This window comes from Sphaerodactylus townsendi, linkage group LG17 (genome assembly GCF_021028975.2).
Source record: "Sphaerodactylus townsendi isolate TG3544 linkage group LG17, MPM_Stown_v2.3, whole genome shotgun sequence".
NCBI lineage: Eukaryota > Metazoa > Chordata > Lepidosauria > Squamata > Sphaerodactylidae > Sphaerodactylus > Sphaerodactylus townsendi.
The window spans coordinates 24,608,353-24,750,942 of NC_059441.1; the positions used below are offsets into that span (position 1 = coordinate 24,608,353).

General features: G+C 50.7%; 1 protein-coding gene across 3 annotated transcripts; it reads left to right on the forward strand.

Annotated features, from left to right (window-relative positions):
* The first annotated feature begins 488 nt into the window (after nt 1-488).
* Nucleotides 489-78,679, forward strand: LOC125424725 (protein FAM169B-like). Of its 3 annotated transcripts, none has more exons than XM_048482155.1 (9): nt 489-645; nt 19,297-19,430; nt 25,925-26,024; nt 33,058-33,143; nt 35,683-35,857; nt 41,166-41,348; nt 44,601-44,729; nt 48,600-48,676; nt 78,178-78,679. In XM_048482155.1, exons 1-9 carry the CDS (start codon nt 600-602, stop codon nt 78,307-78,309), a joined length of 1,062 nt encoding a protein of 353 aa, XP_048338112.1. In that variant the 5' UTR covers nt 489-599; the 3' UTR covers nt 78,310-78,679. The 3 variants fall into 3 exon arrangements, with proteins under 3 accessions (XP_048338112.1, XP_048338111.1, XP_048338113.1); XM_048482154.1 differs by lacking the exon at nt 78,178-78,679 and adding an exon at nt 50,093-51,104; XM_048482156.1 differs by lacking the exons at nt 48,600-48,676; nt 78,178-78,679 and adding an exon at nt 47,185-47,282.
* Nucleotides 78,680-142,590: the final 63,911 nt, after the last annotated feature.

Below are 142,590 nucleotides of genomic sequence, written 5' to 3' on the forward strand. Positions count from 1 at the left end.
AATGCACCCTTGCATGAGTGCTGCATTGCACTATTGTCTTGCACTGCTATGGCCATGACCCCAAGGCGTAGGAGGTTAAGAGCAGGTGCACTCTAATCTGGACGAACCGGGTTTGATTCCCAGCTCTGCCACTTGAGTTGTGGAGGCTTATCTGGGCGATTCAGATGAGCCCGTGCACTGCAACACACGCCAGCTGGGTGACCTTGGGCTAGTCCCAGTTCTTCGGCGCTCTCTCAGCCCCACCTACCTCACAGGGCATTTGTTGTGGATGGGGGGAGGGAAAGGAGATTGTCAGCCCCTTTGAGTCTCCTAGAGGAGAGAAGGGGGGTATAAATCCAAACTCCTCTTCTTCTTCTTGGATATAATAAAGTTAACTGAGCTATTTAACAGGGGGGGTGGGGGGAGGGGCAGCCCACGTTCCCAGCTGGCGGCGCGAGGGAGGAGGCCTCGTTCACACATGACAGAGAACGGGCGCGGCCCGACCCGTGTCCGGCGCCGGGGCCTTGCGTGAGGAGGCGGCGGCCGTGAGGGCAGGGCAAGGCCGGGCGGACGAGAGGCGGTCCCGGGGGCGGGGCGGGCCTCCTGCGGAGGAAGGGACGATGGCGGAGGCCCTCAAACCCGCCGGAAGCGCCGCCTCAGCCGCGGGTAAGAGGAGAGGGCAAGCCCGGACCGCTCGCAGCAGCCCCTTTCCCTGCTCTTCCTTCTTCCCTCCCAAACCGCCTTGTCTTTTGGGGGCCGATTTAAAAGGGATGAAAGAGCATCAGGCAGAGATGCGGGTGTCTGTGTGTGCAGCAGAGCCCCTGAACATGCACAGAGTGACATTCCTTGCATTTTGTCTCTCCTTGCAGTGGTGGCCTCTGCTTTTCAATGCAGGGCTTTAAATCGAGCATAGACACGTTGGCATGCACATACCTCCACCCACGAGGAATACTGGCCTCCAGGAGGGACCTGGGGATCCCCCGCAATTATTGTGCATCTCCAGACTGCACAGAATTGGAGGGGGAGCTCTATGGCATTGCAGCCCTCTGAGGTCCCTGCCCTGCCTCCACCCCCCAAATCTCCAGGCATTTCCTAACCCAGGGATGCAACCCTGCATACAGCAGTTTCTGTACCCACTAGGAATGCCAGCCTTCAGGTGGGATCTGTGGATCACAGTTCATTGCCAGACTACAGGGATCAGTTCCCCTGGAGAAAATGGATGCTTTGGTGGGGGAGGTTGGGAGCATCATGCCCCACTGAAAGCCTTATCCTCCCCAGGTTCCTTCCCGAAATCTCCAGGAGTTTCTCAACCTGGATCCAGAGGTGGGATCCAGCAGGTTCTCACCAGTTCCCAAGAGTGGGTTACTAATTATTTGTGTGTGCCGAGAGGGGGTTACTAATTGGGTCTGCTTTTCCATTAAAAATTCCATTAGGTCCAAAAATCATAAAGACCTATTGTTTCCTATGTGTGCCAATGGGGCTGGGTTAGCGAAGGTAGAAAATGGGATAATTCTCCCTGTTGGGCTGTTTTAAAAACATGTTTTAGAAATATGGTAAAGTTCCTTGTTCCTTGTTTAAGGAAAGTATCCTTCTTTTGATTTCTAGAAACAAAATTTCTAGAAACAAAATTAAGTATTTGAAAGTATTAAGTATTTGACAGGCAGTCAATTAGAGGAGAAGTAGTTGTTTCTGTTGGCAGTAGACGATAGGACTTGCTATAATGAGTTTAAATTATGGACAGAAAGATACCAGCTGGAAATTATGAACTTTTTTTTAACAGTAAGAGTTTTTTACAGTAACAGAGAAATTATTAATGCCCTGCCCCTGGAATGCCCGCCCCTGCCCTGCCCAGCCCCATTGGCGCTACGCCACTGTTTGAATCCCACCACCATGGGAACCTGTTACTAAAATTTTTGGATCCCACCACTGCCTGGATCTGACTACTATAATTCCTCATTCGGATGGGGACCCACAACCCTACACCCTACTTATTTCCTGCAAAGTTTGGTTTCAACCCAGGAAGTCCACTGCAGAGCAAGCACATTTTTAAACCATGCGCATGAATGCGCATCTTGTACCGTACTTGCAAACAACACAAATGTAATGGACTAGATCCATTCAAATGTCATTTTTCTGCCCCCCCTCTTTTTTTTACAGCTCTCTCGCTACAATCATAAGTGTAGGCCAAAAAAGTGTTTTTGATGTTGCTAGTGAAAACGCCAATGGTGTGTTAGTGGTACAATTTCTGGGTTTCTTGTACATTCCTTGGGTTGAATTTGTCCAAATGACTTCCAGATTTTTTTTTGGGTCGCACAAAACGCCCTGCAAATATGTAGCCTTCTGCTCAGTTACGTGTTTAAAAATGTTGCATTTTTAACTTCTTACAAAACTGCAATCTGGTGGCCACTCCTGCCATGCAACAGATGGCCAATAGTTCTGATTCAGTATAGAACTCTGCTTGCAAAACTCCAATAAACATTTTCACGGAGTAAAAAACATTTTTTTTACTGTTGTTGGGCGAGCTGCATTGAAATTAAAAACATTTTTTATATCGTTGCGATTCCTGTGGGGTTGTACGATGTTTTCAGTAAACGTTGGTTTTGCAGTGATTCTTGAATAGATGCAGGTTTGATAGCAATTAAAGGTCTTTGTCCTTTAAGTAAAGCCCATTAGTGAGTGACAGATGCTGTTTAGAACATTATGCTTTTTAATAAAGTTCTGCTTACAGATTGAATGTTCTGTTTTCCAAGCCAGATTGTCAATTACGAGGCTTCAAGGTATGGTATTACGTTCATGAGTAGCTAAAGTCACTTTTTCCCTCTGAAATCAAACCATTAATTTTTCTCCCTTTTTCTCATTCTGGTTGTAAATTCTTGTCGCCCCAAACCACGCCAATTGCACCTAGTTATGGTCTGCTGATATGTTCAAATAAACTCAAAAATACACACGTTGCACTCTGGCTGTGTCTAATCTTATATATTAATCTTATATATAACTGAACAACTCAACACTTCTATTTGTATTTACATTTCCGTATTTCTCTGACAAGGTTCTTAAAAATTTGGGCTAATGTTGACATTGCACTCTTAAAGATAGTTGGTGACTGCTAATATGTTCAGCCACGATATTAAAAATCTGTTTCAGTCACTACAGATAATTGGCTATGAAATCAGCATATTGTCAGCATTGGTTGTTGTGGGTTTTCTGGGCTGCGTGACCGTGGTCTGGTAGTTTTTGCTTCTAACGTTTTGGCCTCATCTATGCTTGGCATCTTCAGAGGCACATCATGTGCCCACAATAGGCACAATATGCCTTCAACAATACATTGTCAGCATTCTTTGGGAGGATAAAATGTAAACTGTGAGTAGCTGCATGAATTAAGGTAACCTTTTTGTGAGCTAAGCTCTTCAGGCTCAGTAAAGACAAGTAAAAGGTATGAAACATAATCCCCACTTAGGCCCCTTCCGCACACGCAAAATAATGCGTTTTCAAACCACTTTCACAACTGTTTGCAAGTGGATTTTGCCATTCTGCACAGCTTCAAAGAGCACTGAAAGCAGTTTGAAAGTGCATTATTCTGCATGTGCGGAATGAGCCAAAGTGGAGTGCTACTGGTGGGTGGGGGTGGGTGGTGAGGGAGAGATTTTACACAGTATATGTATGAGATATTTCAGTGGAGTTGAACTCCCCCTAATGAAGCAGGTCTGTAGCTTGAGGTTACTGCTGATGGCTTCTCCTGGTGGTTGGAAGATCTTGCTGTTGTGATGCCTGCCCTAGTATGATCTAGGTTAGATTACTGCAGTACCCTCTACATCAGTGGTGGCGAACCTATGGCACGGGTGCCAGGGGTGGCACTCAGAGCCCTCTCTGTGGGCACGCGCAAACAGAGTCCTCCCACACACATCTAGGCTGGCCTGGGCATTATTAGCATTATTAGCCTTTAACCTAAGACCTAGTTGTGGGAAAGCAGTGTAGGTAACCCTGTTAAGCACTGTTAAACCCCACTGATTTTCATGCGAAGAACTAAAGCACGATCCTTTACCTGGGAGTAAGCTTGGTTGCTGGCAATGGGGCTTGCTTCTGAGTAAACCCTCCTAGGGTCGTGGAGTCACCCGCTGGAAGCGAAGTTGCAACGGTTGCTCCAAAAGCAAAGCCACCGATCTAACCACCTCAAGCTTTTACTCCCGCCGAAAAAGTAACGCATGACTTGGAGCCAACCATTTTTTCGAAACTAAAACCTCAGTATTCAGGTTAAATGGCCGTGTTGGCACTTTGCGATAAATAAGTGGATTTTGGGTTGCAATTTGGGCACTCGGTCTCGAAAAGGTTCGCCATCACTGCTCTACATGGAGCTGCTCTTGAATTCTGCCTAGAAGCTACAGTTGGCACAGAAAGCAGCAACCAGCACATTTACCCATCCATGCTGGTTTCTAATTTGCTTCTGCACTCAGCGGATTCGTTTGCCTTTCTCTCTTGCTGTCTTCTGCCAGAAGGTGAAGTCCTTTTTGTTTGTTTGACATCCCCCCGGTAACACTTATTGGCCCTCCAGCTTGATTGTGGTGTTATGTGTGTTTGTGTATTGATATCATTTATTGAACTGTTGGTTTTATACTTGTTTTAAATGTTGTTTTAAGTCGAAATGCTTTAATATTTGCTGAGTTGAGGACATTATTTGGATGGTTATACTGTGCATTCAAAATAATTAAAAGATGTGAAAATGAGATGTATGGAATTTCTGATAGATTATCAACATCCCCCCCCCCCTTTCCTTATGAATGAAACTGAGAATCAGAGATTTCACAGTCTATCTTGATTAAAATTTGGTAGGCCAAGCAGAGCTTGATCAAATTGCTTTGCATATTAGATTTGGCTACTAGATCTGGCTTCTGGCTACTACTGAATCTGATGGGTTACTAGTGCCCGGCTGCCAGGGTAAGTCATCCCCCACACTCTTTATGGGAAATATATTGTTATTTTTAGCTCCTGCATATTTTGTAACTCTTGTTTTTAAAAAATGTAAGTATTTATAACATCATTTATACCACACCTTTCTCCCTGGAGGGAACCCAAACATCATTCTCTGGTCCTCCATTTTATTCTCACAACGACCCTGTGAGGTAGGTTAGGTTGATGTTTATGTTACAGGATATAAAACATTGCAATTAGACAGTGTGAGCCAACCAATGAATGATGCCATAGGATTAGGATGAAATAATTCAGAAACATTGTGAATTTCAAACTAAACTAAGACTTTGCAAACTATCAACAATGCAGCAATGTGTAACACAGTGTGGTAAAAGTAATTGTTATTGACAACAGTTATTCCAGTGGAACACTATCCTATCTCAGTTTTTTTTGTGTGTGTTTCCCTGATAGTTGAAGGGAGATATACAAATGCAATAAATAAAGCGAGCATTTGTTCTGACCTGGATGGCCCAGTCTAGCTGGATCTTGGTAGCTAAGCAGAATTGGCCTTGGTTAGTGCTTTGGATGGGAGGCCACCAAGAAAGTCTACAGAAGAAGAAGAAGAAGAGTTTGGATTTATACCCCACCTTTCTCTCCTGTAAGGAGACTCAAGGTTGCTTACAAGCTCCTTTCCCTCCCCCCCTCCACCCGCAACAAACACTCTGTTGGGTAGGTGGGGCTGAGAGAGCTCCGAAGAACTGTGACTAGCCCAAGGTCACCCAGCTGGCATGTGTTGGAGTGCAAAAACTAATCTGGTTCCCCAGATAAGCCTCCACAGTTCAAGTGGCAGAGCGGGGAATCAAACCTGGTTCTCCAGATTAGAGGCAGGCAATGACAAACCACCTCTGATCACCTTCTTGCCTTGAAAACCCACCATAGGTCAGTTGCAACTTGACTGCACTTTTTGCCACCAAGTGAAAATTTAACCCATGAAACCGACAGCGCTTTTTCCCAGGGCTCCTAGGTCCCTTCCGCACATGCAGAATAATGCACTTTCAACCCACTTTCGCAATTGTTTGCAAGTGGAGTTTGCTATTCCGCACAGCTGCAAAGTGCATTGAAAGTGGATTGAAAGTGCATTATTCTGCATGTGCGGAAGGGGCCCTACTGTCTCCTGTGGAAGCCTGGTGGAGTCTACTTCCTTTTCTTGTCTCAAAAAGCAGAATGTGTGGGATATGACCTTTCTCTGACATAACTCTTCTCCTGCAGGGAAGGCTGTGTTTTTGTCTTAATTCCAGTGTTCCAAGACATCCAATCTGTAATCATTTTACAAACATTAGCCAATCCAGATACAGTTCTGTTCTTCCCTCGAGTGGAATTACTTCATTCATACCCTAAGTTGGGTTGTGTGGTTTTTCTGTTTTGTTAATGTAGAACACAGTTTGCATGGGATGGGGGAAGTGGTTATAATCAACTGGAAGTCATCCGGTAATTTGCAACGCTGATGGAATTCCAGGTTAACTTGTAAATCCCGAGAGACCTTTGTCTTTGGCAGTGCTTATTAGGTACCATTGTTCTTGGCTATGGTGATTCATGATTTGCATGGAACTAGATATTTTGAAGCAGCAAAATATAAATCAGTTGATAACTAAACGATGAGTCAGGAAAAGATCTCATCTCTTCCGTTAGAGGAGTCACTTGAATAATGCTTAGTAACGTGAGAAGCTGCTTGTCACTTGAAGCAGTAGGATTATATCCTTGATATGATTACTTTACCCAACAGGATGGTATGCCTTGGATCCCACAGACTATGCTTATGTAGTGGCGGAGAGTGTCCTGGCAGCCCATATCTGTGCAGGGAGTGAATTCACTCTTCGGCCTGCTGAATTTGTCCCCAGGGACCTTCCAGAAGAAGAAGAAGAAGAAGAAGAAGAAGAGTTTGGATTTATATCCCCCCCCTTTCTCTCCTGTAAGGAGACTCAAAAGGGCTTACAATCTTCCTTCCCCCCCCGCCCCCCCCCCCCCGCAACAAACACCCTGTGAGGAGGGTGAGGCTGAGAGAGCTCCAAAGAGCTGTGACATAACTAGTCCAAGGTCACCCAGCTGGTGTGTGTTGGAGTGCACAAGCTAATCTAGTTCACTAGATAAGCTTCCACAGCTCAAGTGGTAGAGCGGGGAATCAAACCCAGTTCTCCAGGCTAGAGTGCACCTGCTCTTAACCACCACACCACCCTGGCTCTCAGTGATAATGATAATTACCAGAGGGTAGCCATATTGGCCAGAATTGAGTCCAGTAATACTCTAACCTGGATGGCTCAGGTCTCTAAGTTTCTACTGTATTCAAATCCAAAAACTTTGGACAGTCAAGAATCATGTATTTCCTGATTCTGTTCAATTCAGTTAAAATTATTACAACCAATAAACCCATGTGCATGAAACAAACCACATACAAATCCCCAAATAAGACAGGCTTCCAATCTGAAATAGTTATTGCTGCGTAAAGTTACTTAACAGTTTTCATTTTAAAATACAGGTTTGGGAGTACTCTTATTTTTAAATCTGTTCGCCCAAAATTTTGCCACCTCCAGTGTGACGTGAGGATTTTTATCTCCCAACAAATATTGAGTACAAAAACAATCCACATCTATCTCTCAGTTTTAACAGAAGTGGGGAAATCCTTTGTTGCCACTCACACTGGCATAAGAGGATATGCCGCATAGTTTCAATATCCTGAGCACTGCAAGAACATGAAGAAAGAATAAGGAATCCCAGTTAACTTATCATTAAGCTTTTCGGAGGGAAATACATTTAACATCGCCTTTGCGAATAACCTTCTATAACACGGTACCATCAGTGTACTCACATAATTAGCATATACTTTGTTCAGAATATTACTTTGTTGCAAACTAACCTAACCATCTGAACAAGGTGAGGATGGTTAACTGAAGCTCATTCACAAATTCAGGATGGACCCCCCTTCCCACATCCCCAAATGTGCAGTTACAGCAGTCTCCTCTGCCTCCCACTGGTTACTGAGCTACGCCTGGCCACGCTTCTTTGGTGAGCTTCATGACCTTGCATAAGTGTTGCTGAAATGGTTGCTGTGCAGAAGTATTTTAGCTTGGGTAGCTACTAGCTCTACAGCTGAAATTTCACCAAATTTTAATCAAGTAAACTTGCGCCATAATCTGGTTTGTATGGAGGGGATTGGGATCAAGGGCGGCTAGCTGTCCTAAATGATCTACTGGCATTTTGATGGCCTTTTTGGATTTCACTTGTGGGATTTCACTTAAAAGCAAGGCAGCATGTGTTTTCCGTTGCACTGTGGAGAAGAAATTCTTTTGGCTACGGAACATTATTTCCTGCTCGCTTCATCCCATACTGAATCAGTAATGAGTTGATGTGGCCCTGTGGATACGGATGGCCATAATTTTAGTCCAAGACAGTAAATAACCACTCTGGAGTTGACCAGAACTGTGGCTTTGTAGTGGGATCTGTGTGATGCTGTGGTTAAGCTGGCATGTCAACATTTGGCATTTCCATCCATTTTGGATCCTAAGCCAAATAAATTTTGTTTGGTAGCCAACTTTTTGAACTCCAAGGGATGCCGTATCCATTTCGCAAAAGACATTGCAATTTGATAGTCTGTGTCTTGTTAAATTGTTCCTCTTGATTTCCAGTAACATTAATATTAGGGAAGTACAATACGTGGTAGTATTGTTTTTGAATATGCAGGAGGGTGTCCCTGAAAGAGAAAGCTTGCTCCCACACAACTAACAGTTGAGTTCCTGACATTGCCTAGGCAATGCTGGGCGATTTGGAGGGTGGTGCTTAGGGAAGAGTTGGGGAGGATGTGATGCCCTTTCTGGGTGATGCAGTATGACTTTCCCCTAATCTCTGTGGTAAAAACCATAGAGACTAATGGAAATTCCTAGAGTATCATTATGAAAGCAATTGTTGCTTATGTGCCTCAGTTTCTTGAGGTCAGGAGATTTGGGCTGGGGGTGAAGAATTCCCCATAAAGGACTTTGTATGTGATTTCCAATCACTTGAGCTGAACTCAGCAACTGATGGGTACATAATGGAGAGACTGCAGAATGGGAGTAAAATGCACACTCTGCTAAACTCCCCAATAACAACAGCTGGCAGCTTAAAGAAACATGCATAGATTTGTGCCAGTGCAGTCAAAACAATTGTGTAGGGAGCTGTTGTGTATATTTATTATTATGCTTGCCACTTCAGAATAAAGAACTCGTAACGACTAGTTTTTTGGTTATGGATTATGAATGCTGACTGTTAATCAATGTCAGTTAACAGCTGCGTTAAATTGTATATTTTCAGCTAGGCAAGTACCGACTCTTCGTTATCCTTTTGCTCTGAATGTTGAAGTTATGTGATTTTGCGCATGGAATTATGAACTTTCAGCATCTTTAAGGAGCACTTGCAAAAAGATTTTCTCATGGGTCGTCGTGGAAAATGACATTGTTACGGTGACCCCTGCAGGGTTTTCAAGGCAAGAGACAATCAGCGGTGATTTGTCCCGTGCACTCAATAAAATTCAGTCGCGAAGTGGATTGGAAGTGCATTATTCATTGTGCGGAAGCAGCGATAGTTTGGTTCTTTAACGATAAAAGGCTGCTTTGAGTATCTTAGTGCAAAAAAAAGTAGCTGGAAAGGGAACATTTTTGGACGTAAACGGGGAACTCTAATGTTGGTGTGTTTGGGTCCCCCCCCCCCCGCCCAAATGGTAATTAAATTAAAATTCCTATAGAGTATCATAAATTACATACATGACTTTTCCTTTTGATTTAACCAGAGTGTTTTCCTCTGCAATATGGATAAGGCTAATTGCCTACCACTTGTTGACATCTAGCTTGACACCAGAATCCACTTGCGTGATATCATGACCTTGTTTACCAGTTTGGGTTATTTAAGATGGCAGCTCCTTTCAGCTCTGCAGAAATGCAGCGGCTGGAATGTCTGGAATCTCTCAAATGCGGGAGGGCCTCTTGTTCTAAATTTACTTTCTGGATGGTTCAAAGTACTTTTTCTGTGGACGGAGAGAACGACCCTCATTTTAGTTTTTTTTTAACCACCCCCATTTCCCCCTCCCCTGCTTTTTTGATAACCTCATATAATTTTGCCCCTTCAAAATAAATTCAGACTGGTTTATGGTTGCTTTTTTGGCATAGTATCCCTTTTCCCCCTTAGCTATGGAGGATTTACAGTGTAGACATAATCCAGCAATTTAAACAGGCTGAAAAGTTCTCGTTGGAATTCTGGAATCTCCTTCTACAGAGTTGCTGAAATGAGGCCCATCAAAGCCCAGGGATTTGCAGAAAGCAGTGTTTAATTAGAAAGGAAAATTGGCAACTTTAACAAAGCCCCCCCCCCCCCCCAAACCCTGCTGTATTTCTCATTGTATTAATCCAAAGAAAGAGGTGTGTTCCTATGAATCAAACAGGTTTTATGACAATCCAATATATAAATGTTCCATTTTTGCGCTAAAAAATTAGTTTAGAATTGAGGATAGTGGGCGGTAATATCTCTGTGTTAAATTTGGAAAACGTGTGCGAGGGAGAATGAAACTGACCCGAAATGCTCGTATTTTAAGGACGTTTTCGTGCGGCAAAATGCTGGACTCATCAGAACATGAATGAAATTCTGACGCATGGGATGTTAACTAGGGCAGGGATGTATTTAGTTTAAGATCTTGTTCGTGACAGTGGAATATGTCTTTCCTCTGCAACCCCTGTGCCCTCTAAAAACCTTATCCTGAGGTTAGAGGGAACTTCAGCAGTGTTATGGGATGTGACAGTCTGCTAAGGGAAGGCAGAAATAGCAGCTTCTTTTCCACGTAAAAAGCAGCACTTGGGTCCTACCCACTTTTAGTATTTTGTATTGGTCATGATCCCTTTCTTTCATGTGATCTAATGCAAAGAATACTTGTTAAGTAATTAGAAAGATCCTGCTGAATGTTAGGTTTGAGTTGTCCACATTTTTATAGTGCTCTACAATTCAAGTGTTAGCAGGGGAAAAGGTTTGTGCCCTTTTCGACCGTGGCTGGAATTCTACACATCTTGCTGTTTAGGGAAGCACACCCCTCTTAACTTCAATCTGGGAATAAGGTCTTTAAAAATAAATTGCTATCAATATTGCAGGGCATTCCTCTGTTAAAAATAGCAGATCTTTCCTCTATTCAAAAATTAGCACATTTAATAATAATGATGTCTCATTTAGTTCCTAGTGTATGTAGACTTATCCCCTTTACCTTATATGGTAGGGATTTGACAGACATTTGGGAGGACCCATTGAAAGGGCTGTTTGTTTGCATCCATATGAAACAAAATCTAGAACTGAGGACAGCTGTCTCTTACAACTTATGGCAGAAATCAACTAGGCAGCGTATCAGTTGTTCGATCTCGTTTTTCCTCTTGGTGTCTCAAACCCACGTGCAATCAAAACTAACAGCGTTTGCTTCATATCACGAGTTACTGGACAATGTTACAGCTACAGAAACGTGCTAACAAGCTTTGGGCCTTGCAAAATTTGGTCAAAAAATTTAGGAAGTCACTCTGAAGCTCAGCCGTTGCAGAATACAGCCACTGAGCTTCTGGCTTGGAATGTGTTGGTTTGACTGTGTTGCAACTCTTTGGAAACACTTTCCTTGGTTTCTGGACTCATTTCCACATGTGGATTCACACCTTTGAAGCTGTTCCCAACCTGAAATCTATCTACTAGGACAATCTCTCCTCTGTGAGCCTGATTATTCATTTATTTGGAAAAAAAATTTATGCTACCGTTCCAGGGAACACTCTTAGGCCCCTTCCTCACATGCAGAATAATGCACTTTCAATCCACTTTCACAACTGTTTGCAAGTGAATTTTGCTATTCTGCAAAGTAAAATCCAGCTGCAAAGTGCATTGAAAGTGGATTGGAAGTGCATTATTCTGCATGTGCAGAAAGGGCCAAAGCCGAACCGTTGGGTCTTTGTTGGAGAGAAACCCTTTGTATCTTCAGGATCGCATTCCCCCATATTGCCCACGAAGGAACCTCTGCTCCTCCGGTGGCAACTTCCTGGTAGTCCCTGGCCCCAAGGACATTCTGCTGACCTTGACTAGACCCACATTTTTTCAGCCATGGCTCCTGCCTGGTGGAACTCGTTACCAGCAGACACTAGGGCCCTGTAGGATCTTAACCAATTCTGCAGGGCCTGTAAAACCGGAATGTTCCGCCGGACTTTTGCCTGAAGCTGCCATGGAACTGCTACATGATGCTGACCCCTGGAATATTCCGTCTCCTTCCTTCCCTTGCCCTGACAGTACAGCTTACGTAATGGGGTGGGATTGTTAATTACACTGCGGGCTATTGGAGAGTCTTTTGATTTCAATTGAAGATGAAGAGGAGTCTGGATTTATACCCCACCTTTCCCTCCTGTAAGGAGACTCAAGGTGGCCTACAAACTCATTTCCCTTCCTCTCCTCACAACAGCCACCTTGTCAGGCAGATGGGGCTGAGAGAGCTCTGATGAACTGCGACTACCCCAAGGTCACCCAGCAGGAATGTAGGCGTGCGGAAACACATCTGATTCACCAGATAAGCCTCCGCCATTCAGATGGAGGAGTGGGGAATCAAATCCGGTTCCCCAGATTAGAATCCACCTGCTCTTAACCACTACACCAAGCTGGCTCTTGTGAATGCTTTAATGTTTGTAACATCATAATTTTTAATGTTTAAATTATTTATTTGTTTAATTGGAATTTATTTTATGGAATGTAATCGACATATGTATGTTAGCCACCCTGAGCCCTGCTTCAGCTGGGGAGGGCAGGATATTAAATCAGGATATTACCCACTTCGTTTACGATGGGGTCAGATTTGGTAGGATTTTCTGAGGGGTTCTCAGGTGGTTCTCCTTCATGCATGTGATCCCCGCACGGGGGTTCGGTAAACCGGACAATGCGCTGCTTCCATAGTATCGTGGGTTCATGAGATAACAACCAAGGCATTCCCAAAACTATGGGGTGAGGTTCTGGCTTACTGGCTTCAAAATGAAAATCCAAGTCGCTGCCCCAATGTTCTGCACATCGTGAGAAGCACCGTTGGGTTCTAAACGAAGCGGGCCCTTCCAGTCCCTAAAGGACTGCCATATCCATTTGGGTGAAGCGGTAATGGGCTTGATCAATGCTATGCGCTTCTTCCAGACCAAGTTGCTCTGCCACCTGAGGTCTCATCAAGCTAAAATGAGAGCAACCAGAGTCAATCTCAGGGCGTGAGCCAAAATACGCGTATTTTGGCGGGTTGGCAAGAGAAGTCATTAAAGTGATGGGGCATCCACCGGGGCCCACTCACACCGCGATTCGGCGCAGGGTCTCCATCCGTCGGGGCCGACGACAGGCCTGTACTACCCCCCATCTGATCAATCAACAAAATCATCATCTTCCCTCGGCTCTTCAAGCTTGCTTTTGCAGTGCCCTGCTGTGTTTTCGGTCCGACTCTGCGCGGAGCCTTTTGCAGTTTGGGTGCGAGGAGCTGGAGTAGGAGCTTTTTGTTTCTTTGGGCAGTTGGCAGCCAGGTGACCCGGACCTCCAATAAAGACATACAGACCCAACCGCTTAATGGCGACGGGCGTTCTGATGTAGTCTCAGTGCAGGAGTCGTACAGCCAGACTTTTTGGCAAGCGCAGGAGTCGGTTGTTTCGCTGGTGGTTTTGAGGGTTGTTTTCTCCGGATCTGGCACCGGGTGAGACGGGTGGAAATCAACGCTCCGGACTGTAATCCATTCTATGCTATCGCTTGAGGCTCACAATATAACACCGCCTTCTCTCGAATATCATCGCTTACGGCTCCAAAGAAATACTCGCATTTCATACGCTGCCCGCCAATCAGGGAGTTTACTGGCTGCTGCCTCGAATTCGCTGGCAAATTCAGCAAAGGGTCGGTTACCCTGTTTGATGGTTTTGACAGTATGAATCGCTTTTATTTTCCGGTGATCTGGATCCTGGAAGTTTAAGACGAGACCCTGCAGCAGCTCTGAAGCTACCGAGTGGGTTTGAATCTGCCCCAATTTCATATAGCTCTACTTTAACCATTGGGCTGTTTCACTCCATCTAGGACCGATCCGATATCACTTTAACTTTTTCGGCCTCGGATCTATACATGTCATCAAATCTTCCAGCATATGAGCATCAAGTTGCAAAATGAAGTAAGGCAGTTTCGACGCCGGGTTCCGCTAAACGGGCCGGAATAGGCTGGGCTGAAGGTAACCTCTGGCTGAGCCTGCGCCGCTCTCGGTGCAAAAGGGCAGAGGAGCTTGAATTCATCGGCAAGTAACGGGTTGCTGAGGAGCTTGCATCGGGCCCTGCGCGGGCAGTGCGTGGCGGGCAACTGTTGAATTCCTCCTTGGTGGTGGTTGAGCCGACCGAATACTTACATCCCTAGCCGCGGGAACTACTCTGGCACTGGTGCGGCTGGGGTTGGGCAAGTGCTGCCCTATCCGCATCACGCCAGTAGCGTTGGAGGGCTCAGTTCTCTGCCTCAAGGAGTTCTTGCCTCACAATGACGCCGCTCTGGCATGGTAACCCTCTCCTCAGCTCTAGGGCATCTCGCTCCCTTTGGAGGCTGCCCCGCTCCCCGGGCCCGTTGTGCCGCTGCCGTTGTTTCAGCTTCTGTTTGTAATGCCTCTCTGCCACATTCTAATACGCTTGGATGTTGAAGGTCGATCCGGGATTGTTCCATAACCTTATCATGGACTGTGAGATCTTTGTAAGTACTGCCGATTTGAAGCTGCTTCTCGCTTCTTTGTCCATCTCCTCGCCTGGAACAACCGGGCGCTGTTGGTCGTGACTCTTCCTGGAAGGCTTCCCGCTCCTTCTCCAGCACCTCGCGCTCCACCTCCTCAATCACGTTGGGTTCTCTGCAGACCTTCCATCTGGGCTTCCCATTGTTGCGCCCTACTTCTGGGCAGTGGTTGGCACCGGTCGCTGGTCGGTAAGGCAGTAGCCTCCGAGGAGTTCCTCATCCTCTTCAGTTAGTTCCTGGATTCGCTGTCATCTGGGAAAGTTAGTTGACTCGGGAGCCGCGGAGGCATCGGGCCTGTCGAAACACTCCTCCGGCCGACGGTAGAGCAGACTCTCTACGTGAGTCTCGAGGTGCCAGGGGCCGTACTCTTTCGGACGCTGTGCTACGGTATTTCTTTGCCAGTGTTCGGTCGGGCGGCGGTTCCTTCCAGATAGCTGCTCCAGGAACTTCTCCAAGGACTCTTGGGTATCTCCCATGAATGGGTGGACAGTCCCATCTCCTCAGGAAGCTTCATGATCGGCTTGTAATCTGGCATATGTTGGCGCCAGTGGGTATGATATGCTGCTCACGAGGGACTCGATCCGCCGACACCCTCCGGCTTCTGGATCGTACCAATACTCCTGGCGGACCTCTAGGCGCTCGGCGGACACCGTGCATCTAGCCATCCTGGGCAGCCTCAGTCACCTGCTCTTCGAGGTGTAAGAAGGCCATAATACGGCTAAGCCGAGGCTTGGAGAGGGTGACCAGGGAGATAGACTCCTGCGAGGGGTTCCTCATGTTCAGTGGGAGACCATGAGAGAGGGATTCCAAACCCTCCTCGAATTCACGAAATTTCAAATCCCTCCTCTGCAATGTTGAATCGACATCAGGGGTTCACAACGTGGGAGTAAAGTTGTTTGAGATTCAGCATAATGTAGAGCAGAATCCGCAGAAAGGACTAGTGAATAGGAGTAACCATTGAAGGATCTTTTATTCTTAAGCTTCCATGGGATACACACAATAACGAGAGATGCTGGAATCTGGACTTTTTCCTCAAAACAAACAGACTGCTTTTACATGAGTCTGGAATCCCCCCCTCCTTCAAACCCCAGTGACAGGTTCCCATGAAAAGACTCCAAAACTAGCTTCACTACACATAGATAAGTGAGTAAGCAAGGTTAGCTTGCCTCTATCGAAGCAATACTACAGCCCCAGCTCTTTTAGGAATGCTGCCAAGGTCACAAGAGCTGGGAAAGGAAAAAGCAACATCTTTACAATCAATCAATCAATCAATCAATCAATCAATCAATAAATCAATCAATCAAATAAACAAACAAACAAATAAACAAGTAAGTAAGTAAAAACATTTTTAAAATAACTTAAATAGGCTAGAGGAGAATTAGTGGGATTTTCATGGGAAGAACTAAAGCGCGATCCTTTACCTGGGAGTAAGCTTGGTTGCTGGCAATAGGGCTTGCTTCTGAGTAAACCCTCCCAGGGTCATGATTACCCATTGGAAGAGTTGCATGGTTGCTTCAAAGCAAAGCCACCGACTACCATCAAGCTTACTCCTGAGTAACGCACGCCTCGGAGGGCGGTATAGAAATATAATAAATAAATAAACAAACAAACAAACTGTTTTTCCTAAACTAGAACCTCAGTCTTCGGGTTAAATGGCCGTGTTGGCACTTTGCGATAAATAAGTGGGTTTGGGGTTGCAGTGTGGGCCCTCGGTCTCGAAAAGGTCCGCCGTCACTGGCCTAGAAGCTATATCTAAGGAAGACTTGGTCTAAAGTTTCTGGTCCTCCAGCCTTATGTGGACAACCACTAGGAGTTTCAATATGGGGAAACACACTTTGCATCCAAAGTTTAATTCAGGGTAAGTGAATTACAGATTCTAGACATATTCAAGCAAGCAAACAAAAGAACTGCTTCACTTAAAAGCCCCAAATAGCTTGAAGTCCATTTCCCCCTCACAGTGTGCCACAACTCAGGTCTACATCATGTGATATTGTCTTCCAGGTATTCATTTTGGGTTGTACACAACCACTATAAGGTGGTACAGTATAATTTTGCCTGTAGGCTACTGAGTTCGAGAACAGGCAGCGGGATAGAATGCCTTCCCCTTCTGGTAAATAAAAACAAGAGGATGACAGGAAGGATTATAGAAGAAGAAGAGTTGGATTTATATCCCCCCTTCTCTCCTGTAAGGAGACTCAAAGGGGCTTAACAAACTCCTTTCCCTCCCCCCCCCTCCCCCCCGCCCCCCACACAGCAAACACCCTGTGAGATAGGTGGGGCTGAGAGAGCTCCAAAGAACTGTGACTAGCCCAAGGTCACCTTGCTGACATATGTTGGAGTGCAGAAGCTAATCTGGTTCACCAGATAAGCCTCCACAGCTCAAGCGGCAGAGCAGGGAATCAAACCCGGTTCCTCCAGATTAGACTACACCTGCTCTTAACCACTACGCCCCTGCTCCTCCTTAAACATCATGCAGTGTTTAATACATTAGTCAAATATCATTTACATTTTTAGTTACAGACGCGGTATTTAGAAAATGCCCAGAATTAAAAGAAGTCAGATTATGGTTCTTCAGATCTGGCAAAACATTATAATTAACTGGTTCTGGTGGGTTTTCCGGGCTGTGTGGCCGTGGTCTGGTGGATCTTGTTCCTAACATTTCACCTGCATCGGTGGCTGGCATCTTCAGAGGTGTATCACCGAGAGATACACTCTATGATACACCTCTGAAGATGCCAGCCACAGATGCAGCCGAAACGCTAGGAACAAGATCCACCAGACCACGGCCACACAGCCCGGAAATCCCACCAGAACCAGTTGAATCCGGCCGTGAAAGCCTTCGACAATACATTATAATTAAGATCCAGAGAACACTGATATCTATTTCCAGGGCAACTCTCCAGTTTAAATTAGCTAGCAAGGATACACATGAAACCACCTTACAAGGAATCAGATCATTAGCCTATCAAGGTCCTGATTGTTTGCTCTGATGGACAGCCGCTCTCTTTTTCATTTCATCTGTTCCCTGATCCTTTTAACTGAAGATGCTGAGGACTGAGCCTGGGACGTTCCACATTCTCTAGCACTGAGCCATAGCTCCCCTGAAATTCTGTCTTCTACTGAGTCAGACCATTGATCTATCAAGGCCACGGTTATCTGCTCTGACGGCCATCAGCTCTCTTTTTCATTTCATCTACTCCCTGATCCTTTTAAGAGATCCTGGGGCTTGAACCTGGGAACTTCTGCATGCCAAGCAGATTCATGCCACCAACGTTCCCTGTAAGTGGTCCTGTGTGCAGAACAGAACCACCCGGGAGAGCAGTCTTGTATCTGCGTGGCACCCGTACGGTGGCTGCATGGCCACGCATGTATGTAGCCTACAGGAATCGTTGTCGATCAACCCCTCACCCCATCTTACAAGTACAAACAAACACTTTATATTGTCCATCTTGGTTACAAAGTCAGAGACTTCCAGAACTAAAAAAGATACTTGTATAATAACTGAAGGGTATTTGAAAGAACAGTAAGGAGGTTTGTTTTGCTACTTTAAGAACAGCACATTCTTAGTTATTTGCTTATGTGGAAATTGAGAATCAGTTTGAAAACTAGGAAGGCACCGTTGCCTAACTTTGATTTTAAAGTTTCTCTCATCTTTGGTTCTACCATTGGAGCAAAAATTGTTTCATTGACTCAATTGTCATTTTGTGCGCTTATTTATTAGTGCAGTTTCTATAACACCCTTCCCCTTCTGGGCTTAGGGCGCTTTCCAGCCTTCCTAGCACAATAAGAAAAGTCAATACAAACATAAATACAGATTAAAATTAAGGAAAATGAAAACATTTAAAATGTAAAATGAGCAGTTAGCTCTGAGTTGATGCGAACTGAATGCCCCTTTTTTCTCATAACATGAATATATCAGATGATGGGAATTGAGAAGAACTAACAGGAAGGGGTAAGAGATGGGAAGGAGCAAGGGAAAGAAGAGAAGAAGAAGAAGAAGAAGAAGAAGAAGAGTAGTAGTAGTAGTAGTAGTAGTAGTAGTAGTTTGGATTTATATCCCCCTCTCTCTCCTGTAAGGAAACTCAAGGTGGCTTACAAGCTCCTTTTCCTTCCTCTTCCCATGACAGATACCTTGTGAGGTGGGTGGGGCTGAGGGAGTTCTGAAGAACTGTGACTAGCCCAAGGTCACCCAGCAGGAATGTAAGAGTGCGGAAACACATCTGGTTCCCCAGATAAGCCTCTTCCACTCAGGTGGAGAAGTGGAGAACCAAACCCTGTTCTCTAGATTAGAATCCACCTGCTCTTAACCACTATACTACGCTGGCTCTCCTTCGTGGTGAGAAGGGAAAGGATGAAAGTAATAGAAGGAAAATGGACAAGAGGAAGGGGGAGAAGGGTAGATATCAGATGTACTGGATGATAAGACCAGCAAAAGAGATACTGCTTTTTGTTTGCAGCATGTCCAAGTTGAGCACTGAAGTGAACATTTGAATTGGTTTGCTCCTATTTTCCCTCTGGACTGTGGTGGTGCCTTGTAGCTGAATTTGGTGCCTGGCTATGTTGTTCAGTGACGCTAACTTGAGTAGTGTTTGACGTTCTCCTTTCTTCTAGGTCGTCTTTATCCAGTGGATATTAAAGAAGAAAAGCCCGAAGTTTTGGAGGCAGCAGCTCAGGAATATTATGCTAAACTCTTGGAACAACATACAACAGCTGCAGAGTTTTTCTCTATCCCAGGAAGAGTTAAAGTAAGTAAATGTATTCTTTAAAGATATCGGCAAAACACAAACAGCGTTGACAGTGGCGTGGCCGTGGCCGTGGAGTTTGGGGGTATGGCAGAATGTTCTGGGTGCATTCTGGGGTGGGGGCGGATAGCTCCATGGCAGGGGCGCAGGGGGTGCGCGTGCCCCAGGTGGTGTTCCCCCTTGCTCCGCCCCTGAGCGTTGACTACGTTCTCTTGTTAATGTTGGCTGGTGTCAGGGAGATAGTATCTATGTGATTGAGGTGCATTCCTAATTAAATGTAACTGCTTTAACCAAACAAATCAATGCTGCTGACAGATATATGTAACCAACCTGCTATATGTAACCACTGCCATCTGGGGCATTCTTTCCTTGATCTTTACTTTATGGCTTCACATGCTTTGTAGATACCTAGGCTTCTCCTGACATCCTGATTCCATAAGAAAAAGAGTTACATCCGGTACCCCCTGGGACAGGAAGCCAAGTGGTTCTCTTCTGCTATCTGCCACCGACCTTGGGGCGCCTCAGCTCCCGGGGCTGTTTTTCACAACTTCTTGGGAAAGCAGGAGGGGGGACTTGCAACGGGGATAAAGGGAATGGCAAAGGCTGGGCTTGTCAAAACTGGCCTTTTCAAGCTTTGGTACTTTGATGCCTAATCAATAGTCCAGAGTCCCGTTTATTGGCCTAAGGTTTCGAGACCTAACAGCTGGGTAACAGTGATGGCAGAAAGTGCTGTCCAGTCACAGCTGGCTTATGGTGACCCTGTTGAGTTTTCAAGGCCAGGGGTAAGCTGAGGTGGTTTGGCATTGCCTGCCTCTGGGTGGAATTCCTTGTTGGTCTCTGTTCCTGGCTTGGGCCCAGAGGCAGAGCAAGGGGAAACTGTGCCCGGGGGATGCATGTGCCCTGCACCCCAGCTGCAGCGCATCCCTGCCACGCCCACCACACCTCTTCGATGATCTGGCCACGCCTCCGCTGCTGCTTCACCCAGGGCGCCGTGCCCTTCCCCCGCTCTGTGGGCGTGTCACCACTGTTTCGGCTTCTGCTGGTATCCTCAAGAGCCAGGACTTACCCTGCAGGGTCTGAAGCACAGGAGCAGGCAAGGTGTAGAGGCTGGCTCCGGCAGGCGTGTTGTGGCCATCAGGGCCGTCTTCCCAAGGCTGGCAACATAAGAACAGGCCAGCTGGATCAGCCCAGAGTCCATCTAGTCCAGCACTCTGCTACTCGCAGTGGCCCACCAGGTGCCTTTGGGAGCTCACATGCAGGATGTTAAAGCAATGGCCTTCTGCGGCTGTTGCTCCCGATCACCTGGTCTGTTAAGGCATTTGCAATCTCAGATCAAAGAGGATCAAGATTGGGAGCCATAAATTGACTTCTCCTCCATAAATCTGTCCAAGCCCCTTTTAAAGCTATCCAGGTTAGTGGCCATCACCACCTCCTGTGGCAGCATATTCCAAACACCAATCACACATTGCGTGAAGAAGTGTTTCCTTTTATTTATAAGCTGGGAGGTAATTCTGTCTCTGCTTCGTTTTGCTTCTGAATTTATTAGTGTTAAGCAGGTTGCTAAAACATGAAGAACTGGACCAGGTCTGAATGGCTGTAAAAATCAATTAAGGGGTATAAAGTTTCTCAACAGAAAGTGTGATAGATCTACTGTTATGTTTTAACTCGTTCCAGCCGGTCAATATCCTTCTTGAATTGCAGTGTCCCAGAACTGTACACAGTATTCCAGGTGAGGTCCACGTGCTCCATGCCCTCCACTTGTCGTCTAGTCTGGACCAGGCTGCGACGAGAGGGGGGTGGGAAGCAAGTGGAGGAGGGGGGGCAGGAGGAAGAAGAAGAGTTGGATTTATATCCCTCCTTTCTCTCCTTTAAGAAGACTCAGAGGGGCTTACAATCTCCTTTCCCTTCCCTCCTCTCAACAAACACCCTGTGAGGTAGGTGGGGCTGAGAGAACTCAGAAGAACTGTGACTAGCCCAAGGTCACCCAGCTGGCGTGTGTTGGAGTGCACAAACTAATCTGAATTCCCCAGATAAGCCTCCACAGCTCAAGCGGCAGAGCGGTTCCTCCAGATTAGAGTACACCTGCTCTTAACCACTACGCCACTGTTGTTCCTGGTGGATGAAGTTACAATTTTATTTAAATCTTTATGGGGAAGAGGGTATGGTTTTGGGCTAGCTTGGGCCAACCAGCTCAGGGCATTTTGAAATGGTGGGGGCGATTTCAAATGTGGTTGTTGATATGACTCAAATTTAAAGCACCCGCTGTTCAGTGAGGAAGACATCCAAAACAACAGCAGATGCCTGCAGTCCTGTGGGCGTGAGGAAAACAGTAGATTTAGAAGTTGTTCATGTGTGATCTGAAACAGCTTAAGTTCGGCTGATTTCCTTTCAGTTCTAGAGGGCTTTTTTTCAAATTGGTTCTGACAATTGCATTTTCTAATGTGCGTCATGTCGTCATGGAAAGTTTGCACAAAAAAGGGGTTGATGCAAACTCGACCAAAATGGCTGACGTGGGTTTTCCGGGCTGTGTGGCCGTGGCCTGGTAGTTCTTGCTCCTAATGTTTTGCTTGCATTGGTGGCTGGCATCTTCAGAGGCATGTCAGGCTAAGATGTGTTTCTCTCTGTGGCAAGATGGGGAGTGATTATGTGGCGGGAAATATGTTTTGTCCACCCCAGAGGTGGGGGGCAGTGAAGTTCCTTTCCATGCATCTGAGTGGCGGATGTTTGCAGATTCCCCAGACACATGCAAAGGCACCTTCTCCCCCCCCCCCCCCCAGGCCACTTTTGAACTGTTTAAAACATATATCCCACCACACTCAGCGTGGTGTAGTGGTTAAGAGCAGGTGGATTCTAATATGGACAACCGGGTTTGATTCCCCAAGCTTCCACCTGAGTGGCAGAGACTTATCTGGTGAACCAGATGTGTTTCTGCACTTCTGCATTCCTGTTGGGTGACCTTGGGCTAGTCACAGTTCTATATGCCATTAAAGGTTTATTATTATTATTATTATACTAGTCACAGTTCTTTGGAACTCTCCCAGTCCCACCTACCTCACAAGGTGTCTGTTGTGGGGAGAGGAAGGGAAAGGAGCTTGTAAGCCCCTTTGAGTCTCCTTACAGGAGAGAAAGGTGGGGTATAAATCCAAACCCTTCTCTCTTGTCTTCTTCTCAGTCACTCCCTACTGTGCCACAAAGTGAAACACGTCTTACCACGACTGTATGTTTTAACGGGGCTTTTAGCCGCATTATGTAAGCCTCCCTGGGACTTTGGTGTAGGGCAGGGTATAAGAGGAATAAATAAAATTACATACCTCTGAAGACCACAGCCATCGATGCAAGCAAAATGCTAGGCACAAAAACTACACAGTCACTATCCCGATTGTGCCACGGAAGAAGAAGAGGAGTTTGGATTTATATCCACCTTTTCTCTCCTGCAAAGAGACTCAAAGGGGCTTAGAAACCCCTTTCCTTTCCTCCACAACAAACACCCTGGGAGGTGGGTGGGGCTGAGAGAGCTCTGACGAGCTGTGACTAGCTCAAGTCCACCCTGCTGGCATGTGTTGGAGTGCACAAGCTAATCTAGTTCACCAGATAAGCCTCGACAGATCGCGGGGCAAGAGGTACTGTGTTGGGATAAAATTTATTGCTGTGACACTCTTCAGGTCTCACTGTGTGCCCCAGCGCCAGTGGGCAATTGGCCCTAGATGCTGGTGGAACATTAGGAGCAAAAACTACCAGACATTGGCCACACAACCCAGGAAACCCACAACAGCCAGTTGATCCCAGCCGCGAACGCCTTCGACAAGACATGCTTACAGGATCCGTCTGCCATGCAGGCTGTTCCCAGCTGGAGGAAGACGGCCTGTTCAAATGTTTCTCCCATCCCTCACTTGATTTTTGGCATCCTCGGCTGCATTACTGCTTCAACAGCATTATCTTACTTGCACAAGACAGGCCAGGAAGCCTCCATATGCGTATTTACGCTTTTGGAGCTGAAGCAGCACCATGGCTAACTTGAAATAATTGCTTCATGCCGTTTTGGAATGTGGTTTTGTAGTAGTTTCCAGAGCGGGGAGTGGGGATGGGGAAGCTAGTTTATTACACAGAGTCCAGGCGCATGAATGGACGTCTGGCTTAAAACACTCTTTTAATGACCTCTAGCGTCGCAGCCGGGGAATTGCGTTCGAGGCGAAGCGCAGGCGTCTGTGGAGGATGCAAAGAGGGTGAAATGCTGTCCTTATCTCAACCTGCCGTGCCTAGATGTAGAGCGAACATCCCATCTGGTGCTCAGTTAGGGAGAGGGGGATTGAAGAGCTTAGCACGCTAAGCGGTGCTCCAGCCTTACTATAGCGAGACACAATAGTCGGGTGACTTAAGGATGAGGACTTGCCTTTGATTTAAGAGCATCTTGATTCCGATGCTTTACAGCCAGAGCTCCAGTATTCTTTTAACTTTTGTCTGCATTGCTTTTGGAGTGGGAGGGGGTGGATATTTAATCTACAGCTGCTCTGTGTGTGTGTTTAAAGTTCCTTCAAGAGAGCCAGTATGGTGTAGTGGTTAAGAGCAGGTAGATTCTAATCTGGAGAACTGGGTTTGATTCCCCACTCCTCCACCTGAGTGGCAGAGGCTTACTTACTTACTTACTTACTTACTTACTTACTTACTTACTTACTTACTTACTTACTTACTTACTTACTTACTTACTTACTTACTTATTTATATATAATTGGTTTTATATACCGCCCCTCCCCCGAAGGGCTCTGGGCGGTGAACAACACAATAAAACAATAGTTACAATAAAAACCCCATTAAAACAACAATCAATAATATTATATTGGCATCCAATCATAAAAACAGGAACAGTTATCTAGTGAACCAGATGCATTTCTGCACTCCTAGATTCCTGCTGGGTGCCCTTGGGCTAGTCACAGTTCTTTGGAGCTCTCTCAGCCCCATCTACCTCACAAGGTGTCTGTTGTGGGGAGAGGAAGAGAAAGGAGCTTGTAGGCCACCTTGAGTCTCCTTACAGGAGAGAAAGGGGGAATATAAATCGAAACTCCCCCTCTTCTTCTAGATCTTCTTCAAGTCATAACTGACTTTTAGTAACCCTGTCGAGTTTTCAAGGCAAGAAACATTGGGAGGTAGCTTGCCATTGCCTGTCTCCGTGTGGGCCGAGAGAGTTCCAAGAGAACTGTGACTGGCCCAGCAAGCTTCATGTGGAGGAGCAGGGAAAACAAACCCAGTTCACCATATGAGAGACCCATTGGTCATTTGGAGGAGTGGGGAATCGAACCTGGTTCTCCAGGTTAGAGCCCATTGCTCTTAACCACTACACCACCTTTGGTTCTCTTCTGCTTTAGAGTGATAAAATTAATGCAGTAAGGATCATTTTCATTTGATGGGGTGGGGGAGGTCCTTTTATCACTTACAGAGGACATTCGTATTTTGGCTACTTGCAAAACGATGTTCTGTTAATTTAATTCTGTGGTGTTTGGAACCAACATATGGTCGGCAGTTAAATGTAAATTAAGCCCAACGGTACTTTAATCTAATTGGTTTTAGGTAGTTATTATATGTTTTATCTACGTCTATTATTTTTAACCAAAGAGTCTAATTTGTAAGACTTGTGTATTGTATTTTGGTCTAAGACTGCAATAAATCTAAATCTGAAATCTGAAAAAGATTGAAAAAGCTAATAAATCTGAAGTGCAAAGAAACGTATGCCAGAATGCTATTGCACGCTATTCAGTCTCCTTTTGCGTTAGCCCCAAACACAAGGCGCTGAAAGGATGGTGTGGGAGAAGGGGTGGGCGTGGCTTATTGTCATCATTGACTTGGCTTGTATCCCTTGTTTAACTTCTGGGCCTGTGCAGCTGCTAGATGGGGCTCAAGTGACCCCCTGACGTGTGGGCACTATCTCAGGATCTTGGTCTTCTCCCAGCACATTTGGTCAGGTATAACATACTCTTTTACTTTTATACCAACATATTTTCATCTAGATCAGAAGTGTCCAACTCTGGCGCTTCAGATGTTCATGGACTACAATTCCCATCAGCCCTGAAGCTCCAACACCTTTTCATCTAGATCAGGAGTGTCCAACTGTGGCGCTTCAGATGTTCATGGACTACAATTCCCATCAGCCCTGAAGCTCCAACACCTTTTCATCTAGTTCAGGAGTGTCCAACTCTGGCGCTTCAGATGTTCATGGACTACAATTCCCATCAGCCCCTGCCAATTGGCCACGCCAGCACGGGCTGGTGGGAATTGTAGTCCATGAACATCCAAAGCACCAGAGTTCGACACCTCTGATCTAGATTCCACTATTTTTCCACACTAGAGCTGAAAAGGTTGCCTTCACCTGATCTGGCGAATGATCCCAAGCTCAGAGGATTGAGGCATGATGGGTTTTGGATGTAATTTCTCCTGTTCCCCTTAACATTAGCACACTTTGCGTGGGTGCTGGATGCAACAAATGTTGCATTTGTTGATTTTGACAGGTTAAACTTGAAGCCTCCTTGGTGTGTTTCCTTCCTCTGTATGGACAAGACAGCAAACGAAGGCTCCTGGTTTTAAATGACCCTCAACAGAAAACCACAGGTTAGTAGTATATTTCTCATTCACTCTAAGCGTTGCTCAGAGAAATCAATTAATCTTTATTACGGCCATAGAGCAGCACAAAGCAGCACAAAGTAGAGAAGATACTTACAATTTAAAGGTTAAAATATATTAAAGCTGTAAATATATATCTATAAGCATCTACTGGCAGAAGAAATTGGGAATACAAAAAGGCAGGGATAACGTTCCCCGTAAGTCGCGTGGCTACGCCGACACCGTATTGGTGCTGTGCAGATTGGGCGGCTGCAGGCAGGGGGAGCTGTTGTAGCGCTTGCGCAGGCGGCTCTGTGCCGCTCCATGGTAGGATACTTCCACACAGTACCCTATCATAGTTAGAGGGACTATTGGATAAGAGCATAAGTATTGAATATTGAAAAGAAACAAAGCTTAAGGGAACAATAAAATTAGAACTTAGAGAATATCCTAGAAGTGTGCAGTTCGTAGCTGAAGATAATGACATTTGTTCCTGAGAATGCCCCCGTATCACATGATTTACAATAATTTAAAATATACAGAGATTTAAAATAGATAAAAGACATCATACAATACAATGATACAAACTTTGAGTTTGTAGTTTAAAGCTCGACCCAAGCCTCGCTGAGGCCAGGATCAAACTGAGCAGTTGGGACTGACGGACTCCAGCTTTATACTGTTGGCTCCACCCCCCCAAGCATCATCTGACCAGGCTGATGGGAATTGTAGTCCATGAACATCTGAAGCGCCAGAGTTGGACAGCCCTGCACTAGAGTGTTGGTTTAGAACCAGAGAGACCCAGGTTTGGATTCCTGCTCTTCCCTGGAATCTCCTTGCATGTTCTCATCACAGTCTGTCAGCCTCACCTACCTCAAATGACTGTGGATGTGATGATAAAACAAAGGAGGAGGAGAATAAGCTGTGTTGGGTGCTGATTAGGAAGGAAAGCAGAATATAAATGAGAAAACTGCATAACATAAGCAGAGTTTGGATTCAGGTGAGCACGGCAACAAAATGGCCACCCCAAACTGATTGCCCCAGCGTGACTTTGGTAACACAGTGCAGATTCTCATACTGTGTTAACAGCTGCTGTCAGAGTGATGTTCAATAAAATCTACACATCCAGTCAAATCTCTAATAGTCAATCAGAAGCTCTAGCAGCTAGCTGACCCTGCACACTTTCAAAAACACTTGGCAGGCACCAGCTATAACAGTGATAGCGAACCTTTTCGAGACCGAGTGCCCAAATTGCAACCCAAAACCCACTTATTTATCGCAAAGTGCCAACACGGCAATTTAACCTGAATACTGAGGTTTTAGTTTAGAAAAAAAGGTTGGCTTGGAGGCATGCGTTACTCGGGAGTAAGCTTGGTGGTAGTCAGTGGCTTTGCTTTGAAGCAACCGTGCAACTCTTCCAACAGGTGAATCACGACCCTAGGAGGGTTTACTCAGAAGCAAGCCCCATTGCCAGCAACTGAGCTTACTCCCTGGTAAAGGATTGTGCTTTAGTTCTTCGCATGAAAATCAGTGGGGTTTAACAGCGCTTAACAGGATTACCTACCCTGCTTCCCCAAAACTAGGTCTTAGGTTTAATGTTAATAATCGAGCCCAGTGGCCCAGGCCAACCTAGATGTGTGTGAGAGGGGTGGGGACAACTTTGTTTGCACGTGCCCACAGAGAGGGCTCTGAGTGCCACCTCTGGCACCCGTGCCAAAGGTTCGCCACCACTGAGCTATAACCTTATAGTGCTGGTTTTGACCTCCATAGAGAGAAAAAAAGGGGAGGGGGATAGAAGAACTGTTACGATGAATACATAAAGAAACCCCGCCTGTTTCTTTCCTAAAATATTATATTCTTTGGTCCATAACTGTAGAAAAGAAAACAGCTATCTGGGGAGGAGATGCTTCATAAACTATAGGAAGCGGCAATAGTTCAGTAGTATGCCTTGTATGCTGAAAATCCCAGGTTCAATCCTTACCTTTTCCAGTCAGCTGTTTTTTGGAAAGACCTCTCCCTTTCTGAGACCTTGGAGGGTCGTTGCCGATCAGTATTGGGCTCCGGGAACCTCAGTATAACACAGATTTGTACTTTCGTAAATGGGGCCCTAAGAACAAGATTGTTTAAATCATTCGCTGTATCTGAAGAAGCATTTGATGAAAACTTATACCAAGCATTGAACTTTGTTGATCTTAAAGGTTCCCCTGGACTCCAACTTTTTCCCCGCTGCTTCAGACCAAGACGGCTATCCACCCAAAACAAAACTATTCGCTGCACTGCTCTTATGGAAGCTCCCTTCTAGAGTTTAGGCAACGTTTCTTTTAAAAATTACTGTATTAGAGACTTTCAAAACTAGGGACCCACTGCTTTGGAAATTCTTTCAGAAGTTATGGATTAATAAAACCTGCACCTGGTGGGAAAGCGAAAAAGAAAATGGTAGGGGTTTTTTTGTAACAGAACTGCATTGTAATGGCGTTTCTTAAGTGTAACATGATATCTGAATTGGCTTGCTGTGGAAGGGAATGAGTGCTCTTGTAGGGGAACAGAAAATGTTTTGCAAGGAAATTCAGAACAGGTTTATAGTTCAGCTGCTTTTCTTGACTTACTGGTTTGATTAAAGCCGGCTTTGCGCAGTAGCATGCTGTAGGTCTAGCAGAGCTCCTGTACCTGCCTTTATTTATAAACTCTTCCTGCACTCTCTTCCCACACACTTCCAGTTGCTGTTGTGTTTCCATAATTATGTCTGTTGTCTCTTGGTGGGTTTTAAGCATACTCACAAACCTGTCCAGTATCACATGCCAAACTAGAATGTTGTGGGTGTTTTGGGTTGTATGGCCGTGTTCCAGTAGTATTTTCTGCCGATGTTTCGGCTGCAAAACGTCAGGAGAAAATACTACTGGAACACGGCCATACAACCCAAAATACCCACAATACCCCAATGATTCTGACCATGAAAGCCTTCAACAATACATGCCAAATAGTTTGTAACAATAGCCACAGATCCATCATGTCCTCTTTCAAAACCTTTCGACTTTCACTTGAACGTTTACATGTGGAGCACACCGTTGGTCCATCAGGGTTGGTAAATGTCAATTTCGGGGGTTCCCAGTGTGGTTCCTGTGGGTGCTGTTGTGCTCACCAACATGTTCCCTGGTTCCCACCAGGTATTTTTGGAAAGTGGATGGGGCCAGGTGGGTTTTGCCCAGGAACGCTTCTGATTGGCCACTGAAGATTTGATTGGTTATGCAGAATTGTTTTTTTTAAATCCAAATGCTTCCTGCTTCCTTCTTCTACTTCTTCTTAAAGACCAGCAAGATTTCCAAGGTATAAAGTCTTAGGGGTTTCCATTCCTGTTAGCATCTGACAACAGGATCTTTGATTCTTGAATCAGATTGGTCTTGAATGTTGCAGGAGGCTACGGATTCTATTGGAAGAACTGATGGCTTAAAAATCCACCTCGCTTTTATTTTGCTACTGAAACAAGGCAAACTTTACCCATTACATGGCTTGCTAACTTTTACGCCTAGACTTATAGTTCAGTGAAAAGCCACACTGACACAGAACGTTCCACAAAAAGCACACATGGAACTTTTTGGACCGATCCCCATTAAAAAGTTGACTCTTCTTTATTACTTCGGGTTGGCGTCAGGACACAGTTTGTTCTTCTGTTCCTCTCGACACCTCTGGAAACATTACCCTGCGTAATCATATTAATGCAGGCTTAAGGGAAATGTCAGTCTCTCCCAGAGATGGTGATTATGAAGTATATGAAGGGGAGCTGTAACTCTGGTTCTCAGTGTTCCTTAAACTAACAAAGCTCACAAAACAGAAAAGAGCTAGACAGCTGAGAGGGTTGCAGAGCAGCAATGAAACAGACATTAAACTGGCCAATGCACTGAAATTCAACGGTATGGAAGATAAAACGAAGAGAGCACATCATTCTCTTGGCTTTTTAATTCTACTTCTCCCCTCACAGACACACAAGCAGACACAATTCCTGTGAAGACTAAGCTCTCCCAAAAATATGTGAAGGAAAGTTGCTTAAAAAATTCTATGTAAAGCGTTCCCACAGGAATGTCACAAGATTCTTGACTATTTACCAGCGTGTGTACAGTACACGCCCCCCAACAATATTTTGATATAAATAAGAGACACATTTTTAAAAATATTCATGTGATGCCCTGTTTCTGTACATCTGGACCAAGGGTGTTCAACACTGGCCCTTCAGATGTTCATGGACTCCAATTCCCATCAGCCATGAACATCTGAACATCCATGAACATCTGAAGCGCCAGAGTTGGACACCCCTGATCTAGACTGTTCCGACAGACAGTACAGTAAAGCAACATTGCCTAAATGTTCTTTAAAAGTTCTGCATTCCATTTTTAATTTCAAGAATCCAACGAAGCAATTCGTTACTTGAGCAACTCCCTGTGATCTTTGGAGGCAAAGGAAGTTGCTCAGGTCTTGCAAACTGTGGGTGATAATTTCCTGGACTGAGTCAATCCATCTCATATTGGGCCTTCCTCTTTTCCTGCTGCCTTCAAAGGAACTGGTGTTGGTGGTAATTTATTGGAGGCAGAATTTAGGGAAGAAAGACCCACAATAGATTCCTGAAAGAAGCATGAACTGCCCCCCCCCCCCCCCCCCGGCAAGGTCATGCTTGTTGGGAAGGCAGAGGCCTTGAAGGATATTGTCCTCATTGCAAATGCCTTTAGAAACCTTAAGGCAGAGGTGTCCAACTCTGGCGTTTCAAATGTTCATGGACTACAATTCCCATCAGCCCCAGCTGGCATGGCCAATTGGTCATTGTAGTCCATGAATTGTAGTCCATGAACATCTGAAGTGCCAGAGTTGGACACCTCTGCCTTAAGGTCATACTGGATCTAGCTTTATTACTGGAGAAGCATGGTAATGCAGCTGCCAAAACAGCTTTCTGCCAACTCAACCTGGCTTGTAAGATGGCCCCTTGCCTTGATACGACTCACCTGGCCGCCTGGAACCACACCACAGTAACATCAAGGCTAGACTACTGTGATGCACTGTGCATTGATCTCCCTTCAAAATGAACTCGAAAACTTCCAACTGGTCCAGAATTTCGTAGCTTGCCTATTAACCAAAGCTAGATGGAGCAGGCATGGTACTTCCATTCCACAGATGGTCCATTGGTGGCCATCTGTTACCAAGGTATTGGCTGTCACATAAAAGGCCCTTCATGGCCTTGGCCCCTCTTATTTGTGGGGCCACCTGTCTTCCTACTCTCTGCTCCAGTCAGCAGGGCCTGCTGCAGGGGCTGACCTGAAACAGGCAAAATCAACAACTGCCCTTACCTGGCCTTTCTTGGTCGAGGCTCCCGCCCGGCTATGCTGAGAACGCTCCTCCTCTCCTGGGTTTCCGCAAACTCTGCAAAACTCAATTATGCAAGAGGGCTTTTCTGCACAGATAATAGGGTTGCGCTATACAGAATAGTTTTACAAACTGGTTTGAATAAAAGATTGGGTGTTTTCTTTAAAAACCAACCGCAATGCTATATCTTTAACAAATGGTGCATACCACTGCTTACACAGTAGGTAAACTCCTTTCTTTCTTTAAGGAAAGGATGCAAATTGATGAGGTGATATGAATTGACAGTTGCCGTGTCAACGTTTTATCAGCCTCCTTTCCCTCCATTTCTTTAAATTATTGAAAAGCATAATAAAATGTCCCCAGAAAAACCTAACTTTGTGTAGCTTTTCTCTTTGTTTCATCATACTTCTGTAACACGCACACACAAAATGCTTATGCACGCTTAACATTTAACCTAGCTGAATATTAAATCATCCTCTGGAAAGCTAGACTCCCATGAATCTGAATTTTGCTTTCCTTCCCTCGTTGTGCACTTCTTGACCATATGGCCAAGGGACGCTGAATAGTGCTTTCAAGTGCTAAGAGGGAAGTTCCATATCTTGCTTGTAGTTCCTTCCTCGCAAAGAAGAGTATGCCAAAAATGCATACGGGTGAGCACAGGATGTATAACAAATTGAACCTTTCTATATCCGAGCATCTGCAGTTTGCCATCTCTGTTTTTCCCCCACTGTAGAAACACAATGCAGTAGTGGTTATGAGCAGGTGTACTCTAATCTGAAGGAACCAGGTTTGATTCCCCACTCTGCCTCTTGAGCTGTTGAGGCTTATCTTGATGAATTCAGATTAGCCTGTACATTCCAACACATGCCAGCTGGGTGACCTTGGGCTAGTCACAGCTCTTCTGAACTCTCTCAGCCCCACCTACCTCATAGGGTGTTTGTTGTGAGGGACGAAGGGAAAGGAGATTGTAAACCCCTTTGAGTCTCCTACAGGAGAGAAAGTGGGGATATAAGTCCAACTCTTCTTATATGGTGCATTTGTCAGGCAAATGTAGGTTAACTAAGCAATAGCCCTACAAACTTTTCCTACTAAGACTTCTGTTTGTCATAATTTTATTCCATCCTTTCTCCAAAGAGTGCAGGGTGACATTCAAGGTTGTCCATATCCCCACAACCACCTTATGAGGTAGGTTAGGCTAACCCAGTGTGACTGACCCAAGTAAGCTTCATGACAGAGTGTGAATTTGAATCCAGGTCTTGCCAGTTCTAGCCAGTCCATCAAATTTAGGTTTTTTTTTAACAAAATAGAAAGAAAGAGGATAAAGTAATATTTTTGGACATAATAGAAAGAGGATAAGGTAGTATTTTTGGACAACGGTCCTAATAGCACAGACCTTTGTTTGCTGGCAGCATAATTGTAACAAATGAGTTCTGCCCCTGAGAAATTCCAGCATATTTGTGCCCTGTGTTTGTTGATGAACATTTTGACATTTCCTAACGCAGAAGAGCCTCAGAAGAGTTAACCTCTTGTTTCTAGCAATGGAAACACAACAGGAAAAGAATAACCATGCAAATAACGCAACGAAAAAGAGAAGCCAAGAGCACATAGATGCCTCTGTGAATCTGTACAAGCTCTTGTTATCATTGTGGTAAGCATCTCGAAAATCTTCCGTGGTTTCCTTCTTCCCTCTCTCTTTCAGTTTTAGCTGTTTATTTGCACAATTCTTGGTGGCCCGTTGAAGATATATTGAAGACAGCAGATCTGTCCCGAGAAGGGTTGATACAGGTATGGACGTTGTTTAATTTAGAGTACTTGCTGTCTCTGAAAACACGGAATCTCGGTCATGGTGTGTTTTGTACTTTAAAACAAACTAATAATCCTGTTAATGACCCCAGGCCCAAAGGGAGCCTCAAAGGTTGAGCTGAAGCTTGTAAAATCTATAACAAAACTAATTGTTTTTATAGATACACAAAAACGTTGTTAAAAACACAAGGCCTGAAACGCAGGCAGTGGTGAAGGGAGGGGGAACTGCGCCCGGGGCATGAGCTGCCCTCGCGCCCCCTCCCATCCCCCCTCTGCCCTGCCCCTGAAATGCCCCGAAATGTCCCCGACACACCCCACCCCCGAAACGCCCCTGGCCCTGACACATGACAGCAATGGCGGCTCCTGGGATAAGCCACCCCGGATGTCCCCATAGCCGCTACGCTTCTGAATGCAGGGTACCCCTTGAAAATCAGTATAAGCTGTTACACAAATCTCAAACACTTTGATGATAAAAAAGCCCCATCCAAACTTGATGGCCACTAGATGGCTGCTGCAGTAGGCGGAGCTAGCCAAAAAATGGCGGCGGCTGCTTGCCTTCAGTTGCACAGTGAAGTTTCTTGGGCTGTGGTGGCAACTGCCAAAGCCAATTAAAACTGCAATGGCTGATCAGAAGTCCCGCCCTCTTCCTAAAACTGAAGGGGATTGGCAGGCACCATGTTGGGAACTTCTGTTCTACTCAAACAGATTCTCATAAGGCTCATTCCGCACACGCAAAATAATGCATTTTCAAACCACTTTCACAACTGTTTGCAAGTGGATTTTGCCATTCTGCACAGCTTCAAAGAGCACTGAAAGCAGTTTGAAAGTGCATTATTCTGCATGTGCGGAATGAGCCATAAGAGTGTAGGAAACTGAAACAAACTGAAACAAACTGAGTTTGTGTCTTATTCTTCCTTTGGTCCTCTGCAGGATTGATGTTTTCTAGCATTTTCGCTCACCCTTCTTACTCATGTCTAGCTATGTTAGCTGCGTAATATATAATCCAGGAATAACTTTGTGCAAATTCAAAGCATTTGGGCACGTCACATATTATTTTTATGAACTTAGTAAGTTCTGTCTCCTTTGGTATTTTTTATCCGACATGAGTCAGCTACATTAAAATATTTGAAAACTTTTTCTTTGCAGTTGGGTCCCCCCCTCCCCCCCGACTTTCCTCTCATGTTCTTCTCTTTTTTCTTTTTTTCCAATTCAGAAATTTTATTCCAGTTCACCATCACATTTGAAAACAAAAGAAGAATATATATAGAACCAAGCAGTTACATTTCCTTACACTATCCAGTCCATATTAGTTGCCTATATTATAAAAATAAACCCAAGACTTCTGACTGTTATTTTTAAAGAAGACAAAATAAATGATCTAGTTCTCTTGCCAAATACTTCAAAATATCCTTTATAATTAAGTTGAACAGAACAGAAACCTTTATTAGGCATCAAAAAAGAAATCAACAGGATAGAGACAAACAAAGAACGAAGTATTGTCGAAGGCTTTCACGGCCGGAATCACTTGGGTGCTGTGTGGTTTCTGGGCTGTATGGCCGTATTCTAGCAGCATTCTCTCCTGACGTTTCGCCTGCATCTGTGGCTGGCATCTTCAGAGGATCTGATGTTGGGAAAGCAAGTGGAGTATATATATCTGTTGGAGTGTCCAGGGTGGGTGGAGAAACATTGTCTGTGAAAAATACTAGAGTCAAGACAGTGTCTAACCAGCTCCACACAAACACAGGATGACCATAGACAAAAGAAACAAAGGCCAGGATACTTCTATTCAGATGCTCCCACCAGTGACCTTGCTATCTCCATTGTTACTCCCATGCTATAGTCTTCATTGTTACTCATACTTCTATTCAGATGCCCTCAACTATTGACCTGGTTGCCTTCTTTGTTACTCACAGACAATGTTTCTCCACCCACCCTGGACACTCCAACAGATATATATACTCCACTTGCTTTCCCAACATCAGATCCTCTGAAGATGCCAGCCACAGATGCAGGCGAAACGTCAGGAGAGAATGCTGCTAGAACACGGCCATACAGCCCGGAAACCACACAGCACCCAAAAGAACGAAGTAGCTGAAAAAATATCCAACGTTCGTAAGGGTAGTATAAACAGGAAAAAAAAAGAACCTAGAGGATTAATTCAAAGTATTAATCAGAAAATTGGCCACCATTTTCAATATCTTGGGATCCTGGTTGTTAATTAAGTTATTGACTGTCATCTAACTAAATTCAATATAAAAAGTATTTCATGTAATAGTTAATTTTTCCATTCATAGCCAATAGTCATATCTCTGCAGTTGTGTTTTTTTCCTGACATATTCTACCCAGAGTCTCCATTCGATCTTAAAATCCATAATTGATTTATCTTTTACATATCTAGTCAGTGTCGCCATCTGAGCAAGATCGAATGCTGCCCATCAAGAATAGTGTGTGTCTTTGTTAATTCTGACTTTTTCGCTCAAACGATTCTCGCCTTTATTCTTTTTCTGTTTTGCTTTGTAAGGTTCAGACGTTTGAGGAAAGAATTGTCCTCTTTGTGCTTAATGACATCATTTTTGGAAGGCAGGAGAGGAGCTTGATGTCAGACGTGGTCTTCATTCCTCACCCAGAGGAGGAGCAGGCTAAAATATTCTGGAAGAACAGAGAGGCAGTGGCCTTCTACACAGTCAAAGCAAAAGGTACACTTCTTTTGGGGCATGCTTTGCTGCCAGTTGGTATCTTACCAGAAAGCAGCGGGCACCATTTCAGATTTTCCAAGTGGGGGATTGAGAGATAGTAAAGATTTTTAGGAACATTTGAAGATTGTAACTTTTATATATCCAGAATTAAGTTCCCTGGATTTTTAGAGTATTCCTTGGGGGTTCTTGTCTTTTTTATACTCCTCGAAAGCCAGCCTGGTGAAGTGGTTAGAATACTGAACTAGGATTTGGAAGATTCCGTTTCAACTCCCTTCGCTGCCATGGAAGCTTGCTGGGTGACCTTGTGCCAGACATCACAGGGCTGTTGTGGGGGGCAAACATGTTGTAGTGGTTAAGAGTGGCGTACTTTAGTTTTGGGAACTGGATTTGATTCCTGCTGGGTGACTTTGGGCTAGTCACAGGTCTCTCCAAACTCTCTCAGCCTTGCCTACTTCACGAGGTGTCTGTTGTGGGGAGGGGAAGGGAAGGCGATTGCAAGCCACTTTACAGTTGAGAAAAATGGGATATATGTCAGGAAAAAGGTGAGGGAAAAGCAGGGGAAGGAGAGTGGGTAATAGATCTCCTGATGCCGGGGGTGGGGGGCGGTGGGGGGGCTTTAGAATAGAATACTACAAACCCACAGGAAGTTGTTAGTGTGTAAATGGCCTTTGATTCTGTGGTCAAATCGTGATTTTGTCATCAGAGCTGTTCTTCGGGCTCAAATGTTCCTTCCTCTCCCCAGTCTTGCACATTGTGCGCCCCTATCTCCTCTTCAGTTCCCCCAAACCATAGTTTCTCAGGACCATGTCTGAATCAGGCAAATCACGGTTTCCACAGACCACCAGCAAACCAGAACTGGAAATAACTCTTTGAGGTGGATTCCCAGTTCTGGTTTGGGAACAACCTGTGGTTTATGAAAACCAGATGGCCAAATCTGGATATGGCAGCAAAGTCTGGTTTTTGCAAGCCGGTAAAAGTGATCCGGAGGAAGAGGAGTTTGGAATCACACCCCACTTTTTTCAACCATAGAGAGTCTAGAAGCTGCTTCCAAACTCCTTTCCCTTCCTCTCCCCACAACAGACACCTTGTGCGGCAGGTGGGGCTGAGAGAGTTCCAAAGAACTGTGACTGACCCAAAGTCACCCTGCAGGCTTCATGTGGAGGAGCGGGGAAACAAATCCAGTTCGTCAGATATGAATCTGCCACTCATGTGGAGTGGGGAGTCAAACCTGGTTCTCCAGATTAGAGTCTGCCACCAATAATCACTATACCAAGCTGGCTCTGAGATGCAGCTCTGATTTTGCATTTTCTCAGCTGTCTTTCATTTCTAGTTTTATTCTTTTATCTCACACACTTTTTCTTTTCTTTTTTGCACTATGCCTAAAACTTGGGACATAATAGAACGAGCCAAGCCATGCCTTTGGTTAGGTTTATTTGAAGCCATGGATTTTTATGCTTGATGTCTTTGCTTTTGTGTAGGCATGTGTGTGTGTGTGTGTGTGTGCGTGCGTGCATGCGTGCGTGTGCTCATCTTGCACAAAGGGTTGACTTTGGGCACTATTCAAGCAGAAACTTCTCCCTCAACATGAGTGCTCTGTCTGTAGAAGGTCTCTCTGGACCAACGCCTGCCAAGCCGGCTTGTTAATCAGGCAAACTCACTGGAATGCGCAATTTTGTTTGGTTTGGGTCTTTTAGATGTGGGGCAGGACTGGTCTTTGGGACGCTGGAGAGCATTAATGGCCGTCTGCTTTCTCGGCCCGCCTAATTGCTGTTTACCCATCTGCCTGGCTCACAGGTTAGTCATTTAATGTTTGTGGCCCAGCTGAACAGATTAAAGGCTCCGAAAGGGTCGGCTGCGGGAAGGCCGCCTTCTTCTTAGAGTTCTTCCATCTTTTCCCTCAATTGAAACACTCCATAAGACAGGAACAATAGCTCAAGACATTATTGTTGTGGTACTACTAGTGAAGAAGAAGAAGAGTTTGGATTTATACCCCCTTTTCTCTCCTGTAGGAGACTCAAAGGGGCTTACAATCTCCTTTCCCTCCCCCCCCCCCCAACAAACACTCTGTGAGGTGGGTGGGACTGAGAGAGCTCCGTAGAGTGGTGACTAGCCCAAGGTCACCCAACTGGCATGTGTTGGCTTGCACAGACTATTCTAGTTCCCCAGATAAGCCTCCACAGCTCAAGTAGCAGAGCGGGGAGTCAAACCTGGTTCTCCAGATTAGAGTGCACCTGCTATGCCACTGCTGTGTGTTTGTATGTTTACTTTTGCACCTTTTCCCCAAAAGGGGACCCCAAACTGCTTACAACATTCTCCTCTCCTCTGTTTTAGCTTCACATCGAGGTAGGTTTAGATGTAGAGGCAGATTTGAATGTGTGAGGTAGATTTTGGCCGTTTAGCCAGCATGGTGTAGTGGTTAAGAGCAGGTGTACTCTGATCTGGAGGAACCGGGTTTGATTCCCTGCTCTGCCGTTTGAGTTGGGGAGGCTTATCTGGGGAATTCAGATTAGCCTGTGCATTCCAACGCACACCAACTGGGTGACTTTGGGCTAGTTACAGTTCTTCTGAGCTCTCTCAGGCCCACCTACCTCACAGGGTGTTTGTTGTGAGGGGGGAAGGGAAAGGAGTTTGTAAGCCCCTGTGAGTCTCCTTACAGGAGAGAAAGGGGGGGGGATATAAATCCAACTCTTCTTCTTCTTTCAGCTGCATTTGAATTTTCGACAAGTTCTATCAAGAGATCACAAGCAACCCCATAGAATCACGCACTCATCTTTTCCCAGCGATGCCCTCAAAGCCAGGAAAGTCTGTTGGCTTCTCTAAATAAATGGTGCCAGGTTGCCAAGACCTGACATCTCTGTCAGGCTGACTGCCAGTCCAGAGTGTGTTGGGTTTCTTGGCTCGCATTGGGGAGGGGGGGGGGGCGGGATGCCAGGGGCTTGGTGCTTTTCTTAGCTCAGTCCATCTGCCGTGATCTTGTGAGTAACCAGAGGGCGACGTGCCCCACCTCAAAGGGTGCCTTACGCAGCAGGATTCTCAGACCTTTGAATAACTGGGCTGCCCTTGTAAAGCAGAACAGAAAAGAGAGAGTGACGTTATTCATGGCTTGGGTGCAGACCGAGAACATGATTACCCGTTAACCTACGCATGAGATCAGGGGAGAGAAAGCAGAGGGCTCTTGCTTCTTCCAAACCACGCGCCTCTATCTGCGAAAGAAGAGGCCATTATAGCCAGGCCGCTTAACCCACCAAGCCAAACACAGCTCATAAGCCATATGCTGTGATGAAGCGTCAAGTTGTACAAGTCCCCTGTGTTTCCAGTTCCAGGAACAGAGCCGAATCGAGAGGGCTGTTAATGAGCCCCTGGCCGGCCACCATATATGGTCACTGGGGCTGTATTCGGTTTGGGAGGCTGTGTGTTCTGTGGGCTGAAATTTTAGCTATTAAGAGGGCAGAAGGGACCCATTTTAGTGTGTTTTTGTGTAGGACACCCTCTTCCAAAAAAACTGGAATTACTTAGTAGAATCTGACTCTTTAGTGTTGCAGATAGAATTTCGCAGCACCTAAAATCTAACCATACTGAAATGAAAACAACTAAGACTTATGCATCACTATGGGAACCCTGGACTCACTCTCTCTCTCTCTCTCTATATATATATTTATATATATAAAAAACAAAGATATAATATCTAACTGGATAATGAATACCTGACTTGATTAATACTATTTTACCACTATTATAAGTTATTACAACTATTATAAGTTAAACCCAAGTTATAAGTTATAATAACTATAATAAGTTAAACCCAAGATATGCCTTTTTGTTTTCCTCACATATAGTTTAAAATTGACAGAGTTATAAGAAGCTGAGGGGAAGTCAGTATAAGTTAGGATAAGTTGTTGTTTTGTGTCTTTACTATTTTATAATCTTAACGAGGATCTGTATCTTAGATTTATATACAATGTAATGATTTTTTTCACTTTTCATGTTTTCTGGATTTCTTTTTTTCTCTTGCTATTTGCTCTTTATAACTTTCTTTTAGTTTCTATGAAATGTTCTCTTTGTTATTGTAGATTATTTTTGTTATATTATGTATAAAACCGATTAAATAAAGAATTTAAAAAAAGAATCTGACTCTTGTAGAGACAAGCTCCATATATACATATATTCTCCATATATGATTGAAAATAGCTCTGACTGGGATGGCTCAGACTAACCTGATCTTGTCCAATCTCAGAAGCTAAGCAGGGTTGGTCCTGATTAGAAGAGCTGTTTTTTACACCCCACTGTTCTATTCCTTTAAGGATACTCAGAACAGTTTACAATCACCTTCTCCCCACCCCCCACAACAGACACCTTGTGAGGTAGGTGGGGCTGAGAGAGTTCTGAGAGAACTGTGACTAGGTTACCCAGCAGGCTTCACATGGAGGAGCAGGGAAACAAATCCGGTTCACCAAATTAGAGTCCACTGCTTGTATGAAGGAGTGGGGAATCACACCTGGTTCTCTGGATTAGAATCTGCTGCTCATGTGGAGTAGTAGGGAATCAAATGTAGTTCTCTAGATTAATGTCTGCTGCTCTTAACCACCATGCAAAGAAAGTTCATGGCAAAGCATCTCTGTTAGTCTCTTGCCTTCAAAACCGCACTGGGTTGCGATAAGTTGGCTGAGACTTGCCGGGATTTTAGACATACACCTGAATTTGCTCATGTGTAATGCATGAGGCAGAATGGTGTAGTGCAGTGGTTCTCAACCTTCCTAATGCCGCGACCCTTTAATACAGTTCCTCACGTTGTGGTGACCCCCCAACTGTAAAATTGGTATATATAGAATATAAAAAGTCTGTTTTCTGATGGTCTTAGGCGACCCCTGTGAAAGGGTTGTTCGACTCCCAAAGGGGTCGCGACCCCCAGGTTGAGAACCACTGGTGTAGTGGTAAAGTAGTGTAGTACATTTAGTGTAGTATATTTTATACTGATGTTCCTTCCACAGATTTGGGCGTGGTGTAGTGGTTAAGAGCGGTGGATTCTAATCTGGAGTACCAGGTTTGATTTCCAGCTGCTTCACATGAGCGGTGGACTCTGGTGAACTGGATTTGTTTTCCCACTCCTACACATGAAACCTTCTGGGTGACCTTGTGTCAGGTAAAATGAGTAGAGGTGGTTTGCCATTGCCTGTCCTCACATAGCAACCATGGACTTCCTTTGTGGTCTCCCATCCAAACGCTAATCAAGACTTGTTTGAACCTGGCTGTCCCAAATCCTAGTCCCGCGCTCTAACTATTACACCACACTGTTGTTTTCTTCTTCCAGGAAGCCTGTGTGGTGGGCACAGCAGCCAATGCTATCTTCTCCCTGTGCTGGACACGGTGTTTGTCCAGAAAAGGTTTAGAAGATGCGGACTTGGGACAAGGATGTTGCAGGATTTTTGCAAGACGTTCGCCACTGAGGAAGCCCTGGGAATCAGCAGCCCGATTTCTGCCGATATGTACCAAGGTAAAGAATGAGGGTTGGAAATACTGTGTTTAAAGGATTGTGAAGCTGTCCTTCACTCTCTACAGACAAGCAGACAAGTGCCTACTTACAAACCTCACTTGGGCCCCTTCCGCACATGCAGAATAATGCACTTCCAGCCCACTTTCAATGTATTTTGAAGCTGGATTTTACTGTGCAGAATAGCAGAATCCACTGTCAAACAATTGTGAAAGGGGATTGAATGTGCATTATTCTGCATGTGCAGAAGAGTCCTCTTTGGAAACCTGGATTTGCTCCTGTGTAATGCATGAGGCAGAATGGTGTAGTGGTTCAGTGGTGAAGGATATTTAGTGTAGTATATTTTATGTTATTATTATTTATTATTTATTTAATTTGTATACCGCCCGATCCCCGAAGGGCTCCGGGCGGTGAACAACATTCACTACAACATCAACAGGAGCGGTCGTACAAATATAAACACATAGGCTCCATCCCATAAAATAGCTTAAAACTCATAAAACAGCAAAAAACCATAATACATAATAAAAGGCGTCCGACCCCAATTTAAATGTTGTTGTCCCACCCACAGATTTGGGCATGGTGTAGTGGTTAAGAGCGATGGATTCTAATCTGGAGTACTGGGTTTGATTCCCAACTCTTTCACGTGAGCGGTGGACTCTAATCTGGTGAACTGGATTTGTTTCCCTGATCCTGCACTAGAATGTGTGACCGTTTCCCTACTCCTACGCTGAGTGATCGTATGCCAGGTTTTGTTGACCCCCTGTAATAACCAGACTCTTGAGTGCAGAAATGGGTTTATTGAACTCCTGTTCAAGGGCGTACAGCTACCAGCTGTTCATTGCTGAAACTGAAGTGCAAAGAAGCAATTTTGGATTAAAAACTCCAGGCATCTGCCTTCTTCATGACTGCCCAGGGCCACTCTAGGCATCTTCCAATTCCATGGTTGTGCCTGGAGGTTCTCCAGACATCCACCATGACCAGGCTCAGAGCTGCTCCTGGCATCTGCCGAGACCAGGCCCGGAGCCACTCCAGGTATCTGCTGCGGTCAGGCCTTGAGCCACGTCAGACATCTGCCACTGCCATGGCTGGGCCTGGAACCTCTCCAGCTGTCCACTGCAGCAACACCTGGGCCCGAAGCCATTCTAGGCATCTATCTCTCCAGAGGGGACCCAGACCTTGAGGTTATCTCTTCAGCAGTAGCCGCCGCCATTTCAAAAGGCAACGCAGAAGAGGTAAAGTGAATGGTTGTATTTTTTTTAAATGAAAATATTTCTTTCCCGTTTTTCTAGGTGGCATATAAGTCACAATTAAAGCATTACAATTTAAAATTAACAAAATAAACCCTTAGATAATCACCCCCCAGTGGTATTTTACAGGTAGGGAACCCTCACATAAAAACTGCATGGACTATGGTCCAAAAATGCTGAAGTCATTTAAGGTCAGGTTTTGAATCCATTTGCGGCACATTGTGTGTTTGCTGTGGTCACAAACAACAGATATAAATAATGCATAGAGACATTATAAAGACTCTAATCTGGAGAACTGGGTTTGATTCCCCGCTCTGCCACTTGAGCTGTGGAGGGTTATCTGGTGAACTGGATTAGGTTGTGCACTCCAACACATGCCAGCTGGGTGACCTTGGACTAGTCACAATTCTTTGGAACTCTTTCAGCCCCAGGGTGTTTATTGTGAGGGGGAAAGAGAAAGGAATTTATAAGGCCCTTTTAGTCTCCTTACAGGAGAGAAAGGGGGATATAAATCGAACTCCTCCTCCAACTCCTCCAACTCCTCCTTCTCCTTCTCCTTCTCCTTCTCCTCCTACTCCTTCTCCTACTCCTTCTCCTTCTCCTTCTCCTTCTCCTTCTCCTTCTCCTTCTCCTTCTCCTTCTCCTTCTCCTTCTCCTTCTCCTTCTCCTTCTTCTTCTTCTTCTTCTTCTTCTTCTTCTTCTTCTTCTTCTTCTTCTTCTTCTTCTTCTTCTTCTTCTTCTTCTTCTTCTTCTTCTTCTTCTTCTTCTTCTTCTTCTTCTTCTTCTTCTTCATTGTTTTGGACTGGATCAGGGGTCAAGTCCCAGTGGTCACCTGGAATGCCAGGCATTTGTTGGTATATGCGAAAACACAAATTAAATAAAGATGGTATTCGGTAGCTTTGGGATCAAAATCTACAGTGTTATCTTTCCGATTGAACCGATACAATCTCTTTAAACTTCTCCTGGTTCAAAATTTGTTTTCCATGACACTGATCTTGCAGAGTGACTTCACACTCCAAACAGCTGTGCAGCCTCTACTCAGGGAAACCATTACATTTTTTTCTTTTTTTAAAAAGAAAAGGGGCCCAGACAGTGCATTGTAAAGAAAAAGACCGAGCGGAAGACATAAATCAGCTCTTTCTGACAGCACTACTTACCAGTTTCCAAATATTATTGTAGAACAAAATGGTTATGCAAGAAACTGTAGAAGCTCTGGAGTAATTTCCAGATCACGATTTTTTTCCCAGGCTGTTACAAATACTTAGACATGACAGGCATAACTGTTGCACAGAGGGCCTGCATTATAAATAAAGTGGTGACATTTCTATCGTGGATGGCCTGCAGAGTAGGGTAAACCAATTTCAGTAGCCTGATGCTGTCTGTTCTTCTAAACCTTGACTGTTATTCTCTTGTATTCTTCCCCTGACTCTGTCTTCTTATTTTGCTAGACCTGGGACAACACACCATCCAGTTGAATTTCCTTTAACAGTTAGGTAATTTTCAGACCAAGGGATGCCTAGAGTTGGAAGAACAGCTAGATTCAAGTTCAGTGGCACCCTTGAGACCAGCAAGATTTTCAGGGTAAGCTGTCGAGAGTAAAAGATACCTTTGTCAGGTGTTTGACAAAAGGAATCTGAATATTGAACCTGAAAGAAAAGTTTTGAGCATTGTTAGTTAAATTTATTAAATTACAGTCAGTACACAAAACAAACCATATACAAATAATCCTAAAATAAGACAGTTTTACCATCTAAAATAGTTATTGTTCTTTTAGTTAAATACAATTTTCATTTTAAAAATACAGATTTTGGGGTTTTCTGATTTTTTAAAGCTAAAAACTTTGGCCAAAAATTTTGCCACCTCCAGTGTTACACGAGGATTTTTATCTCCCAACAGATATTGAATACAAAAATAATCCAATGTATCTCTCATAAGTGTTCTTGGTAGCTGCTTCTGACTGAGTTTCAACATGTTCTGCGTTGCGCTTCTTGCCTTTCCTATTTAGTTTGTCAACGATTCTTGGACAACCACCCCGAAGAGCAGTCCCGACTGTGGGAGGTAGAGGCGCCAGGGGGCTGGAGCCAGCGTACCAGTGTCTGGCTAACAATTCAGCTGGCACGAAATCTCCCCAAAAGTAAGTTAAAGTGCAGAATAAGCACCATTATCTCTGCTCACTTAAACATCCGAGTGGCTTGTAAAACTAAGCTGTCTCTCTGTGTACACTGAAATTTGCCATACTCAACCTTTATGGAGCATAGAAAAATAGTGTCTGTCTGAACTGAACTGAAACCTTTAATGGCATCCAGATAGCAACAACAATACATGCTTTAAAGAAATACAAATTTATTAAAAAACATATAGCAAAATAGGGATCTGTATTAAAAAATCCTCTAAAATGATAATTTAAAAACTGAATAAAATGTTTCAAAAGTTACGTTAAGCGTGCCTTGGTGTCTATCATTCTGTGCTGCTAGAGCTGCCAAGCCCCTGCTGGGAGTAGGGGGTCCCCTGCCCCCAGGTCCTGTTGCTGTCCCAGAAGCGACAAAGGACAGTTCTAGGAATCACTGTAAATTCTATGGGAAAAATAGTGGGTTTTCCCGTAGAGTTTCTGGTGATTCCTAGATCGACCCTTTCTCACTTCTGGGTTGTTCCAGGAATTCTGTGATAAAGAATGTCCTGTAAGAAGATGAGATCTTATTTTACTTTTTAATCTTTCTCCTCGGATGCTGCCCCCCCCCCCCCCCCCCCCCCCCACCTGCCAGTTACCAGGCACTATTTGACAACCCTGTATGCTGATCCACATGATAGTTACTGATGACACAAATAGTGGGTTTTGGAAGGATCTCTCCCCACCCTCCCAAAAAACCACATAAAGGCTTTTGCATTGTTTTATGTCTGTGTCTGGCGAGTTTAGGGGAGCACTCCTAAGCAGGTCTGCTCAGACGTAAGTCCCATGTTCACTGGGGCCAACTCCTAGGGAAGTGGTCGTATGGATGCAGCCTTGTGTTGCTTTCTTTTCCCCAGTAGCAAGTGAAAAACGGAAGAGGAGAAACAATCAAAAGCAGGACCCTGAAACATAAAACACTGACAGTATTAAAACAGCGAAGCTTGAATTCCCTAAATTTAAAAACAATCATTAAAAATGCATTGCATCAGTGCTTCGCGTGCTTCTGGTGTAGTGAAGAACAGAAGAGGAGTTTGGATTTATATCCTCCCTTTCTCTCCTGTAAGGAGACTCAAACAGGCTTACAATTCCCTTTCCCTTCTTCCCCCACCCCACCCCACAAGAAACACCCTGTGAGGTGGGTGGGGCTCAGAGAGCTCCAAAGAATTGTGAATAGCCCAAGGTCACCCAGCTGGCATATGTTGGAGTGCATGAGCTAATCTGGTTCACCAGATAAGCCTCTACAGCTCAAGTGGCAGAGCGGGGAATCAAACCCGGTTCTCCAGATTAGAGTGCGCCTTCTCTTAACCACTATGCCACTGCTGCTCTTGTGGCAGGTAGCAATATCCTCTAAAGCTTTTGTCCAGATTATATATTTTTTATCCAGTATTTCCTGTAGGGAACTTGGGATAGTATACATAGTCCTCCACTCCTACATTTTACCTTCACATCTACCTTCTTATCAATGGGACTGTCTCTCCTGTTAGGGTCCCCTGAAGAGTGCTTCAGTCAGCTAATAACTTACTGGTGATCCCTGACCCCAAAGAGGTCTACTTAAGCCTCAATCAGGGCTAGGGCATTTTCAGCCCTGACCAAGGAAACCCGGGCCCTGCAGGATTTGATGCAATTCTGCAGGGCCTGCAAGACGGAGCTGTTCCACCAGGCTTCTAGTTGAGGCGGGGTTACAATCCACGACTCCAACTTCTTGCCTCCCTGTCTCCTACTCCCTCCCCTTTGTCACCACATTGAGATTTTAGTTGCTATCCATTTTAGAGCTTTGGGTTAATGCAGGGGTGTCCAACTCTGGTGCTTCAGATGTTCATGGACTACAATTCCCATCACCCCTGCTGGCTTGGCCAGCAGGGACTGATGGGAACTGTAGTCCACGAACATCTGAAGCACCAGAGTTGGACACCACTGTATTAACGTTTATAACTTTTTCTTAATATGAACTGTATTCAATTGTGTTTTTTGTGATGTGAGCTGCCCCTGAGCCCATAAGGGAAAGGCAAGGCCCAGGGTCACTGATGAGGTTCCTGGCTTAGTGGAGATTAGAAGCCATGTGTCTCTGGTCCTGCTGCAACAGCGCAGTCGTTTTATTTGTCCTAGTTGGGTCTTACGCAGCACCCGTCTAAGTCCAATTTAAAGAGTCTAATGTCAATTACACGTCTCCCCTGGATTCTTAAATACTACAGAACATATTGCAGCAGTAGTGGCATCTAGTGGCGAACTGGCAAAACTGCATCCTAAAAATTATATGGGAGATCTGAATTGCATCCACAATTGCTTTAGTTTTTGTGCAAGGTCGGGGGAGGGGGTCAATTTGCCAATTATATGTATTTACTTCAAGTTATACTTGTTTTATCTAAAGTGGGCCCCCAAAATGGCACTGGACATTCCCTCTTTCTCCATTTTGTTCTCACAGCAGCCCTGCGAGGTAGATTTGTCCAAGAAGCATATCACTGGTCTTCTATTAAACTTCCATGGAGGGGCCCTCTCCCTTGAGGGCCACATTCAAGCCAGGTGGGGTTTTCTGTCCCTTTTACCTTACAATGGATGGCACTGGATGGCTTAAAACGGGTAGGGAACCTGCGGCTCGAGAGCCGCATGCGGCTCTTCTGCCCTTGCACTGCGGCTCCACGAGCCGAGCCACCGGCCCCATCCTTGCCCGCCTTGCAGGCAGCAGGGCGGGCGCACCAATTGCCCATGGCCGGCTGGGCCACACAGCGGGCTTCCCCTCTGGCCAGCTCCGTTGAAGCGGGGTGGGCGCTTTCCCGGCGGCCGGCAAGGCCGAGCCGCCAGCTTCATCCTTGCCCGCCCTGCAGGCAGCAGGGCAGGCGCACCAATTGCCCGCCGCTGGCAGGGCCACGCTGCAGGCTTCCCCTCTCTCCCGCCCCATTGGAGTGGGGCGGGCACTTCCCTGGCGGCCGTCGAGGCTGAGCCGCTGGCTTCATCCTTGCTCACCCTGCAGGCAGCAGGGTGGGCGCACCAACTGCCCGCGGCTGGTTGGGCCACGCTGCGGGCTTCCCCTCTCGCCCGCCCCGTTTGAGCGGGGCAGGCGCTTTTACGAAGTTATCCGTAACTCTAACAGTAACTCTTCATCGTTGTAGGCAAAAACTCTGTTCAACAGGTTTCTTTCAATCTGGAGAACTGGGTTTGAATCCCTACTTTTCTACCTGAGTGGCGGAGGCTTATCTGGTGAAACAGATGTGTTTCCCCACTCCTACATTCCTGCTGGGTGACCTTAGGCTAGTCCCAGTTCACTCTGAACTCTCTCAGCCCCAACTACCTCACAAGGTATCTGTTGTGGGGAGAGGAAGGGAAAGGCGCTTGTAAGCCACCTTGAGTCTCCTTACAGGAGAGAAAGGTGGGATATAAATCTAAACTCCTCCTCCTCCTCCTCCTCCTCCTCCTCCTCCTCCTCCTCCTCCTCTTCTTCTTCTTCTTCTTCTTCTTCTTCTTCTTCTTCTTCTTCTTCTTCTTCTTCTTCTTCTTCTTCTTCTTCTTCTTCTTCTTCAAAAAATGAACATATTGTTATTTTCTTGCACATGTACACAGCTTACTTTCAGGCATGTAGTGAACAACTTTGCGTTGCAGTGGCAACTGCTGTCAAAACTCTCAGAAACTCTGCACAGCCAATCAGTAGCCCTGTTGGGCAAAAGCCTCATCTGACCCCGCCCACTTTCTATTAAACTGGTCAGGAACCCAGAAAGGTGTCGTTGGGCCCCATGTTGGGCCCCCTAGCTTAAGAAGTAAAATATGCCTTCCTGCAGGGAAAGCTACTATCTTCCTTTCACTATAATTTCTTTTTCTTCTGGGAAATGGCTTACATTGCTATAGAGAAGGATCAGAGCTGTCATGGAGAGATATTTCAAGATGAAGAATCTGGACAGTCGGGTGACAGCCGGATGAACAAGGTGCGCTGAGATTTTACTGCCACTGGGATATGTTTTCCTGACAGACCGGGTTGCTGCATCCTCAGTTCCATTTTACAGTATTTGAAATTGTATTTGTACTATAAGCCACCCTGAGCCCGCCCACCCCTTTAAGTGCTTTGATTGTGTGTTCCTGCATGGTAGGGGTGTTGGACTTGATGGCCTTTGTGGTCTCTTCCAACTCTATGATTCTATGATTCCTCCTTCCCTTCTCCATTTTTCCCACCCCTCCTTCTTTTCCTCCCTTTTCCTTCGCCCTCCCTTTTCCTTGTTCGTATGTCCTTTTATTGGAACATTAGTGAATACCCACACCCCTTTAGTACTGTTGTACTACCTCTTGGACTAATAGCTAAATTGTCTGGATTTCTGAAATGTCTAAATTTTCTAAGATGTTTTATTCATATGTATTCTATAGGTATGATGTAAGTCACCCTGGGCCCGAAAGGGGCGGGGTGGCCTATTAAGTCTAATAAATTGAAATGGAATTGAAATTGTTAGGAGAAGGGTGGTCTACAAATCAAATCATATCAATGCATATAAAAATAAATCCAGAATGTATGACCTGCATGGTTAAGGGCGGCGTTCGATTCCCCTCTTCTCCATATGTAGCCTGCTGGGTGGCCTTGGGGTAGTCACAGTTCTCTCAGAACTATTTAGGTTAGGCAGAGACCAGGTGAAACAAGGTGTAAAACAGAGAGTGTGCATATATGTATAAAGTTTGTCACCAAATATCCAAACAGAAATGCTGAACAGACATTTTATGATATTTTATAAACTTAAATAACTTTCTTTTCGATTTTTCCTCTGATGTTAAGCTTGTGTTACGGACAATCTATATATACAGTTCTGACTCAGAGCTTTTGTGGTTTTAAGAATTACTATTTTATCTATGTGTCCAGTCAATCTTCTTCCTAGCGTTGGCCTATTAGTGCAAGGTCTGCTGCTCGGATTTTTAAACGCCACTTCTTTCGATCAAGCGCATTGTCTGGTTGCAGGCGTGTGACTTTCAGATCTCCATTGATGGTATCTTGCCATCATTGCTTTGGCCGTCTGAGTGGCTGCTGGCCAGTAACCTCGATGTGATAGGCAAACCTCGATGTCCAGTCAATGATTATACTAATAAATTAAGTCTAAGTCTCAGCCTCACCTACTTCACAAGGTGCTTGTGGAAGGGTGTAGGTGTGGAAGGAAAGGCATTTGTCAGATGCTTTGAGACTCTTAATAGAAGACAAAAGCAGGCTATAAAAACCAACTTTTCTTCCGTATCATGGAGTCGGGGCCTCTGCTAACTTGTTGGCCTTTCATCCTTGAAGTGTATCAGCTGCTCAGGAATGGAAACCTGTCCACCTGGAAGAGAGGTCCTCTGTCACAAAGAGTCTTCTCTCTCTTTCATTTCAGAGGCCTGTCCAGACTCCTAATATTCCAGCGCCGCCCATTCGAGCAGAGGAATTTGAAGATGACTGCAAAGAGCCATTGAGCTCACATCTTGGGGTTGAAGAGCACGGCAGTCAACAAGCACATCAATGTAAGGAGCCGAAGAAAAGAGTAAGAAGGGGAATCCTGACTGAAGACATTGTTCCTAAGCAGGTTAAAGGGGCGTCCTATAACGAAGGCAACCGTTCCTGAATAGATTTTCCTATTTCCAAAGACGAAACGTCCTGAATTCTTCTGACTTCCTGTCTGCTCCAGTGAAATGGAGAACCAGGATGAGCATTTTGCTTTGTAGAAAAGATGCTTTGTCGAAAGAGCAAATGCCTACAATCGAAACACTTGCGAGGTGCCATGTCAGCTGTGGGCGCCGTGTTGAGAAACTGAGGCGGAGAGAGCTTTGGTGTGAATCCCATCATAATTCTCCCCAAATGAATCTGTTTCCCTTGTTTTTCCCTTTTGTCTGGACTATGCATGACAGTAGAACAAGGTGGATGAATTCCAAGAAGTCAAAATGGGGTTCCGTACCATCCCAGATAGGGTTGCCCGACTGAGCCTGGCAAAGAGGGCTGGTGGCTATGATGGGGTGTGTCATAAGTATGATGACATCACATCTTGGAAAAACTCAGATGCATAGAATCAAAGAGCGCAGTGTTTCTTTGCAGATTTGACTGTAGATTCTATCATAGAATCATAGAGTTGGAAGAGACCCCAAGGGCCATCAAGTCCAACCCCCTGCAATGCAGGAACACACAATCAAAGCACTCCTGTCAGATGGCCATCCAGCCTCTCTTTAAAAACCTCCAAAGAAGGAGACTCCACCACACTCTGAGGTTGTGAATTCCATTGTCAGACAGCCCAGCCCTCACTGTTAGGAAGTTTTTTTTGATGTTTAGGTGGAATCTCTTTTCCCTCACCTTGAACCCATGACTTTTGGTCCTAGTCTCTGGAGCAGCAGAAAACAAGCTTGCTCCCTCACCAACATGACATCCCTTCAAGTATCTAAACATGGCTATCATGTCACCTCTTAACCTTCTCTTCACCAAACTAAACATCCCCAGCTCCTTAAGTCTCTCCTTGTAGGGCATGGATTCCAGACCTTTGACCATTTTGGTTGCCCACCTCTGGACCCGTTCAAGCTGGTCAATATCCTTCTTGAATTGCAGTGCCCAGAACTGTACATAATATTCCAGATGAGGTCTAACCAATGCAGAATAGAGATACAATTACATTACTTGATCCTGACACTATACTATTGATACAGCCCAAAATCACATTGGCTTCCTTAGCTGCCGCATCACCATCACACTGCTGACTCATGTTCAGTTGGTGGTTTACTAAGACTCCCAGATCTCTTTCACATGCATCAGCAGATAGCTCTAGGACCGTGGTGGCGAACCTTTGGCACTCCAGATGTTATGGACTACAATTCCCATCAGCCTCTGCCAGCACGGCCAATTGGCCATGTTCTAGGAGTTGCTGGAAAACTCTATAGTTCTACCATAGACTTTATGGCAGTTGCTAGGGCTATTTCTGGTTTTTTTCCAGAAGTTACGTCATCATGCTAGTAACCCCATGCTAGCACCTACCTCACAGGGTGTTTGTTGTGAGAGGGGAAGGGAAAGGAGTTTGTAAGCCCTTTGAGTCTCCTTATAGGAGAGAAAGGGGGGATATAAATCTTCTTCTTCTTCTTCTTCTTCTTCTTCTTCTTCTTCTTCTTCTTCTTGCCTTGGAGATTTAGCCTCTACTATTGTGTTTTGCTTTGGCCGCAAATGTTCTCATTTTACAGCTGCCACAAGATGGTGCCGCTACACTGCTTGACACACCGGAGTCGTGCCCTGGAGATCTCGGGCGCAGTTGTATTTTCTGTACCTTTTGAACAGCAGTACAAGCAAAGAGGCAAAGAAAGGTTACCTCTGATATTTGCTAATCAGATTCAGTTTACTTCTGCGAGACCCGGACTGCCAGAGGCTTTGTACTTAGGGAACTTAAGGTGAAGTCAAAGATGTGTAGTGCATAGAAAACACACACAAGCAGTGTCCTAGGAAAGCAAGGTTTCTACACCGGTTACCACTGCAGTTTTTCTGTCACAGCAGTTTTTAAGTCTGTTACAGGTGAACCATGCCGAAATTAATTCAAGTTCCTTTTCCTCTTGGTGTGTCCATACATGGCAGGGGGTTGGACTTGGTGGCCCTTGTGGTCTCTTTCAACCCTATGGTTCTATCAAAAACAGTTTTTTCGAGCAGGTATTGGAAGAAGTCTTTTCTGTGCTCGAGATGTTATTGAGTAGCTGCCAGTCGGAGAAGACCACCGATAGGCATCTGTTTGGCCCAGGTGCTAGAAAATGAAATGCAACATTCCTTCATGAAGAGGAGGAGTAGTAGTTTGGATTTATACCTCCCCTTTCTCTCCTGTAAGGAGGCTCAAAGGGGCTTACGATCTCCTTTCCCCTAGGCCCTTCACAACAAACACACATGGTGGGTGGGGCTGAGAAAGCTCCGAAGAACTGTGACTAGCCCAAAGTCACCCAGCTGGTGTGTGTTGGAGTGCACGGCGGCGGCGTTCCGACGTAGTTTCAGGTGTGACAGTGGGGCTTGGTTTACGACTGGGAGGCACCGGTGTGGTTGTGGTTTTTTGGCGAGGGCGACCTCCTGCGCGGGCACGGGCAAGACGGGCGGCTACCTGCGAACCGATTTCGATCCATTCGGCAACGGTCTGTGGGATCCGGAAAAGTAGCACCGTTTCGCGAAGTTTTATATCCATTGCTTCAAAGAAATATTCACATTTCATGCGTTCAGGCCAGTCAGGAGGAAGTTTACTGGCCGCCGCACGAAATTCACGAGCAAATTCGGCGAACGAACGATTGCCCTGTTGGATGGTTTTCACTATTTGTATGGCGTTATTTTCAGCATCCGGATCTTGGAAACGAAGGCGCAGCGCTTGTAAGAAGCCCGCCACCGTGCGAGTGTCGTCAGCTTGTAATTCATAAAGAGTCACGAACCATTCAGCAGCTACCCCATCTAATACTGACCCAATATCCCGTACTTTCTCACGTTCAGAGCGATATAAGTCATCAAATTCTTGCATATGGGCATCCAGCTGCAAGATGAAATAGGGTAGCTTCGAGGCTGTCCCATCAAAACGGGCTGGAATGGGGGGTCTGTAAAACCCTCTCCCCGCAGCTCTAGGCATCTGTTGCGGCGGCTGAGGTACCGGGGCTGGACCTTGAGGAAGCGGAGGTTGGGGTTGGAACGGAGGTGGTTGTGGTGCCCCGGGTTGTTGTCCAACTGGAACTGGCCCTCGTTTCACCGCGCCACCGGGGGGGTGAAGAACTGCGGGTGCGCGGGTGAGAGTTTTGATCCGAACGGGAGCTCTGGCCATCGTAGCTTGTTGCCTCCTCAGTTCCCGTTCCAGCTCAGCTAGCTCCCTTTCTTTGCACGCCAGTGCGTCTTGGTGATTATGCAAGGCCACCCTCTCACGTTCCAATTTCTCTCTCTCGGCGCGTTGTAAGGCCAGGGCCAGCTCATTTTGCGTTTGGATAGCCTTAACACTGTCGCACCTGCGTTGTAAGTCAAGTTTGGAATGCTCCAGGACTTTATCATGAACAGTCAGATCCTGTATGAATTGCTGACGCAAGACTTCTCTTTCGCGATCCAGTTCATCTTGGAGCTCTTTGCGTTGCTGTTCACTTTCCCTTTGCAAACATTTCCGCTCCTGTTCCCAAGCCTCGCGCTCGCGTTCCCAAGCCTTCTTGGCATCTTCCAGCGCGGCCAACTGTTCCTCCCAGCGCTCCCTCGTTGGCAGTGGGTCTGGATCGGGATCCGGATCGAGTTCCACATCAGGAGGGGCCGCCGTACTCCCACCTTCCGCTCCACGCAACTCCACACCTAAATCAGCGGTTCCCGGCCCCGGAAACGTAAGCCGGGTTCGATAACCCCGACCAATCTTGGATCCTACATCGAACGTAGGCGCAGGTGTGGGTGTGGTGGTTAACGTTTTGGGGCGCGCCCCAGTACTGTGCCACTGCTGTTCCACGGGAATCTCATCAAAGTATCTATCCAGGAACTTTTCGATGGACTCCTGAGTATTGCCATGTATAGTTGACAATCCCAGCTCCTCAGGAACAGGTTGCATTGGTGGTTTGTAATCCATGCGATGTCGGGTAGAGACAAATCTGTCGACAGGGGCCCGATCCATAGACAACGCACCGCCTGCCTCATAAACCTCATGACTGTAAGTCACTCGCTGTTCGTCCAGTTGGAGAAAAGCCAAGCTCGTACTGAGCCGGGGTTTGGAGAGAGTCACCAGGGAAAGCGATTCTTCCTCTAGTTCCTCAGACCCTGGAAGGGAAGGCTCGAAACCCTCTTTGGGGGCTATCGGCCCTTCCACATATTCTGGAGCACTCAATCCTTGCATGTTGGTGAACATCAAGGATCCACTATAATCCAACACAACGGTTTAGATGAAGAATGTGAGTCTTGCCATAATGTAAGGAATTCCGAAAGAAGCAGAAATAAAAGGCATTGGTTGAAAGTCCGTTTATTCAGATACTTCAGAAAGCACACATACACAAGATGGCAAGACTGCCTGCTCCCGCCTAAACTACAGGTTATAAACGTTTTAAAACCCTTCCCCCCTCACCACCCAGTCCCATTCTCATGGAAACGGAATGCTAGTTTCAAACATCCAAGATAGCAAAGTTACTGTAGCAGATTCTAGCTCCTTGCCCGGCCGAAGGAATTCTGTCAAGGCCGGACGGCTGTAAGGAGGGCAAACTCAACCGGCATCCTTACACCCAAAGTCACCCAGCTGGCGTGTGTTGGAGTGCACGAGCTAATCTGGTTCACCGGATAAGCCTCCACAGCTCAAGTAGCAGAGCGGGGCATCAAACCCTGTTCTCCAGATTAGAATCCACCTGCTCTTAACCAGTACATCACGCTGGCTCTCTGAAGATGTTGGTGTGCCAGCAAACAAAATGAGGGTGGAAGGACAAGGGTTGTGCTCGGTAGGAAAGGCCAGGCGCGCACCAAGCCTTGGCAGCACAGCCGGCATCTTGGGGGTTTACGTTACATTTAGCTGGTGGCCATGAAAGAAAGCTACTTGGGGTGGAGGGAAGATCCCAGGGACAGAGGAAGGCTCTGTATAGCTGTGTGGACAAGTCGGACGCAACTGCGTGTGTTTTAATAGAAACACTGCAGCCTGTTTCATTTGCTGCTTTATCCCAAGGCGCTTGGGACTTTCTGTTGATTTTGGATTCTCCCTGGAATGCCACTGCTGAAAAAAATCCTGCTTTTCTTACTGACAGATAATAGCAATATTTAGCATTTATTTAGTAGCAAGGGTCCCCAGCATGGCGTCTGTGGTTGCCACTGACACCTTCCCTGGAGGCCTTAAAGTGTGTTTAGAAATTAGGAGGGGCCAACTAGGTCTTTGACTAGCGGGGCTCCTGATTGGCCGTTGTAAATATGATTGGCTGCTGATTTTTTAAAAAGCTGAACGGCCGCTGCCAGATATATTGGAGTTAATATGTGTAGTTACGCATGATCTCACTCCCTGACATTTGTGGTAGCTTCTTCCTTTTTGTGGCAGCCTTTTTCTAGTTGCGCCCAACGCCCTGTGATGGAATTTCAAAGGTGTCCACAGGCTTAGAAAGGTGGGAGACCCCTGCTTTAGAGTTTGCAGGTCTTCCCCACCTGTCTAAGGCTAATAACAGATGGGGCACATTGGGAAGGAAAGATCCTTGGCCAGGGGTGTAGCTAGGGTAAATGGAGCCCGGGGCAAAATCTGAGTTTTGCGCCCCCCCCATTTGGGCAGCCTCCCTCCCCCACCACGACCAAACAACATTTTTTGCACCAGGTCATCTCAAAGTCACCATTGCATTATAGAACATGGCCCAACACACAAATCTGAACACACCCAGGGCTCCCTAGTTTAAACAACATTGAAAGTGATGCTATTTTTTTTAAGGAGGGGGAATCCACCCTGAAACAGCATCACTTTTAATGTTGTTTAAACTACAGAGCCCAGATTCTCCTTTTAAATCCACCTTAAGGATACTCTGGCTCCTAGTTTAAACAACATTGAAAGTGATGCTGTTTCAGGTAGATTCCCCACCCCAAACATCATCATTTTCAATGTTGGTTATTGTATTGTGTGTGTCAGTGGTTCAGGTATCTTGTTCCTAATGTTTCACATCTGCATCTGTGGCTGGTGGTATTAGAGGTGTATCACAGAGAAGTCTATTATACACTGTGTCCAGCCTTCTTATAACAGACTCTCTGTGATACACTTCTGAAGATGCTGTACCACAGATGCAGTACAAATGTTAGGAACAAGATCTATCAGACCACGGCTACACAGCCTGTAAAACTCACAACTACCAGTTGAATCTGGTTTTGAAAGCCTTCAACAATACTCTTTAATGTTTTTTTTTAATTTAGGAGTCTAGATTCTCCTTTAAATCCACTCCAAAGGAGGTGGATTTAAAGAGAGAACCTGGGGAAAATGTGGATGGGTGCCTGTCAGGGGAGCAATGTTTCTGCTTAACAGTACCAAACTTTTAGGGCTATCTTTCAGAAGACTCTCCTGATTAAACCACCCAGGTTTAGTGTGAAGTTTGGCCCCAGGAAGCCCAAAGTTATGGACCCTCAAAAGGGTAGCCCCATCTACCATTGGCTCCCATTGGAAACAATGGAGGCTGGAGCACCTTCTTTTGTGGGTCCATAATCTTGGACTCCTGAACTAAACTGCATTCAAACCTGGGTGCTATCAGCAGGAGACTATCCTTATGATAATACCTAGGTTTTGTGAAGTTTGATTCAGGGGAGCCAAAGTTATGGACCCTCAAAGTGGTAGCGCCGTTGACTATTAGCTCCCATTGGAAGTAATGAAGTATGGGGTCACGCATTTTGTGGGTCCATAGCGTTGGACCCCCTGAACCAAACTGCACCAAACTTGGCTGGTATCATCAGGAGAGTCACCTGGCAATAGTCTGAAAGTTTGGTGCTGCTAGCCTAAAAACTGCGCCCCCTGCAGGCCAGAAATGGGAAAAACCCTGAAAAATAGAAAAAGCCACTAACGAACCTGCAATTTTTGCGCCCACCACAAGGTGGCGCCCGGGGCACTTGTCCCCGGATGTCCCCATGGTAGCTACGCCTCTGTCCTTGGCTGATAGTCCCAGCTTGAATCAAAGGTCTTCATGTTTGCCTTGAAATTCCCCAGCCAGATCCATTCACAAATTCCTCCAGTGGTTTGTCCACCCTCCTTACAATAACTCTGCAGGGTAGGTCATTATTGTTACCTGTATATTGTAGGCAGGTATCCCTGAGACTAACTAATGTAATTGGCATAGGTAGAATTCAAACTGGTGGCTTCCTGTTTCGCAGTGGCGTAGCTGCTGCGAGGACATCCAGGGACAAATGCCTCGGGTTCTGTGGGAGTCAAGTGTGGGGGTCTGAAATCACTTCTGAGCACTTTGGGAGAGGAGGGCGCATAACCTCACCATGACATGTGGATGTCACGCCAAGGCCCAGCCACGCCCCTCCTCCTCCCCAGAAGTGGCTGGGCCTTGGCGCAATATGTGAATGTCGTGCCAAGGCCCAGCCTGGGATGAGGCTGTCTCTCCAGAGAGCACTCTCACAGCCCACCAGTCGTGGGACTCCTTCCCCCCTCACCCCACCAGGCCCAGTCACCGGATAAGGTAACTGGGGCATGCGGGGGGGGGGGGGGGTGTAGGCTGCAGGGGGCATTGTGCGGTGGGGAAATTTGGAGCCCACCCTGGGCTCCGAGTGGTCCAGCTATGCCACTGCTGTTTCGTAGCATCTTGCAGGGAATTACCGATAGCCTTCGGCCATCTTCAGTAGCTCACGGCTTCCCTCTGGGCATGTCTGCTCTATGCGAATTGAGCTAGAGCGCCTCATATGACAGAAATCCCTTTTAGTATTGATGCTGATTGTTTTTAATCAGTTTTCTCTTTTATGTTCTATCCTTTATGTCATTTATCTTACATTGGTCTACGACTGTGATAAAGTTTTGATTGGATAAATAAATAAAGAGGTGGCGCTCCGAATCCAACATCTGGTAATATTTTAATATGTACAAAGTCTCTTAATTTTGTGCAACTGAAATTTCCCCCGGTAAAATAAAACTCTCCGTGGGCGCTGGGCAAGTCAAGGGCTCCAGTGTGGGAGATCAGCCAATGGGTCTGACCTCCAGGACATGAGAAGCTGGTTGGCACGGCTGCTGCTCACGGTTTGGATAGGCTGCCCTGCTCTTAACAGCATTAGTTATACACTCCCTTTGGAAAACAGTGATGTATGACACATCCATAAACCTCCCGTATGGAGATGATAATCCCCGGTAAAGCCTTAAAGTACCTCTGCAAAAAAAGAGACAAGGGGGTGTCTAGAACATCCCCATCCCCGCATGAAATATAAAGCCATCTTCTAACAGGATTATTTAGCCTGGGAAATTAACCGTTCAGAAATTCTGCACGGCGTGTCGCTTTCAAAACTTTTCGGCTGAATTGCTCCACCGAGACGGAATCGAAAGCAATTGTCCCCCGCTCTCAATTGTGTAACAGGGAGAAGATTCTCAGCAATCTCAGACCGCCGGCCCCATTCTGGGCCTGGTTCAGTCTCCAGCCCCTCCTGCCGCTTTCTAAACTCTTCATTTTCGTCTCTGCTTTCCAAGCCCATCTGCCGCAAAACCGCAGAGATCATGGGGCTGTTTGGGGGGGAAGATCAGTGGCGACGGAGCGCTGACTACTGTCCTCATGCGCCCCACGTCACATGCTCAAATACCCTCGTTTTAATGCTGTTCTCCGAGGGAGTCAAACCCCGTTGGAATGAGGATTCTCTTCGAGTCTGACCTCTTGGGTCCCCGTGCAGCGATGAGGAGAGGGAGCTATCAGAAACGCAGAACAAGATACATCCAGGCGGCAGAAGGAAAAGGTCAGGCGAGGATTCTCGCTCCTTGCAGACCTCAGAAGGGCCTTTAAGATGGTATTTAGCAGGGACCTTGCCTTTGTGGGCCAGGAATCCCAGCCTTTAGCACACAGGAATTGAGCATCTTTGAAGGTCGATACTGACCTTACGGGCTACCGTAGAACGTCCTGCTCTTTACAGAAGGGTGAAAGGTCTAGGCAGTGAGATTTCCAGGCTTCTGGAAGGAAGGTGCCCTCTACGGCGCTACATTTGAACCCACATGGGAATTGTTTTTAGTCCGATGCCACAGAGGCGATTCACGGATCTTACTGTCGCCTGAATTATTCTGGCCTGTGGAACTGGAAGGGCAAACCCCTTCTGGCGGCTTGATGACCCTTTTAGATTTGCCGGCTTCAGTTTGGGACATTTTTGGAGATTTGAGGACAGTGTCTGGGGAGGGCCGAATGTGGAGGGTGGTGGTAAATCAGCAAAGATGTGATGGTATGGAGAGCCAGCGTGGTGTAGTGGTTATAAGAGCAGGGGCACTCTAATCTGGAGAACTGAGTTTGATTCCCTGCTCTGCCACTTGAGCTGTGGAGGCTTATCTGGGGAACCAGATTAGCTTGTGCACTCCAACGCATGCCAGCTGGGTGACCTTGGGCTAGTCACCGTTCTTTGGAGCTCTCTCAGCCCAAACTCTTCTTCTTCCTTCTCCTCCAAAGCAGCCATTTTCTCCACGGGAACCGACCTCTGCCATATGATGGTTATTTGTAATTCCAGGAGAACTCCAGCCCTCACCTGGAGGTTGGTAAGCATTGACCTTTCCTGGCTGGACAAATATACGGAGCTTCAGAATCCATGTTTGTGGCTGCAGGGGACCCCGAAGCATTCACATCTCGGCCTTGTTTCCAAATGTTGTCGGCAGGAATCACGGGGCCTGGAGAGCTCCCAGATGTACAACTGATTTCCAGGCGAAGGAGATCAGCTCCCCTGAATAAAACAGCTGCGCTGGAGGGTGGATTCGATGGCATTGCGCCCTACTAAGATCTCTCCCTTGCCCAAAGCCCATCCTTCCCCAGTCGCCACCACCAACATCCAAGAATTTCCCAACCTAGAGCTGGCAACCCAAGTTCGTGGGATTTGGGGATGCAGAACACACCTTGAAGGCTGACGATCCGCCTCCTATTAGAATTTCTTTAGGGGAGTGCAGCCGGCTTCCCCAAAACACAAGACATAAGAAAGAGAGGGGATGGCCCCTTGGCTGATTTCCTCCAGAGGAGAGAAGCCCCAGCCCCTGAAAGCTTCTGAAAGCTGAAATGTGCACCCTTGAGAAGACCAGACTTCAAGTTATGTGAGCGAACTAGGATCAGATGTTCAAAAGCAGCTTGTGGCATTTGTGAAGGGCTGCCCCATGTTTGTGGAACAGCCTCCTGGAAGAAGAAGAAAAGGAGTAGTAGTAGTAGTAGTAGTAGTAGTAGTAGTAGTAGTAGTAGAAAGAGAGGGGAGAGAGTAGTAGTAGAGGAGGAGGAGTAGAAAGAGAAGGGAGAGAGTAGTAGTTTGGATTTACACCCCCTTTCTCTCCTGTAGGGGCTTACAATCTCAAAGGGGCTGACAATCTCCTTTCCCTTCCCCGCCCCCCACAACAAACACCCTGTGAGGTGGGTGGGGCTGAGAGGGCTCTGAAGAACTGTGACTAGCCCAAGGTCACCCAGCTGGCATGTGTTGGAGTGCACAGGCTAATCTGGTTCCCCAGATAAGCCTCCACAGCTCAGGTGGCAGAGCGGGAGAGAGATCATGACTGTCTTATGTTGCATAGATCGGGAAGACTAGCACACCCCATGTACTTCATCAGCTTTCCTTTTCCTCCTTCCCCACACCCTTATCTCCAATTAAGGAATGAGAGTATGGATCAGTGCTAATAAATGTGTGGGCCGATTGCACCGAAAGCATCAGATAATCATAGATAGAAGCAAGTCTGTCTTGCAAGTGCCTTAGCAGGTGCTCGGGAGCAGCAGCAGAAGGCCATTGCTTTCACACCCTGCATGTGAGCTCCCAAAGGCACCTGGTGGGCCACTGCAAGTAGCAGAATGCTGGACTAGATGGACTCTGGTCTGATCCAGCAGGCTCCTTCTTATGTTCTTATGCTCTTTCTGAAATTCACGCAAGTCACTGAAAACATTTGCTGTTTTCAGTCCCACCCCGCCCCGTTAGTTTGCACTTACGCCCTTGATTCATGGCTGCCATTTTGTACTTGTTCCATTTCTTCTTCTCCTCTGTGGACCTGATTCTGTGATGCTTCAAAGCCCTCATGCTGCAATTCTTATTAGGTTGGGCATTCAAAGCTTTGAAGACATAACCCCCCCCCCCAATAAAAAAAAACCCTGACGAAAATAAACAGGTGAGATGCCAGAGCGAGCTCAGAAAACGCCGCAGAGAAGGCAGTCCCGGGACTGCAGAGAGGTGTGGGAAACATCTTTAAAAGATCACACAGCAAGTCAAAATGTTTTCAAAATGCTTTCAGAGAAATCATTGCTAAGATTGAGAATGTTTTTAACCTTTTCAGACTGGAAATAAAACATTTTGGGCTAAAAATGTTGCAGAATTCCTTGGAGGAAACATTTTATTTCCTGTCTGAAAACGTCTCAAAGTGTCTGACGGGAAATACTAAAAAGACTTGTTGAAGACTTTAGTGGACTTTTAAGTGGACTTCCGGATGATTTGCAAAGATCTTGCCCAGTTTTAAATAGTTTTGGAAGTGAAGCCAACATTGAGCACATGTGAGTCAGGGAATTCCAAATACTGGATCAGTAAAGTTTTGGTTCTCTTAACCTTCTGTGAGAATCTCTGAAAGTGCATCAAAGTATCTGCAGGTGAGCATACTGGGCCTTTCCAAATGATGATGACAAGGATGATGAAGAACAAGAAGAGGAGGAGGAGGAGGAGGGAGGAGTAGTAGTTTGGATTTATACTTCACCTTTCTCTCCTGAAAGGAGACTCAAGGTGGCTTACAAGCTCCTTTCCCTTCCTCTCCCCACAACAGACATCTGGTGAGGTGGGTGAGGCTGAGAGAGTTCCGAAGAACTGTGACTAGCCCAGAGTCATCCAGCAGGAATGTAGGAGTGCGGAAACACAACTGGTTCACCAGATAAGCCTCTGCCAGTCAGGTGGAGGAGTGGGGAATCAAGCCCGGTTCTCCAGGTTAGAATCTACCTGCTCTTAACCTCTACACCATGCTGGCCCTCTAAGTCCTTTACTTCCTCTTTATTGAAGCGAAAACTCACGTTAGCCTTGCCTTCCCAGTTCAATAAGGCCTGCAAACTGGTGGAAAAAAGTTACTCTTGCTGTGTATATCTGAACACTGAGAAAAGTGCAGGTAAAAGAGATCCTCTAAGAATTCCAAATTGGGGACTTCAAGAAATGGGGGTGAGGAGAATGGAGGAAGGGGTGGGGAGTCAGTTTTGCTTTGCATTTATTTTTAAAGCTGTAACTAAATAGGTCAAGGCCCTTAAGGTTTTCTGGCCATTAGTTCTTTTAATGGTACGACGACAAATCATTAATTGTATTATTACAAAAAGCTTTGAGGACTGCGCTAATTTAATGCGACCTCAGATCAGCCGGGATCACGCATTCATTATCTTGAAAAGATTCCGTGTCCTGAAACATTGATCTCCGGTGCCATTAAATAGGTTGGACAAGGAGGGAGCCGTTCTTAGTTCCGACACAAGGTGGGGGTGTTGCTCTTCACGTGGACATTCAAACAGCTTTTTAAAAAACCCTACAAAAGCCAAAACCTCACCTTAAACAGAGGCTGTGACCCCCCCCCCTTTGCTTTCAAGAGAATTTTTCGTTTATATTAAACATTCCAGAAGTGTAGTAAATGCAAACTGCATTCTCGGCTCACAGTTGCCGTTACCTTTTTTCTTTTCTTTTTTTATTTGCAAATCACCTGGAATAGAGTTGCCACCAGTGAGGATAGGGGAGCTGGGGTGGATAAGATTAATAGATCTGGATTGGAAAACACCTGGAGATTTGAGGATGGAGCCTGGGGAAGACAGAAACATGGGGGGGGGGGGGTACAATGCCATTGGGGCAGAGGCGGAGCGAGGAAATTGTGCCCGGGGTGTGCATGCACCCTGCGCTCCTGCTGCACCATTGTCTGCCCCTGCCCCGGAACGCCATGCCATGCTCCCACCACGCCACCTCTGCGGCCTGGCCACACCCCCTCCACTGCTACACCCAAGGCATCGTGCCCCGCCCAACCCCATTGGGGTGCAATGCCACAGAGCACACCCTCCAAACTATCAATTTATTTATTTTTATTAGACTTTTCACCACCCTTCCCTGGAAGGCTTAGAACGATTTTCAACATTTAATTAAAAAAGTATAAAAACCATCATACTTTAAAACGATCCTAACAAATCCTATAAATTTACAATATGGATGGCATAAAACTCCCACCAACCGACAGTTGGTTTAATGGATTCGAGGTGCAGGAAAAGAGATGCCACCTTAACATTAGGAAGAACTTTCTGACAGTCAGGGCTGTTCGACAGTGGAATTCACTGCCTCGGAGAGTGGTGGAGTGTCCTTCTTTGGAAGTTTTTAAACAGAGGCTGGAGGAACATATGTTGGGAGTGCTTTGATTGTGTCTTCCTGCATGGCAGGGAGTTGGACTTGATGGCCCTTACGGTCTCTTCCAACTGTATGATTCTATGATTGTTGTCTGCGCCTGTCTCTCTTTGATATCCAATGTTATTTAATTTACGTGGGAATCTAGCAGAAGGAAACAGGAGGACAGGAAAAAAGGGAAAGAAAAGGAGGAGGATAAAGGGAATAATTTTGGAAAATGGGGAGAAAACGGAAAGAAGGGGGGAAGGGGGGAAGAAAGGAGGAGGAGGAGTGAAGGGAAAAGGAGGAGGGAGAGGGAATGGATCAATGGTGCAGCCAATTCATGGCAACCACAGAGGGTTTCCAAGGCAAGACATTCAGAGGTGGTCTGCTACTGTGGAGCAACCCTGGACTTCCTCAGTGGTCGCCCATCCAAGTACAAACCAGGGCGGACCCTGCTTAACTTCCAAGATCTGATGACACTTGGCTAGCCTGGGCCGTCCACATCAGGACAATAACCAAGTGTGATGAAGTCACAGCTGATTCACAGCGACCCTGTAGGTTTGTCAAGGAAAGTGACATTCAGAGACGACTTGCTGCTGCCTGAGTGTATAGACCCACCCTGGACTTCCTCGGTGTTTCTGCTCTCCTACATTACTGCTAGGTGACCTTGGGCTAGTTGTAGTTCTTTGGAACTCTCTCAGCTGCCCCACTCTTACCTCACAAGTGGGGCCCTTTCTTGACATGGGCTTTCATAGAACAGTTCTGGGATGGCAAAACGCCAGTCCCCAGTGGGATGCCAAGGTTTTCAGACAGGTGGCGCCATGCGTAAAACGAGCGCGAGCAGCGCTGACCTGGCTCCTCCCCCCCAGGGCGGCGCCAGTTTACTTTGGCCAAAAACCTCCCTCCTGGAGGGAGAGTTTTTGGTAAACAGCCGCATTCCCCGGGCGCCACGGTCGCGAACGCACTGCCAGAAATGCGCTAAAGTTAGCTATTGTCTTCACCTCGTCACGCTTAATGCTCGCTTTGTTGGTTTCTAAGATTCTCTCCTTGCTGTCCTCCTCCGACCCCTGGAGGTCGGAGGGCAGCGTGGGCGGGTCTTAGGAGGCCAGCAGGGCGATGGAGGTGACGAGGTGAGTGGGAGAGGGACGGGGAAGAGGCGGCTCCGTGTGGAGCCGCCTCTCTTGCGCCGGCCTCTTTGGGGGCCGCTCGCACGCTCTCGTGCGAATGGCCCCCACCCCTCCACCGGCAGAATTCCTGCCGGTGGGGAAGCGCCCTTTCCGCAGTGCGGAAAGGGCCTATGATTCAGGCTGGGAAATTCCTGGCGATTTGGGAATGAGCAGAGGGGAGGGGCCTCAGGAGAATATGACGCCATTTAGTCAACCCTCCAAAGCAGCCAGCTTCTCCCAGGGAACTGACCTCTGTCATCTGCATGTCAGTTATAATTCCCATGACCCCACTCAGAGGTCAGCAACGGTATGTAATGTGGGAAGGTTGTAACTGCTTTTCCCTTTCTGGGGCAGTTGCCAGCATAAAAAGGACTGGATGAGTCTGGGAGGCAAAAAAACTCATGTCCGTCACCAACAAACAGGAGAACTTTGTAACACGTCTTAAGACTGTGGAACAAATGGTTGGATAGCAGAGCTCTAGTTGCCTGCTGCCACCTGGAGGTCGGAGGGCAGCGTGGGCGGGTCTTAGGAGGCCAGCAGGGCGACGGAGGCGACGAGGTGAGTGGGAGAAGGACGGGAAGAGGCGGCTCCGCAAGAGAGGCGGCTCTCTTGCGCCGGCCTCTTTGGGGGCCACTCGCACGCTCTCGTGCGAACGGCCCCCACCCCTCCACTGGCAGAATGGAAAGGAGCTCGTAAGCCACCTTGAGTCTCCTTACAGGAGAGAGAGGTGGGGTATAAATCCAAACTCTTCTTCTTGGTGATGGTCTCCCATCAAAGCACTAACCAGGTTCAATCCTGCTTAGCTTCAGAGATATGACAAGTTCAGGCTCGCCTGGGCCAGACCAGGACAGAGATGGATCAACACAGTGGCTCATCTCTGCCCCACCTTTCTTCATTTCTGCATCCTATAGTCAGACTTCCCTTGTTTTTACTGCCAGAACCTCATCCCTTGGTCTACAAGACCGTCCTGGAATCAGACACCATAGGCTTCAATGTTGTGTTTTGGACTGCGACATTCCCTTGCTACTAATTAAAATATATATATTAGTATATTAGTATATTACTTATTAGTATTAGTATATTAGTATAGTAATATTAGTATATAATATATATATGTATGTATATAATATATATATATTAGTAGCAAGGGAATGTCACAGTTCTTGACTTAAAAGAATATATATATATTCTTTTAAGCCAAGAAGCCGCATTCGCCATCCTCGGTGTGACATTCAAGCATTCTGGAAGCGATTCTTTTCTGTTGTCACAATTAGCAATGGACGATGTCGGCACCCACATTGCAGATGCTCAATGTGTGTTAAAAATAGGCACTGTCTCTGTGCATTAGATAATATTTTATGCGTGTTAAACGGGGCACGATCTAGTATGTGATAGGACTGCGGAGGTGGGTAAGGATAACGCCGTGTCTGCGGTGTGTATCCAGCTGCCTTCAGGAGCTCTGAGGAAACATAGTGCTGGGAGGGACATCAAGGGACATCTAGTCCGAATGCTGCATAAAGCCCGAAATACACTACTACCCGCACCTACACACACGCACACTCCCCCCAGTGACCCCTGCTGTATGCCTAGAGGAAGGCCAAAAACCTCCAGGATCCTTGGCCAATCTGGCCTGGAGGAAAATTCCTTCCTGACCCCAAAGTGGTGATCAGAATTACCTGGGGCAGGTAAGAAAAGGCCACAAGAGCTGAGCACAGACTGATCCCCTCCAGCCTTCCCTTTTACAATCTGCCTAAATTCACAGGATCAGCCTTGCTGTCTGATGGCTTAAAAACCTCCGAAAGAGAGCCCACCACGTCCCAAGGAACCACTCTTAACTAACTACAGTGTGGCGTAGTGGTTAAGAGCAGGTGGGCCATAATCTGGAGAACTGGGTTTGTTCCCCCCCCACCCCACTCCACATAAGGGGAATGGAGAGTGAGCTCACAAAATGGCCCCGAGGAGAAAATTCAGGGAAGGCAGAGGGGTGTGGGAAACATCTTAAAAAGATCGCACAAGCAAATAAAGCCATTTTGAAAACATTTCAGCTAAAGCACCATTTTAAAAGGGCATTCGTTTAAAATGTTATGAGGCTGCAAATAAAATGTTTTTTTGGGAACCAAAGGGGGTAAAAAGAATGCGGAGCTCCATGCAGGAAAAGTTTATGTCCTGCCTCCAAACGTTTTAATTAAAAGGACCTGTGCCACCCAGCAGACTTCACGTGGAGGAGCAGGGAAATGAACCCAGTTCACTGGATAAGAGCCCTCTGTTTATATGGAGGAGTGGGGACCATTACACCACGCTGGCCCCTTTGGGTGGAAATGGAATCGTTTAAGAAATGGAATGGAAAATTTCAAGTGGAGCTGCCATTTTCCTTTCCTTTCCTTTTCCTTGCGTTATTGCCTCAAGAGCTCAGACAGACCGTGGCACAAATGCCGTGGGTCACGGGGCCTATTGATTATACGTCAAGCCCTTCAGTGCCAGCGATCAATAATACTAACCTGTGGAAAAATGGACAGGATTTACTCAATCACCCCAAGATCTACACCGTTCACCATTTTCCTTTCAGAATTTGCTCTTCTCCATCAGAATTTCAAAGCTGCGAGACTTGCAACTTGCATGTAATATGGGATTTTAAGAACAAGGAAAGGTCCTTTTTGGGGGGAGGGTGGTGGCATAAAAGGACATTTCTCCTTATTCTAGACTTTTTCTGCCCCCAGATTAATTTATTAATTTGCAGCCGAAACCCACGTGATTAATAAGGTGCCCGCCAGAGTCAACAGCAACAGGGTTTAAAACAGAAGGAAACACAAAGAAATCCAATGGAAAAATTAAAAAGATAGAGTAGACACATTCTTAGGACCGTCAGTGGATTGAAACTATTTCAGGAACAGTGGAATTTTAATAAGTGTTAACTCCCATTTTCCATTTCAAGGATTCTAATATTGAGCCAACTGTTCCTCATATTGGAGTGTTGTGTGGTTTCCGGGCTGTATGGCCGCGTTCCAGCAGCATTTTCTCCTGATGTTTCGCCTGCATCAGTGGCTGGCATCTTCAGAGGACCTCATATTACTTTTGTTAAATTTGCAACCTGAATTCTGCCACTTTAGACGATTTCAAAGACTGCCTGGGTTTATACGCAGAGGCAGGATATGGCAAAACACCTGTGCTCATCTCTTGTGTTGAAAAGTTTGCCAGGGGTCTTTGTGAGTCATGCACCGTGCCACTTGATGGAACATTATTAATATGTTATTACTTGTGTACTATATTATTACCAGTGGTCTGCAGCAGTGCTTCACTTCCGACATAGATGCATGTGCAGATACGACAAGCAAAGAAGATGGTGCTGTTATTGCGTGACCCATGAGTTTAATTTTAACTTAATTATTAGATTTATAAACTGCTCTCCCCAGTCGAATGGGGCTCAGAGCAACACACAACAATACATGCAGTACAAATTATACAATTAAAACGACAATTCCCACAGCAGGGCACCCTTCCCTTTTAAACTCTGAGGATAGGGATAATAAAAAAATGTTCAGTATCAATGAAGAACAAAAGAGGTAAAGGAGAAGGTAAAAGAAGATAAAAAGAGGAGAGGTCAGCTTAGATTATGAGTTCTATGATTGTTGCATACAATTATAGCAGGAGTCAAACTTGGCATGCCAGATTTGATCCGAATCTTCTATCTGTCTCTTCTTCCTCCTGTGGAATGGCATGCAAGTCCCGTCCCCCCCCCCCCCCCGCCAAGTATTGTAGGGTTTTTTGAAATGTGGGCAAGAATTGCTGTATTTGTGTTCATGACGATGGTGATTTATAATCCCTTTTCTCCCCAGGCCAACGTTTAGCTAGTGGCAAGTCACCCTTTTCATCCCGGTAGGAGGACTAAACCAAAGGAGGCCACCAGCTCAGATCTCTTTCAAGAAATGAAGCAAGCTTTTAAATATTCATGTGCATGCTTTTCATGCTGTTGTTTCTGGTTTGAGAAGAGCCATCATTAGAGTTATTAAGGCTCTCCATCTAGCACTGAGTAAATAATAAAATTATATCGTTAAGTAACGAGACGGTATTTTTTTAAAGTACGCGCATTTAAAAGAGAAATCGCACATATGTAGCAAGGTGAGAGCCATGCCCCCCGCTCCCCCACAAAGCAGCTTCATGTGTTAGGATCAGAACTCTGAATGTTGCCCAGAAATGTTTTGGAAAGCTACTGCAATATCTTTATGGTTACTCCTTTGCATATTTGAAGCTTTTTTGGGGGAAAAGTGTTGGATGAGTGGACATTTTCCCAGCCTTTTTGTAAAAGGGTTTGGGATTAATCTGTCGGCTCTCACACTTTTTGATGTGGGATCCACTTCTAAACTAAGAAGAAGAAGAGTTTGGATGTATATCCCCTCCTTTCTCTCCTGTAAGGAGATTCAAAGTGGGTTACAAGCTCCTTTCCCTTCCTCTCCCCACAACAGATACAGGCGGGGCTGAGAGTTCTAAGAGAACTGGGACCGGCCCAAGGTCACCCAACAGGAATGTAGGAGTGCAGAAACACACCTGGTTCACCAGATAAACCTCTGCCACTCAGGTGGAGGAGTGGGGAATCAAACCCGGTTCTCCAGATTAGAATTCACCTGCTCTTAACCACTACACCGCACTGGCTCTCACTGACACACTAAAAGCATACACAGAAATTGCTGGTTCGGTCTATTATTGTGATTTTCCAAAATGGTAACACAAATCTGAGATTCTTGGATATTACAACCCCCACTCTGAATAATCTGTATTGTTGTTGTTAATACTTATTACCTAGCTCTCCCCTGCCATGATGGGCTCAGAGTGGCTTACAATGTATACCAAACACAATAAAACTTACACTACACAATACATCTGATATACAATAAATGTAAAACTGTGAAAACTTAAGATACTTAACAATCAAGGCTTGCAGCAACCAACACTTTTACGCATGCCGAATAATGCACTTTCAATCCACTTTCAGTGCGCTTGCTCCATCTCATTCTCCTCTCCTCCGTTTTATCCTCCCAACAACCCTCTGAGGTAGGTTAGGCTGAGAGAAGGTGATTGGCTTAAGTTCACTTAGTAGGCTTCCATCTGGGGACTGGGGATTCGAACCTGAGTCTCTAGATACTAGTCAGACATTTTCAACTGCTACACCACTCGTGCAGCTGCTCAGAGTGTCACCTGCTTTTGGGTGTGTGAAGTCAACCTCCTTTGTTGAATCTTTTAAAAATCAGGGTGTCATTGGAGTGCAGAGTGAAATGGGTTCGGTACAAATTTGGTGCCATTTGATTTATAAACAGCTGCCCCACCTTTCTTTACATTACCCATTGAAAACAATGATCCCGAATTACACGGATTTGAGTCACAAACCGGTAATATCCTCCCTGAAAGTAAACAGTCATGTTAAGAATCCCCATCCCCAAATCTAAAATTATAGGGAAAATTTTCTCAACACAACCCTCTCCCCCCATTTCAAAATGCACTGCTGCTTGGGGGTCCACTTGTGATACCCCCTTTCCCACCATGAAATCAAGATCTCACATCAGTGAACACCGACAAAGTTTTAAAGCTGGTGAGGGAGCAAGCTTGTTTTTTGCAGGTTGAAGGTGAAGGAAAAGAGATTCCAGCTAAACATCAGGAAAAACTTCCTGACAGTAAGGGCTGAACAACAGTGGAAGGCACTACCTCTAAGTGTGGTGGAGTCTCCTTCTCTGGAGGTTTTTAAAGAGAGGCTGGATAGCCATCTGACAGGAGTGTTTTGATTATGTGTTCCTGTATTGCCGGGGGTTGGACTTGATGGCCCTTGTAGTCTCTTCCAACTCTGATTCTATGACACTTCTAATGCATAGGAAAACCTACATTTGCCATAGATACCCTCCTAGGCCCGTTCTTCCTTCTTCCTGGCCTTGTGACAAAATTTGAAGCAAGTTATCACCCCTTTGCTGCCTTGAACTGCTGCATTAATTGTCACCTTTCCAAAAAGGAGCAAGAAAAAAGATGTTTGTCAGTCCCTTTTTGAGAAAGGGCCAGGGGAACAGACATTTTCTGGAGCACTGTATACAAATTCATACTCATATGCATCACAAACAAAATGCAAAAGAGAAAGAAAATATGATATCTCTCTCTCTCTCTCTCTCTCTGTAATATCATTTGCAAACTTTTATTCTGCTTCTGAGGAAAACTTTGGGCACATTTTCCCACCATGCCTTGATTAAAATTTCATAGGCCCAACGTGAGCCAGACAAAAATCTCTTCCAGGGCCCAGCTAAGCCTAAGGCTGCCAGTTGGATATTCCTGCCTTTACTGCATTGGGCACTTTCTCTTTGCTTCTTTTATATATAATATTTGGCTTAGAAAGCAATTAAGCTAGAAAGGCGTGTATAATTAGGGAGGGCAGAACAGCCAGCTGTAGGACAAGATCTAAATATCCCAGTGATACAGGTCTTGCAACAACGGTATCTAGGATAATTCAACACCACCAGCTACATCTGTTAGTAAGGCCCTGTTTTTTCTACAAGGACATCATATTGGACAGAATGTCCTAGTCACGAACTTGTCTGGATTCACACTCGGGGACTGTATTTTAGAAGCCCTTCGTCTTTGGGCAGAATGGGATAGCCTGCTCTTGTCAGATCTCAGAAGCTAAGCTGGGTCAGTACTTGGAAGGAAAACCACCAAGGAAGGCTCTGCAGAGGAAGGCGATGGCAAACCACCTCAATTTCTCACTTGCCTTGAAAGCCGGTTTCTCGGCTTGCTTTAAGTTGGCTGCAACTTGATGGTCAAGGCAAAAACAGTGTCCATCTAACGGGCCTCCTTCTCTCTCCTTTTTTCTCTCTTTGTTCTCTTCCATTTCCTCAGCGCTGTGTGGCATATGGTTTTATGCCCATCAGCCTGGTGGAACAGCTCCATTCTAATCTGGAGAACCGGATTTGATCCCCCACTCCTCCACCTGAGTGGCAGAGGCTTAGCTGGTGAACCAGATGTGTTTCCACACTCCTACATTTCTGTCAGGTGACCTTGGGCTAGTCACAGTGCTTCGGATCACTCTCAACCCCACCTGCCTCACAAGGTGTCTGTTGTAGGGAGAGGAAGGGAAAGGAACTTGAGTCTCCTTGCAGGGCAGAAAGGTGGGGTATAAATCCAAACTCTTCTTCTTCTTTTTACAGGCCCTGTGAAATTGTACCAAGTCCCACAGGGCTCGGATCTCACTCGACAGAGCTGTTGCCCTACCCTTCATACCCCACTTGATTGGAATATGGATTACATATGATTTTCCTGCAATATGTACTGGCAAATGCCAACAGCCATATATTTGTGTGTGTGTAGCAGAATGTCCAGATATTAATACAGGCCAAAATGTGCAAAAAGGTCTGTTAGCAAAATGAGGTCCTTAAAAGGGTTAATGCAGTCAGCTGAGACTGGAAGCCCCATGGACATGCATCTTGATTACCACACCCCACCAAAGGAGTTAACTAACACAAAGAACCTAGAGAACTCCCTGATACCAGACTTTGCATTTCCTCTGCCTTTTAGAACCATTTCCTTAACAATCGTTCCCTTCCTGATCCGCTCAAAGCCTCAGCCAAATTTGAATACCTGAGCAGAGACTTCAAGGAGTAACTCTGTATAAGTCATTCAAGACTAATACTGATACAATCAAGAAACAATTGGCTCTTTTGTCCCAACATTTAGAAGACGAGCTATTGATTAGCTCAGCCCAGCGATCCCAGCATGAGAAACCCAAAAGATCCAGGAAACAAAACTTACTTTCTCCCGCCCCAAACTATGCTATGGGGTATAAAAGTAAAGCACACCCTAAGTTCCACGCTTGCTTACAGGCTTGCTGGCTTGCAGGCTGGCTCATTCCAGCTCTTTACTAACTGAACCTCTCTTGGTCAAGTTGGTTTGAGACACAATATCGTCCTTCGCTTGGATTCACATGCTGGCCATTTGAATCCTTGCCCTCTCCAAGATCAGTGGTTCTCAACCTTTCTAAATGCCGCGACCCTTTAATACAGTTCCTCATACAGTCCCCAACTCTAACTTTTATCCATTTTACAGATGGAGAACACTGATGCAGAGAGTCTTAGGCAACCTCTGTGAAAGGGTTGTTTGACTTCCAAAGTGGTCAAGACCCATAGGTTGAGAACCGCTGTCCAAGATCTTCTCTGCAGAACCTAGGTAACATATAAGTCCCCTGCTTCCCTTCCCAATCTATCATCCAAACCTATTTTCCTCCCTGCTTATATCTATTAGGAACTGTGTGTATGCTTCTTTATGCCTCACTGTATGAATGTTTGCAACCAAAACTTATAAAAATATTTAAAATACAAATTGGTCTCCTTTGTATTCTCTGTAGAACGTTTCAAAAGCTGTTTCTGGTATAGCTGTTACAAAGATCCCACTGCTAGCCTACCTCTCGCTGCCGAGGCGAGGTATTTCCCCCAGTGCTAAATGATAAAAGTTCTAATACTGTTAAGCTAGCGTAACAGAGCATTCCACCAAACTGGGACCAAACCCAAGAAGGCTTGGTTGAGGGCAAACCTTGGTTGAAGGCAAACAAACAGCTTTCAGGCCAGAGGTCACCAGTAACTTGTGATTGGCTAAGCATAAGGTTCTTTGGAAGAGGCAGAGACTTGTTGAGAGATGGTGATTGTCCAGTCAGCTTGATGACAATTTGAACTGAGGTGTCATAAATGCAAGTTTGTCCCTCTAACCACTACTTCACACTGGTTTTATCCCCACAACATCCTTTGAGGAGCAATTGGCTGAGAGAGAGAATGAGAGAGAGAGAGAGAGAGAGAGAGAGAGAGAGAACGTATACATTATTAACCCATTAGAATTTGTTGCACCATGCTTTGAAGAGAACATTTATGGATTTTATTGGCTTCTGTATTGTTGGAAGTCACCCTGAGCTTGCAACAAAAAGGGCGTCTTACAAAATGAATAAAATAAATAACCTACCTACGGCATTGTTATGAGGATAAGTGGGGAAAAGATTCATGAACCCCAACCGGAACTTCTTTGAGGAAGGATGAACTAAAATGGTTATAAATGCATAAAACAGAAAGGGGGAAATGCTCATATGCTTAGCTTTGAGCTTTTGGGAAGAAAGAAGAGCTAAATTTGTGCAATAAATGGAATTATTGACCTTTCACAAATGGGTGACCAGACTACCTAACAACTCTCATTCCCTCTCTTTGGCTTCATCTTTGCCTTTGGAGTCAGCCTAGCGAACCTGTTTCTGCTGATGCGGAAGAGCTCCAAAGTTTCCTTTCCCCCCCGGGGAGACAACCACCCATCCGTCTCGTGGCTGTGAGAAACATCATGGCAACATCATTACTGAGAGTCAGAAATGTACCGTGGCTTTTGCGTTGCGGGCAATCATTCTCTGGCATGTGGCGCTCTAACAGAAAGAGGTCATTGCACAAAAGCAGTTAGTGCATTTAACCGGAGTGCCAGTTAATCCTACCCACCTTGACTCCAACATAGCTCAGTCTAAGCCAGATGGGTAAATCTCTCTCTGCCAAAACGTGCTCCCAAGCTAGGGTCCCAGACTTAGAAATGTTTACTTGGGAACATGTCACACTGCTCAACTAAATTAACTTTAATGAAGTCAAGAGTATTTGTTTAACACTAGCTTTGGCCTTGAGTTAAGAGGTAAATATTTGTCACCTTTTGGCATGGTGTAGGCAAGGAAGCCAAAGGATTGCTAAAGGAAGATGGGGAGATGGCAGTTTAGCTACATGAGTTATTTGAGTCTCTGTTCACAGTGGAAAGTGTGGGCATCTACCCAGGCCACAATCTAGGATTACCAACTCCAGTTTGGCAAATACCTGGAGATTTTTGGAGGTGGAGCCTGGGAAGGTGGGGTTTAGGAAGGGAGGGACTTCAATGGGGACTAATTTCATAGAGGTCATCTCCCAAAGCCATTTTCTCCAGGTGAACTGACTTCTCTCTCATGGAGTTCAGTTGTAGTTCCAGGAGATCTCTAGCCATCACCTGCAGGATGGCAACCTTACAACAACTACTGTTTTCAGGAAGAAGAAGAAGAAGAAGAGGAGGAGGAGGAGGAGGAGGAGGATTAGTTTGGATTTATATCCCCCCTTTCTCTCCTGCAGGAGACTCAAAGGGGCTGACAATCTCCTTGCCCTTCCCCCCTCACAACAAACACCCTGTGAGGTGGGTGGGGCTGAGAGAGCTCCAAGAAGCTGTGACTAGCCCAAGGTCACCCAGCTGGCGTGTGTGGGAGTGTACAGGCTAACCTGAATTCCTCAGATAAGCCTCCACAGCTCAGGCGGCAGAGCTGGGAATCAAACCCGGTTCCTTCAGATTAGATACACGAGCTCTTAACCTCCTACGCCACTGCTGCTGTTGAGGTGATTAAAGATGAAGTTTTAGATGTATTGGGGGAATTAAAAACCAATAAATCTCTAGGTCGTGATGGCATACACCTGAAGGTTCTTAGGGAAATCAAATGTGAGACAGTTGATCTGCTAACCAGTAGAACTTGTCACTAAAATGAGCCCCTGTATTAGAAGATGGGAGGGTAGCAAATATCACCCTGATTTTTCAAAAGGGGTCCAGAGAAGAATCAGGGAATTGCAGGCCAGCTAGCCTAATGTCTGAACCAGGCAAATGAGCAGAAACTGTAATCAAATATAGTATTGTTCGGCACATAGAGGAACAAAGCCTGCTGAGGGAAAATCAGCATGGATTCTTCGAAGGGAAGTCCTGCCTCACGAACCCAGTGGTGGGATTCAGCCGGTTCGCACCACTTCGGCAGAACTGGTTGTTAAAATGGCGCTTGTAAACAACCAGTTGTTAAATTATTTGAATTCCACCACTGGAACAGGTTGTTAAACAATTTGAATTCCACCACTGCACGAACCTTTTGGAATTCTTTGAGGAAGTGAGCCAACATGCAGACAACAGTGGCTAAGTCAACATTATACACTAGAACTCTCAAAAGGCTTTTGACAAGGTGCTTCACCAGACTCTCTTGAGTAAGCTTAGCAGTTATAGGATAAGAGGAGGAGTTCTTTTATGGATTTAAAATTGGTTAAATGACCGGAAGTAAAGAGTGGGAATAAATGGACTGTTCTCGCAAAGTAGGGATGTAAACAGTGGGATCCACAGGGATTAGTATTGGGGCTGGTGCTTTTTAATTAGTTCATAAATAATCTGGAACTAGGAGTGAGTAGTGTAGTGACAAAGTTTGCTGATGACACAAAATTATTCAAGATGGTGAAAACCAAGGTCAACTGTGAAGAATTCAATAAGGATCTTCACAAATTGAGTGAGTGGATGACAGTGTGACAAATGAAATTCAATATTGGTAAGTGTAAGGTGATGCATATTGGAACAATATATCCCAATTGTAAGTGTATGCTAATGGGGTCTGAACTCGCTGAGACCAAGAGGGAAAAAGTCCTTGGAGTCATTGTGCTTGTCTGGAATAGCTAGGAATGCAAGGTCTCTTATTATCATGGGCATCCTATAACTTGCCTGCTGGCTGCTCAAAGGCTGCTGGGAGAAAAATAAGGTGACAATTAGGGGGAGGCGACATTGTGAAGTTGGGTGTGATGCTCTAGGAGTTGCCCAAAACTATATGGTTTAACCACAGAGTTTTGGCGAATCCTACGGTTGCAAAGTAATTTATGTGTCCCCCCCCCCCCCCAGAAGTGACATCAAGACACTGGCACGCTTGTCCTCACTCTTAAAGTTCCCTTGGGACTGCTGGATGGTAGATTGACATCCCTAGCTATAGCTTTGTATCAAAGCAGCAGTGGTGTAAGAAAGAGCCTGCTGGATCAGACCAGAGTCCATCTAGTCCAGCACTCTGCTACTCGCAGTGGCCCACCAGGTGCCTTTGGGAGCTCACATGCAGGATGTGAAAGCAATGGCCTTCTGCTGCTGCTGCTCCCGAGCACCTGGTATGCTGTAGTGGTTAAGAGCAGGTGGATTCTAATCTGGAGAACCGGGTTTGATTCTCCACTCCTCCACCTGAGTGGCAGAGTCTTATCTAGTGAACCAGATGTGTTTCCACACTCCTCAATTCCTGCTGGGTGACCTTGGGCTAGTCACAGTTCTCTCTGAATTCTCTCAGCCCCACCTACCTCACAAGTAGTCTGTTGTGGGGAGAGAAAGGGAAAGGAGCTTGTCAGCCACCTTGAGTCTCCTTACAGGACGGAAAGGTGGGGTATAAATCCAAACTCCTCCTCCTCCTCCTCCTCCTCTTCCTCCTCACCTCCTTATGCAGAAACCAACAGGAAGCCATGCCTTTTGTCCAATATAATTTCCTTGCAGTCCTCTTTCCCAGAATGCCTTGCTTGTGTCCATTTCCCTTCTGTGTCCATTAACTTCTGAATGTAAAGAGTGCTAAAACCGCCCTGAGCCCTTTGGGGGAGGGTGGTATAAAAGTGGAATGAATGAATGAATGAATGAATGAATGAATGAATGAATGAATGAATGAATGAATGAATAAATAAATAAATAAAAAGTGGATCAGCAACTTGAATAACTCCATCTAGCCCAAGCTCATAAGCACTCAAGGTTGGCCCTAGTTAGAACTTGGATGGGAGACCACCAAGTATGACCAGGGTTGCTATACAGAGGAAGGCAATGACAAACCACCTCTGTTAATCTCTTGCCTTGAAAACCCCGTGGTGCTGGGGTCACTCTGAGTCATCGTGATTTGATGGCACAGAATTATTATTTAACCCTGGATCTCCATTACCATCCTCTGTACCGGGTAGCAAATATTTGCTCCTCTTTCTGACACAAAGCCAGAGAGTGAAATTGTACCACAGCCGTTCTGAAACAACCACCCAACGGACCGAATGACGCTGCGTCTCCCCAGGATGGCATTTAGCTCAATAAACACAGTTTGTCAGAGATGTCTTTATCCCCTTACACGTTAGCGCTTAAATGTTGTTAAAAATAGATTTCAAAATAAAACAGAAAGAGAGCTTCTGGCAAGCTCCTGTCCAGTTTAATTCATACGTTAAATATTTGCTAGTAGGGCCCAGAGCTTCAGTGCTTAGATATTTTGCCCTTTGAGTGAACTTAAGTGGAAGAGAGAGGCAAAGAAATAAATATCTGTTCCGCCAAGCATCTCTGAAGAATGGTGCGGCAGCCGGTTTTGTACATCAAAATGTCCATGATCGGATGCGCTTACCAAGCGACAGATTATTATCAGCCATTAATGCTCACCGATGAGTGTTTCCTGGCTCCCACACCCTTTCCCTCAAGTCTTAAGCGGGAATGATTCTATTAAAATTTCAGCATTTTAATTATGTAAAAAAAATCAATTATGTAAAAAAAAATCCTTGATCTTTTGCAGATGAAAGATAGAACGCTTTATTTCATATTAATGAACGCAGAGCTCCGTCTTCCAAGGTCTATCCTCTCCTTCGGAACTGTGGCAGCTTTTTATTTCTCGCCTTCGGATTTGCATTTTGAGATCTGCAGGTAATTTTCAGGGGGGCCAGTAAATAAATCACAGTAGCCTCCGAGTGCTGGCAGGCACTACGGTGTCCACCATGGGGGACAATTGCATAACAACTCCCTGGATGACCTGTAGTTATGCGTGAGATGGGATTCTGTCCAAATCTGGGTTGCCAGGACTTGTGTCCTACAGACAAATCCGCAGAACAAAATGTATCTGGTCTGGGAATGTACTATTTGGATTTTATATTTTATATTTTCTGGTCTTTGACCGAAATAAAATATTGATTGATTGATTGATTGATTGATTGATACCACTTTTGAGGAACATCCCAAATATTTCAAAACTGTCTGTGACGCTAACCAGTGTACAAATGTATGTCTTTTCCATGTGTGTTCCATGCCATGCGTAATTTTATAAACCTTTATAATGATGAGAATGAAGGAGGCCTTGAAACATCTTTTCTCCGCTGCACTTCTGTTTTTTTGCAATGAATGTCTAGTCTGATGAAGAGTTTTAGCAGACTTGGAAGTCTGTATGTTCTTTCACGATATTATTACTTGCTCCTAATAAATGTTCAGTATTCGGTTAGCACTTGGATGGGATGCCACCGAGGAAGTCCAGGGTCACTATGCGGAGGTAGGCAATGACAAACCACCAGAGGCAGAGCTTCAATGGGGCCACCAAGGGGCAAATGCCCCAGGTGGCCGCCATTCAGTCACATGGGTAGGTGTGGAAAATCACCCCCACACCCCTCCTACTTCCCCCTCGGTCTGACCCCACCAGGCTGCTCCTTAACCATGGCTCAATGAAAGCTTAGAATCCACCTAACGTTAATCTGCAGCGATTGCGTGTAGCGAGCCTGATGCAGGAAGGCAGCTTTGGGGAGGAGGCACGATGAAACGTTGGAACTATGCAGCATGCTATGTGTGGCAGCTACTGAAAAGAACTGCTCCAGGTCACATTCCCCCCTCCCCCTTGTCACAAACAAGGCATTAAGGTGTGGTGTTCAGCAACCTCTTATAACTGAACCTAAGAACATAAGAACTAGCCTGCTGGATCAGACCAGAGTCCATCTAGTCCAGCTCTCTGCTACTTGCAGTGGCCCACCAGGTGCCTTTGGGAGATCACGTTCAGGATGTGAAAGCAATGGCCTTTTGCTGCTGCTGCTCCCGATCACCTGGTCTGCTAAGGCATTTGCAATCTGAGATCAAGGAGGATCAAGATTGGTAGCCATAGATCGACTTCTCCTCCATAAATCTGTCCAAGCCCTTTTTAAAGCTATTCAGGTTAGTGGCCATCACCACCTCCTATGGCAGCATATTCCAAACACCAATCACGCATTGCATGAAGAAATGTTTCCTTTTATTAGTCCTAATTCTTCCCCCCAGCATTTTCAATGTATGCCCCCTGGTTTTAGCATTGCGAGAAAGAGAAAAAAATTTCTCTCTGTCAACATTTTCTACCCCATGCATAATTTTATAGACTTCAATCTTATCCCCCCTCAGACGTCTCTTCTCCAAATGCTGCAGCCTCTCCTCATAAGGAAGGTGCTCCAGTCCCTCAATCATCCTCGTTGCCCTTCTCTGCACTTTTTCTATCTTCTCGATATCCTTTTTGAGATGTGGCGACCAGAACTGAACACAGTACTCCAAGTGCGGTCGCACCACTGCTTTATATAAGGGCATGACAATCTTTGCAGTTTTATTCTCAATTCCTTTCCTAATTATCCCCAGCATAGAGTTTGCCTTTTTCACAGCTGCCATGCATTGAGTTGACATTCCCATGGAACTATCAACTAAGACGCCCAAATCCCTTTCCTGGTCTGTGACTGATAGCACTGATCCCTGTAGTGTATATGTGGTTAAGATTTTTTGCCCCTATGTGCATCACTTTACATTTTGCTACATTGAATTGCATTTGCCATTTCTTAGCCCACTCACCTAATTTATAAAGGTCCGCTTGGAGCTCTTCGCAATCCTTTGCGGTTCTCACCAAGCTTCATAATCAATTGCTCTTGAAATCAGCCTATTATGCGGCTCTGAAATTTTACTGCAAGTAGATGTGGTGATGACTCTGTTATGTAACAGTTAATCTTGGCTGATCTATGATTGTAACAAATAAAGATGGTTTGATGCTTAGGTTTGACTCACAAAGTCTCATCCAAAACGTTTTGACTCCACTGGCATAAAGCTGCTCGTGTTTTGCACTTGGGGTTCTGGTGACTGATCTCCTTCCTTAGATAGACCTTCCTACAAGGTCTATTTAAAAAGCCTTATGGAGGGTGGAAAATACTATCCCGTTGCACCCAATTTATGGTGACCTGGTAGGGTTTTCAAGGCAAGAGATGAACAGAGGCAGTTGGGCATTGCCTGTCTCTACACAACAACTCCCGTCTTCTTTAGTGGTCTCCCATCCAGGTACTAACCAAGGCTGACCCTGCTTAGCTTCTGTGGTCTGTCACGATTGGGCTCTCTTGAGCCACCCAGGTCAGGGCAAAAAGTCTATTAGTCCCATCTAGATCAGTGCCAGCCAGAGGTGGGATCCAACCAGCTCTCACCACTTCTCTAGAAGTGGTTACTAATTTTTTCTGAGTGCTGAGAAGGGGTTACTAAAGCAACCTGTAAGGAATTCCATAGACGCAGAAATAAAAGGCTTTGGTAGTAAAAGTCCATTTATTAAGACATCTTAGAAAGCTCAAGTACACGCAGTGGCAGGAATGACACTTCCCGCCAGAAGCACAGGTTATAATGCCATTCACCCCATCCCCCCTTCCTGCTTCCCATGGGAACGAAGACTTCATCTCCCACAGTATATAAAGTCTCCGGCCATTTACCCACCCATCGCCCGGGCTGTGGAATGCACTCAAGGTTACTTCACCATCAACACCATTGAATCCTTTACACTCTGCCTCCCCTAAAGAAGACCCCTTCCCCCCAGGTTTATGCGGAAAGGCGCGGTGGAAAGCAGAAATAAGGGTGGGGGCTTCAACGTTTTCGGAATAAACCCATTGATTATACCCAGAGGAATATCCCACCCAAGAGACTAAATATTGCAAGCGGTTGCCATGATTAAAGCCAGAGTCCAGGATAGCGTCAATTTCGTGAGTGCTTTGTGGCTATCAATATTAGTCGGAGGGAATTTCTCCGGGCGTGGTCAACAGCTACAGGCACGGGAAGCTGGAGCCTCCCTTTGAGCAAGCTGGAATGGAAGACAGGATGGATGTTACTAAGAGAGTTAGGCAAATCGGCTGGCAGTGACATCATTAATCACTTTAGTAATCTGAAAAGGTCCTACAAATCTCTTTTGCCAAGTTTGGAAAATTTATGCACGCCTCTGGAGATTTTTTTTGTAGATAAATACACCCAGGAGCCCATTACCTAGAGAGGGAAATCTGAGCCGTGTTTATCCGCTTGCAGTTTTTGGGAGTCTTTTGCTTGCTGTAAGGCTGTCTGGACCGACTTCCATCCCTCGGCTAGGGATGAAATCTACTATTGAAATTCCAGGGGGTCCAAAGCTGCTGGCGGTAGTTGTGGTAACGGGCGTGGAAGGAGCTACCTCAGACAATAATTTCAGTGGGGTTTTCTTTTGTGCTACTTATGAACTGTATTGTTGTAGGCGCATTCCGCAAACGGAATAACAAGCTCTCAGCACTAATTGTCTTGGTGGTAGTTGGTGTAACAACGTAAATACTGCTCTAGGGAATTTTGTTCGTTCTCTCCGCCTCGCCGTCACTTTGAACGCGGTAGGGGGCGGCGACGTACCGGAGCGGCCCCCAACAACCCCAAAAAAACGCTTTCCAGAACTTTGAGATGAATTGGGGTCAGCGGGTCGGAGACTTCACCTTTAACGGGGGCGGAATGGAGACGGTAAACATGTTGAATAAACAGCCGCGCTAACTTAGGATGAGGGGATGGAAGCACATGGAATAAAATGGGCTTTGCTTAGAGAATAAGTCTACTACCACCCATAAAACCGTATTGCCATGACTTTCGGGCAAATCTGTAATGAAATCCATGGAGATGACTTCCCAAGGGCGGGAAGCTACCGGGAGAGGCTCTTCAAATAAACTACGGGGCTTTCCCGGGATGAGTTTCGGCTTCTTGCACAAACCGAAAGCAGCCTTTTAATGTAAGCCTCAATGTCTTTGGCGGCGATTGCGCGCCACCAGAACTGCTAAGCCGGGCGGCTAAGTGCAGAGCGCTTTCAAAAAGCCAAAATGTCCAGCCGAATTGGCATCGCGGGCAAGCTTCCAGAACTTCAGCTGGCGGAGGGGGGGAGGTATCGCATCAATATTCCCCCCTCCGCCAAACTCCATTCTCCAAACGCGAATTGAAGTCCCCTTCAGTCGCTGAAGGCTCATGCAGCTTTCCCGCCTCCGGTAATTCTCGCGAGGAAAGGAGAGACGGTGACTGGGAACGGGGGGTGGAGGGGAGGCGGACGCTTGAGATCGGGTGACAGCCAACCCCAACTGGGAGGGGGAAAGGACAGTGCGTGGAATGTCTCTCAAGGCAGCTCCACCCCCCTCCCCGGTGCAGGATGCCAGAGCGCCATTAAATAGTGAATTTGTTGGTTTTCCCAGGAAAAAAATGGACTGTAAAAGAGAAACGAGAAAAGAAATCGGCCCAACGAAGTTGTTTTGCCGACATCTTGAGGGGGGTGGAAAGAGCTGCCAGGTTTTTATGATCCGACCAAACTTGAAAGGGGTGCTTAGCTCCCTCCTGGTAGTGGCTTCTTAAGTGGAGAGTGCTGGTCTGATGGCCGCGAGTCTCCTTGTCTCCTACAGTCCAGTTGAGTTCGGCACCAGAGAATTTTTTTTAGATAAATAAGTACACGGAACCAGTCTACCATCTTTATTTTTCTGCAACAGGGCTGCCCCGGAAAAGCTTGGTCCGAGGGCGCCTACGCGTGGAACCACAAATGGGAGATCTGCTGGGGTGCTTTAGGATAGGTTCGGTGGTAAACGCAGATTTTAACAGCTGAAAGGCTGTTTGACATTTCTCAGACCAGGCAAGGGGGGCCCCGGGCTTACGGATAAAGTGAATCTTTACCCTTAGTGCGCGTGAAGAGGTCTGTGAGAGGGAGAGTCAGTTCAGCAAATTGGGGTATAAAATCAATGACAGAAATTAGCAAAACCAAGAAAAAAACGACTGGAGTTCTTTATGCGGTTGGTGGGGGCAGGCTACTGGAGGATCGCTACTAATTTTAGCAGGATCCATTTTTAAGCCCTCGGGCGAGATCCGCAACCTTAAATAGGCCGAGGTCTGAATGAAAACAGCATTTGGAGAGATTGGCAAAGAGAGAGTTGTCATGCAAGCGCTTCAATACCTCTCGGACTAATATTTCATGCTCTTCTATAGCTCTATGCGAGTAAATCAAAACGCCATTCAAAATATACAACCACTCCCTTTGTATAGTAAATCATGGAGAACTTCGTTGATAAGGGCCATGAAAGCTCTGGGGGCCCCACTTAACCTCAATGGCATTATTAACATTCAAACTGTCCAAACTTTGTATTTCTAAACCCAGCCAGGTGTTCATATCCTTCAGCAATTCTGACTCTTTAGTAAGCTTCTCTCAAGTCTAATTTAGTAAAAATGCTGCCCTTTTGGCCGAGTGCATCTAAAAGGTCCTTTTGATCAAAGGTGCAAAGGATATTTATTGGACAGGGAGACCGCATTGAGACTCCTCGAGCACCCAGCAAAAGCCGTGAAGACTCCATCTTTCTTTTTGACCAAAACAAAACGGGAGCAGCGTGTAAGTGTTTGGTAGCCCGCCGCATGAAACCGCTGAGTAAAGGTTCTTCTGCTCCAAGAAAGCATCGGGGTTCCTTCTTCTCCTCTATTGGGACTCCGGCGCGGTAGATTCTACCCCGCAGCTGCGCTCTCGGTTGTATGACAACTCTTACAGTCAGTGTCTCTGTGGGGTGGCAATTGATCGCATTCCTGCTCCTGAAAAACTTCCTGGCTAGATCCTGATATGCAGGTGGGATGTCAATAGAATCGGGAGCAATCACTTCGAGGTAGCTTGGGGAGAGGGGAGTGTCAGGAGACGCTGGGTTTTCTTCCCAATTCATGTGTTCACCGCAGGGAGAGGTACGGTGAATTCTAGGATCCTTTCTTTCCAAATGAATTTTGGTTCATGTAACAATAAATCCGCTACATGCCTAAAACTAGTGGAGTGTTTGTGCCACTGCTTCTGCCAAAATGAATTCAATTTTCTCCCAATGGTCGGCGCGAACGGAGGAGAACCGGTTGTGGCGTTTTGTATTGGGTCGGTCCTTTCGCTTTCCGAGAGGGCTGCCGTCCATTCATCGGTGAGAATGGTATGGGCTTAGCCAGGGGGATTCGGTCCAGACCTAGCTCCTCCGCCACCCGGGGCCGCATTAAGCAGTGGGAGCAAGCCGGAATCCACAAGGGCCTTTAGGCCAGTAATGCGCGTGTGTTTCGCGGGGCTGGCCAGAAATACTTGACCAGTAATGGGCGCGCTACCTTCACTAACCGCCTCAGGAGTCGTGCCCATGGCCATGGGGGCTGAAGAAAGACAGATAGCTGCTTCCCCCTCCTCTGGGTCGCCTTCCGGTCACCGCTTTAGGATGAGCCAGTGGGAGGCGTTCCTGACCTGGCGCAGGTGGTTTGGCAGGCAGACGGAGTATCGCTGGAGCTGGAGCTGCTGGTTTTTGCTTCTTTGGGACAGTTGGCGGCTAGATGACCTGGCCCTCCGCAGTAAAGACACAACCCAAGTCGGCGACGGCGCTCAGAGGGGTGGTTTCCGGTAGGAGCTGCTGGGCTTGACCTAGTAATATTGAGTAGTGGTTTTCGGGCGTACAGCCTCCTTGACGAAGCGTATTCCAAACGAGATCACTCTGAGACCCCAACTGGATCCACCTGCAATGGTACGAGGAACTCCGAATTAAAATACCGCTTCACGTAGTTTGCTATCCACAGCATCCGAGAAGTATTCGTGATTTCATGCGTTCAGGCCACTCAGGAGGAAGTCGAGCAGCCGCCGCATCGCAGCCCACGGACAAAGTTCGCAAACGCATGTTGCCTTTGCTGGATAAGTTTTGATGGTGCGGATAGCTTCATTCTCGGCGCATTGATCTGAAAAGCGCGCTCTCAAAGCTTGGAGGAACGCGGGCACTCAGCGAGAGTCCTCATCCTGCAAATCCAAAACAGTCACGAACTGTCAGCCGTCACTCTATCTAGGACTGAGCCGATGTCCCGTGATTTTTCGCGTTCAGACCGCATAGATCATCATAGTCTTCCAAGTGGGCATTGAGTTGCAAGATGAAGTAGGGAAGTTTAAAGCGGTCCCATCAAAACGGGCTGGTATCGGGGGCCGGAAGCAGCCCTGCTCGACGGCTCGGTTTTGGCTTCTGCTGGGGAGGTGCTTGCGCTTTGAGCTGGTTATACAGCAGCGGCTGCTGTACAGGGGGGGCTGGAATCGGTTGGCGGTACGGCTACGCTAGGGTGGCAGGACTCCAGGTACGCGTCTCCCCTGGCACCGTTACGCTCAGTAACAGCATAGGTTCCAACTTTGCGGCCCCCTGGTCTTCACGTTCCTTAGTTCCCTCTCCAAAGCAGCCAGCTCCCTCTCCTTGCGAAGTCAATGGGATCTTGCGCGCATGCAAAGCAGCTTTTTTTCTACTTCTAATTTAAGCAGTTCGTCCTGCCATGGGGCTTCAGTGAGGTTCACTTATGCGCAGAGCCCGAACGCTTTCGCGTACGCTGTAAATCCAGTCTGGACTGTTCCAGGACTTTATCATGGACTGACAGATTCTGGGCATATTGCCGCTGGAGCTGCCTTCTTGGCACGGGTCCAACTCGAGCTGGACTCTCTTGGCGCTGCTGTTCCCGCGGTCCCTCTGCAGGGTTTCAAGGCCTTGCTGCAACTGTGCCCGCTCCTCCTCCCATAGCTGGCGTTCACGGTTCCATGCTTTGGGCATCTCTTTCGCCTCTACTTCCTCATCCTAGTCTTCGCTCGATGGGAGAGGAAACCGGTCCGGCTGGGAATGCAGGCTTTCTTCAGACTCTTCGTCATCAGGAAGCGAAAGTCCTCGGAGACAACGTAGTCGCCAGAGCCACCGGGTGTATTCCCCAGGCACTTGCGGTGCGGTGGCCGGACCGGGATGGGGGGGCTCCGATTGGGAAGCCGTACGGATACCCCTCCCAATTCCCAGGTTGGGAGTCCCGGTGTCCTTTGGACGGGCCCCAGTGCTGTGCCACGGTGGTTTTTTTGGGGAGCATCAATTGTAATGACGGTAGGTCCAGGAATCGTTCAATGGACTCCTGGGTTGTCGCGATGAAAGGTGGTCAAGTCTGCCTCCATTTATTGGTGGTTGCATCTGAGGTTTGTAATCCACAATCGGTATTCGGTAGGAATCGGATCCGGTTGGTGGCGCTCGATCCATAGACAGTTTCCAAAACGACTCAATGAAGTCCTGATGGTCGTCGTCACGTCCCTCTTCCCAACGGAGTAAAGGAAGACCTGTGTTGATATTTAGGACGGAAAGGATTACCAGCGCAGGCCCGTTCTCCTGCTAGTTCCTCCAGGACCAGAAGGGAAAGGTCGGAGCCCTCTTTGGGGGCTACCGCATATTCCGCAGTAACATTCAACCTCTCCGTCGAAAGACAAGAGGTCCACCGGCACAGGAATATAGAGATGAATTAAGATTCCTGCTACAATGGCAAAGGAATTTATAGACGTGCATAGAAATAAAAGGCTTTGGTAGTAAAAGTCCATTTATTAAGACATCTTAGAAAGCTCAAGTACACGCAGTGGCAGGAATGACACTTCCCGCCAGAAGCACAGGTTATAATGCCATTCACCCCATCCCCCCTTCCTGCTTCCCATGGGAACGGAGACTTCATCTCCCGCGCAAAGATAAAGTCTCCGCCGATGCATCTGGCCCATCGCCCGGGCTGTGGAATGCACTCAAGGTTACTTCACCATCAACACCATTGAATCCTTTACACAACCTCCCTGCCCAATAGGGACTGGAGGTGCGTGCGTGCGGCGGCGCCACTGTTTGAATCCCATCGCCATCGGAACCTGTTATTAAAATTTTTGGATCCCACCACTACCAGCCATTCTCTTTGCAGACTGGTGATTCTAGCCTTCCATCCACCTCTCCTACAGACCTTAATGTGAAGTTTTCATCTTTTGAAAAGAACCACATTTAGAAACGTAGAGCTGGACGGGACCTCAAGGAGCTGGACGGGACCATCTAGTCCAACCCTCTGCACAAAGCAGGAAATTCACAACTACTTCCCTCTTACTCCCCCAGTGACTCCTGTTCTATGTCCAGAGGAAGGTAAAAAATATTCAAGATCCCTGGTCAATCTGGGCTGGAGGAAAATTCCACCCTGACCCCAAAGTGTCAGTTGTCATTAGCCTGGAACGAAAAAGTGGACCATGGGAACCGAGCAATGACTCATGCCTTCCTGCCATCCAACTCATGATTTGCCTAAATTCACAAAATCTGCATGGCTGTCAGGTGGCCGTCTTATTTTTGCTGTCATTTGCAGAGGAACAGTAGCTAATACCCCAGAAGATAGAGTCAGGATTCAAAATGACCTGGACAGGTTAGAGAGATGGCCCAGCGTAGTGTGATGATAATCTGTAGAATCGGTTTTGATTCCCCATTCCTCCACCTGAGTAGCAGAGGCTTCTCTGGTGAATCAGATGTGTTTCTGCGCTCCAGTACATGCCAGTTGGGTGACCTTGGGCTAGTCACAGTTCTTCAGAGCTCTCTCAGCCCCACCTACCTCACAAGGTGTCTATTGCGGGGAGAGGAAGAGAAAGGAGCTTGTAAGCCACCTTGAGTCTCCTTTCAGGAGAGCAAGGTGGAGTATAAATCCAAATTCTTCTTTTTCAAAGCTAACAAAATGAACCTCAACTGAGATAAATGTAAGATACTTTACTTAGGCAGAAAAAATAAAATTCACAGATAAAGGATGGGTGACACTTGGCTTGACAACACTACATGTGAAGGGGATCTGGGAATCTTAGTAGACCACAAACTGAACATGAGTCAGCAGTGTGAGGTGGCAGCCAAGAAAGCCAATGCAATTCTGGGATGCATCAATAGGAGTATAATGTCTAGATCAAGGGACGTGATAGTACCTGTCTATCCTGCATTGGTCAGACCTCACTTGGAATACCGTGTCCAGTTCTGGGCACCGCAATTCAAGAAGGATATTGACAAGCTGGAATGGGTCCAGAGGAGGGCAACCGAAATTATAAAAGTTCTGGAATTCATGCCCTATGAGGAAAGACTTAGGGAGCTGGGTATGTTTAGTTTGGCAAAGAGAAAGTTAAGGGGTGACATGATAGCCATGTTTAAATATTTGAAGGGATGTCATGTTGAAGAGGGAGTAAGCTTGTTTTCTGCTGCTCCAGAGACTAGGACCAGGTACAAGAAAAGAGAGTCCAACTAAACATTAGGAAGAACTTCCTGATGGTAAGGGCTGTTCGACAGTGGAATGCACTACCTTGGAGTGTGGTGGAGTCTCCTTCTTTGGAGGTTTTTAACCAGAGGCTGGATGGCCATCTGTCAGGAGTGCTTTGATTATGTGTTCCAGCATTGCAGGGGGTTCGACTTGACGGCTCTTGGGGTTTCTTCCAACTCTATAATTATATGACAGTGATGGCGAACCTTTTCGAGACCGAGTGCCCAAATTGCAACCCAAAACCCACTTATTTATCGGAAAATGCCAACACGGCTATTTAACATGAATACTGAGGTTTTAGTTTAGAAAAAACGGTTGACTGGCGGTATGCATGCTAATTTGTGAGGTGTAAGCTTGGTGGTGAAGCTGGTGTATTTCGGTTTCTAGCAACCGTTCAACTCTTCCAATGGGTGAATCACGACCCTAGGAGGGTTTACTCAGAAGCAAGCCCCATTGCCAGCAACTGAGCTTACTCTCTGGTAAGGGATTGCGCTTTAGTTCTTTGCATGAAAATCAGTGGGTTTAACAGCGTTTAACAGGGTTACCTTCACTGTTTCCCCAAAATTAGGTCTTAGGTTTAATGCTAATAATCGAGCCCAGCGGCCCAGGCCAGCCTAGATGTGGGAGGGGGGGCACTCTGCGTGTGCCCACAGAGAGGGCTCTGAGTGCCACCTCTGGCACCTGTGCCATAGGTTCGCCACCACTGTCCTATGACTTATGGTGACCTTATAGAGTTTTCAGGGGCAGAGACTTTCAGAGGTGGTTTGCTATTGCTGGCCCTTGTGTCATGCCCCTGGTATTAATCCAACTATTAGCCAGAGTTGAGGCTGATTAGCCCAAGGTCACTCAGCAAATTTCCATGTCCAAGCGGGGATTCAAACCTGTGTTTCTCAAATCCTAGTTCAATGGCTTAACCACTGCACCATGCTGGTCATCTAACCTCTGCTTAAAAACCTCCACATTTGGTTCCATGCTGAGGCAAATTTAGGACGCCTGTTACAGTGTTTGGGTTTACCCAACTCGTTGGCAGTTGCTGGAGCGGCATGGTACATAAAACGCACAATGCAATCACATCAGGACAAGGATATGTTTCCAAGATAAGGGGGAAAGGGGTGAAATTAAACTCACAGCTGCCAGTTTCCCCAGCGGCTACGTGTTTAATGTCCTGTAATTCTGGCCTCAGATATATACGACACAGCATTTAAAGCCCATACTTGGGGTAAGCAAAGAAAAATATCATTAGCCTATCTTGGAGTTTGCCTAAAAGCCGCTGAAAATGCAGAAGGGGGGGGGGGGGGAAAAAAGCTTCTCACAAATTCAGGCAAAAAAAAAAAACCCTCAGAAAACAGCTCAAATGTAAGGTTAATTGGAGCCAGAAATGTCAAATTAATGTAGCAATTTACCCTGGGAGATCGCCCTGCCCTTTGAGTATAGCAGTAGCATACACTACAGAATAGAATCACAAAGAAATATAATAGGATTTTATGTACTCTGCTGTCACATTAACCATTCTTTGCAATTAATTTCTCGTTGCAGTGGTATTTTGCTTGCCCTAGATAGTTTTTTTTTAACCTCGTACATTCTTTACAGATACCAGTGCGGGTCACACAAGGGAATTCAATTAAGGAGAAATTAAACACACACCCTGCATATAGTCACAATGGTCTCCCCAGCCACAGAATCAGAGATGCTTAAATCTTTGGGGTTAAGAACACTGAATTGTGCTGAACTGTCTGTCTGTCTGTCTGTCTTCCTTTTAATGCCCCCATTCCTCAGAAGAGATCACAGCGCTGAACAGCTCTGCTGGGACCACCAAATTCCGAACAGCACTCTCCAGTGTTAAAAAAAATAAAATAAAGTCAGCTGGCTTCCAAATATTCGAAACTGGACCACAAAATGGTCTGTGCCTGTGACACTTTTCCTCTCTGTCATTTGACACCTTTGTTATATGTTGGGAAAACATCAAAAGGGGAGAAGAGGGAAGAGCTTGGATTTATATCCCACCTTTCTCTCCTGCAAGGTCTTAGGTCGAATCCCCACTACCGTCTTAGCCAGGTTTCAGAACACAAACTAACCAGGTTTGAGGGACGACCTCCCCATGGCTTGCGTGGCAGATTCCGTTTCTGGCGCTCGTTCTCCCTGTTAATCCGCTTTCCGGCAGGACCTGGTTGCAAGTGGCACAGACCCCATTAACACGGTTCAGAGCTGATCCGAGGGGAGGGATGAGGGTTGAAACCCTGACTTGTTTCCTGCCCTGGAGTGTGAAGCGGAATTCGGGCAACCAATCAGCGCTGCGATGTGCATGCAGCCTTTCCTTGGTTTAGTTTCCGCTTTTGTGATCGGCCAGCAGAAAGAAGGGGAAGTAAACGTTAAACAGTCAAATGTGTAACTTTGAATTGTTAATGGTTTACACTGGTAACGATTGACTATTTACACAGTTAAACAGTCAAATGTTAAACTTTCACACGTTGTTTTTTTTGATCACGCCCCTACAATGTCCGTTTCCGCATTGGGAAAATGTCCCGCCCCATCAAGGCATGCCAGCCAATCAGGGGAGACTGGCGAAGTGAGCTCGCCTGGTAGTGGGGATTGCTAAGAGTTCTGCAACGGGTGTGTCTGCTGTGTGCTTGCTGCGGTGGGGAGGGAGAAACTCCAATGAAGAGGACATAGTTTCACAACAAACAGGTTTGGATCTGCATACAAATTTCAAGTGGGGATTCGACCTTACACATTCCTTTCCCTTCCTCTCCCCACCTCGTGCAGTAGGTGGGGCTCAGAGAGTCCAGGGAGAACTGTGACTAGCCCAAGGTCACCCATCAAGAATGTAGGCGTGGGGAAAGAAGCCTAGTTCACCAGATAAGAGTCTGCTGCTCATGTGGACAAGTGGAGAATCAAACATGGTTCTCCAGATCAGAGTCCACCTGCTCTTAACCACTCCACCTTTCAAGTGAGGATGTTTTGATGCTGTTCAGGGTGGGGGGAATTGAGCTGGGAATCATAGAAGAGGCCAGACAGGCCATCTAGTCCAACTCCCTGCTCAACGCAGGATCAGCCTAGAGCCGTGGTGGCGAACCTTTGGCACTCCAGATGTTATGGACTACAATTCCCATCAGCCCCTGCCTGCATGGCCAATTGGCCATGCTGGCAGGGGGGGGGGGGGGGGGTGGGGGGGGGGGGGGGGTGGGGGGGGGGGGGGGGGGGGGGGGGGGGGGGTGGGGGGGGGGGGGGGTGTGGGGGGGGGGGGTAGTGGGGGAGGGTGTGGGTGGGAGGGGCGGGGGGTTGGGGGGGGGGGGGGGAGGGTGGGGGGGGGGGTGGGGGGGGGGGGGGGTGGGGGGGGGGGGGGGTGGGGGGGGGGGGGGGTGGGGGGGGGGGGGGGTGGGGGGGGGGGGGGGTGGGGGGGGGGGGGGGTGGGGGGGGGGGGGGGTGGGGGGGGGGGGGGGTGGGGGGGGGGGGGGGTGGGGGGGGGGGGGGGTGGGGGGGGGGGGGGGTGGGGGGGGGGGGGGGTGGGGGGGGGGGGGGGTGGGGGGGGGGGGGGGTGGGGGGGGGGGGGGGTGGGGGGGGGGGGGGGTGGGGGGGGGGGGGGGTGGGGGGGGGGGGGGGTGGGGGGGGGGGGGGGTGGGGGGGGGGGGGGGTGGGGGGGGGGGGGGGTGGGGGGGGGGGGGGGTGGGGGGGGGGGGGGGTGGGGGGGGGGGGGGGTGGGGGGGGGGGGGGGTGGGGGGGGGGGGGGGTGGGGGGGGGGGGGGGTGGGGGGGGGGGGGGGTGGGGGGGGGGGGGGGTGGGGGGGGGGGGGGGTGGGGGGGGGGGGGGGTGGGGGGGGGGGGGGGTGGGGGGGGGGGGGGGTGGGGGGGGGGGGGGGTGGGGGGGGGGGGGGGTGGGGGGGGGGGGGGGTGGGGGGGGGGGGGGGTGGGGGGGGGGGGGGGTGGGGGGGGGGGGGGGTGGGGGGGGGGGGGGGTGGGGGGGGGGGGGGGTGGGGGGGGGGGGGGGTGGGGGGGGGGGGGGGTGGGGGGGGGGGGGGGTGGGGGGGGGGGGGGGTGGGGGGGGGGGGGGGTGGGGGGGGGGGGGGGTGGGGGGGGGGGGGGGTGGGGGGGGGGGGGGGTGGGGGGGGGGGGGGGTGGGGGGGGGGGGGGGTGGGGGGGGGGGGGGGTGGGGGGGGGGGGGGGTGGGGGGGGGGGGGGGTGGGGGGGGGGGGGGGTGGGGGGGGGGGGGGGTGGGGGGGGGGGGGGGTGGGGGGGGGGGGGGGTGGGGGGGGGGGGGGGTGGGGGGGGGGGGGGGTGGGGGGGGGGGGGGGTGGGGGGGGGGGGGGGTGGGGGGGGGGGGGGGTGGGGGGGGGGGGGGGTGGGGGGGGGGGGGGGTGGGGGGGGGGGGGGGTGGGGGGGGGGGGGGGTGGGGGGGGGGGGGGGTGGGGGGGGGGGGGGGTGGGGGGGGGGGGGGGTGGGGGGGGGGGGGGGTGGGGGGGGGGGGGGGTGGGGGGGGGGGGGGGTGGGGGGGGGGGGGGGTGGGGGGGGGGGGGGGTGGGGGGGGGGGGGGGTGGGGGGGGGGGGGGGTGGGGGGGGGGGGGGGTGGGGGGGGGGGGGGGTGGGGGGGGGGGGGGGTGGGGGGGGGGGGGGGTGGGGGGGGGGGGGGGTGGGGGGGGGGGGGGGTGGGGGGGGGGGGGGGTGGGGGGGGGGGGGGGTGGGGGGGGGGGGGGGTGGGGGGGGGGGGGGGTGGGGGGGGGGGGGGGTGGGGGGGGGGGGGGGTGGGGGGGGGGGGGGGTGGGGGGGGGGGGGGGTGGGGGGGGGGGGGGGTGGGGGGGGGGGGGGGTGGGGGGGGGGGGGGGTGGGGGGGGGGGGGGGTGGGGGGGGGGGGGGGTGGGGGGGGGGGGGGGTGGGGGGGGGGGGGGGTGGGGGGGGGGGGGGGTGGGGGGGGGGGGGGGTGGGGGGGGGGGGGGGTGGGGGGGGGGGGGGGTGGGGGGGGGGGGGGGTGGGGGGGGGGGGGGGTGGGGGGGGGGGGGGGTGGGGGGGGGGGGGGGTGGGGGGGGGGGGGGGTGGGGGGGGGGGGGGGTGGGGGGGGGGGGGGGTGGGGGGGGGGGGGGGTGGGGGGGGGGGGGGGTGGGGGGGGGGGGGGGTGGGGGGGGGGGGGGGTGGGGGGGGGGGGGGGTGGGGGGGGGGGGGGGTGGGGGGGGGGGGGGGTGGGGGGGGGGGGGGGTGGGGGGGGGGGGGGGTGGGGGGGGGGGGGGGTGGGGGGGGGGGGGGGTGGGGGGGGGGGGGGGTGGGGGGGGGGGGGGGTGGGGGGGGGGGGGGGTGGGGGGGGGGGGGGGTGGGGGGGGGGGGGGGTGGGGGGGGGGGGGGGTGGGGGGGGGGGGGGGTGGGGGGGGGGGGGGGTGGGGGGGGGGGGGGGTGGGGGGGGGGGGGGGTGGGGGGGGGGGGGGGTGGGGGGGGGGGGGGGTGGGGGGGGGGGGGGGTGGGGGGGGGGGGGGGTGGGGGGGGGGGGGGGTGGGGGGGGGGGGGGGTGGGGGGGGGGGGGGGTGGGGGGGGGGGGGGGTGGGGGGGGGGGGGGGTGGGGGGGGGGGGGGGTGGGGGGGGGGGGGGGTGGGGGGGGGGGGGGGTGGGGGGGGGGGGGGGTGGGGGGGGGGGGGGGTGGGGGGGGGGGGGGGTGGGGGGGGGGGGGGGTGGGGGGGGGGGGGGGTGGGGGGGGGGGGGGGTGGGGGGGGGGGGGGGTGGGGGGGGGGGGGGGTGGGGGGGGGGGGGGGTGGGGGGGGGGGGGGGTGGGGGGGGGGGGGGGTGGGGGGGGGGGGGGGTGGGGGGGGGGGGGGGTGGGGGGGGGGGGGGGTGGGGGGGGGGGGGGGTGGGGGGGGGGGGGGGTGGGGGGGGGGGGGGGTGGGGGGGGGGGGGGGTGGGGGGGGGGGGGGGTGGGGGGGGGGGGGGGTGGGGGGGGGGGGGGGTGGGGGGGGGGGGGGGTGGGGGGGGGGGGGGGTGGGGGGGGGGGGGGGTGGGGGGGGGGGGGGGTGGGGGGGGGGGGGGGTGGGGGGGGGGGGGGGTGGGGGGGGGGGGGGGTGGGGGGGGGGGGGGGTGGGGGGGGGGGGGGGTGGGGGGGGGGGGGGGTGGGGGGGGGGGGGGGTGGGGGGGGGGGGGGGTGGGGGGGGGGGGGGGTGGGGGGGGGGGGGGGTGGGGGGGGGGGGGGGTGGGGGGGGGGGGGGGTGGGGGGGGGGGGGGGTGGGGGGGGGGGGGGGTGGGGGGGGGGGGGGGTGGGGGGGGGGGGGGGTGGGGGGGGGGGGGGGTGGGGGGGGGGGGGGGTGGGGGGGGGGGGGGGTGGGGGGGGGGGGGGGTGGGGGGGGGGGGGGGTGGGGGGGGGGGGGGGTGGGGGGGGGGGGGGGTGGGGGGGGGGGGGGGTGGGGGGGGGGGGGGGTGGGGGGGGGGGGGGGTGGGGGGGGGGGGGGGTGGGGGGGGGGGGGGGTGGGGGGGGGGGGGGGTGGGGGGGGGGGGGGGTGGGGGGGGGGGGGGGTGGGGGGGGGGGGGGGTGGGGGGGGGGGGGGGTGGGGGGGGGGGGGGGTGGGGGGGGGGGGGGGTGGGGGGGGGGGGGGGTGGGGGGGGGGGGGGGTGGGGGGGGGGGGGGGTGGGGGGGGGGGGGGGTGGGGGGGGGGGGGGGTGGGGGGGGGGGGGGGTGGGGGGGGGGGGGGGTGGGGGGGGGGGGGGGTGGGGGGGGGGGGGGGTGGGGGGGGGGGGGGGTGGGGGGGGGGGGGGGTGGGGGGGGGGGGGGGTGGGGGGGGGGGGGGGTGGGGGGGGGGGGGGGTGGGGGGGGGGGGGGGTGGGGGGGGGGGGGGGTGGGGGGGGGGGGGGGTGGGGGGGGGGGGGGGTGGGGGGGGGGGGGGGTGGGGGGGGGGGGGGGTGGGGGGGGGGGGGGGTGGGGGGGGGGGGGGGTGGGGGGGGGGGGGGGTGGGGGGGGGGGGGGGTGGGGGGGGGGGGGGGTGGGGGGGGGGGGGGGTGGGGGGGGGGGGGGGTGGGGGGGGGGGGGGGTGGGGGGGGGGGGGGGTGGGGGGGGGGGGGGGTGGGGGGGGGGGGGGGTGGGGGGGGGGGGGGGTGGGGGGGGGGGGGGGTGGGGGGGGGGGGGGGTGGGGGGGGGGGGGGGTGGGGGGGGGGGGGGGTGGGGGGGGGGGGGGGTGGGGGGGGGGGGGGGTGGGGGGGGGGGGGGGTGGGGGGGGGGGGGGGTGGGGGGGGGGGGGGGTGGGGGGGGGGGGGGGTGGGGGGGGGGGGGGGTGGGGGGGGGGGGGGGTGGGGGGGGGGGGGGGTGGGGGGGGGGGGGGGTGGGGGGGGGGGGGGGTGGGGGGGGGGGGGGGTGGGGGGGGGGGGGGGTGGGGGGGGGGGGGGGTGGGGGGGGGGGGGGGTGGGGGGGGGGGGGGGTGGGGGGGGGGGGGGGTGGGGGGGGGGGGGGGTGGGGGGGGGGGGGGGTGGGGGGGGGGGGGGGTGGGGGGGGGGGGGGGTGGGGGGGGGGGGGGGTGGGGGGGGGGGGGGGTGGGGGGGGGGGGGGGTGGGGGGGGGGGGGGGTGGGGGGGGGGGGGGGTGGGGGGGGGGGGGGGTGGGGGGGGGGGGGGGTGGGGGGGGGGGGGGGTGGGGGGGGGGGGGGGTGGGGGGGGGGGGGGGTGGGGGGGGGGGGGGGTGGGGGGGGGGGGGGGTGGGGGGGGGGGGGGGTGGGGGGGGGGGGGGGTGGGGGGGGGGGGGGGTGGGGGGGGGGGGGGGTGGGGGGGGGGGGGGGTGGGGGGGGGGGGGGGTGGGGGGGGGGGGGGGTGGGGGGGGGGGGGGGTGGGGGGGGGGGGGGGTGGGGGGGGGGGGGGGTGGGGGGGGGGGGGGGTGGGGGGGGGGGGGGGTGGGGGGGGGGGGGGGTGGGGGGGGGGGGGGGTGGGGGGGGGGGGGGGTGGGGGGGGGGGGGGGTGGGGGGGGGGGGGGGTGGGGGGGGGGGGGGGTGGGGGGGGGGGGGGGTGGGGGGGGGGGGGGGTGGGGGGGGGGGGGGGTGGGGGGGGGGGGGGGTGGGGGGGGGGGGGGGTGGGGGGGGGGGGGGGTGGGGGGGGGGGGGGGTGGGGGGGGGGGGGGGTGGGGGGGGGGGGGGGTGGGGGGGGGGGGGGGTGGGGGGGGGGGGGGGTGGGGGGGGGGGGGGGTGGGGGGGGGGGGGGGTGGGGGGGGGGGGGGGTGGGGGGGGGGGGGGGTGGGGGGGGGGGGGGGTGGGGGGGGGGGGGGGTGGGGGGGGGGGGGGGTGGGGGGGGGGGGGGGTGGGGGGGGGGGGGGGTGGGGGGGGGGGGGGGTGGGGGGGGGGGGGGGTGGGGGGGGGGGGGGGTGGGGGGGGGGGGGGGTGGGGGGGGGGGGGGGTGGGGGGGGGGGGGGGTGGGGGGGGGGGGGGGTGGGGGGGGGGGGGGGTGGGGGGGGGGGGGGGTGGGGGGGGGGGGGGGTGGGGGGGGGGGGGGGTGGGGGGGGGGGGGGGTGGGGGGGGGGGGGGGTGGGGGGGGGGGGGGGTGGGGGGGGGGGGGGGTGGGGGGGGGGGGGGGTGGGGGGGGGGGGGGGTGGGGGGGGGGGGGGGTGGGGGGGGGGGGGGGTGGGGGGGGGGGGGGGTGGGGGGGGGGGGGGGTGGGGGGGGGGGGGGGTGGGGGGGGGGGGGGGTGGGGGGGGGGGGGGGTGGGGGGGGGGGGGGGTGGGGGGGGGGGGGGGTGGGGGGGGGGGGGGGTGGGGGGGGGGGGGGGTGGGGGGGGGGGGGGGTGGGGGGGGGGGGGGGTGGGGGGGGGGGGGGGTGGGGGGGGGGGGGGGTGGGGGGGGGGGGGGGTGGGGGGGGGGGGGGGTGGGGGGGGGGGGGGGTGGGGGGGGGGGGGGGTGGGGGGGGGGGGGGGTGGGGGGGGGGGGGGGTGGGGGGGGGGGGGGGTGGGGGGGGGGGGGGGTGGGGGGGGGGGGGGGTGGGGGGGGGGGGGGGTGGGGGGGGGGGGGGGTGGGGGGGGGGGGGGGTGGGGGGGGGGGGGGGTGGGGGGGGGGGGGGGTGGGGGGGGGGGGGGGTGGGGGGGGGGGGGGGTGGGGGGGGGGGGGGGTGGGGGGGGGGGGGGGTGGGGGGGGGGGGGGGTGGGGGGGGGGGGGGGTGGGGGGGGGGGGGGGTGGGGGGGGGGGGGGGTGGGGGGGGGGGGGGGTGGGGGGGGGGGGGGGTGGGGGGGGGGGGGGGTGGGGGGGGGGGGGGGTGGGGGGGGGGGGGGGTGGGGGGGGGGGGGGGTGGGGGGGGGGGGGGGTGGGGGGGGGGGGGGGTGGGGGGGGGGGGGGGTGGGGGGGGGGGGGGGTGGGGGGGGGGGGGGGTGGGGGGGGGGGGGGGTGGGGGGGGGGGGGGGTGGGGGGGGGGGGGGGTGGGGGGGGGGGGGGGTGGGGGGGGGGGGGGGTGGGGGGGGGGGGGGGTGGGGGGGGGGGGGGGTGGGGGGGGGGGGGGGTGGGGGGGGGGGGGGGTGGGGGGGGGGGGGGGTGGGGGGGGGGGGGGGTGGGGGGGGGGGGGGGTGGGGGGGGGGGGGGGTGGGGGGGGGGGGGGGTGGGGGGGGGGGGGGGTGGGGGGGGGGGGGGGTGGGGGGGGGGGGGGGTGGGGGGGGGGGGGGGTGGGGGGGGGGGGGGGTGGGGGGGGGGGGGGGTGGGGGGGGGGGGGGGTGGGGGGGGGGGGGGGTGGGGGGGGGGGGGGGTGGGGGGGGGGGGGGGTGGGGGGGGGGGGGGGTGGGGGGGGGGGGGGGTGGGGGGGGGGGGGGGTGGGGGGGGGGGGGGGTGGGGGGGGGGGGGGGTGGGGGGGGGGGGGGGTGGGGGGGGGGGGGGGTGGGGGGGGGGGGGGGTGGGGGGGGGGGGGGGTGGGGGGGGGGGGGGGTGGGGGGGGGGGGGGGTGGGGGGGGGGGGGGGTGGGGGGGGGGGGGGGTGGGGGGGGGGGGGGGTGGGGGGGGGGGGGGGTGGGGGGGGGGGGGGGTGGGGGGGGGGGGGGGTGGGGGGGGGGGGGGGTGGGGGGGGGGGGGGGTGGGGGGGGGGGGGGGTGGGGGGGGGGGGGGGTGGGGGGGGGGGGGGGTGGGGGGGGGGGGGGGTGGGGGGGGGGGGGGGTGGGGGGGGGGGGGGGTGGGGGGGGGGGGGGGTGGGGGGGGGGGGGGGTGGGGGGGGGGGGGGGTGGGGGGGGGGGGGGGTGGGGGGGGGGGGGGGTGGGGGGGGGGGGGGGTGGGGGGGGGGGGGGGTGGGGGGGGGGGGGGGTGGGGGGGGGGGGGGGTGGGGGGGGGGGGGGGTGGGGGGGGGGGGGGGTGGGGGGGGGGGGGGGTGGGGGGGGGGGGGGGTGGGGGGGGGGGGGGGTGGGGGGGGGGGGGGGTGGGGGGGGGGGGGGGTGGGGGGGGGGGGGGGTGGGGGGGGGGGGGGGTGGGGGGGGGGGGGGGTGGGGGGGGGGGGGGGTGGGGGGGGGGGGGGGTGGGGGGGGGGGGGGGTGGGGGGGGGGGGGGGTGGGGGGGGGGGGGGGTGGGGGGGGGGGGGGGTGGGGGGGGGGGGGGGTGGGGGGGGGGGGGGGTGGGGGGGGGGGGGGGTGGGGGGGGGGGGGGGTGGGGGGGGGGGGGGGTGGGGGGGGGGGGGGGTGGGGGGGGGGGGGGGTGGGGGGGGGGGGGGGTGGGGGGGGGGGGGGGTGGGGGGGGGGGGGGGTGGGGGGGGGGGGGGGTGGGGGGGGGGGGGGGTGGGGGGGGGGGGGGGTGGGGGGGGGGGGGGGTGGGGGGGGGGGGGGGTGGGGGGGGGGGGGGGTGGGGGGGGGGGGGGGTGGGGGGGGGGGGGGGTGGGGGGGGGGGGGGGTGGGGGGGGGGGGGGGTGGGGGGGGGGGGGGGTGGGGGGGGGGGGGGGTGGGGGGGGGGGGGGGTGGGGGGGGGGGGGGGTGGGGGGGGGGGGGGGTGGGGGGGGGGGGGGGTGGGGGGGGGGGGGGGTGGGGGGGGGGGGGGGTGGGGGGGGGGGGGGGTGGGGGGGGGGGGGGGTGGGGGGGGGGGGGGGTGGGGGGGGGGGGGGGTGGGGGGGGGGGGGGGTGGGGGGGGGGGGGGGTGGGGGGGGGGGGGGGTGGGGGGGGGGGGGGGTGGGGGGGGGGGGGGGTGGGGGGGGGGGGGGGTGGGGGGGGGGGGGGGTGGGGGGGGGGGGGGGTGGGGGGGGGGGGGGGTGGGGGGGGGGGGGGGTGGGGGGGGGGGGGGGTGGGGGGGGGGGGGGGTGGGGGGGGGGGGGGGTGGGGGGGGGGGGGGGTGGGGGGGGGGGGGGGTGGGGGGGGGGGGGGGTGGGGGGGGGGGGGGGTGGGGGGGGGGGGGGGTGGGGGGGGGGGGGGGTGGGGGGGGGGGGGGGTGGGGGGGGGGGGGGGTGGGGGGGGGGGGGGGTGGGGGGGGGGGGGGGTGGGGGGGGGGGGGGGTGGGGGGGGGGGGGGGTGGGGGGGGGGGGGGGTGGGGGGGGGGGGGGGTGGGGGGGGGGGGGGGTGGGGGGGGGGGGGGGTGGGGGGGGGGGGGGGTGGGGGGGGGGGGGGGTGGGGGGGGGGGGGGGTGGGGGGGGGGGGGGGTGGGGGGGGGGGGGGGTGGGGGGGGGGGGGGGTGGGGGGGGGGGGGGGTGGGGGGGGGGGGGGGTGGGGGGGGGGGGGGGTGGGGGGGGGGGGGGGTGGGGGGGGGGGGGGGTGGGGGGGGGGGGGGGTGGGGGGGGGGGGGGGTGGGGGGGGGGGGGGGTGGGGGGGGGGGGGGGTGGGGGGGGGGGGGGGTGGGGGGGGGGGGGGGTGGGGGGGGGGGGGGGTGGGGGGGGGGGGGGGTGGGGGGGGGGGGGGGTGGGGGGGGGGGGGGGTGGGGGGGGGGGGGGGTGGGGGGGGGGGGGGGTGGGGGGGGGGGGGGGTGGGGGGGGGGGGGGGTGGGGGGGGGGGGGGGTGGGGGGGGGGGGGGGTGGGGGGGGGGGGGGGTGGGGGGGGGGGGGGGTGGGGGGGGGGGGGGGTGGGGGGGGGGGGGGGTGGGGGGGGGGGGGGGTGGGGGGGGGGGGGGGTGGGGGGGGGGGGGGGTGGGGGGGGGGGGGGGTGGGGGGGGGGGGGGGTGGGGGGGGGGGGGGGTGGGGGGGGGGGGGGGTGGGGGGGGGGGGGGGTGGGGGGGGGGGGGGGTGGGGGGGGGGGGGGGTGGGGGGGGGGGGGGGTGGGGGGGGGGGGGGGTGGGGGGGGGGGGGGGTGGGGGGGGGGGGGGGTGGGGGGGGGGGGGGGTGGGGGGGGGGGGGGGTGGGGGGGGGGGGGGGTGGGGGGGGGGGGGGGTGGGGGGGGGGGGGGGTGGGGGGGGGGGGGGGTGGGGGGGGGGGGGGGTGGGGGGGGGGGGGGGTGGGGGGGGGGGGGGGTGGGGGGGGGGGGGGGTGGGGGGGGGGGGGGGTGGGGGGGGGGGGGGGTGGGGGGGGGGGGGGGTGGGGGGGGGGGGGGGTGGGGGGGGGGGGGGGTGGGGGGGGGGGGGGGTGGGGGGGGGGGGGGGTGGGGGGGGGGGGGGGTGGGGGGGGGGGGGGGTGGGGGGGGGGGGGGGTGGGGGGGGGGGGGGGTGGGGGGGGGGGGGGGTGGGGGGGGGGGGGGGTGGGGGGGGGGGGGGGTGGGGGGGGGGGGGGGTGGGGGGGGGGGGGGGTGGGGGGGGGGGGGGGTGGGGGGGGGGGGGGGTGGGGGGGGGGGGGGGTGGGGGGGGGGGGGGGTGGGGGGGGGGGGGGGTGGGGGGGGGGGGGGGTGGGGGGGGGGGGGGGTGGGGGGGGGGGGGGGTGGGGGGGGGGGGGGGTGGGGGGGGGGGGGGGTGGGGGGGGGGGGGGGTGGGGGGGGGGGGGGGTGGGGGGGGGGGGGGGTGGGGGGGGGGGGGGGTGGGGGGGGGGGGGGGTGGGGGGGGGGGGGGGTGGGGGGGGGGGGGGGTGGGGGGGGGGGGGGGTGGGGGGGGGGGGGGGTGGGGGGGGGGGGGGGTGGGGGGGGGGGGGGGTGGGGGGGGGGGGGGGTGGGGGGGGGGGGGGGTGGGGGGGGGGGGGGGTGGGGGGGGGGGGGGGTGGGGGGGGGGGGGGGTGGGGGGGGGGGGGGGTGGGGGGGGGGGGGGGTGGGGGGGGGGGGGGGTGGGGGGGGGGGGGGGTGGGGGGGGGGGGGGGTGGGGGGGGGGGGGGGTGGGGGGGGGGGGGGGTGGGGGGGGGGGGGGGTGGGGGGGGGGGGGGGTGGGGGGGGGGGGGGGTGGGGGGGGGGGGGGGTGGGGGGGGGGGGGGGTGGGGGGGGGGGGGGGTGGGGGGGGGGGGGGGTGGGGGGGGGGGGGGGTGGGGGGGGGGGGGGGTGGGGGGGGGGGGGGGTGGGGGGGGGGGGGGGTGGGGGGGGGGGGGGGTGGGGGGGGGGGGGGGTGGGGGGGGGGGGGGGTGGGGGGGGGGGGGGGTGGGGGGGGGGGGGGGTGGGGGGGGGGGGGGGTGGGGGGGGGGGGGGGTGGGGGGGGGGGGGGGTGGGGGGGGGGGGGGGTGGGGGGGGGGGGGGGTGGGGGGGGGGGGGGGTGGGGGGGGGGGGGGGTGGGGGGGGGGGGGGGTGGGGGGGGGGGGGGGTGGGGGGGGGGGGGGGTGGGGGGGGGGGGGGGTGGGGGGGGGGGGGGGTGGGGGGGGGGGGGGGTGGGGGGGGGGGGGGGTGGGGGGGGGGGGGGGTGGGGGGGGGGGGGGGTGGGGGGGGGGGGGGGTGGGGGGGGGGGGGGGTGGGGGGGGGGGGGGGTGGGGGGGGGGGGGGGTGGGGGGGGGGGGGGGTGGGGGGGGGGGGGGGTGGGGGGGGGGGGGGGTGGGGGGGGGGGGGGGTGGGGGGGGGGGGGGGTGGGGGGGGGGGGGGGTGGGGGGGGGGGGGGGTGGGGGGGGGGGGGGGTGGGGGGGGGGGGGGGTGGGGGGGGGGGGGGGTGGGGGGGGGGGGGGGTGGGGGGGGGGGGGGGTGGGGGGGGGGGGGGGTGGGGGGGGGGGGGGGTGGGGGGGGGGGGGGGTGGGGGGGGGGGGGGGTGGGGGGGGGGGGGGGTGGGGGGGGGGGGGGGTGGGGGGGGGGGGGGGTGGGGGGGGGGGGGGGTGGGGGGGGGGGGGGGTGGGGGGGGGGGGGGGTGGGGGGGGGGGGGGGTGGGGGGGGGGGGGGGTGGGGGGGGGGGGGGGTGGGGGGGGGGGGGGGTGGGGGGGGGGGGGGGTGGGGGGGGGGGGGGGTGGGGGGGGGGGGGGGTGGGGGGGGGGGGGGGTGGGGGGGGGGGGGGGTGGGGGGGGGGGGGGGTGGGGGGGGGGGGGGGTGGGGGGGGGGGGGGGTGGGGGGGGGGGGGGGTGGGGGGGGGGGGGGGTGGGGGGGGGGGGGGGTGGGGGGGGGGGGGGGTGGGGGGGGGGGGGGGTGGGGGGGGGGGGGGGTGGGGGGGGGGGGGGGTGGGGGGGGGGGGGGGTGGGGGGGGGGGGGGGTGGGGGGGGGGGGGGGTGGGGGGGGGGGGGGGTGGGGGGGGGGGGGGGTGGGGGGGGGGGGGGGTGGGGGGGGGGGGGGGTGGGGGGGGGGGGGGGTGGGGGGGGGGGGGGGTGGGGGGGGGGGGGGGTGGGGGGGGGGGGGGGTGGGGGGGGGGGGGGGTGGGGGGGGGGGGGGGTGGGGGGGGGGGGGGGTGGGGGGGGGGGGGGGTGGGGGGGGGGGGGGGTGGGGGGGGGGGGGGGTGGGGGGGGGGGGGGGTGGGGGGGGGGGGGGGTGGGGGGGGGGGGGGGTGGGGGGGGGGGGGGGTGGGGGGGGGGGGGGGTGGGGGGGGGGGGGGGTGGGGGGGGGGGGGGGTGGGGGGGGGGGGGGGTGGGGGGGGGGGGGGGTGGGGGGGGGGGGGGGTGGGGGGGGGGGGGGGTGGGGGGGGGGGGGGGTGGGGGGGGGGGGGGGTGGGGGGGGGGGGGGGTGGGGGGGGGGGGGGGTGGGGGGGGGGGGGGGTGGGGGGGGGGGGGGGTGGGGGGGGGGGGGGGTGGGGGGGGGGGGGGGTGGGGGGGGGGGGGGGTGGGGGGGGGGGGGGGTGGGGGGGGGGGGGGGTGGGGGGGGGGGGGGGTGGGGGGGGGGGGGGGTGGGGGGGGGGGGGGGTGGGGGGGGGGGGGGGTGGGGGGGGGGGGGGGTGGGGGGGGGGGGGGGTGGGGGGGGGGGGGGGTGGGGGGGGGGGGGGGTGGGGGGGGGGGGGGGTGGGGGGGGGGGGGGGTGGGGGGGGGGGGGGGTGGGGGGGGGGGGGGGTGGGGGGGGGGGGGGGTGGGGGGGGGGGGGGGTGGGGGGGGGGGGGGGTGGGGGGGGGGGGGGGTGGGGGGGGGGGGGGGTGGGGGGGGGGGGGGGTGGGGGGGGGGGGGGGTGGGGGGGGGGGGGGGTGGGGGGGGGGGGGGGTGGGGGGGGGGGGGGGTGGGGGGGGGGGGGGGTGGGGGGGGGGGGGGGTGGGGGGGGGGGGGGGTGGGGGGGGGGGGGGGTGGGGGGGGGGGGGGGTGGGGGGGGGGGGGGGTGGGGGGGGGGGGGGGTGGGGGGGGGGGGGGGTGGGGGGGGGGGGGGGTGGGGGGGGGGGGGGGTGGGGGGGGGGGGGGGTGGGGGGGGGGGGGGGTGGGGGGGGGGGGGGGTGGGGGGGGGGGGGGGTGGGGGGGGGGGGGGGTGGGGGGGGGGGGGGGTGGGGGGGGGGGGGGGTGGGGGGGGGGGGGGGTGGGGGGGGGGGGGGGTGGGGGGGGGGGGGGGTGGGGGGGGGGGGGGGTGGGGGGGGGGGGGGGTGGGGGGGGGGGGGGGTGGGGGGGGGGGGGGGTGGGGGGGGGGGGGGGTGGGGGGGGGGGGGGGTGGGGGGGGGGGGGGGTGGGGGGGGGGGGGGGTGGGGGGGGGGGGGGGTGGGGGGGGGGGGGGGTGGGGGGGGGGGGGGGTGGGGGGGGGGGGGGGTGGGGGGGGGGGGGGGTGGGGGGGGGGGGGGGTGGGGGGGGGGGGGGGTGGGGGGGGGGGGGGGTGGGGGGGGGGGGGGGTGGGGGGGGGGGGGGGTGGGGGGGGGGGGGGGTGGGGGGGGGGGGGGGTGGGGGGGGGGGGGGGTGGGGGGGGGGGGGGGTGGGGGGGGGGGGGGGTGGGGGGGGGGGGGGGTGGGGGGGGGGGGGGGTGGGGGGGGGGGGGGGTGGGGGGGGGGGGGGGTGGGGGGGGGGGGGGGTGGGGGGGGGGGGGGGTGGGGGGGGGGGGGGGTGGGGGGGGGGGGGGGTGGGGGGGGGGGGGGGTGGGGGGGGGGGGGGGTGGGGGGGGGGGGGGGTGGGGGGGGGGGGGGGTGGGGGGGGGGGGGGGTGGGGGGGGGGGGGGGTGGGGGGGGGGGGGGGTGGGGGGGGGGGGGGGTGGGGGGGGGGGGGGGTGGGGGGGGGGGGGGGTGGGGGGGGGGGGGGGTGGGGGGGGGGGGGGGTGGGGGGGGGGGGGGGTGGGGGGGGGGGGGGGTGGGGGGGGGGGGGGGTGGGGGGGGGGGGGGGTGGGGGGGGGGGGGGGTGGGGGGGGGGGGGGGTGGGGGGGGGGGGGGGTGGGGGGGGGGGGGGGTGGGGGGGGGGGGGGGTGGGGGGGGGGGGGGGTGGGGGGGGGGGGGGGTGGGGGGGGGGGGGGGTGGGGGGGGGGGGGGGTGGGGGGGGGGGGGGGTGGGGGGGGGGGGGGGTGGGGGGGGGGGGGGGTGGGGGGGGGGGGGGGTGGGGGGGGGGGGGGGTGGGGGGGGGGGGGGGTGGGGGGGGGGGGGGGTGGGGGGGGGGGGGGGTGGGGGGGGGGGGGGGTGGGGGGGGGGGGGGGTGGGGGGGGGGGGGGGTGGGGGGGGGGGGGGGTGGGGGGGGGGGGGGGTGGGGGGGGGGGGGGGTGGGGGGGGGGGGGGGTGGGGGGGGGGGGGGGTGGGGGGGGGGGGGGGTGGGGGGGGGGGGGGGTGGGGGGGGGGGGGGGTGGGGGGGGGGGGGGGTGGGGGGGGGGGGGGGTGGGGGGGGGGGGGGGTGGGGGGGGGGGGGGGTGGGGGGGGGGGGGGGTGGGGGGGGGGGGGGGTGGGGGGGGGGGGGGGTGGGGGGGGGGGGGGGTGGGGGGGGGGGGGGGTGGGGGGGGGGGGGGGTGGGGGGGGGGGGGGGTGGGGGGGGGGGGGGGTGGGGGGGGGGGGGGGTGGGGGGGGGGGGGGGTGGGGGGGGGGGGGGGTGGGGGGGGGGGGGGGTGGGGGGGGGGGGGGGTGGGGGGGGGGGGGGGTGGGGGGGGGGGGGGGTGGGGGGGGGGGGGGGTGGGGGGGGGGGGGGGTGGGGGGGGGGGGGGGTGGGGGGGGGGGGGGGTGGGGGGGGGGGGGGGTGGGGGGGGGGGGGGGTGGGGGGGGGGGGGGGTGGGGGGGGGGGGGGGTGGGGGGGGGGGGGGGTGGGGGGGGGGGGGGGTGGGGGGGGGGGGGGGTGGGGGGGGGGGGGGGTGGGGGGGGGGGGGGGTGGGGGGGGGGGGGGGTGGGGGGGGGGGGGGGTGGGGGGGGGGGGGGGTGGGGGGGGGGGGGGGTGGGGGGGGGGGGGGGTGGGGGGGGGGGGGGGTGGGGGGGGGGGGGGGTGGGGGGGGGGGGGGGTGGGGGGGGGGGGGGGTGGGGGGGGGGGGGGGTGGGGGGGGGGGGGGGTGGGGGGGGGGGGGGGTGGGGGGGGGGGGGGGTGGGGGGGGGGGGGGGTGGGGGGGGGGGGGGGTGGGGGGGGGGGGGGGTGGGGGGGGGGGGGGGTGGGGGGGGGGGGGGGTGGGGGGGGGGGGGGGTGGGGGGGGGGGGGGGTGGGGGGGGGGGGGGGTGGGGGGGGGGGGGGGTGGGGGGGGGGGGGGGTGGGGGGGGGGGGGGGTGGGGGGGGGGGGGGGTGGGGGGGGGGGGGGGTGGGGGGGGGGGGGGGTGGGGGGGGGGGGGGGTGGGGGGGGGGGGGGGTGGGGGGGGGGGGGGGTGGGGGGGGGGGGGGGTGGGGGGGGGGGGGGGTGGGGGGGGGGGGGGGTGGGGGGGGGGGGGGGTGGGGGGGGGGGGGGGTGGGGGGGGGGGGGGGTGGGGGGGGGGGGGGGTGGGGGGGGGGGGGGGTGGGGGGGGGGGGGGGTGGGGGGGGGGGGGGGTGGGGGGGGGGGGGGGTGGGGGGGGGGGGGGGTGGTGGGTGGGGGGGTGGGGGGGGGGGGGGCGGGGGGGGGGTGGGGTTGGGGGGGGGGGGGGGGGGGGGGGGGGGGGGGGGGGGGGGGGGGGGGGTGGGGGGCGGGGGGTGGGGGGGGGGAATTGGCCATGCTGAAAGGGGCTGATGGGAATTGTAGTTCCTGAACATCTGGAGAGCCGCAGGTTCCCTACCCCTGAGCTAGCTGAATTAAATACATTCATTAAGATAAAATTTAGGACTTCCAAACTCCCAGGTGGGGCAGGAGATCCTCGTTGAAGTACACTCAGTCACATCCTGGCTGTGGAGTCATGTGACTTCTGGTAATAAAAACTGGAGGCGAAATAGAGTAGCTATAGGAATCGCCAGAAACCCTATGGTTTTACCACAACCAATGATTCCTAGAGCTACCTATGCCACTTCAGGTTTATGCGATGCCAAAGCCAGAGTTCCCCCCACTGCCACTGGATGCCAACCCTTGTTAAATCAGATGTGAACAGAACATGTGAAGCCTCCTTGTACTTTCTACAAATTACAGTGAATACATGTACAATTTGATGGGATGTAGCATTGGCAGCTCTGGATTGAGAACTTCCTGTAGATTTGGGGGTGAATGCATTGGTAGAAGGGAGGAACCTTAGAAGAACCCCTAGTGGTCAGGATTGTTTTCTTCTCATTCCTCTTGCTCCAATGGGTTCAAGGTGAAGGAAAAGAGATTCCACCTAAAATCAGGAAGAACTTTCTAACTGTCAGGGCTGTTCGACAGTGGAATGCGCTACCTCGGCATGTGGTGGAGGTTTTGAAAGAGAGGCTGGATGGCCACCTGTCGGGAGTGCTTTGATTGTGTGTTCCTGCATTGCAGGGGTTGGACTTGATGGCCCTTGGGGTCCCTTCCAACTCTATGATTCTATAATTCAATGTGCACCAGAATTTCCAGGGCCTGATAGAATCTACCGAGTCAAATTTGCAGAGAGAGAAAGATACTCCGCTGTAGGCGCACCATGCCTGTCTGCGCAGCAAAGGGTTCTCATGCCCCCATTCCCCCTTTTGCTCGGCATCATCTCTGCCCTCTGCCGTCTACCAACAAAAAGGGTAAACCGATCCTTAATCTTTCAACCTTTGCTGTCACAGATAGCGAGAGCAGGAAGCAGATGTGCGCAAAAACACAGCAGCTGGGCACCTGCAGGGCAAACGCGACACCTCGTGCTTGCTTGCTCTTTAAGAACTTCATCAGGCTGGACTCGGATTGTGCCGGGGAAAAGATGAGCTCGGACTCTTCAACACGGGTAAAAGAAAAGAAAAGCTGTGGGAGAAATCTCACACCTGAGATTCTTTATTAGACATGAGATGAAATAGCCGGAGGGGCCGGATGTGAAATATCTGGAGGAGCTTCTGCTGCGTGCACAGATTCTTCAATCTCTGGCATCTTGGGTTAAAAGGACTTGGGGTGAAACTCGGGAAGGGTGACATTCGTGGAAGGGAAGAACCTCATCAAGACCCCTACTGGTCAGACTGGTTTTCGGCTCATTCCTCTTGCTCCCGTGAGCATCAGAATTTCATGGCCTGATGTGGCGGCCAAGAAAGCCAATGCGATTCTGGGTTGTATCAAGAGGAGTATAGTGTCTAGATCAAGGGATGTAATTTTACCTCTCTATTCTGCACTAGTTAGACCTCACCTGGAATATTGTGTACAGTTCTGGGCACCACAATTCAAGAAGGATATTGACAAGCTGGAACTGGTCCAGAGGAGGGCAACTAAAATGATGAAAGGTCTGGACTCCATGCCCTACGAGGAGAGACTTAGGGAGCTGGTTATGTTTAGTTTGGTGAAGTGTAGGTTAAGAGGTGACTTGATAGCCATATTTAGATATTTGAAGAGATGTCATGTTGATGAGGAAGCAAGCTTGTTTTCCGCTGCTCCAGAGACCAGGACACAGAGTAATGGGTTCAAGGTGAAGGAAAAGAGGTTCCACGTAAACATTAGGAAAAAAATTCTTGACCGTCAGGACTGTTCAACAGTGGAATTCTCTGCCTCTGAGAGTGGTGGAGTCTCCTTCTTTGGAGGTTTTTAAAGAGAGGCTGGATGAACATATGTCGGGAGTGCTTTGATTGTGTGTTCCTGCATGGCAGAGGGTTGGACTTGATAGCCCTTGGGGTCTCTTTCAACTCTATGATTCTATGAACACAAGATCAAGACAATTCATATTACAGTATTCTCTGTTACTATGTATGGGTGTGAACGTTGGACAAAAGAAAGCAGACAGGAAGAATGTAGATTCATTTGAAAAGTGAACTGGTAGAAGACATTTATGGATGCTGCAGACTGCCAAAAGACAAAGCTTTAGATCAAACCAAACCTGGACTCTTCCTAGAAGCTAAATTGACCAAATTGAGATTATTTTGATCACATAACGAGAAGACAAGAGTCACAGAAGAATACAATAAGGCTAGGAAAAGTTGTAGGCAGTGGGCAAACAGGAGAACCTGACACGAGATGAATTGTCTCAAGGAAGTCCTCAGTTCACAAGACCTGGGCAAGGCTGTTAACAAGAGGACATTTGGGAGGTCATGAATTCATGGGGTCGCCATGACTTGGAAGCAACTTGATGGCACTTAACACACTCAGAAATGTCAAGTTATGGAAGGAAGGTGACATGGTATAGCTCAATCTTGTCAGGTCTTGGAAGCTTATCAGGGTCATCTTGGAAGGGAGGTCACAAAAAAGACTTCAGAGGAAGGCAATGGCAAACCACCTCTGCTTCTCACCTTGAAAGTCTCTTGCTGGGGTTGCCACAGATCAGCTATGACTTGATGGCACTTTACCCACACAAAAATGACAAACCTGAATCTTAGATCATTAGACAGACGGTCTGCCAGCACTTAGAAGGGAATGCTGTGATCACAAAAAGTCAGCACGGGTTTCTGAAAAGAAGTCATGCCAGACCAATCTTATCTCTCTTTTTTTAATAAAGTGACGAGCTTGGTAGACCAAGGGAATGCTGTGGACGTAGCATACCCAGATTTTAGTAAAGTTTTTGACAAGGTGCCCCATAATATTCTCACAAGTAAGCTAGTGAAATGTGGACTAGACAATGCTACTATTAGAAGGATTTCTAATTGGTTGTCTGATCAAACTCAAAGGGTGCTAATTAATGGCTCATCTTCATCTTGGAAAGAAGTGACTAGTGGGGTGCCACAGGGTTCTGTCCTGAGCCCAACGCTATTCAATATTTTTATCAACGACTTGGATAATGGAATAGAGGGCATGCTAATAAAATTTGCAGATGACACCAAATTAGGAGGGGTAGCTAATACCCCAGAGGACAGAGTCAGAATTCAAAATTAGACAGCTGGGCCAAAACAAACAAAGTGAGTTTCAACAGAGATAAATGTAAGATACTACTCTTAGGCAGAAAAAATGAAATGCACAGATATAGGATGGGTGACACCTGGCTTGACAACACTACATGTGAAAGAGATCTGGGAGTCTTAGTAGACCATGAACTTAATATGAGTCAGCAGTGTGATGCGGCAGTGTGATGCGGCAGTGTGAGTCAGCAGTGTGATGCGGCAGTTGAGAAAGCCAATGCAATTCTGGGTTGTATCAAGAGGAGTATAGTGTCAAGATTGAGGGATGTACTTGTACCTCTCTATTCTGCATTGCTTAGACCTCACCTGGAATATTGTGTACAGTTCTGGGCACCGCAGTTCAGGAGGGATATTGACCGGCTGGAGCGGGTCCAGAGGAGGGCAACCAAAATGGTAAAGGGTCTGGAGTCCTTGCCCTACGAAGACAGGCTTAGGGAGCTGGGGATGTTTAGTCTGGAGAAGCGTAGGTTAAGGGTGTGACATGATAACCATGTTTATTAAATATTTGAAGGGATGTCATGTCGAAGAGGGAGCAAGCTTGTTTTCTGCTGCCTCAGACTAGGACTCGGAGTAATGGATTCAACGTGCAGGAAAAGAGATTCCACCTAAACATTAGGAAGAACTTTTTGACCGTCAGGGCTGTTCGACAGTGGAATTCACTGTCTCGGAGAGTGGTGGAGGTTTTTAAAGAGAGGCTGGATGAGTATATGTTGGGAGTGCGTTGTGTGTTCCTGCATTGCAGGGGGTTGGACTTGACGGCCCTTGTGGTCTCTTCCAACTCTATGATTCTTTGATTCTATGAAAGAAGTTTCAGAGAAGGCAGACATTTGGGAGAATTTGAATGAAAGGAACTTTGCAGAAAATTGAATTATTTTTTTTTGCCCTGACCTGGAAGGTTTGGGCTAGCTAGTTAAATCTTGCCAGATCTTGGAAGCTAAGCAGGTTAGAATAGTCTTAGGTCTCCCCCAAAGGTAACCTGATAAGAACAACCACAACTGGAACATATCCATATCATATTCGAACCAACAAATCATTAGTGCCAAAGTGTTTATGCTCATGGTGTTTAGGGCTGCTTGAATCCCATAAAAGCAAGGTTATCATCCCATGTTATTTTTTGCTCTCCTCCAACAGAGTTCCATGACCCCTGTTGCCAAGTTGAAAACCACTCAGATCTATGTATGTGTTCCCCCCTTCTTTACAATTTTCTTCTTTGTTTTGTAAAATCTATAAGGGGAACTTTGTGAGACTCAAGTAACTTTCAGATAAATATGGAGTTAAGATTGGGACCATGGGAACAACTGAACATGGCAGTGGAAAGTGCCATCAAGTTACAACCAACTTACAATGACCCTGTTGGGTTTTGAAGACAAGAGATGAGTAGAGTTGGTTTGCCAGTTGTTCGGTTCTGGTACTACGATCAATATGACTCTGGATATAAAAATCAGTAGTCTTTATTGGGTTGTCAGCAGAGACTCAAAATGACAGGAAGCCAGATCTGGGGATTCTGGCTCCTACAAACACATTTATTCCCCTCTTTTCCTGCTCAAACACCCCCTCCCATCTTCCCACAGATTAATGGAACAACAAGGTATGAAAAGCTTTGTTATGGAGTTCTGAGTTATGGAGGTCAAGCTATAGTCTTCTGCCTGGAGCCTTCGTCCTCCCTTCTGGAGGCCTCTGGCAAGGTTGCCTACTTAGCTATGTTACCAGAACAGTGATTAAGAACAAAAGGTCCATTAACATATGACAGACAGGTATATGAAAGGATATTCCCCCTGCCCAGGTGTGACCTTGGGTCCTGGATGGTGTGCTGCCAGGGAGGGCGGGAACCATGCCTGACAGTCAATGCCTGCCTATATGTAACAACCCTGGACTTCCCATCCAAAAGCTATCCAGGGCCAACTCTGCTTAGCTAACCGGATCTGACAAGATCGGGCCATCCTTGATCATCCAGGTCAAGATATGTTCAGTGATGGTTTACCATTGTTTGCTTTTGCATAGCAACCCTGGACTTCCACAGTGGTCTCCATCTAGGTACTAATGAAGAGTAGTAGTAGTAGTAGTAGTAGTAGTAGTAGTAGTAGTAGTAGTAGTAGTAGTAGTTTGGATTTATCCCCCACCTTTCTTTCCTGTAAGGAGACTCAAGGCCAAACTCCTTTCCCTTCCTCTCCCCACAACAGACACCTTGTGAGGTAGGTGGGGCTGAGAGAGTTCTTTTTAATTTTTTTGTTATTTTTTATTTTTCTTTATTTGGCATAAAACAAATAGAATAAAATCCTATCAAAATACAGAATTTACAAAAGCAGTATTCAAATGCAAAATATATAGCATAAGTGTAGGCTACTAGTTATATATCACTTCCAATAAAAAAAATTGCTACCATTTCACAAGTTGTGAGATCAGAATTATCCAGTAAAAAAAAGGAGTCTGCATGGAGCATCCATTTCATCAGGAATCAGAGAAAACAGAATATTTTAATCTATATTTGCGGACTTAGGGCAGCAGAACAATGGATGTATCAATGTTTCAATTTGTTGTTCGTTACAAGAGCACACCCTTTTACTCATTTCTAAGTTGTTGAATCTACCATGCAATAAAGCAGAGGGGAAGACGTTAAAACGAGCAAGTGTAAAGGCTCTTCTCTGATTAGGATTAGTTAAAAGATACAGGTAGGGAGCCATCCTATTTTGGTGTAAGGGAATTGAGAGATGTAGGGGTGAACAAGTTTTTCTAGCAGCCCTGGTTAAATTAATCCATTATCTTTCAAAAAATGTTTGTCTTAATAAATTATAGGATTCTAAACTGGATAAAAGGGAAAGAGAGTCGAGAGGTAGGCCAAGTGATTTGATCTTTCTCTCTATTAGAGAAAACCATGGATTAGCCTGGGTGTCAGATAAGAGTGGGTGAACCAACGAGCGCTGAGAGAGTTCTGAAGAACTGTGACTAGCCCAAGGTCACCCAGCAGAAGTGTAGGAGTGCAGAAACATCTGGTTCATCAGAAAACCTCTGCCACTCAGGTGTAGGAGTGGGGAATCAAACCCAGTTTCCAGATTAGAATCCACCTGCTCTTTACCACTACACCTTGTTGGCTCTCAAGGTCTGTCGCTGCTTGGTTCCCAAGATCTGACAAGATCATGCTAACCTGGGCCATCCAGATCAGAGTATGGGGAACATAGTAACATAATAAGTAACGTTTGGAACCACAGTTTCAATTCTGCTTAGATTGCAGAAAACTAACCCTTGAGCATGGCCAAAGTGTCCTGGCATTGAAGGAGCTGTTCTCTTAATATGTTGAGGTCAGCATAGCCTTATGCTTGTTTTCATAGTTTGAAAATATCTAGACGTTGACGTCTCAAGGAACCAGAGCTCTCCTCCCTCTTCTGGAGAAGCTGAGATCCAAATGTCTCAGCTGGTCTGTTTCCATTGTGGAATTGCATGTTCAACTTCCAATTCAAAGATCCTTCAACTGTGCAAAAGTCTAGCCAGTACTTCTCCACCGGGACAGTGTTTCTCAGGCCTCTTTTAAAATACAGGGGCCTCAAGCATCCGGGAAAGTCCTCCTTCCACCCCCCACTCTTTAAACAATAGCGTTGCACAGTTGGCTCGGACTATTGCAGATTTTAATTTTTCTTTTGGCTTTGTTTTGAAACATCAGGCGCTGCAGCTTGCCAGATCCAGGATCCAAAAATTATACACGCCCCCAGAGCACAAAACCAGAATGGTCAATTCTGTGTTTTGGCGTTCCCATATCCTTCCTTTATAATGCCCAGCGCTCCTGCCCTGCTAAATAATACAGTTTTTAGATCCGTTTAAATGACTCTCTTGCCAACTGCGGCACTGTAACAGAAAACCTGTACACATTCTCTGCGAAAGGCTGTGTTATTGTGCAGTGGAGTGTGTTCTGCTCGGGGTGGTGGTGGTGGTCGTGTGTGTGTGTGTGTGTGTGTGTGTGTATGTGTGTGTGTGTGTGTGTGTGTGTGTGTGTGTGTGTGTGGGCACGCTCATAACAGAGTAGAGAGGCAGACGTGTCTTTTCGCTCCTACAATTAGCAAGAGTGATGTGAATTGGAAGCTCATTACTCGTGTTACCACGGCCGAAAAAAGAAGCCGCGCTTCTCAAAGTGCCGGCTAAAAGCGTAAACATTTGGAATATTAAAAAAAAATTGGGTCGGAGAGCTGATTAACAAAAATAGCTGGGACATGGTATCCACTGGGTTGAATGCGACCCCCCCCCCCCTTAAGACTACTAAACTGTTATGATCATGGATATATTATCCTTCTGTGACCTCAGGATTCTTTTAAAGCTCAGAACCCTCTCTATTATTTAGCAAATCACAGCAAGTCTTGGACAACCTAACATGACTTTCCCCATGATGTGCAAGACCTATTTTAATCACGAGTAAAATATCCACTGCCTTTCTTGAGTAGATGCGGAATGCGTCTGCTCGATCTGCGTTCGTCTAGCTGGAGAGCTGCAAATGCTGCCTCGGTGAAAAGACGCAGAGTGCTCTGCCGATGAAGCTACCTACTAATGACTTTAATTAGATTTTTATTGTGGGACATGGAGAGTTAAATTGTAACTAAAGTGCTTGTGGGATGGAAGAGAGAGGGAATGGTAACAATGAGACTCTCCCTTATCAAGATATACCCTATCAGAAGCGTATCGAGGGAAAATGGCGCCCGGGGCAACACCTCCTCCAGGCAGTTTGGGGGCAGGATAAGGAAGGTGTTGCTACATATGAGGTGTGGAATACAGTAACCAACCAGCTCAGATAGGAAATGGAAAAAAATGAATGATTTGTTATGAATATATGTGATTGGTTAAGTTGAAAGGTAGAAAAAACTCCAAATCAAAAGAAAATAGATTTCTTTTGGTTTTGCGGATACTTCAGCTTGAAGGATGAAGTCCTTCATTATAGCAAACCGAAATAGAAGAATATTGGTGGTGGAATGTGCCATGAAGTTACAGCCAACTTAAGTTGCAGTAAGGGTTTTGAGGCAAGTGATGAACAGAGTTGGTTGCCACTGTCTGTCTCTGTGTAGCAAACCTGTGTAGCAAATCCTCAGATTACTTCCTTAGTGGTCCACATACTTACCATGGCCAAGAAGAAGAAGAGTTTGGATTTATACCCCACCTTTCTCTCCTATAAGGAGACTCAAGGTGGCTTACAAGCTTTTTTCCCTTCTCCCTACAACAGACACCTTGGGAGGTAGGTGGGGCTGAGAGATTTCCGAAGAACTGTGATTAGCCCAAGGTCACCCAGCAGGAATGTAGAGTGTGGAAACACATCTGGTTCACCAGATAAGCCTCTGCCACTCAGGTGGAGGAGTGAGGAATCAAACCCAGTTCTCCAGATTAGAATCCACCTGCTCTTAACCACTACACCATGCTGGCTCATTACATCAACCTTGTTTTGCTTCTGAGATCTGGCAATATTGGACTTGCCTAGGCCATCAAGGTCGGAACTACAAGAATATTAGCTTACTGAAGTTATGTTACCTAATGTCACCACTTAGATCTCCATAGTGAATGACGGAAGGCTTCAAAAATTTAGGGAATGTTTGTCATCATTGAGCTATTAAGAAGGTCTTCCCATTTAAATCAGAAAAAATTGAGGGGAGAAAAAAAGATTTTAGAATTGTTTAATCACCAACAAGAAGAATTTGTGCCTAAATAAGTTTGTTCACCTCAATATTCACTTGTTCTTGCTACAACAGAGGAACATGGCGACCTTCCCTGAAGTTTACAAGAGGTACTGTTTGGAGGGTCGAGACTTTGTGCCGTAACAGAGAACATCAAACGTTCAGCGCTCGCATCCGTTCAACCTCTGGACCTTCGCAGTCCTTCTCGGCTGGGAAGCCACCTCGAAACACCAAAGGCGCATTTTCACACCTGAGATGGCACCTTGGAACGACGCAGGTTCCTCCATGCTTAGTTGGTGGATTGGATGCTTTCTGAAATGCCCCTAGTTTTTAAGTGGAGCGCAGGGTGAATCCGGAGGCTTGGTGTTGAAAGGGCATTAGCTCGGAGAAATCCAACCCTCATTAGGGAGACTGTGAATTGTGTGAAGACAGAGAAGCACCTGCCCTCATCCTCCCATTTCTCTAATGTACTATGACTGAGCCCAAACAGTCCCCAGCGAGAAAATAAACAAAACAAGCAAGTCGAGCGTTTTCATACTACGGTGTGCGGCTGTCAAGCAGCGAACTCAAAAATGAAGCCTAGCTATTCTGAAGGACGGTTAGGCCTTTCCCTTCAGGCCTGTCTTGTTAGTCCTGCGGAAGGCTCCGCAACGTAAAACGGAGAGGAAAAAAAAACCTTTGGCAATAATTAAGTGAGGGCTGTCATTTCACAAAGGTGCGGCGACGGGAAGAAAAACTTCTTCCCTTGGTAAGAGTGAGGTCTTCAGGTTGCTGTTCATGGACGCTAAATCCTGAAACTATCAAGTTCTCTCACAGGGTCCCCCAGTCTCAGTTGGGAAATTTCTGGAGATTTTTGGAGTGGAATTTGAGAAGGATGGGGTTTGGGGAGAGGAAGGACTTCAGTGGGGTTTAACGCTGCAGACTCCGTATTTCAGAACAACCATTTTCTCCTGGTAAACTAATCTCTGTCATCTGAAGATCAGGTGTAACTCCAGGAGATCTCCAGCCACAACCTAGAGTGGTTGAACTTCTACATGAAGAAAGAATGTGGATGTATAGACCACCTTTCTCACCTGTAAGGAGACTCAGGGTGGCTTACAAACTCTTTCCCCTTCCATTCTCCACAACAGACCCTTTGTGAGGTCAGTGGGGCTGAGAGAGTTCTGAGAGAACCGTGACTAGCCCAACATCGCCCAGCAGGCTTCCTATGTAGGAGAGGGGAATCAAACCCAGCCTTCTAGATTACAGTCCACCACTCTAAACTACTATACCAGTGGTGGCAAACCTTTGGCGCTCCAGATGTTATGGACTACAATTCCCATCAGCACCTGCCAGCATGGCCAATTGGCCATGCTGGCAGGGGCTGATGAGCCAATCTAATCCGCATCTGGAAGCCAAATCGCCATCACTGCTGCCTCTATGCTTTGGTGTAGGGTACATTCGTACTGTACCCTTCCTTCAAGGAGCTTGGGGGACATGTATCATTTTGCCTTCCTTGGGGGGGCATACATTATTTTCCCTTCCTCCAAGAAAACGACCGGCTGAGTTTGGAGATTCTACATTTATGGGGGCCCAAAATGTCCTCCATACCCAATTCTAATCAAGGGCTATGAGGTGGGTGGAGACAGGATTCAGCCTCTCTTATACCATCAGTGTATGTAAATACTGTCAAGTCACAGCCAATTGACACCCACTTCAACCAAGGGTTTTCAAGCCCACTGAGAAGCAAAGGTGGTTTGCCATTGCCTTCATCTGCAGAGCCTTCCTTGGTGGTCTCCCATCCGACCCTGCTTATCATCCAAGAATGGAGAAGATCCAGCTAGTCTATGCGAACTAACTGTTGCCAATATCCAGGTGAGGCCTGGAGATCTCTTAGAATCACAACTAATCCTCAGATTACAGAGATCACTTCTCCTGGAGAAAATGGCTACTTTGGAAGGTTGGCTTTATAGCATTATAGCCCTTCCAAAACCTCACTTTCTCCAGGCCCCACTTCCAAAATCTCCAGGCATTTCCGAACTCTGAACTGACAGTTATACCCCCCTGCCAGCAGGGGGTGCTGTGTTGCAAAGAAACCCCCCGAAATATTAATAATTATGTTGTTTATTTAATAAATACTTTAATGAATAATTTTTTTTTAAGCTATGAATGCCTCAATTTGTCACTGAAATGGAGAAAGGTGTTTCTTGGCCATACTAGTCCAAGTCTTTTGCAATGTAACTTGCAGCCGTGTCTGGACCTAGCTTTACAACAGAATGCAGAATCATGCCCAGTTCTGGGAGTGCGAAAGTCTGGTCGAGGGAAGTAATTGTACCACTCTACTTTGCATTGGCCAGACCTCAGCTAGAGTACTGTGTTCAGTTCTGGGCACCACAATTCAAGAAGCTGGAACGTGTCCAGAGGAGGGCAACCAAAATGGAAAAAGGTCTGGAGTCCACGCCCTGCAAAGGGAGACTTAAGGAGCTGCGGATATTTAGTCTGGAGAAGTGAAGGTTAAGGGAGGACATAACAGCTATGTTCAAATATTTGAAGGGATGTCATGTTGAAGAGGGAGCAAGCTTGTTTTTTGCTGCCTCAGAGACCAGGACACGGAGTAATGGATTCAAGGTGAAGGAAAAGAGATTCCACCTAAACTTTAGGAAGAACTTTCGGACTGTCAGGGCTGTTCAACAGTGGAATTCACTGCCTCAGAGAGTGGTGGAGGTTTTTAAACAGAGGCTTTGATTGTGTGAACCTGCATAGCAGGGGGTTGGACTTGATGGCCCTTGTGGTCTCTTCCAACTCTACAGTTCAATGATTCTATGGTCAACAGTGGCAGGATTCACACTGGGGGGTGGGCTGTAAATAGACAAAGGCAGATCTGCATTCCCCAGGACCTGCCTGATGCATATTCCTAGTGTTGCCAACCTGCTGGAGAGTCCTGGAGATATCTTGGAATTACAACTGATCTCCAGACTGCTGTGATCAGCTCCCCAGGAGGAAAAGTCTGGTTTGGAGGTGGATTGTGTGGCATTATACCTTAGTGAGATCCCCTCCCCTCCCCTCCCCTCCCTAAACCCGCCCCTCCTCAGGCTCCACCCCTAAGCCTCCAGCAATTTCCAAATCCAGCAATGGCAACCTTATTCCATGCCCTGAAAGCCAGCGTGGTGTAGTGGTTAAGAGCAGGTGCACTCTAGTCTGGAGAACTGGGCTTGATTCCCCACTCTGCCACTTGAGCTGTGGATGCTTATCTTGTGAACTAGATTAGCTTGTGCACTCCAACACATGCCAGTTGGGTGACCTTGAGCTAGTCACAGTTCTTTGGAGCTCTCTCTGCCCCACCCACCTCACAGGGTGTCTGTTGTGGGGGGGGGGGGGGAAGGAAAAGGAGCTTGTAAGCACCTTTGAGTCTCCTTACAGGAGAGAAAGGGGGGGGGATATAAATCCAAAGTCTCTTCTTCTTTTCAAGGAAATTAAAAGAACAACCTCTGTGTCTTTGATGCTATTCCTCAGCAGTTAAATAAAACAAGTTTTGGTGCCCTTGGGTTGTGACACAAGTGCAATGCATTGCTCAGTTGGTCGCTGAGTCTTCAAAACATTATTAAGGCCACACTGTGGGATACATTCCAGTTCTCTTATTAGCTGCACTCTGAGAACCACCTCAGAAGAATTTTATTGACACAGGATCTTGGTCACTAGGCCAAATGTCACTACATTTAATTAAAAATATTTTCTTGCTCCTTTCCAAAATGTCCACGGCGATTTTTACAATCCAAATCAAGAACAATTCAAAAATTAGAAAGTTAATAGCGCATTCCCATGTAGGGTTCACAACTTCCATGTCAGGACTGCCGATTTCCCCAAATGACGACAGATCTCCAGACCACTGATATAGGTCCCCCTGGAAAAAGTGGCTGTTTTAGAGGGTGGACCAGGATTACCAATTCTGGGTTGGGAAATACCGGGAGATTTTTGGGGTGGAGGGGTTTGGGGAAGGAAGGGGCTTCATTGGAATATAATGCCATAGAGTCCATATTCCAAAGTGGCCATTTTCTTGAGAACTAGTGTGGTGTAGTGGTTAAGAGCAGGTGGATTCTAATCTGGAGAACTGGGTTTGATTCCCTGCTCTTCCACTTGAGAGGCAGAGGTTTATCTGGTGAACCAGATGTGTTTCTGGACTCCTACATTCCTGCTGGGTGACCTTGGGCTACTCACAGTTCATCGGAACTCTGTCAGCCCCACCTACCTCCCAAGGTGTCTGTTGTGGAGAGAAGGGAAAAGAGCTTGTAAGCCACCTTGAGTCTCCTTACAGGAGAGAAAGGTGGGGCATAAAGCCAAACTCTTCTTTCTTTCTTTCTTTCTTTCTTTCTTTCTTTCTTTCTTTCTTTCTTTCTTTCTTTCTTTCTTTCTTTCTTTCTTTCTTTCTTTCTTGCCTTCCTTCCTTCCTTCCTTCCTTCCTTCCTTCCTTCCTTCCTTCCTTCCTTCCTTCCTTCCTTCCTTCCTTCCTTCCTTCCTTCCTTCCTTCCTTCCTTCCATCCATCATCATCATCATCATCATCATCATCATCATCATCATCATCATCATCATCATCATCATCATCATCATCATCATCATCATCATCATCTCTATCTATCTATCTATCTATCTATCTATCTATCTATCTATCTATCTATCTATCTATCTATCTATCTATCTATCTATCTATCTATCTATCTATCTATCTATCTATCTATCTATCTATCTATCTATCTATCTATCTATCTATCTATCTATCTATCTATCTACAGCTGTTATCCCGTCCTATCCCCGTAGAGCTCAGGGTGGGTCACAACAGGTGAACTGATCTCTTTTGCCTGCATTATATGAACATGTTTATTGCCACTCTGAGCCTCTTGCAGAGGGGAGAACGGGTTACAGATCCAATAAATGAAATTAAATGGATACCTGTTGTGAAAGTGGGAACTCTCCAGCCACCTCCTGGGCAGATTCCGCACGGATCACTACAGCAAATATGATGCTGGTGGAGCCGCAGGGCCATTCACACGCTGAAGTGCGAGCAGCCCCAGAGTGGCCGCAGGCCGCAGAGGTGCCTCCACACAGAGGCACCTCCGTTTTGTTTCCCCACACTTACCTTCTCTCTCGGCGGAACTCCGCAGGGACAGGGAGGCACGCCCACGCTGGATTTGTTTCCCCACTCCTACAAATGAAGCCTGCTGGGTGACCTTGGTTCTCTCCAAACTCTCTCTACCCCACCTACCTCACAAGGTGTCTATTGCAGGGAGAGGAAGGGAATAAGTTTGTAAACCACTTTGAGACTCCTTATAGGGCAGAAAGCCAGGGTATAAATCTAAACTCTTCTTCTACGTAAAGAAATAATAGTGCCTATTCCTACATATTTACCTTGAAAAAACACATTTCCTGTTCTCCCCCCAATACCATTCATTGTGTTGTTGGCTTTACTTCCCAGGAAGAAGATGGCAGCAAATAGGATGCCAAATGGACACTATTCCACTCAGCTGACTTATGTGCATGTTTGTACGTATGTGAGTGCATGCGTGTGCGTGCGTGCGTGTGTGTGAGAGAGAGATGGGGTGGGGTGGGGGGTTATCAGAAGGCCCGTGGTATACATTTTCATTCTATTGGCCTTCTTTAGTTTCTGCAATCATGAATAAGTGAAGCCCGCTGCAATCTGCAGTATGTATTTTGCAAAACCTGACCATCTGGGTGAGCTTTCCGGACCAGCCTTTTGTAACTCCCAGAGCTGCCTCTGCCGTGAGACATTTCAAAAGCGGCATTTGGCAGCTCCTTTTCCAACCAGTGCCCAGGTTTGGTGGTCTGGCTTGTGTCCCTCTTGGAAAAAAAATCATTCCAAAGTTGTTTGGCAACATTAATTAAGCCAGGGGCTTGCTGAGGCAGCATGGATGGATTCTGAATGGGGCACGGCGACCCAAAGCAGATGTCTGGAGACCAGGCTTTTGCAATAGGGACGTGCGGCTGGGAAAAGAGACCGCAGACTCAATAGCGGTCTTCTCCAGTTCTAGGATCAAGGTGGCGTCTAAGTCTTCCTGCCAAGCAATGTGAAAGCTGTGTCTGGCAACATTCACTCTAAACTAGCATTTTAAACTCAAGAGCAGAATTTATGGATACCATGCACTGCCATAAAGACAAATAAATGGTTCTAGATCAAATCAGAAGGAGACTAGGAAGAGCAGTTATGGAGGAGTTAGAAAAGATTCGTAAAAGTCAGGATGTGTCACTGGCAACCAAGATCCAGTTAAATCCTTCCATAACATTTCCTGTTGCTGGGTATGGGTGTGAAACCTGGAAAATGAATGAAACTGAAAGGAAGAAAGTAGTTTCCTTGGAAATGTGGTGTTGGAGGAGAGTGTTACGGATACTGCGGGCTTCCAAGAAAGCAAACAAACGTGGGTTCTAGATCAAATCAAGCCTGAATTGGTCCCAGAAACTAAAATGACTAAACTGAGGCTGTTGTACTAAGAAGAGGAGGAGGAGGTTTGGATTCATATCCCCCCCTTTCTCTCTCATAGGAGACTCAAAGGGGCTTTCAATTGGGGCTTACGATCTCCTTTCCTTTCCCCATTCGCAACAAACACCCTGTGAGGTGGGTGGGGCTGAGAGAGCTCTGAAGAACTGTGACTAGCCCAAGGTCACCCAGCTGGCATGTGTTGGAGTGCACAAGCTAATCTAGTTCACCAGATAAGTGTCCACAGCTCAAGTGGCAGAGCGGGGAATCAAGCCCGGTTCTCCAGATTAGAGTGCACCTGCTCTTAACCACTACACCAATCTGGCTGTAAGGAAACTCAAGGTGGCCTACAAGCTCCTTTACTTCCTCTCCCCACAACAGACACCTTGTGAGGTAGGTGGGGCTAAGTGAGTTCAGAGAGAACTGTGACTAGCCCAAGATCACCCGGCAGGAATGAAGGAGTGTGGAAACACATCTGGTTCACCAGATAAGCCTCTGCCACTCAGGTGGAGGAGTGGGGAATCAAACCCAGTTCTCCAGATTAGAATCCACCTGCTCTTAACCACTATACCACGCTGGCTCTCACATAATGAGATGAAAAGACTCATTGGAAAAGACAATAATGTTAGGAAAGGTTGAAAACAGCAGGAAGAGAGGAAGACCAAACTTGAGATGGATTTGCTACTACAAGGGTTGCTACTACAATAAAACACACATAGAAGTGAAAACAAGCCTTGAATATTCCCAAGAAGCTAAAATGGCTATTGTGCTTTGGTCACTTCATCGGATCACAAGACTCACTGGAAACAACAATAATGCTAGGAAAAATTGAAGGGGGTAGGAAAAGTGGAAGACCTTGCTCTTGAAACTCCAGTGTGACTGCGACAACCGGCTCATATTTTACTCCACTGTGAATTCCATCGGGATACTAGGGGCCCTTCCACACATTCAGAATAATGCACTTTCAATCCACTTTCACAATAGTTTGCAAGTGGATTTTGCTATTCTGTTCAGTAAAATTCTGCTCAGCTGCAAAGTGAATTGAAAGTGGATTGAAAGTGCATTATTCTGCATGTGTGGAAGGTTTGGGCTGCTTAATTTTCCCTCTGTGGTCTAGGCTTCCTCGATTTGATGACGATGACTTAGCAGAATGCTTGCTTGTGGATAAAGACACTAACATCTCTTATATAGTGGCAAAGTTCTGCTGTGTCGCTAGCGGAGTGTGGAAATCTCTGACTGGTGACAGGTGACATACAAAGACTCCGTGTCATTTGCTTCCTTGGTTTTATTTCTTTGTAATAGCGCTGCTCGAGGACTGTAAATAACTAAACTGGTTAAACTGGTGAACTTTGATCAGAATCTGTATGCTAGGAAGATTTTTCTGGTCAAAGAAGCAGCAGCAGTAATAGTCATGCATAAAATCCCAGCTGGTGGGATTACGAGGGGTCAGAATAGATTCGGGATTTTTTTCTCTGCTTCTTTTTTTTTCTTGGGGTGCTTTAATGGCTTGCAAAGCCCCGCCAATCCAACCCTTTATAAAACACCAGAGGTCACTGTATGATCGCTCTTCAGATGTTACCACAGCATCGTGGGAAGTCTGTTTATTGTTAATGTGAATTGTTAATGGTTTAAATTGCACTGTTTAATGTACTGCCTTGTTGTTTAAACTGGTTTATTGTTTATGTACTGTTATGGAGTTAATGTACTGATGCGTTGGAAACACATGGTTGTAAATGTATCAATATATTCCTATTTGATTGTTAATGTACTGTTATTTGGATGTTGTCGGATTATTGCTATATTTCTATATATATTATTGCTATATTGTTATGTACTATTGTTAATGTATTGACTCATTATTAATGTATTGGATCTTACATGGATTTAGGTTGATATATTAATGAGTTGCTAATGCTGCTTCTTAGTAATTGCTAGTTGCAATATTAAGTCGCCATCTGAAATTTGGTTCTATCTTAGTCCTATGTATTCTATTATTCTATTGTTATGATGTATTTTTTTATTATGTTAGCCACCCTGAGCCCTTTGGGGATAGGGCGGGGTATAAATATAAATTGAAGTGAAATGAAAATGTTCCATTTCCCTCTGGCTGAGCACTGTTTTTATTTTGGAAGGAGACTGAAGCAAAGAAGGTGTTGAGTAGTTTTGCCTTTTATCTGCCCCCTGTTAGCATTTTGCTGTCTTCTCTGCGCAGTGACCCTATCATATCCCTTTTCTTCCTTTTGCTATGGACATAACCAAAAAAATCCTTTTATATTGTTTTTAACCTCTCTGGTAAGCCTGAGACCATTCTGCCCTTTAGCTTCTTTGACTTTCTCCCTACACGTCCTGGCTATTTGTTAGAATTCCTCCCTGGTGATTCCCCCCCTTTTCCATTTCTTGTACATGTCCCTTTTAAATCCTAGCTCAGTTGAAAGTTCTTTAGCCATCCATCCTGGTTTCTGACCTTACTGACGTGTTGTGAAGATAAAATGGAAGAGAGGAGAATGATATAAGCTGTTTTGGGTTCCAGCTGGGGAGAAAGGCAGCATATAAATGAAGCAAATAGGTGTGTGCTAAATCTAAACTAGTTAGTGTAACCCCCATGCCCAGAATGGGTTGGCCCAAAATGGGTTGACCCAGTAAGGGGTGGAGACTCAGAGCAGCAAGAGGCTGCAGGAGAGAGCTCTTTGGAGAAGACAAGGGTACCAGACTCGGACCTTGATTTCTATAAGCCCTTAATTGCAATATTGTTGGGAACTACTGGGAAGGTAGTTGTTGTTTTTGCTATGTTGTAAATGTTGGAGTTTATTGTTTCAGGGTTTTCTTTTGTGGTTGTAATGGGTGAGAGTTCTCCTGGAGACCTTCATCATGTTGCAGCCTGTTCATCAAGCCCTTGGAGTCTTCAGGAGCCAGCCAACTTGCAAAGAAGAATTGGACTTGGCAATATCAGTAGACTGTAAATAGAAGGACTTGAAATGCAACCTGAACAGGACCTTGAATTGTAATGTTAAATGTTGATGTTTTAAAAGTGTTAATTGTAAAGAAAAGTAAACTATTTTGTTGTTTAAAAATTGTTGTTGCAACTCATTCCAAGTACTGCCCCATAGAACCCCCAGAAAGAGGTTACATTAGCATTTGGTGAGTTTTTTTGGAAATGGAATTTTTTTAAGGAAAATGGCAGTAAATGGGGAATAGTTTTCCTTTTGCCCAATTTCTACCTGCTGCTCATCTATTCATCCTCCTCTCCAACCCGCTGCAGGTGGTGTGGAGACATAATAAGTTTACTTCACCCTGACGAACTGGAATGTTGGTGAAGGTTCCATGAAACCGCAGAAGCCCAGAGAGCAGTAATGGTTGAGGGAGTGCTCAGGTTCCCGATAGACCAAAACCAGCTTTAACATATCACCACCGACAATGATCACCATAATGCTGCTGTCAATTGAGAATGATTGATCGGGCACTTGAGTGGCTTCCAAAGCCTAAAAGCATTCTTAAGCATTTTCAAGGTCAGGGCCATTTGGCGATAGATGCGATTTTCCCATTGTACAACTGCGCAGAAGAAGAATGTACCACTGTAGTTCTGGGGGGGAGGGGGTGCACAACCTCTTTGTGAACTCTAATTTTAATCAAATAAGTGTCTGTTCTTGTTGCTGTATCCACTTTACTTCTGCCAGCTGAAGAGCCAGGAGAGTTATACCGTTAAAAAAAAATATAAAAAGTCTCCCTGGAATTCATTTTGCATGCTGATAAGATCTTAATTGCCTCAAAATGTAACGATGAGGAAGACAAACCGTGGTTTCTGCCTCGATCTTCCAAGACAAGCGTTCATTTCCATCATTGTTCGGCAGAGTGTTAATAACCCTGCATTTGTTCTCTTCGTAGGGAACTGTGTCGCCCTGTATTTGGGATAACCAGCCTCTGTGGTTCTTGGTGAATAATGAAAAGATGCCGCTGCACCAGCCAGCTCAGAGCTGCTCTATTAAGAAGGCCACTGTTCTGTAGATTTATCATCTGTTAAAAGTACTCTGCCGTGTAAAGTAATACAACCTCGTGCTCCGAGGAGCCACGACATAGGTCCTCATTTATTTCAACGTGGCTTAAGTTAGGGTGAGAACCCCCTTCCTGCGCCAAAGGTGACAGGCAGAGAGGGAAAAAAGTATACTAATTGAGACATCTCGAGAGAGGGAAAGGGGGGGAAAATCTGGGGAAGGTAATTAGATAGAGAACATATCCAGCAGTGCATGTAAAAATCAAATGGAGGAGCGTATTAGAGGCAGTTACCAAGGGGATAGAACACTTGGTGGGAAGGAGGGGTGAAGAAAGAAAAGCAATGTATATTAGCGAGCAGAACACCCTTTTCACACTTGAGAAACAGAGAAGATGACTTTTAAAAAAAGAGGGGGAAAGAAACTAATTTGGGGGAAAGTGACCCGCTACAGAGGAGGTATTTCAATAAAAGCAACCAAGGAAATGAAGATCCTTATTTCCTACTTTTGCTTCACAAAGTAGCACACTGCTTTGTTTTAGCCTCGGATTTTTAAGCTGCAATATGGGGAGAATAATGCAGGCCTATCTGATAAGGATCTCAATCCAATAGGGTTTCTTTTTGGTGGAAGGGCTGTGGCCTGTGGAGCATCACTATGAGTGTGGTGATGTCACTTCCGAGGACACCCCAGATTTGATGGTGGTAGCTCAAGGGATAGCTGAAAACTCTATGGTTTACCATAAAGTTTGTCATAGAATTTACCACAGAGTTTCCAGTGATTCCTAGAGCTACCAGTATTGCTGCCAGGCTTTCCCTGGAAGTTATGTCATCATGCTTGCAACACATGTGAGTTTAAAAAGTTGTTTCCCTTGGGGTCGTTTGAGTGGCAGCAGGCAACTAGAGCTCTGCTATCCAACCATTTGTTCCACAGTCTTAAGACATGTGACAAAGCCCTCCTGTTTGTTGGTGACGGACATGTGTTTTTTTGCCTCCCAGACTCATCCAGTCCTTTTTATGCTGGCAACTGCCCCAGAAAGGGAAAAGCAGTTACAACCTTCCCACATTACATACCGTTGCTGACCTCTGAGTGGGGTCATGGGAATTATAACTGACACGCAGATGACAAAGGTCCGTTCCCTGGGAGAAGCTGGCTGCTTTGGAGGGTTGACTAAATGGCGTCATATTCTCCTGAGGCCCCTCCCCTCTGCTCATTCCTAAATTGCCAGGAATTTCCCAGCCTGAATCATAGAGTTGGAAGAGATCCCAAGGCTAAGGTGACCAGATGGTCACCTTTGTGATCCGGGACTGGGAAGCGGCCGCGCGCCCAGCCGCAGAAGCGCACTGCCTTCTGGGGCTTGCTGTTTGCCGCCTTGTGACAGAGCGGCAAACGGCAAGCCCCAGAAGGCTGGGGCTCTCCTAGAGCCCATTGGCACTGGAGGCTGCCACTTACTGCCTTGTAGAAGGCGATCGCGGCAACCTCTCCAAACTCGGGACAATTTGCAGAACCAGCAGGACAAAATTGTTTTAAAGAAGCGTGTGGTCATCGCCAAAAGCGGGACGTCTGATGAATAAACCCTACCCAGGAGCCTGAAGTCCAGCCCCCTGCCATGCAGGAACACACAATCAAAGCACTCCAGACAGATGGCCATCCAGCCTCTCTTTCAAAACCTCCAAGGAAGGAGACTCCACCACACTCCGAGGTCGCGCATTCCACTTTCGAACAGCCCTTTCTGTCAGGAGGTTTTTCCTGATGTTTAGGTGGGAATCTCTTTTCCTTCACCTTGAACCCACTACTCCTGGTCCCAGTCTCGGGAGCAGCAGAAAACAAGTTTGCTTGAAGTCGGAAACCATATCCCGGTACCATTTTTACATCTTCAGGCTGTTCTATGGAGCTCCTACAGCTGCCGTTGGAAATATCATATTCTTATATGATTTTTGCAATGGAACCAATGTCCTCCATTGACGAACCTGAGGCCAATCTCCCACTCTCAGCCCAGCCTACCCTGCAGGGTGGTTGTGATAGTTAAATATAGGCAAAAGGAGTGTTGTTAGCCAATTGGGGTCTCCATTGGAAAGCAAAGTGAAGAATAAATGAAGTAAATAAAATACAGAGCAGTGCGTCAGCTTCATCAACCATTCTATACATGTTCTGCTAGTGAGTATCATATAGTATTCCTAGAGCTGCAGAATGAATTATGTCAGAAAGACTTGGCTTCATTAATTAATAATGTTGGGCTTAACTGAACGTTTCCTTCACATGCCCTGGTTTACCTGTGAAAAGCCTCCCCCTTTTCAGCAGCGGGGAAAAAGAAACACTTTAATAATTCAGTGAGAACCTTTTGCATTATGAAAATTATTATCAACTGGGAAAAAAAGTGAGAAATCTGGGTTTTCCTTAGGACTTTAGCTCGTGAGTTACAGGTTTTACACCATTAATCGTGTGGGTTTGGGACTTCCTTGTAAGATACACAGTCTTTGCTTCTGGAGTGCATTACCTGGCTGCTGAACTTCAAATCCCTTCCACCGAAGCAATCCTGTTTGCCCAGAATGCTTTCTGGACTGAGTGCCTTGAAAACAGCAAATGTGGCCAAGACTTTTCTGTTCTGCAATGTTGGCTGCTCTGGGGTCACTGGTCATTTATGCACTTGTGGTCTGCCCTACAGGGAGCATCCAGTCCCTTCAGGTCAGATTCTTGGTTTTGCACATGTTTCTCCCTCTTCCAAACTTACCATGCTGCAGATCAGAGAAACCCTGCGGTTTTTGAAACATGGCAAAAATCAAATTCACAGGGAAAGCAAAGGGATTTAGCATGCATTTTGCTTCCCTAAATTTTTCTTGCTGCTCCCAGCTTTCCCCACCCACATAACAGCAGTCCTTCCCCAGGTGGACAGTACAAGGAAGTGGAGGGTGGGCAAAAGAAGAAACCCATTGAATCAGAAAACCATGGGGAAAACCCACGGCGAAGCACACAGCTGCAAGGTAGACACCGCATGCATAAATGGCCATTGGGTCTCATTATTTTAAGCATGACTTAGCATACTATCAAAACAATCCTTTATTAGACACAAAGACTTAGCAAACTAAATGTAAAGTGTGCCATCAATTTCAGACAACTCATGGCAACCCCACAAAGTGTGCTTTCAGGGCAAGCAATCACCAGAAGTGTTGGGCCGTTGGCTGCCTGTGCAGTCTTCCTTGGTGGTGGTCTTCCATCCAAGTGCCATGTTCAACCCTGCTCAGTTTCCATGCTCCAACAAGATTAGGCGAATCTGGGCTATTATGATTGCTAGGGTTTTTTTTGGGGGGGGGGGGGATATGATTGCCAACAAGTTATGGTGACCCTGTAGGGATTTCAAAGCATGAGATGATGATGATGAAGAAGAAGAATTTTGGATTTATACCTCACCTTTCTCTCCTGTAAGGAGTCTCAAGGTGGCTTACAAGCTCCTTTCCCTTCCTCTCCCTACAACACACACTTTGTGAAGTAAGTGGGGCTGAGAGAGTTCAGAAAGAACCGTGACTAACCCAAGGTCACCCAGCAGGAATGTAGGAGTGCGGAAACACATCTGGTTCACCAGATAAGCCTCTGCCACTCAGGTGGAGGAGTGGGGAATCAAACCCGGTTCTCCAGATTAGAAGAGGTGGCTTCCCATTGCCTGTGTCACAACCGTGGACTTGCTTGGTGGTTTCCCACACTACTAACCAGGGCTGATTCTGCTTAGCTTCTGAGATCTGATGAGACAGGACTAGCCTGGACTATCCAGGTCAGGGCATCAGGCCTGCTATAACAGCTGAATAACGAAAGGCGTGTGTACACTTTTACAAACCTTCCTCATAAAAAAATTAAAGATCTGCAGAAAGTGGCTGATAACAGATCTTAAAGCATCTCAGCTTCCCTCTTCAAGCAGCTTGATCCTTTATCTTTTTTTCCAACCCAGTGGTTACTCGGCGGAAAGCTGTTAAGCAAACAATAATCCGCGGGTGCCCCCGTAAGTAGACGTCTTACAATATTAGCTGTTTATTTCGCTGACGTCCTCTTGAAGAGTCTACAGGGGGCATTTCCAGGAGTCAGGACCTCAATATAATATACAAGCTCTGGATTCTGATATTTCCCTTGATAACCACACTCTACCTTATTGGGGTCAGATGTCGGGGAAGCGTCACGGGCTGCTCTAATGCTGGCTGTCACTTCCCCTAAAAGCTGCCTTATAAAACTTTAAGGGAACTTGGATTGCTTAAGTGAACTTGCGAGGCGCTTTCAGGGAGGAGGCGGCCTGTGTACGTGCCTTGTCTACTTATATTAATTTCACTAAATTTAAAAGGTCAAGCAATGCAGTTGGTGATGTTGATTAATTGATGAAGGCCGCCATTTTTTTTAGCTCTCTACCTGCAATCACTTTCTTCTTTGTTTTTTAAAAATTATCTCAAGTAAAGGATATTAGAACACGATTCTCTCCTGCTTTTCTCCTGCCAAGCAAACGTTGAAGCTGGGGTGCTAAATTCTAGGTAAGAAAGGATATAATAGGGTTGCAGGCTCTGGGAGAGTGAGTGTAGTGGTTAAGGGCAAAAGGATGCTAATCTGGAGAACCAAGTTTGATTCCCCAGTCCTCCACCTGGGTGGCAGAGTCTTATCTGGTGAACCAGATGTGTTTCCACACTCCTACATTCCTGTCAGGTGATCTTGGGCCAGTCATATAAATTCTTCTTCTTCTTCTTCTTCTTCTTCTTCTTCTTCTTCTTCTTCTTCTTCTTCTTCTTCTTCTTCTTCTTCTTCTTCTTCTTCTTCTTCTTCTTCTTCTTCTTCTTCTTCTTCTTCTTCTTCTTCTTCTTCTTCTTCTTCTTCTTCTCCTCCTCCTCCTCCTCCTCCTCCTCCTCCTCCTCCTCCTCCTTCTTCTCCTTCTCCTCCTTCTCCTCCTTTTTCTTCCACTTCTACTTCCACTTCTTCTTCTACTACTACTACTATCCCAAGTCCTTCCTTGAGTGACACAGGCTCTGGTCTTGTGAGGGCACTCAGATTCTGCCTTGATCCATTTCTTTCACTCCTGGCTACTGTTGGCATCTCCAGATGTTTCAGCCCTGACTCTTTGAAGTCCGGAGTGCCCTGCATGATGACAAAGCCTTCTTGCCATGCTTTACCTTCCAGATATTACTGCTCTTAAGCAATAAGGATGTGGCATTTAGGATATCTCATCTAAATGAATATAATGGGGAGGAGGAGGGGTCAGTAGGTGGGATATTTTTAGCTGGCTGGGGGAGGAAAAATCCTTTTAATCAAAATTAATTGCACCCTTTTCTCAGCAGCTATCAACTCATCGCCTCCCTTATTAGTGCAGATGAAACTCTCCGCATGTGACCTTCAGAGGTGAATTCACAGAAGCCCCATTGAAAGAGCCAGAGTCAATTCCTACCACTGAGCAGTGTAAAGGGTCTTCTCTCTATGACTCCCCTATAGGAAATCCTTAGGAAGCTGCCTCAAAGGGGTTAAAGAGTGGGGCGGGGTTGAATGCCTGGCCATTAAGTTGTAGCTTGTGGATATGTCGGTATCAAATATTCTTTCGGTATTTGGGAATCTTTGAGCAGGCTGCCCTCTCCTTTGGATTGCTAAAGGAGGTGGAGATTCCTGCCGTGGCCGTGCAGCATAGCTGCGGAATTAGAAAGCAACGACAGACGAGAGAACGAGCCAGTTTGGAAAACAAAGGCATTTTAACCCGCCTCCCGAAGAGGCATAGCATCATCGTAAAAATGAAATATTCAAGAGATAATGAACGTAGCAAATTTGAAACTCCGGCTCAGAGGTACAGAAGGAGGCAGTATGGTGTAATGGCTAGAGTGCTGAACTAGAATTTGAGAAATCTTACTACTTTGCCATAGATTTCACTGTGTAAGGGTCTGTTACTCCAGTCAATAATTGAGACTTACGAAAGGTTCAAGAGCTTTATTGAAATCTGTCAGGACCTTAGCTGTAGAAAATCAGAGCTGAGGGCTCTGGTTTTCCAGCTCACCTATATCTCCAAACCTTTCCGCTTCCACTCTTCCCCCTCCTGCCTGTTCCCACAATAGGCAGCATAAGAAAAGAGCAGTGTAAAAACTGTATTGTTATGTGTTTCAGAACTCAAGGACAGTGATAGCCACAACCCTGCCCCGGGGGACGGAGGATTGAAGGAAGCCTACTTTACTAGTTACAGTAAGGTGACCAGATTTTCACCTTTTTAAAGCGGGACGCGTTTCCCGCCCTGTCACAGGACGAAAACCGGGAGCGCCCCAGAAGGCAGTGAGGCGGCCACCGAACCGGAACCACTAAAGTAGGAGGCTGCCCCCTGTTGCCTTCCCTGAAAATGACTACCGCAATGACGGTGAAAACGGGGAGCTTAAGGCCAGTGCGCTCCTCGCCGTATAGTGTATTGAAGGCTGCTGCACTGCCTTCTGGGGCACTCCCCTGTTTCCCGCCCTGTGACAGGGCAGGAAAAGGGGAGCGCGCCAGAAGGCAGTGCAGCAGCCTTCCAAAAATTGGGAGATTAAAAAAACCCTGTGGGACGCGGGACAAATTGCTTAAAAGCGGGACTGTCCTGACATAAGCAGGACGTCTGGTCACACTAAGTTACAGGCACAGTGATTGAAATAGGATGGGCCATTAGCAGACAGATAACAGCAAGTGCAGGTGTGACCTTGATGCCACCCTGAAGATGCCAGGCCAGGGCAGAAGCCAGGCCTGATAATATGGCACCCATCACCCTCTCTTGTGCATTTCTAAAGTGCTGTTAAGTTGTAGCTGATTTATGGCAACCCTGTAGAATTTTCAAGGCCTGAGGTTTGCCAGTGTCTGCCTTTAATAACAACCCTGGGCTTCCTTGGCAGTATCCCGTCCAAGTATTAACCAGGATTAACCGCCTGCTGAGATCAGGCTTTCCTGGGTCATCCAGGTAGAAGAAGAGGAATTTGGATTTATATCCCCCCTTTCTCTCCTGCAGGAGACTGAAAGGGGCTTACAATCTCCTTGCCCTTCCCCCCTCACAAGAAACACCCTGTGAGGTAGGTGGGGCTGAGAGAGCTCCGAGAAGCTGTGACTAGCCCAAGGTCACCCAGCTGGCATGTGTGGGAGTGCACAGGCTAATCTGAATTCCCCAGATAAGCCTCCACAGCTCAGGCGGCAAAGCTGGGAATCAAACCTGGTTCCTCCAGATTAGATACACGAGCTCTTAACCTCCTACGCCACTGTCTCTTCAGCTATCTTATTTATTAAAATAGTTGTATCCCTCCTTTTCGCTTGGCTCAAAATGGCTTTGAGGGTCATTGTGACAGTCAAAGAGGGCAGGTTGAGGTGATCATAAAACTTACCCTAAGCTTTGACCAGGAAGCATATCAATAATTCTTCTAAAAGCTACTCTGGGAGTAAACATCGGCACAAATAAAAATTGTTGGTAAATTTCGAGTTCACATTTTTTTACCCCGGACATTTTCGGTAAAGCCGAATAGAGCCAATATCCATTGAATTTATTTGGCTCTTGCTGAAAATATTTGGGTTAAAAAAACCTAGACCTGAAATTTTTCAGTCCCCGCCCCCTCTGCCAGCACTTTCCAAGCCTTAGAGAACTGGGAAAGCATTGATGGGAGTCAGATCTCCATGTTGGGCTGAGCTTGCCCAATGTGGCAAAAAGATCTGTCTGTCTCTGCCAATTCCTGTCCCCTGCCAATTCCTGGAGGACTTGGAAAGCATTGGCAGGGGACAGATCTCTGCGCCAGCACTAAGTAGAGACATCCTCCCCTCCCCTTTGGCTCCCAAGTCCATGTGACTTGAGAAATGGTGGGAGATTTAAAAAGCCGAAAAAGTTGAATGTCGTTTGACCCCGAGTATATTTGGCTTTTCAAATAACCTGCCTTTTAAATGGGTAATAGAAAAACCTGAAAAAGTCAGAATGAATTTTTTGGTGCTTTTCTGTAATTTGGGTTTACTGAATCACCAAGCCGAATTGGGAGTTGAAACCTGTATTGATCCCTCTCTCAACATTTCGTGTTTATAGTCATTATTGGGCAGAACCAAAGGAATAATCTTGATTGTTCAAGACTATAGCCTCAAAGGCAATCTACACAACCAGATAATTTCTGCAGCAAAGCTGTCTTTCAAAAGCTTGGACTTGAAATGTAGGACTTCAGTAGTCAGGAAAATGAGCTCTATCACAGGCCTTTCCCAGAGAACCTAGCTTTATGTGGGTAGGAATTTCATTTCTGTTGTTGTTGTGGAGAAGTATGAAAATGCGTGACACCCACACTGCTAAGATTTGGGGCTCTCATTCCAAAAAATTCCAGTAAGATTTTATGCCAATATATCACAGGAAAATGGTTAACTTGCCTTTGTCCTACCTTAGAGGAATCCCAGAGGTTGTGATCTCTGTGTTGTGTGATATCAGGCTGCTTCCAATTTATGTCAATCCTATGAAAACATCTTTGCTCAGGTCTTGTGAGCAGGTCTTGCAAACTGTGGTGTTCTTTATAGAGTTCATCCATCATAGGTTGGGTCTTCCTCTTTCCCTGCTGCCTTCAACTTTTCCTAGCATTATTGTCTTTTCCAGTTAGTCTTGTCTTCTCTTGATGTGACCAAAGTACAACATGCTGCCACAGGAGGTGGTGATGGCCACTCACCTGGATAGCTTTAAAAGGGGCTTGGACAGATTTATGGAGGAGAAGTCGATCTATGGCTTCCAATCTTGATCCTCCTTGATCTGAGATTGCAAATTCCTTAGCAGACCAGGTGCTCGGGAGCAGCAGCAGCAGCAGAAGGCCATTGCTTTCACATCCTGCCACTGCGAGTAGCAGAGTGCTGGACTAGATGGACTTTGGTCTGATCCAGCAGGCTCTTTCTTATGTTCTTAACAACCCCAGTTTAGTCATTTTAGCTTCTAGGCTGGAATATACTTGGGAGCTGTAGTCCAAAATCTTCAGATCATCCACACAATGATGAAGATGTACATCTTCCTGGATGTACAGAACCATCTTAAAGGATCAATTGTTAACTAGAGCTCTTTACTTTCTAGATATAAAATTAATATTCTCTAGTTTCTATGTCTGAATAGAACTTAGCTGTGCTGGTAGGGCAAACACAGCCCTGCTTCCAAAGATATACACTGAGATTATTCACTTTTTGGCTGCATTGTGTTTTGATGTTATAGAAAGTTTATTTTAATAATCTTCTGCATCCTCTTTGGGGTACTTTGGATCAAAAGGCAAGATCAAAATATTTCCGATACTCAGTCAATTTCGTGTTCTTGGCCTGTTGCTCATTTCTGGATTTTTTTGCATGATCAATCCCACACAGTCAGAAAATATATAGCCAGTGGGATGACAATCATAGATTAACGTGCCCAAAAGATTTGACTGTGATCAAGTTGACAAGAACTAAATGAACAAGTGATTTTTTTTTTTGGGCTAGGCAATTGCTGGAAAATGGAGCTCTTTTCTGGAACTTTCCACAATACTTGTGAAATACGGGATCCTCTGAGGTCAGCCCCCATCATAACATTGATATAAACAACATGATCGATTCCAAAGAACACTCTTCTATTTGTGCCACACAAGATGGCAGAAGCATCAAACTGCCAGTTTATGAAAGCAGAGACAAAGCTGAGAAATCAACCATTAGTCCCCAAGTCTCGCCATTCTTCCTCCGACTTGCATTTCCTTTGCTCTCCGATCTGTCTTGGGCTTCCCAGAGGAATCTGCCTGTGTCATCACATCCCTCAGGGTTCTAATATATCATACTAACCTCTAAGCCAATTAGGAATGACTACTTACCATGCTGAATCATAGGAAGAAGAAAGGATAATGTGTCCTTTAGATAATGAATCCCCCCTCCAACTCACCCCACCCCATTTTTCCCCCATTGGAAAGATGGATATACAGACAGATCTTTGGCTTCTTTCTTTTATTTTTGCTGGCTCCAATTAGGAGTTGTTTGCTTTCTGGGTTGCATCTGTTTCTTTCTCTGAGTTGCCTCCTGGATGGAGATCTTTCAGAAAGCCAAACCTGGTAGCGATGTCTCACTAATTTACTGAGCACCTCCTGTCCTTCGACCTCGGGACAGCTAGCATACTGTAGTGGTTAAGAGCAGGTGGATTCTAATCTGGAGAACTGGGAAATTGATTCCCCACTCCTCCACCTGAGTGGCAGAGGCTTATCTGATGAACCAGATGTATTTCCATACTCCTACATTCCTGCTGGGTGTCCTTGGGGTAGTCACAGTTCTCTCAGGACTCTCTCAGCCCCACCTACCTCACAAGGTGTCTATTGTGAGAAGAGGAAGGGAAAGGAGCTTGTAGACCACCTTGAGTCTCCTTACAGGAGAGACAGGTGGGGTATAAATCCAAACTCTTCTTCCTCTTCTAAATGTAGAGGTTCCTTCAGGCTCCAGGGTTATTCTACAGTGTACAAATGATTTCTCCTTGTGCACGCTTCAAGTAATTCCTACATTATATATGATATATAATTTTTTTAATTTTCATTTTTAGTGTGGTCAGGAACAGTAGCAGAGCTTCTAGGGTTTTGTTCTGGTCGATCTGGGATACTGTTGGCCTTTCATGGGCAATGTCCCATTGGGAATTTTCCTTGTAATTTAAATGGCCAGTCTGCCCTGTGTACAGTCAGGAAAGCCATTTTCAGGCCACAACTTTTCTTTGGGAAACCTCTTGTTGTCACTGGGAGGGGGCACTTTTTAATGGCTTTTTGATGTTATGCAGCATTTTAAACTCGATAAACACATCACCACCCGTTGCACCCAGGCTGCATTCAAAATAATATATTCATTTTTCATTTTTCATATACTTCATAAATTTTTATAATCAGCTTGACATCTGCATTTAATCACTATCATACTTCCATCAGTATTCAATACTTTTCAAGAGTCCATTCAAATCAAATATCCATTCCGAAATCAAAGCTTCATTCACCAGTATATACAATTTCATTCACAAAAATACACCATTCATATAAGTACACAAAAATGTTTCGCGCGTATAAGACATTTTTCGCATATCTTCTTCAGTGTAATTGATCATCCATCCAGTTAAATCATGGAGGCTTCTGATGGGTACATCTGAAATTAAAGACGCATAGACATATATGTACATATATACACACAACCCCAGCACATTGTTTTTACATGAATAACTTTTTTAGTCCGCTACTTACTGAATCTCTGCCCTGAGAGCCTATTCCCATTTGCACCTTCCTATTTCTTTACTGACTGCATGTCTGAGTTCCATTGAAATCAACCTAACTGAAATCACCTGTACAGCTGTCCTTCATCCTACAAATGGCATGAGAATTCAAGTGCTTTGTTAAGCCCTATTCTATCGGTTTGGAGTTTAAAGATATATCTGTTTTCCATCTGTAATAGCATTTTAAACCCATTTGATATGCGATTGATGCAAATCCCTGCTGCCAGTATTAATGGCAATCTTTCTACTGACTTTTCCAAATACGATCAGGGGAACAGGACAGCCTCAGTTTTATCTTGAATGCAAAGAAACACAGGGAGGGGGGGAAAAGAACTTTTAACCTGAATGACTATGGAATTTCAAACATGAACTTTCCAATTTAACTACAAAGGCTCACAAAATTTAGTGACACCTCTACAGCTATAAAGTACTAGTAGAACAAGAAATTGTTCTAAATACAGGACTTGGATTACTGAGCCTTGCATAGATCTAAGGGTATTGTGATGTTATCTGGGGCTGTAGCTCTGTGGCAGAGCATTTGCACGATATGCAGAAAGTCACAGGACCTAGGATCAAATCCCAGCATCTCTAGATAAAAGGAACAGGTAGTCGGTGACATGAAAGACTTTACCCTAACTCGTTTTAATACCTGCCCATCTGCTTTATTGGAAGGGAGGTATGCTCGCATTCCCTATGTACAATGTCTATATAAATCCATGCCAGTTGGGTGTAACAGAAACCATTGAGCACATACGTTCCTATATTGTTAATTTTATCAGACTATTCGTACCAGATATATTGCCCCAATTCTGCCTAAATTCCCAGGAAAAATAAACCTCTTTTATGTTTCTTTTCTTCTTCCTGAGAGTTCTTCGAAACAACCTGTAAGGTAGCAAAATGTTGTGCTATGCCATGTGAAATAAGGCAAAAGAAAGTGACTCATATGGGTTAATAGTTTGTGTAATACTCATTGCTTTTGGTTTGTTTGCTGACCTTGGATTGTAATAAATTGTGTTTAAAAATCTTTATTCATACCTAGAAACCCTTTTGACAACAGGAAAGAGTAACAGAGATTAAAACAATAGGTAAGTACATTTATCATAGAAACTTGCAACTTCGCCTGCCTCAAGTATTAGTTATAAATAAATATACCTCGTGGTCCTTGGTAACATAAACAGACTTATATCTTTATAAAATTATTTATAAATTGATGAACACCACACTTTTCTGGAGGAACCGGGTTTGATTCCCAGCTTTGCCGCCTGAGCTGTGGAGGCTTATCTGGGGAATTCAGATTAGCCTGTACACTCCCACACACGCCAGCTGGGTGACCTTGGGCTAGTCACAGCTTCTCAGAGCTCTCTCAGCCCCACCTACCTCACAGGGTGTTTGTTGTGAGGGGGGAAGGGCAAGGAGATTGTAAGCCCCTTTGAGTCTCCTGCAGGAGAGAAAGGGGGGATATAAATCCAAACTCCTCCTCCTCCTCCTCCTCCTCCTCCTCCTCCTTTTCTTCTTCTTCTTCTTCTTCTTCTTCTTCTTCTTCTTCTTCTTTTTTATTACTTCATAATTATAAAAGTTGATTCAATTGATTTTTAAAAGATGTCCTCTTGAGACCCTGTAGTGACGCTGGCCTCTTCCGCACATGCAGAATAATACACTTTCAATCCACTTTCAATGCACTTTGCAGCTGGATTTTATTGTGCAGAATAGCAAAATCCATGTTCAAACAATTGTGAAAGTGGATTGAATGCATTATTGTGCATATTGCAGCTTTTCTGATTGTGTCATTGCAGCTTCAGAGACATCCCCCTCAAAACAACAACAGCCAAAAAGGAAAAACGACATGTGCATGGGATTGTTAGGTAAAACAACATTTATTCAGCTACTTTTTACAGTAGAATCACATGCAGATGAGCTGCAAGTACAGGAAACCTACATGGGGAATCTTCACGGAGAATCTCCCGCAGCACAGAAAATGGTGGTCACAACTGTGAACCTGACAAGAGCCCCGTGCAGCAGGCGGGAAAAAAGATGTGTTTTGGCTGCCAACACTTGCATTCTCCCACACTGTGGGAACACAAAATGCCCAAATGGATTTTTAAATAACATCCTAAAGATATTTATGCTGTGCGAAATGCACCACCGAGGCTCCTTCCGCACATGGAGAATAATGCACTTTCAGTTCACTTCCACAATTACTTGCAAGTGGATTTTGCTATTCTGCACAGTCAAATCCAGCTGCAAAGTGCATTGAAAGTGGATTGAAAGTGTATTATTCTGCATGTACACTCAGAGCCCCCAGGGGATGGGGCGGTTTATAAATCGAAACAATAAATAAATAAATAAATAAATAAATGTGCGGAAGGGTCCTGAGTCAGACTACTGGTCCATCAAAACCAGTGTAGTCTATGGCCCTTTCCCCACTTACCTGCCAAGCCCATTTTTCGCCCAGAGGAGAGTGTTGCGCGGGGTCCCTCGAGAACTCTCCACTGAGGAGGGGGGGGGCAGCAACAAGCGCGAAAGCCACCCTGAGCCGCTGCTGCTGTCAGCGCCCCTCAGCGAAGGCATTCCTGGCGCACTCTCTTTCAAAGGGCGTCTTTTGAGTGACCCTGCGCAGAAAGCAGGCCTTGAGGTGCGATGATGGGGGCGCCAGGTGGCGTCTCCAGGGATGCGTAGCGCTGGGAGAATGTAGCGCAGCAACCCTCGGAAAAGGGTAAGTGGGGAAAGGGCCTATGACTGACAGCAATTCTCCAGGGTTTCGGGGGAGGTCTTTCTCATCCTCTAACAGGACATGCCAGAGACTGAACCTGGGACCTTCTGCATATCAAGCTCATACTCTACAACTGAGCAATGAACAATTTAAGAGGCTTCTGCAGTGGGTAAGATCTATGGGCTTCTACACTGCTTGGATTCTTGGAGGACATTTGCCAGCTGAAAGAATAGCATTCGTTGCATTTACTGAGGTGTCGATGAAACCTTTTAAAATGTTTGTGTCATTTATTGTTGCTTATCATTTGTTTTTATCCACAACAGTGTAGATGGTTTTTATTCTTATTTGCATCCATGTTGTGTGCCTTGCGTCCATGTTGCTAGGAGAAAGATGGGCTTCTTCACTTTTTAAATAACAAGGAAATAAGTAACACCTGGCCCGTGTGGTATAGTGGTTAAGAGTGGCAGATTCTAATCTGGAGAAACTGTTCCACATAAGCAGCCGGCTCTTATCTGCTGAACTGGATTTGTTTCCCCCCTCCTTTACATGAAGTATGCGGGGTGACCTTGGGCTATTCACAGTTCTCTCAGAACTCTCTCAGTCCCAACTACCTCACAAGGTGTCTGTCGTGAGTAGAGGAAGGGAAGGAGTTTGTAAGTCTCCTTGCATCTCCTTGCAGGCGATCAGGCATGATATAAATCCAAACTCTTCTCTTCATTGTCTCCGATTGGAAAGAAATTGTGGCAGATTCATAGTGCAAGGTCTGTGTCGTTGGCCATGGTATTATTTCCACATCAGCTCCACTCAGCTGAAGAAGGCACAGATTTGTGAACAAAGCCAAGGTCTGCCTGTATGAGGAAGGGACATCAATCTGATTTCTCAAGGCTTTGGATTATGCACTTCTGAAAGCGCACGGCTAATTCACGTCCCTCCTATTACTACTAATGCGCTCAAAAAGTGATTGCCTGAGATATCTCAGGAAACATAATGTTTGACGCATGAGGGGCGAAACCTGGGATGACCCTGAGATGGCAGATTGCTCTGGATCACAGGAGAAATGGGAGAAACATGGAACACTGTCAGCGAGAGGTGTCTGTCTCACTTTTTTTAGAACAAGAGTGTCCACCATGCAGCACACAAGCCAAATGCTTGACCCGTTCTATGGCAAAATAAAACAAACTTCCAGGGGGGCCTTAAAACTAGGAAACTTTTATTTCAATTTTTAAAAGTTTATTTCATTTATACCCTGCCTTGGATTGAAAGCAGCTGAGCGTTAGAGAGTCATAACTCTCTTATTCAGATGTGCGAGAGGAAGAAGAAAAAGAAGGGTTGTTTTTGTATCTCATTTTTCTGTACCTTTCAGGGAAACCTTCACCAAATGGTGGGCGGCCCACATCACAAGTGGGATGAAATGGCGGCTGAGAGCTGCAGAGAAAATGGGAGAGAGGCATTGAAAAGTGGGAGAGAGGCATGAAAAAGAACCTCTTTCCCTGGCAATACTTTTTTTTGTCCATGCTGTACAGACAAAAAAAAGCCAAAACGATTATTTTTAAAACATCTGCAAGATGTTTTATTTGAGCCATGCATATAGGGCCAGAGTTTGACGTAGTCACTAACCTTGATTTTCCTCTATGAATGGACTGAAAATGATGTATTGTCGAAGGCTTTCACGGTTCTATAATCCTTGTCAATAATCTATGTGTCTATAATCCTTTCTGCACGGCAACGGTGTGGGGGTGTGTTGGCGTAAAAGACGCCGACGGACACCCCCCCCCCCCGACCATTTGCATGGACTACTATGTCAGACTGCACAGGGAGGTCATTGAAATTCACAAACACCAGGACAACTTCAATAAGAAAGAGGAGACTTTGAAGATTAGCAGGGCCTGGCTCCTAGTTCTTAAAAAATGGACTGATGACCCACCCGCAATACAATGCACTCAACCACACCTTTGCATAGCAAGTTCCACCCAAACAGTTAATGATTGGTTCCCCACCCCGGGACATGGACCATATACCACACTAAACTTTCCCTTCTCACTAAGACACAGTAAGAAACGACTTTTCTCTGTGATACACCTCTGAAGATGCCAGTCACAGATGCAGGCGAAACGTTAGGAACAAAATCCACCAGACCACGGCCACACAGCCCGGAAAACCCTCCAGAACCGGACTGAAAATGACATTTCATATAATTAAATAAAATTTTATTTTATTTAATAATTAAATTAATGATTTGATTGTGTGTGTTTCTGCATTGCAGGAGGTTGAACTTGATAGCCCTTGGGGCCTCTTTCAACTCTACGATTTTACCCCTGGTATTTACTGCAGTCCAGTGGTGGGAGCACTGGGATGCCGTCAAGTAGATCTGGTCGGCGATTTTATTTATTTTTTCTTCCTTTTCCTGTTTCCATTACCTCATATTAGGAAGCTATTAGGTGTAGACTA

Bases quoted from the DNA above. Each gene is read 5' to 3' on its own strand.
- LOC125424725 (XM_048482154.1), top strand. From the start codon at position 600: ATGGCGGAGGCCCTCAAACCCGCCGGAAGCGCCGCCTCAGCCGCGG. The intron at 646-19,296 runs GTAAGAGGAGAG...CCTTTCTTCTAG, and splicing joins AAGCGCCGCCTCAGCCGCGG to GTCGTCTTTATCCAGTGGAT. The intron at 48,677-50,092 runs GTGCGCTGAGAT...CTTTCATTTCAG, and splicing joins GTGACAGCCGGATGAACAAG to AGGCCTGTCCAGACTCCTAA.